At 40.2% G+C, this 144,179-nt stretch overlaps 3 protein-coding genes across 3 annotated transcripts in view; 2 read left to right on the top strand and 1 right to left on the bottom strand.

The window, feature by feature from the left end:
* Positions 1 to 12,042, top strand: part of LOC140466610 (uncharacterized) — a 50,263-nt gene extending 38,221 nt beyond the window's left edge. Inside the window, exons 3-5 of the mRNA XM_072562058.1 lie at positions 665 to 832; positions 3,143 to 3,251; positions 10,807 to 12,042. Coding sequence (XP_072418159.1) covers positions 665 to 832; positions 3,143 to 3,251; positions 10,807 to 11,295 — 766 coding nt within the window. The 3' untranslated portion in view covers positions 11,296 to 12,042. The remainder of the gene's footprint in view (positions 1 to 664; positions 833 to 3,142; positions 3,252 to 10,806) is intronic.
* A 7,642-nt stretch (positions 12,043 to 19,684) lies between these two features.
* On the bottom strand, positions 19,685 to 20,584 carry tmem60 (transmembrane protein 60). Its single transcript, XM_072562656.1, has one exon. The coding sequence runs from the start codon at positions 20,173 to 20,175 to the stop codon at positions 19,777 to 19,779; it is 399 nt and encodes a 132-aa protein (XP_072418757.1). The 5' UTR covers positions 20,176 to 20,584; the 3' UTR covers positions 19,685 to 19,776.
* Positions 20,585 to 34,658: 14,074 nt separating this feature from the next.
* On the top strand, positions 34,659 to 142,831 carry LOC140466879 (protein PHTF2-like). The gene is made up of 18 exons (XM_072562650.1): positions 34,659 to 34,841; positions 71,183 to 71,261; positions 85,813 to 85,869; positions 91,578 to 91,647; positions 95,987 to 96,145; positions 97,676 to 97,841; positions 100,294 to 100,452; positions 113,192 to 113,390; positions 114,734 to 114,901; positions 115,235 to 115,447; positions 117,056 to 117,184; positions 120,520 to 120,789; positions 122,828 to 122,959; positions 133,361 to 133,447; positions 136,782 to 136,937; positions 137,742 to 137,837; positions 139,207 to 139,332; positions 142,041 to 142,831. Exons 2-18 carry the CDS (start codon positions 71,217 to 71,219, stop codon positions 142,059 to 142,061), a joined length of 2,253 nt encoding a protein of 750 aa, XP_072418751.1. The 5' UTR covers positions 34,659 to 34,841; positions 71,183 to 71,216; the 3' UTR covers positions 142,062 to 142,831.
* The last annotated feature ends 1,348 nt before the right edge of the window (positions 142,832 to 144,179 follow it).

Here is a 144,179-nt window from a genome sequence, read left to right as displayed (position 1 = left end):
TTAAGCTTTGTAAAGTACAGTTGATCTGTCTTAATACATCAGAAATTTGAAACTTTAAATTAGAGAATACTGGTATGTGGCATTAATGAAGTAAACTGGGTAATGTATAGGTACGGATTACTAGGCATCAGTGCAGCAGGAGTGGAGTGAATGGAGGGAGAGAAATGGAATTCATAGGGGAGGCCATAGCCTGGTGACATTACCTCTGGGCAGTTTATCAAGGTAATGTTCTGGAGACCCACATTTAAATCATACCATGGCTGACTAAAATTTGAATTCGAGAAGGAAAAAAATCTGGAATTAAAATTCTAACCATGAGCATGAATCCATTGTCAGAAAAATCCCATCTGACTCACTAACATCCTTTTTAGGGGAGGAAATTGCTATCTTTACCTGGTCTGCAGTATATGTGACTTCAAACCCACTGTAATGTGGTTGACTCTTAACTGCCCTCTGGTTAATTCGGGATGGGCAATAAATGCTGGCCTAGCCAGTGATACCCCCCTCCTGTGAATGAATATAACCTCACATTGTACATTTATCTTTTCTTCTCTGCATTCCATCTCTTTGATGTTTGAATCCCTGGAGTTGATTTGAAAAAGAATCTGAACAAGATACGAAGTTGGTCTTAAATTATGTTTACACTTGTATCCATTTCTTTCAGAACTACCAATGAAATAAAAAATTTACAGTATCTACCTCGTGCAAGTGAGCCACGCGAAATGCTGTTTGAGGATAGGACTCGAGCCCATGCTGATCATATTGGACAGGGATTTGAACGTCAGACTACAGCAGCTGTTGGAGTGTTGAAAGCTGTACAGTGTGGGGATTGGTATGTGAGCTAACCACTTCTGTCTTTTGTTAACTATTAAACGTTGAAAATATATCATCTTTAGTTCCTGATAAAACCAAAATGCTGATTTACATACAAATTACATTTCTAGTATTTCATATATGGTACCCAAAGTTGCTCGTGGCTTATTAGTATCTGCATCTGGTACAATTAAACCTACCTTAATGTTGAAACGTAAATCCTAAAGGAACAAACAACTATATGATTTTAATAATTTTGAGATTTTAAGAGTCACGTAAGAAGAAACCTTAAGCTACGTGTCATGATAAGCTAAGCATAGATGTTATAATTATGGTCCCTGCGTCTGGCTTAGGATCTTGGGATCATCATCTGAAAGTGCAGGTAGGCAAATTGACTTCAGTTATTCGTTGCTAAACATCACACATCTTTTGTTCTTCTTGATTTGCTGTAGAAGCCAGGAATACCAAAGTATTGATGCCTTTATTTAATTAGGAAGAGAAACAGCATTAAAAATTACAGTAAGTTTCCGCTTAGGCTAGATCCCTTTAAAATGGATTCACTATAATGTTATTAATAAAGTAATGTCAGTACATAGCCACTGGGAAGAAAGATGCACCAACACCAGCATCCTGGATGAGGCCAACATTCCCAGCATCAAGGCACTGACCACCCTTGGTCGGCTGCGACTGGCTGAGCATGTCATCCGCATGACTGACACGAGACTCCCCAAGCAGGCAGTCTACTCCCAGCTCCAAAATGGCAGGCGAGCTCCAGCTGGACAGAAGAAGCACTTCATGGATACTCTTGAGGCATCACTTGCAAAGTGTGACTTTCCCACCTACACCAGGGTATCACTGGCTCAAGACCATCCAAATAGAGGAGGAGCATCTGGTAAGATCGAGCACCTTGAGACTTGCTATCAGGGAAAAATGGAAGTCAGGCAAAAAGGCATAAGGAGAGTGCTGCCACACTAATATCCCTTTCAATGACCAGCTCCTCTCCCAAGTGTAGCAGTCTATGGAAGCTGCATTGATCTGTTCAGCCACCGATGGTCTTGCCCTGAGCAAGAGAGGAAGAGAGTCATCCTTGCTTGTGAGCAATTGCCAGTGATGATGATATTGTTGCCAATTTCCCTTGAACATTGTTTCTCATAGACTTCCTCTTCTGTTGACTATTTGCTAATACGACCACTTACCTCGTGCTTCTGCTGCTGCATTCAGTCCCACTTTCTCCCTTGGCCTTGCCTTGCCTCACTGCACCCCACCCTGTTGATTCATAAAGGAATCAATTCACTTAGTTGCTTCAGGAACGTAAACCATAATTTGGTGAGGACTCCTGTATACATGTTGGGAAGAGTTCAAAAGGTTGTGTTTCAGCTTTTTCTTACATATATTTTTTGTGTCTGTATAATCATTTTACAAAGAAGCACAGAATCCCTACAGTGTGGAAAGAGGCCATTCGGCCCATTAAGTCCTGCATCAACTCTCCAAGGAGCATAGCACCTAGACCAAGCTTTACTCCTTATCCCCAGATTTGCAAAGCTAATCTAGCTACTCCTCACATCTCTCGACAGTATGAGGCAACTTAATGTGACCCATCCACTTAATTTACACATTCTTGAACTGTGGGAGGAAACCAGAGCACCCAACTGTCCACATAAACAGTCACCCAAGGCTGGGATTGAATCTGGGTTCCTGGTGCTGAGAGGCAGTAGTGCTAACCATTTGAGCCATCATTTGCACTTAATGCCAGGTTTTGATATATAGTGCAGGTATATCTGTCACCCCTCCGTTTCTAAAACTTTCTTTCCACTGCCCTTTTGTATCATCTTCCAGTTCAGAGGTTAGGTAAATAACCAGTCCTATTGAAAATTATAAATCTGCCTCCTTAGGTGTATACCCAAATGATCTGCAGTGACCAGGGATTCAAGTAAAAAAAACAGGAGAATGAGCAGTGATGGTAGGCAGAACCTATTCAAATATGAATAATGTACTTGTGAAATGTGTGACATTGAAATAAGCATATTGATGAGTACCAATAAAAGTTGATTTCATTTTTAAAGAATACTTGGAGAATTTTGATTTGGCTGTTAGTTAGATTAATATTTATTAATATGGCTTTCATACTGCATCCAATAACCATTTAATGATTTGAAAAACGTGCTAATTCTGAACTTCCATTCTTCTTTCCTTCATCTAAATGTTAAATTTCATTCATTGCCAGGCACAGTAGTAGCAACTTATGTCACAATGAAATGATCAATTGTCTACCTAGAGATTTGTTTTCTCTAAACTTAAATCTAATTAAGAATGATCCCTTTTTTTATAGGTTTGATCAACCCCGTATAACCAAAGATGTGATTTGTTTTCATTCAGAAGACTTCCTAGAGGTGGTGCAGAGGCTCCAGTTAGATCTGCATGAACCACCATTATCTCAGGTAATCCTAGTTCATTCTAGTTTGATGGTATTACGAACATGATCTTGACACTATTAACATTTTAGCTTTTGCTTTAATCCCTCAGGCTGCAGATGCATGGCAGATATAATGAAAGGCTGGATAGGCTAGGATGTTTTTTCACTAGAGGGTAGGAGGTTGAAAGACCTTTATAGAAGTTTATAAAATAATGAGGAGTGTAGATAGAGTTAATAGTAGTTGTCTTTTGCCTAGGATGAGGGATTTCAAAACAAAAGGCTATTTCTTTTATTGGAAAAGGTTTTTATTCTTTTACAAAATTATAAAAGTAGTATAACCATTTTATATTACAAAAACATTAACAATAAACTACCTACTACTCTACATAACACACCAAATCTATCACAAAAGTACAAAGCAATCTTTTCACATTAAAATTCAATAAATGATTGTACCTAGCAAATTAATTTAGATTGTACTAGACTTAACCTAACGTAACTTAGATTAGATAAAATTAGATAAAATCACCTTAAATTAATGACCCAAAATTAAATTAAATTATACCACTCGACGCACCCCCACCGAGGCTCCCCACGGGAACATCAGTTATTGTACCTGTATTTATCAAGCTTCGAACCGCCAAACCCAGCCTTCACGGCTACGTAAAGGCCCTGTTCAATATGGCTGATAAGTCCATGTTTATATAACTTAAAAGGGACTGCCATGTCTTATAAAATAGTTCCATTTTCTGATGCACTACATTCATAAGATAATCTTGGGGGACGTGCTCCATCACTAATCTGCGCCATCCCATGATACCTGGTGAATGGGGATTTCTGAGATCTAGTTCATTAAAATGTTCTTCCTTGCACAATACGTGAGAATGTTGAATAATCTCTTCCCATATTCATCTGGTGAAGGCAGGTTCAGCAGTCCCAAAAGAAGGGCTACTGGATCCACCCTGACTTTAATTCCCAGGATCTGCTCTAACTCACTCACTATGGCACCCCAGTACCTACAGATCTTATGACACGACCACAGACAATGTGTCAGGGTGCCTGTGTTTATTTTATATATAGGGCATCCTGGAGATGCTCCTTTCTTGAACTTTGCTAATCGCTCCAGGGCCATATGCTCTGTGAAGAATCTTCAGTTGCATAGCCTGCGCTTTATTGCATATCAAGATTTTCTTCACATTCTCCTATATGTCCTCCCATATTTCAAACGAAATTTCTACCCCTAGTTCCTGATTTCAGACTCCATAGAGTCTTTCCATATCTTCCAAGGTGTCCACTCTCTGTAGATGACCTAAGTACTGACTGAGAGAGTACCCGCACACCAGAGCACCCTGCTCTCCATGTCATACTTACAGGACTGAGCCGTTAAGCGTGGTCTTTCTCTGTACATAATCCCTAATCTGAAAATAACGGAAGAGGTCCCTACTAGGTAGCCCGTATTTGTAGAGTTAGCTGGTCAAAAGACATCAGGACCTCTCCCTCAAATAGATCTTCCAAACAGGAGATTCTTCTGACCTCCCATGCTTTAAAGCCAGAATCCATTGACCCAGGCCTAAATCCGGGGGCTTCTGCTAACAGAGTGAACGATGAGGTCTTATGTAAATTACCCTGATCCTGCCGCATCGTTCTCCACACTTTGACCATGTTATAATGATCGGGCTTTTACAATGCTCAGCAAGAAATTTCATCCCATCCATAAGCAGCAAGTTAAGGAGGGAACACCTTGCCTGAGATGCCTCGATGTCAAGCCATATCAACCTCAGATCCTTACACGCCCAATCACTCTCAAAGGACACTAGGCAATTATTTGGTATTGCTTAAAGTCTGGGACATCCAACCCCCTCCCTCCCCCCAATCCTCTGTGAGAGTTGCAACTTGGTAAATTTAATAAGATGGTGCCTACAACACCAAATGAAGGGCCCAAGCGAGCCATTGAGCTTCTGCAGCACTCGTCTGGGCAGCAACAACGGGAGCTTTCTAATGGGGGTATAGTAGCCGAGGAAGAACATTCATTTTAATCAAGGCTTATTCGTCCTAACCATGATATTGGTAACCACTCCCAATCCTGCAGATCCTGTTTTGTCATATCCAACAATTGCACAAAGTAAACTTTGTAGGGCTGGTGAAAAGTGGGGGTAATAAAAATACCGAAGTAAAGAAAACCTTTTTGTGACCACCAGAAAGGAAATTGTGTTCCATCCTCCAGGTCAGACATTCCCACCCAGCCCCCCCCCCCAACAACAGGAATGTAAAATTAATTTTAATTTTATATCCTAAGACAATGCCAAATAATTTATTCTTTTGAATTAGCCAGGTTACAGACTTTTCCAGGTTAGCCAAGAAGAGAGAGAAAAACTAACCACTACTCTTAAATTGAACAGACAAATCCCTGGAGATCTCCCCCCTCGCCCATAAGGGGCACCTGTCCCAAATCTTGCAACTACTCTGGTTCCTTTCAGCTAAGGCCATGCCCCAAACCCAAGCAATACAGAAACAAAGAAAAGCTATTATTTACACATGTGAAAGTTAAAAGTGGATGCCCACCCCATCTCTTCCATACCTCAGCCCCATTCATCTTCAATAACAGAAAAAACCATCCCTCACCCAGAGAAAACAAACAAAAAACACAAATTAGTTAAAGGAAATGAGGAATTTTACATCAAAGTAATGCCAAGCCTGTAGGACCAACAACCACAAAAGGAAAGAATATACCATCATCTGTAGTTTTTTTTCCCAACCTAGACCATTTATTTCAGAGTCCAAAAAAAACCCTTGCTTTCTCTGCTGAGTCAAAATTGTAAACAGCCCCTCCATGGTTGAAGCACAGCACTGCCAGGTACCTCAGAGTATTAGCCATTCAGGTCTCTCAATTTCTTCCTGACTTCATCAAAAGATTTCCTCTTCTTGATTACAACCCCAGAGAAGTCTTGAAAAAACTTAATTTTCAACCCTTTGTACACCAGGGCCCATGAGTCTTTTCCAAGCCTTCTGCTGGCTTCCATTATTAGTTGCCTCTCTCCATAACATTGAAGTCTTGCTAGGACCAGGCGGGGCGCTGATCCAACCTGGGCCTGTGCATTGTGATTTGGTGGGCCGGCTCGCACCCGGCCCGACTTGACTCCCAACCCCCGACGCTGCGGGAGCCACTGCTCTAGGAAGCTGACCATTCTTTCACCACCTTCACTCTCTGGGACCCCAATTATCCATAATCTCTTCTCGAGGTCGTCAGCCTGGTCCAGCAGTGCCCAAACCTGGCCTTCCAGTGTTCGGATCCGCCCCTCCGAATTTTCCACCGTGGTCTCCGATACCGTGGTCCTTTGATCGACTGCCTCAACACGTCGATCCAGCATTCAGATCTCCTGCTCATGCTTTTGCTCATGCAGAGATTGGTTCTAGCGTCAACTCAATTTTCTGAGTTTTACAGACTCTGATATTAGATTCTGCTGCTCCAACAGGTTCAAAAGCACTGCCGCGGGAGTCGGGGCTGTGGCCGCAGGTGCGTCCGGCACTGTAGGGGAGTGCTCTGCTTGCTGCGATCCTCTCGCTCTCTTTCCTTTGTTCGTCTTACTCTTGTTCCCAGGACATTAGAATCGGAATTTAAAAGGTTCTAGGGTTTTTTGTTTTGCTTTATTTTACCAATTTTTCTTATGGATGATTAGTGGGTGGGTTGAAAGCCCACCTTACCTGGGTTATGGTGCAGAGCCCAGCACAGCAGACCTATCAAATCACTGCCATCTTGGATCTCCAGGAGGCATATTTTTAAGGTGAGAGGAGAGAGATTTAAAAAATATGAAGGGCAACATTTTTACAGACTGGTTCATATGTGTTCAATGAATTGCCAGAGAAAATGGTGGGTGCAGGTACAGTTATAACATTTAAAGTCATACAGCATGGAAACAGACCCTTCGGCCCAACTCATCCATGCTGACTGGATATGCTCACCTAATCTAGTCCTATTGGCCCATATCCCTTTAAACCCTTCCTATTCATAGACCCATCCAGATGCTTAAAAGACGTTTGGATAAGTTCATGAATAGGAACAGTTTAGAGGGATAGGGACTAGTTTAGTGTGAGAACATGGTCGGCGTGGACCAGTTAGACTGAAGGGTCTGTTTCTGTGCTGTGTGACTCAATGACTCTCTAACGTAAATGTACAAGATAATCCATTCTTAAAATGGATTAATGCGATTGTATTCAGCATATTTAAATATACTTTTCTCTCTCTCTTCCTTTCTTCACATACACCTCTCACGTTGCATCTGTCTCGTTGTGTGCACCTCTGTGATTCCGTCGACATTTCTCTCTCTTGAACAAGCCCCTACTTGCCCCCACCCACTTGTTTTCTGGGCATGCCCATATCCCAGCCCCTTCAAGTAATCTGACCTGACAGTGAAGGAAACAAAGGATTGGTCAGCCCAATTCGCAAAGAATGTAGCTTCAGTGTTGCCTCAATTCAATTTTTGTTCTGTAAGTCAGCTTTAACTGGTCACTGAGGCTTATCAGTCCGTGAATCAACATGAATATGAGAATAAAAAGCTGTGACTTTGTCCTTGTTCGGGGAGGCTTTGACCTGTGGGAAAACATCAGCCTCCCAAAAACATTGTGTCAGAGCACAGCTCACTCCACCTGGTGGTGAAATTGAGAACTGGTGAAATTCAGACAGGTGAACTCATATGAGAAACCACTTGATTAATTGTAACTACTAGATTTATAGAGATAAACAGCACAGAAACAGACCCTTCAGTCCAACCCAATGAGATATCCTAACCTAATCTAGTCCCGTTTGCCGGCACTTGCCCATATCCCTCCAAACCCTTCCTATTCATATAGCCATCCAGATCCATCTTAAGTGCTGTAATTGTACCAGCTTCCATTTCCTCTGGAAGTTTATCCCATACACGCACCACCCTCTGCATCAAAAGTTTGCCGCTTAGGTTCCTTTTGATATTTTTTCTCGCTAACTCTAAACCTATGCCCTCTAGTTCTGGACTCCCCCTCCCCAGGGAGAATACTTTGTCTATTTACCCTATCCATGCCCCTCATCATTTTATAAACCTATATAAGGCCACCCCTCAGCCTCTGACGCTCCAGGGGAAACAGCCCCAGCCTATTCAGCCCTCCCTATAGCTCAAATCCTCCAACCCTGGCAAAATCCTTGTAAATCTTTTCTGAATCCTTTCAAGTTTCACAACATCGGAGACCAGAATTGCACACAATATTCCAAAAGTAGCCCTAACCAATGTCCTGTACAGCTGCAACATGACCTCCCAACTCCTATACTCAGTAATGTGACCAATAAACGAAAGCATACCTTACCATTAAGTGTATAAGTTCTGCTGTGATTTGCTTTTCCAAAATGCAGCATCTTACATTTATCTAAATTAAACTCCATCTGCCACTCCTCGGCCCATTGGCCCATCTGATCATTGTAATCTGAGGTAACCTTTTTCACTGTCCACTACACCACTATTTTTGGTGTCATCTGCAAACTTACTAACTATACCTTCTGTATTTGCATTGAAATCATTTTTATACACACGAAACTCAATTATCCAATTGAGGTTCCTCTAAGTGACAGAAAGCAGTGAACCAAGCACCGATCCTTGTGGCACACCACTGGTCACAAGCCTCCAGTCTGAAAAGTAACCCTCCATCACTACCCTCTGTCTTCTACTTTTGAGTCAGTTCTGTATCCAAACGGCTAGTTCTCCCTGTATTCCATGAGATCTAACCTTGCTAAGCTGTCTCTCATGAGGAACCTTGTCGAACGCCTTACTGAAATCCATTTAGAACCCATCTACCACTCTGCCTTCATGAATCCTCATTGTTACTTCTTCAAAAAAATATCAAGTTCGTGAGACACTATTTCCCACACACGCAGTCATGTTGACTATCCCTAATCAGTCCTTGCCTTTCCAAATACTTACAAATCCTGCCCCTCTGGATTCCCTCCAACAACTTGCCCAGTGCTTGCCAATCTATAGTTCCCTGGCTTGTCCTTACCACCTTTCTTAAATAGTGGCAACACATTAGTCAACATGTGTTGGCCCCACTTTTATGCTTTTTGAAACATCCAGCACCACCACCTCTGTAATATGGACATTTTTCAAGATATCATCATCTATTTCCTCACATTCTATATCTTCCATGCCTTTCTCCATAGTGTACACTGATGCAAAATACTCGCTTAGTATCTCTGCCATCTCCTGCGGCTCTACACAAAGGCTATCAGAAACGCCACTCCCCTTCCTCTCTCGCACTCCTTTTCTCTCCTTCCTGTAGCATTTGTTTCCTGGAACATTAAGCTGCCAGTCCTGTCCATCTCTGAGCCACATTTCTGTAATTGCTATGATATCCCAGTCCCATGTTCCTCAGCATGCCGAGTTCATCTGCCTTCCCTATTTGGCCTCTTGCAAATCTCCCTGTCAGTTTATTTGTCCCCTTCCAATTCAGGTGCAATCTGTCTTCCTTGTACAGGTCACTTCTACCCCAGAAGAGATTCCAATGATCCAAAACTGTACCCTTCTCCCCTGTACCAGCTCCTCAGCCACTCATTTATCTGCTTTATCCTCCTATCCCTACCCTCACTAGCTCGTAGCATTGGGAGTAATTAAATATTACTACCCTCAAGGATCCCCTTTTTAAATTCCTGTCTAAGTTCCTTTATTCTCCCTTCAGAATCCTTTTCCCTTCCTGTAGTTAGTTCCAACGTGTTTCTGCTGGTCCTTCTCTCTCCTTGGAGAATATCTGCACTTTCTGAGATATCCTTGATCCTGGCACCATGAGGGCAACACACCATTATGATTTCTTGCAGTCGGCTACAGAAACGTCTGTCTGTGCCTCTGCCTGGAAAGTCCCCTATCACAATTGTTTGTCTGGAACCTGACGTATCCTTCATTACATTAGAACCAATCTCAGTACCAGAAACTTGCCTGTTCGTGCTGCTTTCCGAGAGTCCATCACCCCTCACATTTTTCAAAACAGCATACTTGTTTGAGATGGAGATAGCCACAGGAGACTCCTGCACTACCTACCCCTCCTATCTTTCCTAACTGCCTGACTGTATCTCTGGTTTTTCTCCCTTCCTACAACTGCTATCCATCAACTCCGCGCCCTCAGCTCCTGTAAGTTCCTCATTGCCTCTAATTGTCGCTCCAACTGACCATTGCAATCTGATAGGATTCGCAAGCAGACACACTTACTGCAGACATCATTATCTGTGACATGGAAACTCACCCTAAACTCCCACATCTGACAGGGCATATCACTCTTCTAAAGGCCATCTTCGCTCCTTCACAATCTACAGATCCAGGAAATAGCGCCATCTTTTTGCTCTTAAAAACAGTGCTTCAGGCTAACTTAGTACTTATCACTTACATTCTTAAAATTTAAACAAGAGACAGACCTCAATAAAACATATAATCCAGAAAGAACCCACTCTATTATACTAGTTTAGAAACAAAAGTTAATTCCTGTGGTGCATTAATGCACTTGAAACTACTATATTGTAAATTTGTGGATAGTTTGCATTTCTGAACCCCATTTTCTCATCTTGTTTTTAGTGTGTTCAATGGGTAGATGATGCAAAACTCAACCAGATACGAAGAGAAGGTATTCGCTATGCGAGAATTCAGCTATATGACAATGACGTATATTTCATTCCCCGGAATGTTGTACACCAGTTCAAGACTGTCTCTGCAGTTTGCAGCTTGGCATGGCATGTCCGGTTGAGACAATATCATCCAGATGCAGGAGAACCATGTGCTCAAGAATGTGCTTCTGAAGGTTCAGAAATGCCACCAGACACCAAGTGCCCTATTATCAAATTGGAGACTGATGACAAAAAACAGAGGGATGATACCACCTCTGAAGATACAAGACATCAAGAAGTAAAAATAGAACTTAATATCACAGAACTCCCAAAAATGGAGCCTGAAAGCACTGAATCACAGTTTGTAATTGAGTCAAAAGACCTAGTGTGTTCAAACACCCAAACTGACCGTGGAGATGAACAACAGCTACCTTCAGTAAAGCCAGATTTGCATGAGTAGCAACAGAACTTTTCTTACTGACATCTGTGTATATTCTTTGGAGCTTTTATTTTTTTTAAATGTATCTGAACAATGGTGTGATGTACAATATATGTTCTTGCTTATGTAAGTTCTATGGGGCAAGCTTGTTACTGTTCTTAAGACTGTTACATGGTAGGACAGAAAAGTACATGTAGCTTTGTAACATTCCTCAGTGCCTGTCCATAACTGTGAAACTTAACAGCACTTAAGGGGCAGGTGCACTGTCATACCACAGGTTAAATGGGAAAAATAAAAGGTTTTAAAAATTACTTTTTTGTTTTTAGATAAGTCATGGGAATAGAAGCAGAGTTGACCTCGGCATATACTTTTTTGTAAGCTGAGCCAAAATTGTTTCCAAATTCAAGCTTATCCATAGAGCTTATGTCAACCTAGTTGCAAGTTTGAATACTGGTATTTGTGTCAACACAGTGTAAATACATTTTTATTATAATTATGTAGTTCAATTTCAGACTAAAATCTGAACCACTTAATAAAGGTTCAGTGTACTTTAATGTTTTTATATATGTAAGTACCAAAAGTAGTAGCCTTCGGCTATTTTACAGCTGCATTATTTTATTTCACCTAACGTAGATGTGTCAAAATTTGTGTAACTGTGCAGACAAATCAGAATTTTCTCTCTTCTTTCTCTCCCAGGGGGAGGGGAGAAGGGAAATGAGTGCAGATGATCATATTCTAGATTTTAAAATAAAGGTATTCATTATGTGATGTTGTCTAAGACACTGAAGTACCAGTAGCCAACTTAAGCTAGTTTATAATGGTTATCCATTTCTTCACTAAGTTTCTGCAAACGCTGTCTTCACAAAATTCAGTTGTAATTCTAATGTATCACCAGTGGTGAACCTTTTTACTAGGCTGCCATACCTTTTTTTCAGGACAGGACAAGTTTAGAAATTCCAGCATCTATTAGCAATGTACACCACAGCTTTATTTCCCTAATGCATCAAATTAAACAAAGTTAGTGTTCTATGCCGTCAGCTCTAGTTACGTGAGACCTAGGATGATTTTTGTTTTCAAATCGTTTTCTGTCTGTACTTCATTGATACAGCAATGCAGTTTGTATGCCAGTACCAAGGGAGTGTCACACTGTCGGCAGCTCAGTACTGTCAGTAAGCTGCTGATCTCAACAAGCTTGTATCAAAGATTTTCTGGGGTTAAAAGAATAATGATTTCTCTATTCTAACTTGAATTTGGCACAATCTGCAGCATTCAACAACAATGTAAGCAACCGAACTGTCAATCCGACTGAAGAGTTATTCCAACTTGCAGAGCATAAAGAAGAAAGCAAGGATTATAATGTATGATTTAATCCATGCACTGAAAGAAAAGCTAAAGTATGTTTTTTTTAAAAATGGAAGTTTAAGTTTCAAAGGTTCTTAGGGAAAGAAGTTCCACATATGTGAAATCAGTTGTCAGGGCCAGAAAGGTTGTTCACCATTAATTATGAAGTTTCTAATCAATCTGCTCAGATTTTAAGAGACACTTCTGGAATGGATGGGACTTGAACCTCTGTCTTCTGACTCAGGTAGGGACACTACCACTGCACCTCAAGGACCCCAGTAATTATGATTTAAAATGTTGTTAATTATCAGTTACATCTGATTAACCATTTAATTGATTGCAAAATGAGAATAGTGTGTTGATCATGTCAATTTCTTGTGATTGTTTGTGCTGATTGTTCCCATACCCCTTCACAGAGACAAAGTACCACTGACAACAATTTTTGTTTATCTGCATTTACCGGCTTTTCTGGATGCCTGAAATTGCTATTACTTTTTGCTGTAGTGATGGTGAGCACCAACGGTCTTATCATTAGAACCACAAATTCTAAACCATTGCCTTTGTGTCACTTGTTAATATTGAAAATAATGTTCTGCAGTTGCACTCGATGTATAATATTAGAAAGTCATCGTGATCTAAACCGTAGCATTTATCCTGAGATCATCAGTTCAGTTTTGATAGGTGTTGGTAATGAAACTACTGTTTCATTTAATTTGGGCTGGATTTAAGTCCTTGTCATCCAACAACACAATCAAGATGGTATCATGCCACCAAATCAGATGACCATTCTTCCTGTAACATCATGGTGTTTCCACATCCAAATCTCCATTGCTTACAATGTTCTATTAATATGCATGTTAAGATTTATTGCACTTTATGGGAAGAATTGTGGGGTGATCAGGCAAGTAGAGAAAAGATGGAACAATTCATTACTGTTGTATTAAGTCAGTTCATCTCAGCTAAGCCATTACTTAAGAGCACTACAATTGTATTGAAGAAAGAAAAATGAACTTGTTTCTGGACCTATATTGTAATTAACGAGTTACATAAATGAAGTGTGGTTTGGACACAACACTAATGTTTTCCATATTAACAGTTTGGTTATAACTTGCAGCCAAAGTTTGCACATTGTAATCTGGACCAAGTGGCTGATACTTTGAGACTCAACGGTGCAAGGAGAAAACAACTTCTATAAGTTCGAATGAGCATTTTGAAATTTGTTCCCCACCAAATGTCATTATTCTGTGAAGTTCTTCTGTTCATTAATTTGTCTTTTATATGGTTATGTTTTCATCTTATCCACTTGTTCTTCACTTATCCTTTCTTTAAGGCACAATTCCTGTCGAACTACAGTTGCACATCTACCCTCTGAACAAGGTAGTATTTCTTTGTAAATTACAAATGGTGAGTATTTTACCACAGGGACATCATAGCTAAATTTGGTCATCCTTTAATCACGAGGAATTTCTACAAGGGCCATTGGCTTAGTATGTTCTGGCATTCTACATAGAACATAACAACGCAGTACAGGCCCTTCAGCCCTCGATGTTGCACCAACTTGTTGAACCAATCTGAAGCCGATCTAACCTACACTATTCCATTTTCATCCATATGTTTATCCGATGACCATTTAAATGCCCTTAAAGTTAGCAAGTCTATTGCTGTTGCAGGCAGGGCATTCCATGTCCCTATTACTGAGTAAAGAAACTACCTCTGATATCTGTCCTATATCTATCGGTCCTCAATTTAAAGCTATGTCCCCTTGTGCTAGCCATCACTGTCAGAGGAAAAAGGTTCTCACTATCCAGTCTATCTAACCCTCTGATTATCTTATGTTGCAGTTGTCTCAGTAAGTCACCTCTCCACCTTCTGTCTCAAGAAAATAGCCTCAAGTTCCTTGTAAGACCTTCTCTCCATACCAGGTAACATTCTCATAAATCTCTTCTGCACCCTTTCCAAAGCTTCCACATCCTTCCTACGCTGACCAGAACTGCACGTAATATTCCAAGTGTGACCGCACCAGAGTTTTGTAGAGCTGCAGCATGACCTTCTGGCTCCGAAACTCAATCCCTCTATCAATGAAAGCTAACACACTATATGCCACCTTGACAACCCTGTCAACCTAAGTGGCAAATTTCGCGGATCTATGTACATGGACACCAAGAATCTTACCATTAGCCCAGTATTCATTCTTTATTTCTGTTGCTCCTTCCAAAGTGAATCACCTCACACTTCTCCACTTTAAACTCCATTTGCCACCTCTCAGCCCAGCTCTGCAGCTTATCTATATCCCTCTGTCACCCACATCATCCTTCAACATTGTCCACAACTCCTCTGACCTTCGTGTCATCTGCAAGTTTACTAACACATCTTTCTATGCCCTTGGAGGTAATTTATAAAAAAGGGCAAACGGCAGTGGCCCTAAAACAGATCCCCTCCCACTCTGCTGAGGACATGGAGGTCCTGGGCCTCCTTCACCGCCGCTCCCTCACCACCTCATCAAGATGAGGAAGAACGCCTCATCTTCCGCCTCAGAACACTTCAACCACAGGGCATCAATGTGGACTTCAACAGTTTCCTCATTTCCCCTTCCCCCACCTCACCCCCAGTTCCAAACTTCCAGCTCAGCACTGTCCCCATGACTTGTCCAACCTACCTATCTTCTTTTCCACCTATCCACTCCACCCTCCCCCCCCCCCCCCCCCACTCACCTATTGTACTCTATGCTACTCTCTCCCACCTCCACCCTTCTCTAGCTTATCTCTCCACGCTTCAGGCTCTCTGCCTTTATTCCTGATGAAAGGCTTTTGCCCGAAACGTTGATTTTACTGCTCCTTGGATGCTGCCTGAACTGCTGTGCTCTTCCAGCACCACTAATCCAGAATCCTTGCAGTACACCACTAATAACTGAATTCCAGGATGAACATTTCCCATCAACCACCACCTCTTTTCAGCTAGTCAATTCATGATCCAAATCGTTAAATCACCCTCAATTCCCACACTTTTATTTTGTGCAGTAGCCTACTATAGGGCACCTTAAAGAAAGCCTTACTGAAATCCATATATGCCACATCAACCTCCTTACCTTCATCCATCTGTTTGGTCACTATCTCCAAAAACTCAATAAGGTTTGAGAGGCAGAACCTACCCTTCACAAAATTCGATTATCCCTATTCAACTTTTTCCTCTTGAGATGATTACAAATCCTATCTCTTCTAACCTTTTCCAACACTTTACCCATAACCCAAGTAAAGCTCACTGGTTTATAACTATCCGATGTGTCTTTACTCCCCTTGAACAAGGGGACATTATTTCCTCCAGTCTTCCTGGAGGATAGCAAATGTTGACATTTTCCTCTCAAAGCCAGGCTTAGTATCTTTCTACCATTATACTGTGATTGCTCAGAGACCAATGATGAGAACGGCAAAAAGTCAATACTGTGGGCTGAAAGGTTATAAGGGGTTTTGTGTAAAACTCTAGCAGAGTTGTATTCCAGCTAATAAATAATTTATTAAATAACTACACAGTAAATGTTGTGAATATGCACATTTTTAAACCCTCTTCTGCATCTCCTTCATGCACCATCTGAAACTTAAAATATTTGGGAGATAAGAATCATCTTGGATTTTTAGATCTGAAATTTGTCTATGAGAGATGTCTTTCCTTAACACACAGTGCAAGTGTCAATTGTATAAAAGAATTTAATTGGAGATAATACTGAAACCAAATGCAGTAGCTGAGTCAATGCTGAGAACAGCCTTTCGTGTTACATCATCAGTGATTTAATGTCTTTACTTACAGTAGCATGAGAGAGATTAACAATATTAAACTGATCTCCAAATTAATTTTGGAATATTGACAGTTCATTTATTATGGTGGTTTGCCTTTAATTAAACTAATTATCCTAAATCAGAGTGGAAAGAAGGTTTCACCCACCCATCAGGATCCAATTTTAAATGCATATTAGAAAATTAGAAGAATCCTATTTGATCCCGGAGGAATGTTCTTGTCTTCAGTGCCTATCTTTTTCTTGCAACTTTCCAAAGAATGGTTGGCAATCTGGTCTTTATGCAACAAAGAACGCAAGGATCTCCTTGAAGGAAAGCTGACGAATTTCTACTGCTTGCAGTTTTCTGATGACCATTCTCTTTGCCAGTATCCCTCTGGCATGTTTTATGAACCATAGAAAAGATATGGCAAAGATGGGGGCATTCTTCCCCTCTCTTGCCCCCCTACCATCCATCCATCTTGTTCATACTGTCCCAAAGACACCCAGATGCCCTTTCTAATCCTATCTTTCTACAGAACTCAGGTTACAGATCCAAGATCCAAGTGCTTGTTCAAATAATACATTTAGGGATGTTACTTAGTATCTAATCTTCAACAACTTGTAGAAATTTTCCCAATAATTGGGAAAAAAAAGAACAATGCTTTGCAGCTGCAAGAACCTCTCACCATTGTGGAACTCTGATCTCTCTTAACATGACCCTTTGCACTCAAGATCAGCGATGCGATGTAGCCAGATTCATTGTGAATGAACATCAATAATGGCTGGCTGGGCTGGGAGAAGCGAAAGGATAATACACAAGCCAGAATCAGAGGAACAAATAAATGGGGTACTGGGTGAATTTGTGGGGCTGTAGGAACTTAGAAAATGGGGAATTTCATAAAGGAATTTGAACAATAAGGGAAGATTCGAGTTTAGATACTGATGAACTAGGTGAAATTCTAGACCAGCAAGGAAGAGGGTGATGGATGAGCAGGAATGGATTGGAATAAGATAGCATTGTTTTGGATTAGGTTAGTTGCTAAGAGAATATACCCAGTACTTAACAGAAAACAGCACTAGCATGTTCAGTATTTCTTATGAAGAAAGAAAAAGAATAATAGAAGTTTGTTTAAAAACTGTGAAGTTTAATAAAAGTATGTGGGGGCTTCCATTAAGGCCCAAAAATAATAACTGCAAAGAATAACATTTATATATAGTTTTTCACGACATTCAACATCTGTGCCAAAATTTTTGAAACAAATGTTGAAGCTGGAGAAACTCAGCCTCTGTCAGAACTTTTTTTTAAAATTCCAGCACCTTTCAGTTCTGCATTCAACAGTAACTTTTTCTTTCTCAGGTGCTGCTAGATCTGCGTTTCTCCAGCATTCTGTTTGCTAAATCAGAGTGGAAGGAACGTTTCATCCAACCATCTTAATCTAATTCTAAATACATACATAATAGAAAATAGGTTCAGATTCCACATTTTGCTCTTATGTACTTTTTGAAATAAGTTTTAAAAACCAGTTAGCTAATTTGAGCTCAGCATCACTCCACAAACAGCAATGTAATAATTATCAGAGAACTTGTAATTTGTTTTCTGAGCTGTTGTTCGAGGCCAAATAATGACCAGGACACTGGGAAATTTCCCCATTCTTTGTCAAATATTACCTACATTCACCTAACCAGACATGGTGCCACGTTTCAACATTTCATCTGAAAAATTGCATTTCTGAGAGCTCAACATTCCCTCTACGTCAACCTCAAATTGTGTGCTTTAAGAGTGGAGAGAAACGTCAACCTCAAATTGTGTGCTTTAAGAGTGGAGAGAGAATGTAGAGTTCATTGACAGAAAGGTTGAGCCAAATGATAGCTACATAAAAGGAGAAGAATCAAAAGTTATGCTGGTTAGATGAAGCACAATGGGAGAAGGCTCATAGAGTATAGACACCACCATGGTCCAGTGCTGTTCAGTCTACGGAGATTGGGAAATGTAGAAAATATACCTTTCAGTCTGACAGTGGAAACTGTGGAGGAGGGCAGAAAATGATGGGGAGATGGTTGTGGGTGGGAGGGGGTGGGGGTTGACATTCCAGAAAAATAACAATTGTAAATCACACTTTGTCCTCCCACTGGTCGGGGTAATTTGCCCTAACTAGCTGTCTGAGTGGGGTATTTTCTTGAGTGAATTTGTTACCCATCCCCTAGTATTTTTAGCATTTGTGTTGATGGTTCCTGCAATATTCTGCCTAGAACAATAACCCTGATACACACCCTACTATAGGGATGATCTTGTAGAATGGGACTGGTTGAAGCCTCCATAAAGAGCCTGTCTTCTTGACCTTGTCTAAAGTGTGGTGAATTTCAGGTTAAATTCCCAACCAGTTGTCTCTCTCTCTCTCTCTCTCTCACTGAGAGCAGCCCTATGGTTCTCTTGAGACAAAGGCAACTTTAGAGTTGGGTGTTAAATGGAATGTATAACAGGTTCTTTCCCAAATTGTGGGTGGGTTTGGGGGTGTATGATAGGGAGCATTTGTATCCCTGACCTACCCTATTCCTAAGTGGGTAAGGTGAGCACTGCTACAGTTACTGATATTTTCTAATCAGCCTGTTCAGAGATGTTGTTATACACCACTGACACAAGTGGCACTTGAACCTAGACCTCCTGCCTTACAGGAAAGGGTACTTACCACATTATTACTCACTGTATCTTTCACAGTCCACGTTTCGTTTTGGAAATATGCCCATGGTATAAAAAAACCTTGCATATTGTTGACATTTAATACAGCAAGTGACTGGAAAAGATATGTGCATTATTTGGATTTTGTGGGAATTTAACAATATTGCAATCCTGTCATCAACTGCTTGCTTAATAAGCTATATTTTGAATGTGCTTCAATTCAGTGCTGCAGCCTTTACCAAATACTACTAGTAGATATGCAATAGGTCAATTCATTACAATTATCCTCGAATTGAGCAAATTGTGATATATAAATTAGTTAGAAATAAGGCTATTTTCTGAATTTGTGCTTTATAAATAAAAAAATTAAAGCATTAACCACAAACTTTTCATACAGAAAAAGGGCCGTTCCCATGTTAGTGTAATTATCAAAACGTAAGAAAGGCTTTGAATTTCGCCAATTGTAGACTTTGCTTGAACGAACTCGTGATATGACTACATCCATTTCTGATTTTTCCGTGATTATACATGATAACTTCACAAAGCTCGATGAAAGCAGCCGCAAATTGTGACATTTACAGAGCGGGACACAAATTTAAAAACAATTATAATACACTGTCCAATAAGTTTTTCGGTATATTTATTTGGAGTCCCGCATCAACTACTGATGCTGGGGCAATAATTAGGGTCACAACCAGAGGCTACAAACTGTCCACTAGTCTTGTCTCATAGAATACATATTATAGAGTAGATCACCAACTGCTCCAATGAGCAAGAGCCAGAGTGGTATAAAAACGAAAGTGAGTTTCATTTGTGAGAAATGTTCCAGTCTGGCGCTCAGTGCCAACAGAAAACTTAGTTTAAGCAGCATAGCGCAGAAATACCAGATCTCTTTCTTGAGATTATTACTGTTCCTGTCATAGCCCGATTTGCATCTCCCTATAATCTTTACGATCGACATCATTAATAAAATGGTATCAAAAATCCAGAGCGGGATGAATATGAGGATCCAGTTCCAAGGAGCTTTATCGTCCAATTTCAGGACCAACACAATTAAGAAGAGCAGGGTAAAGAGCCAAGTCATTAAAACCCTCTGTGCTAATGACATTCTCATTTAAAACTGCTGCAGGAAATACTGCCCGCCTTTTGAATGTCTGCCCGATGTTTCAACAAATGTTACGATATTGTTGTCCAGGTTTCATTTCATATTTTACATAAACAGTCTCTTACGTCAGTGCCAACTGCTCTCAATTACATTTGCACGGCGGTTTCTCCATTTTATTCTTCATGATACTTTGCCTAATAACATCGACTTCGTAACATCCGAATGTAGACTTAAAAAAAAATCACCGCTTGGCCATCGTTACAAAGATGTCAAATATGAATCGGATTCGGGTTAACAAGGCTACGAACGACAGGCGAAGCTGCAGCTTATTCTTTCGCAGACTCTCCTTGCAGGACCCGAGCTTTCCTCTCCCTTTCGACTAAAGCGAAAACAACATGTAGCCTTTGTCTCACGCAGAGTCACGCCCAAGGCGTGCACGATTGGTGGTTTAAAATATTTTTTCGAATATATTCTGTTTGCAATTGCGATATCATACTGTCAATCAGCCATATGGTACACTTCCGGGAACGATCATCAGAGGCCTTTCTAAAACAGTAACGTTGTGCGCTTATTGGATATATGCCGTTTTCTATGGATGGTTTAATTGTAATTACTTAACTTGTCAATAATAAATTTCAAGAATTTTACTTACAGTGCAATTTTATGGAGGGCTGACATAAAATCAATGTTCTTAAAATTAAACTAATTTTAATCTAAGCTTTAAATAAGGTAACTTTTGGAATACATCGTTAAGAATTTAGGGAAATTAATTTACCGGTTTAGGATTATCTGGCTGGTTAAATTAATGTGGTAACAGCTTGGCATTGATATTGTGGTAGAATCGTTAGGCGAGGCGACGTATTCCATCAAGTGGAAGAGCTTAGGTAGTTGCAAGGAATGGGGTTGTTCTTATAAAGCACTGGACATTTACCAATGAGCAAGGAAGATGGATAAAGCAAGACAAGCTAGTCCGTTTAGTGTGTTCTATTCAATAATATTGCCTCTAAGCAACATAATTGAGTATTTTCTTTCCATCGCAACCAATTAGCTTTCATTGAGAAGCAAAAAAGATTTAAAGATCCTCAACAAACCCAAATAAGCAGACAAAATGCACTCAGAAACACTAGCCACTCTACATCAAAGACATCTCAGAAATCACTGCCAGACTACTCAGACCTCTTGGCATATGGTAGCCCACAAACCCACCAACACACTAAAACAGCAGCTAGTGAACTTGAAAGACTCCAAACAGACAACAAGTAAAACTAGTATCATTTACAAAATACCATGCAAGAACTTGTAACAAACATTACATTGGATGAACAGGCAGAAAACTAGCCACCAGGATACATGAACATCAACTAATCACAAAACAACATGACCCACTGTCGCTAGTATCCTTACATATAGATGAGGAAGGACACCACTTCGACTGGGACATCACATCAATCCTAGTTCAAGCCAAACAGAAATGCATGAGAATTCCTAGAAGTATGGCATTCCAACTGGAACTCTATCAACAAAATCATGGAGAAACCTGAGGAATCCCATCCCATGGAGAAACCGTGGAAGTGTGGCGACTGCGGGAAAGGCATCCGTGTCCCACCTGCCCTGGAGACCCATTGGCGCAGTCACATTGGGGAGAGGCCATTCTCCTGTCCTGAGTGTGGGAAGGCCTTCAATGATTCCTCCGCCCAGCTGAGGCACAGGCAGGTGCCCACCGGGAGAGGCCCTTCAGCGATTCCTCTGACCTGCTGGCCCATCGGTGGGTCAATACCGGCGAGAGGCCATTCACCTGCCCTCTGTGCAGCTCCTTTGGCCTGCTGAAGCACCGGCGGGTCCACACAGAGGAAAGGTCCTTTAGCTGCCCTGAGTGCGGGAAGGGCTTTACCCAGGCCTCCCACCTGCTGACACACCAGTGGGTACACACCAGGGAGAGACCGTTCGCCTGCCTCGTGTGGGAAGGGCTTTGCTGTCTCTTCCACCCTGCTGACCCACCAGCAGGTTCACACCGGGCAAAGGCCATTTGCCTGCCCCGAGTGTGGGCAGAGGCTTACGATGTCCTGCAGCCTGAACAAGCACCAGGAGGGCCACCAGCGCTCCCAACAATCGGATTCTGCCAGTGACGCTCCCCCAAGACTAAGCCTCCTGCCTGTTCTGACAGTGGATGCAGTGGGAGAGTCAGTGGGCCTTTTTGTTTTCTGCTGGACTGCAACCCGCACCCCATCACCCATGGTGGCTTAGTTGTTAGCACTACTGCCTCATGGCACCAGGGATCCGGATTCAATTCCATCCTCAGGATTACTGTATGGAGTTTGCATGTTCTCCCCTCATGGCTGCGTGGGTTTCCTCCGGGTGCTCCAGTTTCATCCCACAGCACAAAATTGTGCAGGTTTGGGCGAATTGGCCAAGCTAAATTGTCCCATAGTGTTCAGGGATGTGTAGCTGTCTGAAAATGAATCTTCCAGATCAGTGAGCAAATTTACATCCAGAATCCTCAAACAGTTGGGTTAAAAATAATCTTGAGAAATCCTCTACTGAGAGCAATCATAAACCAATTCTCGTGCATAGTTATGATCACATGAACATTTTTCATCTAGCATTTTTGTGTATTGTATAACTTTGGAATATCATGAGCAATTTGGGCCCAATATCTAATGAAATTTATGCAGAGGAGGCATACAAGAATGATCCTGGGGATGAAGGGCTTGTCATATGAGGAGTAGTTGAAGACTCTGGGTCTGTACTTGGAGATTAGATGGATGGGGTGGGGGGGGGAATCTGATTGTAACTTACAGGATACTGAGAGGCCTTGACAAAGTGAATGTGGAGAAAATGTTTCCACTAATAGAAGAGACTAGTACACAGGGCATAGCCTCAGGGTAAAAGGATGCCCCTTTAGAACTGAGGTGAGGAGTCATTTCTTCAGCCAGAGGGTGGTGACTCTGTGGAACTCATTGCTGCCAAGTTATTGAGTGTCTTTAAATAGAAATGGATGGGTTTTTGATTAGTAAGAGGATCAAGGATTATGGGAAAAGGCAGGAGAATGGGCTTGAGAAACATATCAGCTATGATTAAATGGCAAATTCAGTGAGCTCAATGGCCTAATTCTACTCCCATATCTTACGGTCTTATGTAACTATCACGTACTCAGTTGATATTAATGTGGTGACATTAACAGGTATTGACAGTGAAACTTGCACTGCTGTTCAAGTTTTTGAAGAAGGTTAAAGAACAATGTTTTCTAGATTCTGTATGAAAGAGTTGCTTCTAACCAGTTTCTATCTTTCTAAATTCGGTGATATACCACCATCTGTAATGTTTCAAATATAGATCATGTGATAATCTGTAGTTCAATTTAATTCTCTCAAAATCCATTCAATCGATCAGGTAAATAAGAAGTTAAGGTCCATTACACACAACATTATTGATCCTAATTATTGTAGAGAATCATATATGGTAAAAGGAGGGTTTCTGGGAAAGAGATACCAGAAGTGGTCTTCAAGCCACTCAAGAATTCTGGGTAATCCAAGATGAGGATGGGAAAAAAATTGTGGCTGTAAGAGCTGCTCGTGTTTTGAGGTATTTTAAGTGTTGGAGGTGATTTCCTTGAATTCCAGGAGCAGTAATTACTGTTCTATAAACTGTTGAATTGTTTTGGAACTTTGGGGAAAAATAATCAAATCAACCATACTTCAAAAAGGACGAGAACAAAGGTAGGGACCACCTGGTCAGTGAGAGTGAGAGAGAGAGAGAAAGAAAGAGAGAAAGAAACCTGCACAGCTTGCGCCTTTGTTGTTTGAGTTCAAGTGTTTCTGGACACTTGAGTATATCTAGGAAAAATTAACAAACAGTGAAATTCACAGCTGAGCTTGGAGGGACCTGTGTGGGAGAGCTCACGGCACAGGAGCAGAAAAGTGCATGGTTTTGAACTGTAAACTTGCTATCCTTTTTTTAAATAGTGAGTAGTGTGGGTTGTTTTTGGTTATATGTTTTATTGACATCTGTCTCTAACTAAGTTAGCCTACAGCAGTGTGTTTTAGAGCAGTAAGACTACTATTATCTGTAAATTGTTAAGGTGCAAAGATGGCTTTTGGTAGAGTGATATGCCCTTCCTGTTGGGTATGGGAGATTAGGGAGAATTTCCATGTTACTGATGATTATGTGTGCAGTTAGTGTGTTTGCTTGCAAATTCTATCAGATATCTTGGATTGATTGGAGCGGCAGTTAGAAGCTATGAGGAATTTACAGCAGCTGGGATTGGTGGATGGCAGTTATAAGAAGGGACAAAAACTGCAGATGCAATCAGGTAGATGGGTTATCGCCAGGAACGGTAGGCAAGAGAGCAGCTAGTGCAAAAGTCTCCTGTGGCTATCTCCATCTCAAACAAGTATGCTGTTTTGGAAAATGTGGAGATTGATGGACTCTCAGGGGAATGCAGCACAGTCAGGTTTCTGGTACTGAGACTGGCTCTAATGTAATGAAGGGTACATCACATTCCAGGCAAATAATTATGATGAGAGGCACAAACAGATGTTTCTGTAGCTGACTGCAAGAAATCAGAATTGTGTGTTGCCTCCCTGGTACCAGGATCGAGGCTATCTCAGAGAGACTACAGAATATTCTCAAAGGGGAGTGGGGGACCAGCAGGAGATCATTGTACACATTGAAACTAATGACATAGGATGGAAAAAGGATGAGATTCTGAAGGGAGAATATAGGAATTTAGACAGGAATTTAAAAGGGAGGTCCTCAAGGGTAGTAATATCTGGATTACTCCCAGTGCCATGAGCTCACGAGGGTAGGAATAAGAGGACAGAGCAGATGAATGCATGGCTGAGGAGAGGAGGATTCAAATTTTTCAATCATTGGAATCTCTTCTGGGGTAGAAGTGACCTGTATGAGAAGGATGGATAGGATGGATTACACCTGAATTGGAAAGGGACTAATATACTGGCAGGGAGACTTTTGAGAGCTGCTCAGGAGGATTTAAACCAGTAAGTTGAGGTGGAGAAGTGGGGCACGGTGGGCAGGGAGATAGTGAGGAAAGAGGCCAGTCTCTGAGACTGGTACACTTAGGAAAAGGAGCAAATCAAGCAGTTAGGACAGGCAGGAACAAAGCAGAGGACGAGGTAAGACTGATAAACTGCATTTACTTCAATGCAAGAGGCCTAAGAGAGAAGACAGATGAACTCAGGACATGGTGAGGAACATGGGACTGGGATATCATAGCAATTACAGAGATGTGGCTCAGGGATGGACAAGACTGGCAGCTTAATGTTCTAGGATACAAATGCTATAGGAAGGATAGAAAGAGGGGCAATAGAGGAGGGGGAGTGGTGTTTTTGATGAGGGCAACATTTCCTCTGTATTTAGGGAGGTATTCCAGGGAATACATCCAGGGAAGTTATTTGGGTGGAACTCAGAAATAAGAACGGGATGATCACCTTATTGGGATTGTATTATAGACCCCCCGATAGTAAGCAGGAAATTGAAAAGCAAATTTGCGAGGAGATCTCAAGTATCTGTAAGAATAATAGGGTGGTTATGGTAGGGGATTTTAACTTTCCAAACATAGACTGGGATCGCCATGGTGTTAAGGGTTTAGATAGAGAGGAATTTGTTAAGCGTGTATAAGAAGATTTTCTGATTCAGGATGGAGATGTACCTACTAGAGAAGGTGCAAAACTTGACTTGTTCTTGGGAAATAAGGCAGGGCAAGTGACTGAGATGTCAGTGGGGGAGCAATTTGGGGCCAGCGACCATAATTCTATTAGTTTTAAAATAGTGAGGAAAAGGATAAACAGAATCTGAAAGTTAAAGTTCTAAAAAGGAGGAAGGCCAATTTTGATGGTACTGGGCAAGAACTTTCAAAAGTTGATTGGGTGCGGATGTTCGTTGGTAAAGGGATGGCTGGAAAATGGGAAGCCTTCAAAAATGAGATAACAAGAGTCCAGAGACAGTATGTTCCTGTTCGGGTGAAAGGCAAGGCTGGTAGGTGTAGGGAATACTGGATGACTAGAAAAGTTGAGGTTTTGGTAAAAAAAAAATGGATTCATATATCAGGTATAGACAGCGAAGATCAAGTTGATCCTTAGAAAAATATAAAGGCAGTACAAGAGGGAAATCAGGTGGGCAAAAAGGGGACATGAGATAGCTTGCCAAATAGGGTTACGGAGAATCCAAAGGGATTTTATAAATGCATTAAAGACAAAAAGGTAACTAGGGAGAGAATAGAACCCCTCAAAGACCAACAAGGCAGCCTATTTACGGAACCACAAGGCACATACATAATGAGTGTTTTGCATCAGATTTTAATGTGGTGGAAGACATGGAAGATACAGAATGTGGGAAAATAGATGGTGACATCTTGAAAAATGTCCATATTACAGAGGTGAAGGTGCTGGATGTCATAAAACGCATAAAGGTTGCTAAATCCCCAAAATCTGATCAGGTGTGCCCTAGAACTCTGTGGCAATCTGGGGAAGTGATTGCTGGGCCCTTCTATTTGAGAAGAGATAACAGGGCCCATAGTCAGTATAACTGTTAACCCCACTCTCACCCGAGGAGAGCCTTTTTCAACAATGAGCGGCTGCATGAACAATTGCCCCACAGGCTTCCCCACAAGCAGCTTCATAATCAAGGACCACAGAAGCCGAACTGAGAACAGGGAACAGAACCAAAGGCCTCATCAGAACAAAATACATCCGAGAGGGGGAAGCCAACCGAGCAATCTGAACAAGAGCTTCTGAGCACGTACCTTTTCCAAATCAAGAACACCAGTAGCAAGAACCTCAACAACCAACTATGACCATCAGAACTAAAGACCTCAAACCTGAAGCAACACCTGACTTGGCCAATACCACAAGTCCTCAGACACAACCTGAGCTCACCAAACCAGCAAAAGTCAAGAAAACTAGGTACTTACCAGATAGATCGAATATGCACTTTAACACACCAGTGGACTCAACGAAACAGAAGAACCTGTGCAGCCGAAGACTTCATCCAAGCTCCAGGTACAGAAAGCCAGAACAGCCATTTGTGCTTCAAAACTGAGTAGTGAGCATAAATCCCAAGACCCCAAAGTTCCAACCTAACAAGCAGGGAGGGGAAGGCAGGTGCTGACAGTGCATTGGGACCCTATGGGCAGAAATTCTGATTACCAGTCTGAAATTAAACACTGTTGATTCTGTAGGTAAAAACAATGACTGCAGATGCTGGAAACCAGATTCTGGATTAATGGTGCTAGAAAATCACAGCAGTTTAGCCAGCATCTGAGGAGCAGTAAAATCGACGTTTCAGGTAAAAGCCCTTCATCAGGAATACAGTATTCCAGAGTCTGTTGATTCTGTGTCAGTAGGGTTGTGTTCTAATAGTGGTAATCAAGTGTTTTTAAAAATTTATTCACAGGATGAGGCCACTGCTGGCTAGGCCTGCATTTATTGCCAGTCCCAAATTGCCCAGAGGGCCATTAAGAGTCAATCACATTACTGTGGGTTTGGAGTCACATATAGGTAAAGATCACAGTTTCTTTCCTTAAAAGGACATTAGTGAATTGGGTGGTTTTGTTTTCTGACAATGGATTCATGGTCATTGTTAGACTCCTACTTCCAGATTTTTTTTGTTCCTTGAATTCAAATTCCACAATCTGTAATGGCGGCAGGATTTAAACCTGGATCTCTGGATTAACAGACCAGCAATATTACCGCTAGACTATGGTGTCCTCTGGATATATGCATTATGTTTAATAGTGTATTTTCAAGTTCTACTATTCTCTTGTATATTCATTGTGTTAATTTCCTTGATTTATTGCATTACCAATTTCTTGTATCTATCTACTTTAAATAAACGCAGAGATACCTCTGCCCGAGAATACTACTGCCTCTTCATTTCACATCCCCATAAATAATTCCTGACGAAGCGCTCAAAACGTCGATTCTCCTGCTCCTTGGATGCTATGCTTTTCCAGCACCACACTCTTTGACTCTGGTACCCAGAATCTGCAGTCCTCATTTTTCTCCCCATGAATAAGTCCAGTGTCCAGAACCAGGGGTCTGGGAGCAATTGAAACCACTTATCAATCAGAAACTTAACTGATTGCAAACCAGAACCTTACACTGGAGCAACATTTTTGTAAATCGCCTCCATTCTCTCGCTACAACAATTACAATATAACCAGGCATCTTGATGTAATGAACTGAGTAACTAAGCACTCTACCATAAAGAACCAAGTCAACACTGACATTGTTACAATGCGTCATGCCCAACGCAGAAGGAAAGACAGACACCAATCTGCTACTAAATAATACAGAGTAACTGAAAACTGACAATAATTAGTACCAAGGAGCAGCACTAAAACAAAGGCAAGTTAAAATAGTCAACATCATTTAATGTGGATTATCTCTGGTATCCTGATTAATACTTATCCCTCAATCAACATTGCAAAATATGAATCTTGGCTGATTATCACATTGCTGTTTGTGGGAAATAGTAATGCATAAATTGACTGCTGATTCACACATTGCAATAGTGACTTCAATGACAATCATGATTTGGAGGTGCCGGTGTTGGACTGGGGTGTACAAAGTTCAAAATCACACAACACCAGGTTATGATGCAACAAGTTTATTTGGAAGTTAGTGTTTCGAAGTAAACCTGCTGGACTATAACCTGGTGTTATGTGATTTTTGACTTCAATGACAATGGAAGGACACCAATAAGAGATAAAAGAAGGAAGTTTAATACCAGCATTTATTAAGATGGAAAAGAGTGAAGGAATGTTTTAGGTATGAGGAAAAGAAGAGTCCCAACTTTAGAGAGAAGAGCTTGCAAAAGAGAGAGAGAGAGTGAAAGAGGGTGGATTTTTGTTTTGATCTACTGGAGTAAGTTGAACCAGTGAACAAGTTGGAAAAGCTTTGTGCAGGAAATTCCTCTGTAGCCTGGTTAGTTCAATTGGTCGATGATGGGACTCAATCTCAGAGTCGGGTTTTGAGTCCTACTGACAAAACTTTGCTTAAATAATGATATTCAAAATAAAATCAGACATGGTTAGGTTAACATGATACACCAATGATACCAAACTCTATTTATCTGAGAGCTCTTTTGACACTACATCTACTCAGCCTGATTGTTTGGATGATCTTAACTTCTCCAGATAAGCACTGGGAAGACTGAAGACACTCTCCTCGGCTTCTTTCATAGAGTCTACATTCTAGCTTCTGACTTCAACCTCCCCAACCACTACCAACTCAATCAGACTGCACACAACTTTTATAATCTGTTTGACCCACAGACCAATTTCTATTTCCATATCTTCTGTATTACAAAAGCTAACTGCCTCCACACCATAACACAACTGGCCTCAACTCCCATCTCCCACCTGAAATCTAATTCATACCTTCACCATCACCAGACATTACTCAATCCATTTCCAGTAGCCAAAATATACACACAATACCAGCCACTAGTTAGGCAAGGCTACCACACATCTGCTGCCCCCAGTTACCTTCACATAGTCTGGCAGCATCTTTGAAGGGAAAATCAGAGTTAATGGTTTGAGTCCAGTGACCTTTCTTCAGAACTGGAGAACCATTCTGAAGAAAGGTCATTGGATCCAAAACATTAACTCCAATTTCTCTCTACAGATGCTGCCAGACAGGCTGAGGTTTTCCAGCAATTTCTGTTTTTGTTTCAGATTTACAACATCCACATAATTGTTTCATTTTCATATGGTGTAGTACTCAAGACTGACACTCCAGTTTAGTACTGAGTGTTGGCTGCATAGTCAGACAGGCCTTCTTTCAATAAGATGCAAGACTATATCTGGAGTACTACAATTTTGGTTTCTCATTTAAAGAGGATGTCATTGCGTTAGAAGCAGTTTGGAGAAAGCTCACTTAACTCATTCATGTGACGAAGAACCTATGTTATTTAGAAAGGTTGAACACAAAAGGTCCGAGCAGATACTTAAATAAAATTTTGACACTTGGAATTGAGGTGCAATGTTCAAGTAGTTTTATTAAGCATACATGCAGGAATTGGGCAATCCAGGTGCATCTCCAGTAAAGTTCAAAATGAGCATGGTTTGTATATGTTTCATTATTAGTTACAGCTAACAGTATCAGGTAGACAAAAGCCAAAGCGCAATTTCCTCCTGTGCTGTGGATAATTAGAGTCATAGAGATGTACAACATGGAATCAGACCGTTCGGTCCAACCCGTCCATACCGACCAGATATCCCAAACCAATCTAATCCCACCTGCCAGCACCTGGCCCATATCCCTCCAAATCCTTCCTATTCATATACGCATCCAAATGCCTCTTAAATGTTGCAGTTGTACCAGCCTCAACCACTTACTCTGGCAGCTCATTCCATACACATACCACCCTCTGTGTGAAAAGGTTGCCCCGTAGGTCTCTTTTATATCTTTCCCCTCTCACCCTAAACCTTCTAGTTCTGGACTCCCTGACCCCAGGCCTATTTACCCTATCCATGCCCCTCTTAATTTTGTAAACCTCTATAAGTCACCCCTCAGCCTCCAACGCTCCAGGGAAAACATCCCCAGCCTGTTCAGCCTCTCCCTCTAGCTCAAATCTTCCAATCCTGGCAACATCCTTGTAAATCTTTTCTGAACCCTTTCAAGTTTCACAACATCTTTCCGATAGGAAGGAGACTAGAATTGCAAGCAATATTCCAACAGTGGCCTAACCAATGTCCTGTACAGCCACAACATAACCTCCCAACTCCTGTACTCAATACTCTGACCAATAAAGGAAAGCATACCAAATGCCTTCTTCACTATCCTATCTACCTGCGACTCCCCTTTAAGGAGCTATAAACCTGCACTCCAAGATCTCTTTGTTCAGCAACACTCCCTCGGATCTTATCATTAATTAATAAGTCCTGCTCAGATTTGTTTTCCCAAAATGCAGCACCTCGCATTTATCTGAATTAAACTCCATCTGCCACTTAATAACTGATAATTGCATAATGGTAATTATATTTTGTAATTGCTTTACGAAGACTTAGTATTGTTTTTCCAAAGGCAGCAAAGAATGTGTGTTTATTTTGTGTAAAAAGTTTAGGGAGGTAAATAGATGTTGTTTTAAGTCATCTGGCTGTGTGACAGTGGCCTTCTTGCCAGTTTTTGCCCTGTTGGAATGCCTGAGTTGAACACCACCCGTCCCACATTGTCTCTGTTCATTTGTTAAGAATATGGGATATAGCAAGTTACTTTGAACGTCTCTTCTTTGTCCTTATTCCTTTTTAACACTTGCTTACTATCTCTATGCTTATTTCAGTACAAGAGCATTTTGGAGATAGTGACCATAACTGAGTTAGAATTATGGAAGTTATGGGAAACGATGAGGATGGGCTGGGAATAAAACTAGGGAAACTTGAAACCAGGTAAAGGTGAGAACCAAACAGAATTAGCCACTCCAATGAGTGTGGTGAGCCTGCTTGTGAATGTTCCTACCCTTCCTTCACACCCATTATATGAGAATGTGACAAAACGCATTGATGAAGGTAAAACAGTGGATATGGTGAACATGGATTTTAGTAAGGTGTTTCATAAGGTTTCCCCTTGTAGGCTCATTCAGAAAGTAAGGTGGCATGGGATACAGGGAAATTTAGCTGTCTGGATACAGAACTGGCTGGCCCATAGAAAACAGGATGGTAGTTGATGGAAAGTATTCAGCCTTGAGCTTGGTGACCAGTGGTGTTCCACAGGGATATTTTCTGGGACCTCTGCAGTTTGTGAGTTTTGTAAATGACTTAGATGAAGAAGTGAACGGATGGGTTGGTAAGCTTGCTGATGACACAAAGATTGGTGGAGTGGTGGAGGGCTGATGTAGGTTGCAACAGGACATTGACAGGATGCAGAACTGGGCTGAGAAGAGGCAGATGGAGTTCAACCTGGAAAAGTGTGAAGTGATTCATTTTGGAAGGTTGAATTTAAATGCAGAAAATAGGGTTAAAGGCAGAATTCTTGGCAGTGTGGAGGAACAGAGGGATCTTGGGGTCCAAATCCTTAGAACCCTCAAAGTAACCACTCAAGTTGATAGGGTTGTTAAGAAGGCGAATGGTGTGTTGGCTTTCATTAGCAGGGGGATTGAGTTTAAGAGCCGTGAGGTTATGCTGCAGCTCTATAGAGCCCTGGTTAGGCCACACTTGGAATATTGTATTCAGTTCTAATAGCCTCATTATAAAAAGGATGTAGAAACTTTAGAGAGGGTGCAGAGGAGATTTGCCATGATGCTGCTTGAACTGGAGGGCATGTCTTATGAAGAAAGGTTGAGGGTGCTAGGGCTTGTCTCATTGGAGAGGTGACTTGATAGCGGTGTGCAAGATGATGAGAGACATAGATAGAGTGAATAGTCAGGGACACTTTCCCAAGGCAGAAATGGCATAATTTTAAGATGTTTGGAGGAAGCTTTAGGGGATATGTCAGAGGTCAGTTCTTTACACAGAGAGTGGTAGGTGCATGGAATGCACTGCCAGTGGTAGCAGTAGATACATTAGGGACATTTGAGTGGCTCGTGGATAGGCACATAGCTGATAGTAAAATGAAGGGTATGAATGTTAGATTGATCTTAGAGTAGGATAAAAGGTCAGCACAACATCTTGTTGTACTGTTGTACTTATTCTATATTCTATGTCCCTGAGGAAGAGTAGGAGGAACAGGAAGCAAAGGTTCCTAAAACATTGTTTCATAATACCCCTGTGAAGTACTTTGGGACAGTTTGCAATGGTAAAGGCATGTTCTTATTGTAATGCTCCACCAAACTTTCAATAAAGTGTTATGAAGATGCATTATTGTGTGAGATTTTAAAATAAAACAAAGTTTTATTGAGCTGTTGAGGTTTTTTTCTGAAGCTAATTAGCTTTACTATGTTTAGAATGTGTGAATGGGTTTTGATCAAGGTTGAATGTCCACTATCTCTATGGGCCCCATTCTGTCTCCACTGTGTAGCCCAAGGTGTAAAAGCTGTCTCAGGCTAAGGTCTGTTGGTTTCAATTGATTTTTCTTCCCAAGAGGAGGTGGAACTTAGAATTCCAGGCTGAACAATAGCCCCAGGCAGCAATCTCTCATCTGCTGGTTATGATGCAGATTTCCCACAGAATATAGAGCAACTGTCTTTTTCTTTTAAAAGTTTCGAAAGTCTAGGGTTTTGTCCAAGTGTTTTAATATTGGGAATTTTTGCTTGATCTTACACCAAGGCTTGGAAATTGCATTATGAGGTAGGATTGGTTAGCCTAAGGTTGTTTGCCTTAGAACAGAGGATGTTGAGGGGGTGACTTGATTGATGTGTACAAAACAATGAGGGGCTTGGATAGAGTACACAGGGAAGACCTGTTTCTCTTCGTGGAGAGGTCAATTACTGGGGAGGGAGTGGGGAAGGGCATAGATTTAAGGTGATGGAATTTAAGAAGGATTAGAGGGGATAAGAGGGTGTTGAGTGTCTGGAATTCACTTCCCAATTTGGATGTTGAAATGGAGGTTGTATATAATGTTTACAATCTGTTTGACCCACAGGTTGCTTTCTATTTCCATATCTTCTCTGTTAAAACAATCTGCCTCCACAACATAACACAACTGGCCTTGATTCCCATCTCCAATAGAAACCCTAATGTGGAGTCTGGAGACTCAGGTTGTGGGGAGATGGGGTGCAGGGGAACAAATGTTTTATTTCAGAATAATTTACAGAAATACAAAAATGCGATCAAAAATCTATTAAGTGTCAGTTTCAAAGATTTTTGCTGCTTGAACTAGAACTCAAGCTGAAATGTTGATTGATCTTTTCTGGTACTGGCACAAAACTCATGACCACATTTCCAATTCCTTGGCATTTCAGTTGTGTGCAGAAAAATGCAAAGAGAGACAATACAACAGCTGACTTTTCCAGAATAAAAGGGGGGAAATCACTGAGTCTGGATTTGCACCTGAAGTGTTGATACCCACAAGGTTATGGACCAGGTGTTGGAAAATGGGGTTGGAAGGGGCAGCTAGTTTATTCAGCTGGCACAGTCATGATTGTCCGAATCGCCTCTCTATATGTAATGTATCTCTGGTTCTGGTACATGAGATGGTTTGGCTATAACTATCTTAAAATAATCAAATTAAACAAAATTAGTGCAGAAAGTCCCTAAAGGGGACTTTAACAAAAGTCAAAATTTCAAAGTAAAATGACTGATTTTGATCAAAACAATGTTTTGGGAGATGAGGCTGTACAATTTATGAAATTGCAGATCTGCTAGAGAGTGGGTGACGTGAGGGACTGAGGGAAGTGGATGTACCGATGTGTTTGGAAGTGAATTCGAAATATGACGGTCGTTGGACTGAAATGCCTAGCGGGTGTGGTATATTTGATGTATTGCGGTACTTTTGGCTGTATATTTGTTGTATTGCGGTATTGTGCGGTAGGTGGGTTAGTTGTGTATTACGGTAAAGGGGCTGCAATCTGGAGTATTACGGTAGGTTGGCGCTTGTCTGGAGGACGGACGGGAAAGGCTGTTACTCTGCGCGAGCTCGACTGCAGCCTCCTCAGTTGGAAACAGACGTGATTCAAAATTAAAAGGAGCAAGGAAGCTGAGGAATTGGCAGTTAATCACCACTTCAGAGAAAGAGCTGACTGAACAGAAATGGAAATGAGAGGGGAAATGTAATATGTTGGTAAGTGATAACGTCGCGACCATTTGAAAGAATAATTTAAACAAAAACGGATTGTCTTTGGATACTATTGTCGCTAAGAGATAATGATATAGAATAGAAATGGATGAAGGTGCTGGGATTTGCTGGAAGAATACACCCTTGATCATTTAAGACAACCTTATTTCTATGTGTTTTATTACTAGAAAAGCCACAGTAATTTCTAATGTAAATCTGACACTTTGATCTTGTTAAGGCCTATCGATTAAGTCTCTAGTAGAAGGTATTTTTGTTGTTGCATGGAGGTAGTTAATCGATTTCTTTTTATCTTAGGATGATTCCGAGATTTTACTGGGAGGTTTAAAAGTGATTCCCTCCTTTTATTCAAGAGAAGTCGGCTGTGTATTACCTCTATTTGCATTTTTCCGCACACAACTGAAATGCCAAGGAATTGAAATGTGGTCGCCAACTTTGGGGCTAAGATTCAACCAACATTTCGATTTGGGATCTTAAGTGGCCCAAATCTTTGAACCTGATACTGAATGGATTTTTTTTTTTGTTTCCTTTTATATTTCTGTAAATGGTTCAGAAATAAAACATTTTGTTTCCCCCCCCCCCCCCCCCCCACAAATAACTGAACTGTCCCTGATGAGATGATGCTACAGATGACATTGGTTGTTGAATGACTGTTGGCTGTGTTTTCCAAGACTTTGATTTTCGCATGAGTGACCTTGGATTATCAGCATCCTAGAAGGCTTTTATTTTGTTGGTACTGTGTAGCAATCTGTATGCGTTCAACTCTGTATTCCCTCTTTTTGTTTATTTTATTTTATCCGTCATTTTGATGGATTCCAAACATATGTTGAAGAAGAGATTAAAGAAGAGATCTTTCTAGTGGGTAACAGAATTGAATACTAGCCATCTATAAATAGAGTTTAGTTAAAAGTGAGCCAATCAACATGAGCCACAGGTGATAAGTTCATATGGCCTGTTGCCAAGCACAGTAAGCATTTTTTTTCTCATTGTTTTGAACAACATCAGCTCTGCATATGAGGTCAGAAGTAGTCAATGGGTAGAAAATAAAGTTGTGAAAACTGAAGAAAATTATGATTAATTTTTGCTGCTTGCATCCAAGAGTTTGAGACATTATTTATAGGTAGATTCAAAAATGTTCTGCACAAATTGTTTCCCGTTCTTCATTTCACTTCATTTGCGAATCTACTTCTTAAAGGGCAAAGTATACTATTATAGGTGTCAAAGTATGGGGCAGCTGTGAGATGGCACATGACAAAAAGCTTTTACATCTTGGATAGTCTTGGACCCAATTGAGAATTGGGGAGAAAGCAAATGCTTTAGCATTGGAGGACAGTGTAAGATTTTCTTTTGAGAGCAGAAAGATAGTAAGACCAAAAATGTTGAGAGCAGCAAATGATATAGCAACAATGAAAGAGTTGGATGCTGGTTAGACTTACCACAAGTAACTGGGACTTTAAAAATTTGAAAGAAGCAACATTTTCTTTACCCCATTGTAAGTTATGAGATCAGTATGTACAAAAGGACTCGACGTTGTAAGTATATTTGAAGAAAGTTGATTAACTAGATTGGAATTTTCGTCAAATGAATAGCTGGGGATTGGCTAATAAATGGAGGATGTAAGTTATGCAAAAAAGATCAGAGGCAAAAACCATGTGAAATTCCATATTAGACTTGTCTGAAAAATGTCAGCACTGTTTTAGCTACCCAAGAGGAAGGTAGATGCCCATGAAATTTGTTTTAATGTCAACTATTCAATGCTAACTTGTTCATCATGCCAACGTCTGCCAGAGTGGATGTGTCTCATTTGTGATTATTGACAATGCATTCCCACAAAAGGTACCTGAGACCATGATTAGAGAAATTCAGCAGTAGGGTGCAGTTACAAAGTAAGTTAAGCATGAGGCAAAAACTTATGAGTTTAGCCGAATTATCAGGCTGATTGATAGATTTCTCAGGGTACTGGTAGGAAATAACGTGGCAAGAATATTGCTGGTGTGATAATTTTGAAGTTGATCAAATAGACTAGTTGATTTTGTTTGACAAATATTGAAAATTTCAGACAGCTGTCAAGGTTATAAGAGCAAAATAATATCAAATACATCTAGTAAGGTGAAGGGGGAATTTATAGCCACAGGCGCTAGAGTGAACATAAGGAACATGGTCAATATATGCGTTATGTACTGGATTGTTTGAGTGACCTGTACAGTAAGGATGGAAAAATCTGAAACAATTAGAATTTGAGTTTTGATAAGAGAAATAGAAGCTAAGGGCAACATGCCTAAGGATAGAAATGAGTGAAATTGATATTTAAGGAGGTGCCTTTCATGTTGCGATGAATTGAATTAGCCTTGAATGAGCGCTGTGAAACATTTCTTTGGCATCATCGTGCAGGGCAGGGAATGAGCTGCCAGAGGAAGTATTGGTGAAGGCAGGTACAATTGCAACATTTAAAAGGCAGTTCGGAAAGTTTCGGAAGGATATGGGCCAAGTGCTGGCAAATGGGATTAGATTAGGTGGGGATATCTGGTCAGAATGGACAAGTTGCACTGAAGGCTCTGTTTCCATGCTGTTTCTCTCTATGACCTAAATGATTGCTGGGCCCCTTTCTGAGAAGACTGGCGGTACAGGGGACTTAAGTATGTGTTACAGACTTGAGAGAATCATAAATAAAAGTTCAACATAAAAGAAAATTAATAAGTTTTATTTTTAGGAACTACTCTAACTTGTGTGAGGGAAGAGGCCACAGCTTGTAGTTCTGTTTTGTTAAGGATATTGAAGAAACAAAACAACAAAGGTGTGCCTCTCGAGTAATGTCAGATGTTACTGACTGGTCCTAAGCAGTAATCCGTGGTGGTCATGCATCCCCATGACAACTCGGTTGGACTTTTATTTTAAGTTAGATTTTTCCTCATGGTAGTTTTTTTGGCAAAGTGATGTAATTGTTTTTTGCAATTCATTTAAAAGCGTTAACTCATACTGAGGTAGAGATCCATATGTTTTGCCAGCCTGCTGATGTCTTGCCTACGAGCCAGGGAAATGTAGAATTGCAGGTAGATAGGATAGTTAAGAAGGCATTTGGTATGCTTTCCTTTATTGGTCAGAGTATTGAGTACAGGAGTTGGACGTCATGTTACGGCTGTACAGGATGTTGGTTAGGCCATTTTTGGACTATTGCTTGGAGTTCTGGTCTCCTTCCTATTGGAAGGATGTTGTGGAACTTGAAAGGGTTCAGAAAAGATTTACAAGGATGTTACCACGGCTGGCGGATTTGTGCTATCGGGAGAAGCTGAATAGGCTGTGGTTGTTTTCGCTGGAGCGTCAGAGGCTGAGGGATGACCTTTATATAGGTTTATAAAATCATGAGGGCCATGGATAGGATAAATAGACAAAGTCTTTTCCCTGTGTGGGGGAGTCCAGAACTAGAGGTCATGGTTTAGGGTGAGAGGGGGAAGGTATAAAAGGGACTGAAGGGGCAACATTTTCACACAGAGGGTGGTGCGTGCAGGGAATGAGCTGCCAGAGGAAGTATTGGTGAAGGCAGGTACAATTGCAACATTTAAAAGGCAGTTCGGAAAGTTTCGGAAGGATATGGGCCAAGTGCTGGCAAATGGGATTAGATTAGGTGGGGATATCTGGTCAGAATGGACAAGTTGCACTGAAGGCTCTGTTTCCATGCTGTTTCTCTCTATGACCTAAATGATTGCTGGGCCCCTTTCTGAGAAGACTGGCGGTTGGCTAATGTGGTACCACTATTTAAGAAAGGTGATAAGGAAAAACCAGGGAACTATAGACTGGTGAGCCTGACATTGGTGGTGGAGGGAATCTTGATGGGCAGGATTTTAATGTATTTGGGAAGGCAAGGATAGGGATAAAGTGAGGACTGCAGATGCTGGAGATCAGAGTCGAGAGTGTGGTTCTGGAAAAGCGTAGCAGGTCAGGCAGCATCCGAGGAGCAGGAGAATCAACATTTTGGGATAAGCCCTTCATCAGGAAGGATTAGGGAGAGTCAACATGGCTTTGTGTGTGGGAAATCGTGTCTCACTAACTTGATTGAGTATTTTGAAGAAGTAACAGAGGAGTGATGAGGGTGGAATGGTCAAGGTGATCTATATGGCCTTCAGTAAGGCATTCAACAGGCTTCTCGTGGTCGATTGGTTAACAAGGTTAGATCTCATGGAATACAGGGAGAACTCGCCATTTGGATACAGAACTTGCTTGAAGGTAGAAGATGGAGGATGGTGGTGGAGGGTTGCTTTTCAGACTGGAGGCCTGTGACCAGTGGTGTGCCACAAGGATTGGTGCTGGGTCCACTGCTTTTTGTTATTTATATAAATTATTTGGATGTGAACATAGGATAATAGTAAGTTTGCAGATGACACCAAAATTGGAGGTGTAGTGGACAGTGAAGAAGATTACCTCAGAGTATAACAGGTTCTTGATCAGATGGGCCGATGGACCAGGAGTGGCATATGGAGTTTTATTTAGATAAATCTAAAATGCTGCATTTTGGAAAGGCAACTCAGAGCATGACTTGTACACTTAATGGTAATGTCCTGGTGAGTGTTGCTGAACAAAGAGACCTTGGAGTGCAGGTTTATAGCTCCTTGAAAGTGGAGTGCAGAAGAAGGCGTTTGGAATGCTTTTCTTTATTGGTCAGAGCATCGAGTGTAGGGGTTGGGAAGTCATGTTGCAGTTGTACAGGACATTGATTAGGCCACGTTTTGGAATATTGTATGCAACTCTATTCTCCCTCCTACAGGAAGGATGCTGTGAACTTGAAAGGGTTCAGAAAAGATTTACAGGGATGTTGCCAGGGTTGGAGGACTTGAGCTATAGGGAGAGGCTGAATAGGCTGGGGCTGTTTTCCCTGGAGTGTCAGAGGTAGTGGGGTGACTTTATATTGGTTTATAAAATTATGAGAGGCATGGAAAGGGTGAATAGACAAGGTCTTTTCCCTGGGATGGAGGAGTCCAGCACTAGAGGGCTCAGCGTTGCTCTGTCATCTGGTTATCCACTGCTCCCGATGCGGTCTCCTCTACATTTGAGGAGACTCGATGCCTTCTCGCAGAGTGCTTTAAAGAACATCTCCAGGACACCCACACCAACCAACCCACCGCCCTGTGGCCGAACACTTCAACTTCCCCTCCCACTCTGCTGAGGACATGCAGATCCTGGGCATCCTCCATCGCCACTCCTTCACCACCTGACGCCTGGAGGAAGAATGTCTTATCTCCCTCCTCGGGACCCTTTAACCCCAGGGCATCAGTGTGGATTTCACCAGTTTCCTCATTTCCTCTTCCCCAACCTTACCTCAGTTCCAACCTTCCAGTTCAGCAATGCCCTCATGACCTGTCCCACCTGTCAACCTTCCTTCCCACCTATCCGCTCTACCCTCCTCTCTAACCTATCACCTTTACCCCCACCTCCATCCACCTATTACAGTCTCAGCTACCTTCTCCCCAGCCCTACTCTCCACCCCAGAGGCTCCCAGCTTAATTCCTGATGAAGGGCTTTTGCCCGAAACGTCGATTTTCCTGCTCTTCAGATGCTGCCTGACCTGCTGTGCTTTTCCAGCAACACATTCTCAGCACTTTCTAGGAGTCATTTAATGATGATTGCAAGTAGAAATAATTTGTTCTCTAACCTGCAAGTTTGATGACTGTTTTGTTGTCCTAGCTGAGAACTCGGCACATCCAGGAATTGAACCTGGAGTTTTCTTTGTTTGTATGTTTTAGTACACATTTATGCCATGCATTTACCCAGCAGAATAAGTTATTTCTTTCCTTCCCTGAAATTTTCCAGCACTGCTGGATCCTGGGTTGGGTTGTAGGAATGTAATTGGGATGCAAATGGGTGATGTTATCCAGGTTAAATCAAGCAGTGTTGGCACACTAGAGGACTCTGAGGTTGGGCATTTATGGATTCCATCTGAGTAAGCACATTGAAAAGAGAGTGATTCTGTTCTTGGCAGAAATCCATAAGCATGACGTGAGTGGAAGCAGATCTTATGAAAGGTATTGTTAAGGATAATCATATAATTAAAGAATCAGCGAGTGTGACTTCAGGTAAAAGGGCTTTGTATGATGCCAAGGTCAAAAGGGTAACTGTAGACATGGGGAGGTGGATAACATAGTGTTGAATTGAGTGAGGAACTGAAAATGTGTTGCTGGAAAAGCGCAGCAGGTCAGGCAGCATCCAAGGAACAGGAGAATGATTGATTCCTGAAGAAGGGCTTATGCCTGAAACGTCGATTCTCCTGTTCCTTGGATGCTGCCTGACCTGCTGCGCTTTTCCTGCAACACATTTTCAGCTCTGATCTCCAGTCCTTACTTTCTCCTTGAATTGAGTGAGGGGCAAGTGACTCTTGTGGGTGAATGGATCGTATGAAATTAGATACAAATTGAAATTATTGAATACCAGTTTCTGGGAGCAGTGATTAAATAAGCTTTAAAATACAATGCTTCGACAAGAAAATCTCTGAAGAACACGGGGGAGGAGTAAATGATCAAGAGATTAGTTGGAACAGAGATAGAAACTTTGCTTAACTGAGTAAAAATGCTGGTGAAGTCTGGGTATTGCAGAGTGTAGTGATTGAAAATAGATTTGTGAATCAAATGATGATATATTTTGCCATTAATCCCAGAATATGTAATTTTGTCTTCCTAATCATGAAGAAAATAGTTAGCGCTATCTAACCAGATGGGAAGTGACACAGTCAAACATTTTAAGTGTGTCTAAATAATAGACTTTGTTATCAGGTCATTTAGTTTTACTGCTATGTCAGCTTAGGTATTTGATAATGTCACTGAATAAATCTGTACTGTTGGTACCTTGGAAAATTTGGTCCATAAATATTAATTCAGATTAACTTCAGGATGATCCCATTTTGTGGATGGTGTTAATGTAATAGCTTTTTAACGCCAGCCAGATAGAGATTATTTATAATGGTACCACACTTGCTTCTGTTTTATGCAATTGATGTGTAAATTTTGGTATTGAATCCATCATAACATTTAGATTCCTATTTTTCATCATGTGTATGCAAATAAGGTAATCGTGTAAAACATTACATTTTCATCTTGGCATTAGATTTTCTGCAACTGTCTTTCTGGGATTCACATGCTCAATTTTCAATAGATTCTAAAGGCCGTTGTGAGCATTGATAATAAATATTCATGAGCTATTCAGTATGGAAGGCATCACATTCTGCTTTTTATATTTGATATGATCGCTATGTATCCTGTCAGAAGCATACTAACTTAATGAAGGAAACCTGTTTCGTTTCCTTTTTCAGTTTACCATGAAATATTTGCACCATAGCTGTAAATCAGTTTTAATTTTGTGGATTTTATATGCCTTATAGAGTCATGTAATATAATTATTTGACACTGTTGCAGTGGTGATTGAACACTGGCATTTAATGTTTTGTGAATCTGAATAACTTGTTTTTTATGAATTTGTGTGATATTCTGAACCAGATGTGGAGTGAGCTTGAAAGTAAAGTCCCAAATTCAGTCCACTGGATTGAAATCTGGCAGGAAAATTGTTGTTAGAATATTATGGTACATGACCTAATTACCATGTTAATAATGTTTTGGACTGACTATTTACTTAATCAAAAATTCATAAAGTCAAAATTCATCTTTATTTAGAGACATTTTCACTTGTCATCTGAGACATTTCTAGTAGGTGCAGATCTCAAATAGTCATGTTCTGGGGGTTTTGATTGGATGTTCTTTTTTTTAACTGAACGAATTTAGATTAAAACGTTGCTTAAGTTTTGTACTTTAAAAGAAAATTTGTGTTTACTTTTGTAAAGTCAGCAGTTATTTAAGACATGCAAGAAAGTTAGCAAAGTCAGTTTTGGATTGTTCCAAAAAAGGGCCACACCTTTGAAAGCAAGTGGTAAGCCTTAGGCTTAGGCAAGGCAACTGCTCTGTCCCACCCACAGCTGGTTAACACATGATGTTGAACAGGAAATAATTAAAGCATACTCTGAGATAGGGAGAGTTCTGGAGGAGGGTTCCATTGGTTAATTTAAGATCTAATTGCATCATGTATACTAACTTCACTTGTGATAGCAAAATAGAATGACTTTATTCCGTCATGCTTTCACATGCTTCTTCACCATAATAAATAATTTAGACCACAAAAGGGACTTGTTGCATCCTCAGAGTTGTAGTTTGGGCTAAGTTTGGAGTGGAGGCCAAGATAAATGGGAATAAACATACCAGTGTGCCAGTTTCATGGTGCCATAGTGGTGGGAATACAATGTCATGATCTTGCCTGATCTATTAAGGTCAATTACTATTGTTAAAGCATTCAATGAGAGCTCAGTAAGGGGTGTGTTCTGATTTTGATTGTGGTGTACAAGTTGTGTACGTTGACTAAGGCAGACAGCTGCACACAGTAGGAAGCCAGTAATGGCTCTGTCATGGATTAGGTGAGCCCTTTGAAGGAGTAATTTGATATAACCGGCTTTAGCACACAAGTTGGTGTGTCAAAGACACAGAGCAATTTTGTGTCCATTTCTGAAGCATGGCACCATCGATTGCACCCATATACCATCAAGGTACTGACTATCCAGTGAGATTCATCAACAGGAGAAGCTTCCATTCTCTTAAGAACTTCTTCTATGTGTTCTTTGTTTTCCTGGCAAGTGCCATGACTCCTTCATCTTCTGCAGCTCTTTACTTCCAAGCTACATGATGACATCTAGGGCCTAGGGCTATCCCTTGAAGAGCTAGTTATGTGTTTTTCTATGAGAACTTGAGAATGAGGCATTGGTCTGAAACAATTTGCTCATTCAGACAAACATTAATTAGGTCTTTAGGCTTCTGAAGAAATGGTATCGATGCCTGAACTGGTTGAGTAGTGTATTGCAATGCTTTTCTGCAAAGGTCTCACTCAGACATAATCTGCTCTGCTGTCCATAATTTGACCCTTCAGAGAGATGTGCATTTTGAGGATAATGAAGCCCTAGAAGGATACAACTTATTGAAGGGAGTGAATGGGTGGAGGGCATAGATGCAGAACCTTAAAGTGCTTGTTGCACAAGGGTGTCCCTGTTGCCCACATGCAGGATTCAAGGGTCTTGTTAGGCTGTTATCAATGTGAATTGTCATCTCATCCAAGCATGTTTCAAATGAGCCTCTGGGCTGGGAAGAATGACTTGGTTTGGACCACATTCCAAGCCACTCAATGTCATTTTCCTAAGAAAGAAAAATGGTGCATAGTTACAGATGGATAGACGTCTGATGATCCCTTTTTCTGGTTTATTCATGCGATATGAATTCTGTTGGCTAGGCCACCATTTAGATGGTGATGGTATTCCTATGTACCTGCATCCTTTGTCCTTCTAAACGGTAGTGTTCACAGGTTTGGAAGGTGCTCTCTGAAGATTCTTTGTGCATTGTTGCAATGACTCTGATGGATAGGTATACAGTGTTACTAGTGATGGTAGGAGTGAATGTTTAAGGTGTTCAATGGGTTGCCAATCAACAGCTGCTTTGCTTTTGCTCTACTTTCAGAAGGCTTTTGTAAAGGTCCCACATAAGACGTTAATGAGCAAAATTAAAGTGCATGGGATTGGGGATAGTGTACTGACATGGATTGAAAACTGGCTGACTGATAGAAAATAAGAGTAGGAACAAATGGATCTTTTTTCTGAGTGGTAGGCAGTGACTTGTGGTGTATTGCAGGGATCAGTGCCATGATCCCAGCTTTTCACAATATATATTAATTATTTCGATTAGGTTACTAAATGTAATATCTCCAAGTTGCAGAAACACAAGAATGGGTGGGAAGGTGAACTGTGAAGAGGATGCAGAGATGTTTCAGTGTGATTTTGTTAAGTTGAATGTGTGGACAAATACATGGCAGATGAAGTATAATGTTGTGAAATGTGAGATTATCCACTTCAGTGGAAAAAACGAAGACAGATATCAACTTGAATGGTGATAGATTGGGAAAGGGGAGTGGTGCAACGAGACCTTGATGTTCTTATTACACCATTTGCTGGAGGTAAACATGCAGGTGCAGCAGGCGGTGAAGAAGGCCTTTATAGTGAGAAGATTCAAATACAGGAGTAAGAAAACCTGCTGCAGTTGTACAATGTTTTGGTGAGACCACATCTGAAGTATTGTTTGCAGTTTTGAACTCTTTATCTGAGGACGAATGTTTGCCTAAGGAAAGAGTGAAGTGATGGTTTACCTGAGCTGAGATGTAGAGAGATTGGTTTGGTTAGGATTATATTTACAGAAGTTTAGAAGAATGTGTTGGGATCTCATAGAAACCTATAAAATTCTTGCAACACTGCATAGGTAAGTGCAGGGAAGGATGTTCTTGATGATGGGGAGTCCAGAACTAGGGATCAGAGTTCAAGGCTATGGGTTAAGCCATTTAAGACACAGATGAGGAGAAATGTGCTTGCCCAGAGACTGACTAACCTGGTATTCTCTATCACAGAAAGAACTTGAAGCCAGAACATTAATTTCTTCAGAAAAGAATTCAGTTATAGTCTTGGGGCTAAAGAAATTAAAAGGTATGGGAAGAAAGTGGGATCAGAATAGAGTTGGATGTTCAGCCATGATCATATTGAATGGCGGAGTAGTCTTGAAGGGCTGAATGGCCTAAAGTTATTTTCTATGTTTCTGGATGGTGTTGAGCTTGTTGAATGTTTTTGGAGTTGCGCTTCTCCAGGAAAGTGGGAATATGTAGCAACTTGTGCCTTGTGGACAAGCATTGGGGAGATTAGAAATGGGTTACCTGCTCCAGAATGTTTCAACTTCTGACCTGTTCTTATATGTGCATACCGAATGCCCAGTGCAGTTCAGATTCTGGCCAATAATAACCTCCCAGGTTGTTGAAAATAGTGAATTCAATCATAATTTCATTGAGTGCCAGGGGGAGATGGTTAGATTCTCTCTTGTTCAAGATGGTTATTGATGCACCTTGCCACCTATCAGTCCAAACATGGATTTTGTCCCAATCCTGCTGCATATGGTCACAACTGTGAGTGTCTGAGTTGCAAGTGTTGCTGAAAGTTTTGTAATTTGCGGTGAACATCTTTGCCTCTGACCTTTTATGGAGAGAAAGTCATTAGCAGCTTTAGATTATTGAGCCCAGGACACTAGCCTGAGCCATTCCTGCTGAGGGGAAAGAACTCAAATTTCTGCAACTTAGAGTTTCATTTTTAATGTATAAGGGAAAGAATTGTGTTAACTTGCCTAGCATTTAAATTTAAAACAGATGCTGGAAATCTGAAACAAAAACAGAAATTGCTGGAGAAACTCAGCAGGAATAAAAGAATGACTAGGATAGGAATAGGTCCAGTCAAGGATAGTAGTGGGAAGTTGCGTGTGGAGGCTGAAGAGATTGGGGAGGCACTGAATGAATACTTTTCATCAGTATTCACTCAGGAACAGGACATTGTTGCTGATGTGAATACTGAGTCACAATTAATTAGAATGGACGGCTTTGAGGTATGTAGGGAAGAGGTGTTGGAAATTCTGGAAAGGGTGAAAATAGATAAGTCCCCTGGGCCTGATGGCATTTATCCTAGGATTCTCTGGGAAGCAAGGAAGGAGATTGCAGAACCATTGGCCTTGATTTTTATGTCCTCGTTGTCTACAGGAATAGTGCCAGAAGACTGGAGGATAGCAAATGTGGTTCCCTTGTTCAAGAAGGGAGTAGGGATAACCCTAGTAACTATAGGCCGGTGAGTCTCACTTCTGTTGTGGGCAAAGTATTAGAGAGAATTGTAAGGGGTAGGATTTATGAACATCTGGATAGGAATAATGTGATCAAGGATAGTCAGCATGGTTTTGTGAAGGGCAGATCGTGCCTCACAAACCTTATTGAATTCTTTGAGAAGGTGACTAAGGAGGTGGACGAGGGTAAAGCGGTAGATGTGGTGTATATGGATTTTAGTAAGGCGTTTGATAAGGTTCCCCATGGTAGGCTACTGCAAAAAATATGGAGGTATGGCATTGAGGGTGAGTTGGAGGTTTGGATTAGGAATTGGCTGGCTGGAAGAAGACAGAGGGTAGTAGTTGATGGTAAAGGTTCATCTTGGAGTGCAGTTACTAGCGGTGTTTCACAAGGATCTGTTTTGGGACCATTGCTGTTTGTCATTTTTATAAATGACCTGGAGGAGGGGCTAGAAGGTTGGTGAGCAAGTTTGTGGATGATACGAAAGTCGGTGGAGTTGTTGACAGTGAGGAAGGATGTGTCAGGTTACAGCGGGATATAGATAAGCTGCAGAGCTGGGCAGAAAGGTGGCAAATGGAGTTCAGTGTTGGTAAGTGTGAGGTGATTCACTTTGGTATGAGTAACAAAAAGATGGGGTACTGGGCTAATGGTCAGATACTTGGTAGTGTAGATGAGCAGAGGGATTTTGGTGTCCATGTACACAGGTCTCTGAAAGTTGCCACCCAGGTAAATAGTGCGGTGAAGAAGGCATATGGCGTACTGGCTTTTATTGGTAGAGGAATTGAGTTCCGGAGTCCTGACGTCATGTTGCAGTTGTATAAGACTCTGGTGCGGCCGCATCTGGAGTATTGTGTGCAGTTTTGGCCGCCATACTATAGGAAGGATGTGGAGGCACTGGAACGGGTACAGAGGAGGTTTACCAGGATGTTGCCTGGTATGGTAGGAAGATCGTATGAGGAAAGGCTGAGGCACTTGGGGCTGTTTTCATTGGAGAAAAGAAGGTTTAGGGGTGACTTGATAGAGGTGTACAAGATGATTAGGGGTTTAGACAAGGTTGACCATGAGAACCTTTTTCCACGTATGGAGTCAGCTATTACGAGGGGGCATCGCTTTAAGTTAAGGGGTGGTAGGTATAGGGCAGATGTTAGGGGTAGATTCTTTACTCAGCGAGTCGTGAGTTCATGGAATGCCCTGCCAGTAGCAGTGGTGGACTCTCCCTCTTTATGGGCATTTAAACGGGCATTGGATAGGTATATGGAGGATAGTGGGCTAGTGTAGGTTAGGTGGGCTTGGATCGGCGCAACATCCAGGGCCAAAGGGCCTGTACTGCGCTGTATTTTTCTATGTTCTATGTTCTATGTCTGGCAGCATCTGTGGAGAGAAGGCAGTTATTATTTTGGATCCAGTGACCCTTCAAAGCTAATGGTAACTCTGAAAAGGTGGACTATATGTTGATGACAGGGAGTTGGAGGTGGCTGTTGCTAAAGGAGTAAGTGATAGGTGGAGAGAAACAGAGAAATATAGTTAGGTAGACAAAGGGCTGGATGATGGTAAGCCAGGGAGAAAGAAAAGTTGCTAATGGGGACCTTAAGTAGGTTAAAATGTCCTGAAAGCAGCCCACCTAATGACAGGGCCTTGGGTTTATAGATGGGTAAAATACATGGAAGAAGGTTTTCAAGCCCTGAAATTATTGACCTCGTTCTGAAGGCTGCATGGTCCCCACGTGGAAAATAAGATGCTGTTCTTCAGCTTCCACAGAGCCCTGCTGGACCACTGCAGTAGGCCTAAGACAGAAATGTTGGCTAGGAAACACAGTGATGTGTTGAAATTCTGTCCACAAAAATGACCCTGAGCTTCCAGTTGCCTGCCACTACAGGAAAGATGCTAAACTCCAGTCCACTGTATGGAATGGTGACAGTTATTTCATTCCAGAGAAGCCACATATGCTCTACCTCTAACTTCCCTGTTGTCTGACACCTACAGTACTCTTAATTTTCCCTGTGTAGCATCTAGTCAATCTGCACTGATCTTTACTCATATTCTTTTTGTGGCATTTTGTCCATTTTAGATTCTAAATACTGTTGTTTTGAAATAAAGTATGTGTGCGTGAATATATTTGACAATTTTCATGGCTTAAAAAGTTTCAGCAGGACTTTAGTCACTGACCATAGCACTAAAGCGAGTGATTTGCATTTGACTTACTGTTTTGACCTTAACACATGACATTCTGGAGTATGATAAATTCCTTGGGCCTGCAAAGGCCCAATCTCGAAGCTACTGGATTAAGAAGGTAAAGTCTGTGCTGAACTGCCTTCCTCCACTTGCTGTTCTGCTGAAAACCCAATGTGGTCTTAACATATTGTGAAGCACATATCCAATCCTTACAATTTTAGCAAATGAAAAAATACTGCAAGCAGTATCAACCTGTGATTCTGACCTTCGATCTGATGGAGGCCTCTAAATCTGCCTTCTAGAAGGTCCTGGGCCACATTGATTGTCTGCGGAAATACATCAAGGTTTGTATTTATGGTTATGGTTATGACTTGAATTGCCACTAAGTAAAGATTGGATGCAAGTGACACCACAATTTCCTGAACACTCCATCAATGTACCAACAGCCTTCTCTGCAGTAGATGTCGATTTATTGCATAACTTTCTGATGATTTGAAGGAGACTAATGTTTCCGCTAATTTTTTTTGGTCTTCATTGGATGGTCTGTAAATCAGGACTTAGAATTGCACTTGACCTTTAGTGTTAATACTGACATTGATCAGCATGCTGTTCACTGCATTTTTACAGCTTGTTTAACATGTATGCACTTTTTAATGTCCTATTGAGGTTACAGACTTAATAATATAGTGAATATGATATGACTCCTTGAAATCCGCATTACTTCTGCCTCCCTTTATACGTATTTCCACTGGTGGAATCTTCAGAGGTATTCTGATGCGTTTCATCAAATACAAAGAAAGTCGTATCTGGTCAAGGCTTTTTTAAATGTTTGGAATAACTGATTAGATGTGAATGAATCTACTTGAATCTTTAAAAGATATTGAAGTACTGCAGAAAGGATGAAGTGGCCCAATAATCACACTGTGCCATCTACTATCAACTTTCAATTTAAAGTATTGAATAGAAAATTTCAATATTCAGATTTTCTTCCTGTCCTCAAATGCATCAAGGAGGCCTTTTAAATAGGATTCAGTATTGCCCTGTCAGCAAATAGGGTTGAATGAAACGTGAACTCACAACTCTTCTGACTCTGATTAGAGTGCTATCACTGAACTAAGGCTGATTGTACTGTGTCATTGAGTCATAGAGATGTACAGCATGGAAACAGACCCTTCGGTCCAACCTGTCCATGCCGACCAGATATCCCAACCCAATCTAGTCCCACCTGCCAGCACCCGGCTCATATCCCTCCAAACCCTTCCTATTCATATACTTATCCAAATGCCTCTTAAATGCTGCAATTGTATCAGCCTCCACCACATCCTCTGGCAGCTCATTCCATACACACACCACCCTCTGTGTGAAAAAGTTGCCCCTTAGGTCTCTTTTATATCTTTCCCCTCTCACCCTAAACCTATGCCCTCTGGTTCTGGACTTCCCCACCCCAGGGAAAAGACTTTGCCTATTTATCCTATCCATGCCCCTCATAATTTTGTAAACCTCTACAAGGTCACCCCTCAGCCTCTGACGGTCCAGGGAAAACAGCCCCAGCCTGTTCAGCCTTTCCCTATAGCTCAAATCCTCCAATCCTGGCAACATCCTTGTAAATCTTTTCTGAACCCTTTCAAGTTTCACAACATCTTTCTGATAGGAAGGAGACCAGAATTGCACGCAATATTCCAACAGTGGCCTAACCAATGTCCTGTACAGCCGCAACATGACCTCCCAACTCCTGTACTCAATACTCTGACCAATAAAGGAAAGCATACCCAATGCCTTCTTCACTATCCTATCTACCTGCGACTCCACTTTCAAGGAGCTATGAACCTGCACTCCAAGGTCTCTTTGTTCAGCAACACTCCCTAGGACTTTACCATTAAGTGTATAAGTCCTGCTCAGATTTGTTTTCCCAAAATGCAGCACCTCTCATTTATCTGAATTAAACTCCATTTGCCACTTCTCAGCCCATTGGCCCATCTGGTCCAGATCCTGTTGAATTCTGAGGTAACCCTCTTTGCTGCCCACTGCACCTCTAATTTTGGTCTCATCTGCAAGCATACTAACTGTACCTCTTATGCTCGCATCCAAATCATTTATGTAAATGACAAAACGTAGAGGACCCAGTGCCGATCCTTGTGACACTCCACTGGTCACAGGCATCCAGTCTGAAAAACAACCCTCCACCATCACCCTCTGTCTTCTACCTTTGAGCCAGTTCTGTATCCAAATGGCTAGTTTTCCCTGTATTCCATGAGATCTAACCTTGCTAATCAGGCTCCCATGGGGAACCTTGCCGAATGCCTGACTGAAGTCCATACAGATCATATCTACTGCTCTGCCCTCATCAGTCTTCTTTGTTACTACTTCAAAAAACTCAATCAAGTTTGTGAGACATGATTTCCCATGCACAAAGCCATGTTGACTATCCTTAATCAGTCCTTGCCTTTCCAAATACATGTACATCCTGTCCCTCAGGATTCCCTCCAACAACTTGCCCACCACTGAGGTCAGGCTCACCAGTCTATAGTTCCCTGGCTTGTCTTTACTGCCCTTCTTAAACAGTGGTACCACGTTTGCCTATCTCCTGTCTTCCGGCATCTCACCTGTGACTATTGATACAATATCTCAGCAAGAGGCCCAGCAATCACTTCTCTAGCTTCCCACAGAGTTCTCAGGTACACCTGATCAGGTCCTGGGGATTTATCCACCTTTAACAGTTTCAAGACATCTAGCACTTCCTCTTCTGTAATCTGGGCTTTTTGTTTTCAAATTAAAATGTCCTCTGAATTAAAAACATTTAAAATATAATTATAGTATTTTTTAAAAAAACGCCTTTTGGGAATGTATTAAAAATAGTATGGAAAACACAATTGTTACTCAAAATCTGAACCTTTTAATTTCAGAATCTGGTTTGTGTCAGCTTGTTAATTAAATGCCCACTTACATAGAAAGAGGTGTTCTACTCCAAGAAGGTGGTGCTAACTGTACCTTTTTGTTGCAAAGATTTCCCTCAAGATAACGAGTATGGGGTTCTTGATACACCCAAAAGTAATTGTTTCAGTCAACTTAATACTCACTAAAAGCAAAATGTTCTGATCTGATAAATGGCCACTGATCTGAGCTATTCACTTTCTTTCTCCATTCACACATATCAGACCTGCTGAATGTTTTCCGCATTTTCTGTTTATATTTGATTTCTGCAATATCTTGCACCTGCAATATCTTGCTTTTGGTGAAGTATTAAGCATTGGTTTGGACCTAGAAACTGGTGTGCAAAATGGTAACGCAGTGCTTCTGTTTTTTTGAAGCAATACTGTGGGTAATTTTTTTCCCACAAATATAGACCTAGATTTATTAAACAAAAACTCAGTTCCTACAGGTGTGGTTTTGCGTGTTACCTCCAAGAGCAGATTTGTGGGCTCTTTTACTTAAAGGAGATTTGAATGTGTTCTGTTTTAATATTTTTTTTCTTGAAATTAGTGTCTAGTCCTGACACTAGCTTTATTTCCCTGTGAGATTATTAGTACAAACTTCATCATTGTAATGTTTCCTGACTCCACCTCTGCTCTCTGCTTATCTGCGGAAACCCTCATTTATTACTCCTATATTTCAGTCTTCCGCTGTAATCCAGACTGACCTTCCACATTGTCCTGTCTGTAAATTTGAGAGTTTCCAAACCTTTGCCTTGCACCTAGTTTCTTGGCCTATGTTGGTTCAGGGTTAAACAACTTCTCAATTTTAAAATGCTCCTTGTTGTTTTCCGATCCTTACATGGCCTTGCCCCTTACTACTTTTGTGATCTCCTTCACCCTTACAACTATCCAATATATCTTTTGTGGATCTAATCCTTTGCCCCTTGATTATCTTTTTATTTTAATTTCATTGCTATAACCCATTAAATTCTTTTCCTAAATCTTTCTGCCTTGCTTCCTCCTATGTTTAGTGCTTCCTAATATTTAAGGAGAAAGTGAGGACTGCAGATGCTGGAGATCAGAGCTGAAAATGTGTTGCTGGAAAAGCGCAGCAGGTCAGGCAGCATCCAAGGAACAGGAGAATCGATGTTTTGGGCATAAGTCCTTCTTCAGGAATGAGGCAAGTATGTCCAGCAGGTTAGGATAAAAGGTAGGGAGGAGAGACTTGGGGAGGGGCGTTGGAAATGCGATAGGTGGAAGGAGGTCAAGGTGAGGGTGTTAGGCCAGAGTGGGGTGGGGACGAAGAGGTCAGGAAGAAGATTGCAGGTTAGGAAGGTGGTGCTGAGTTCGAGGGATTTGACTGAGACAAGGTGGGGGGAGGGGAAATGAGGAAACTGGAGAAATCTGAGTTCATCCCTTGTGGTTAGAGGGTTCCTAGGCGGAAGATGAGGCACTCTTCCTCCAACCGTCGTGTTGCTATGGTCTGGCGATGGAGGAGTCCAAGGACCTGCATATCCTTGGTGGAGTGGGAGGGGGAGTTGAAGTTTTGAGCCACTGGGTGGTTGGGTTGGTTGGTCCGGGTGTCCCAGAGGTGTTCTCTGAAACGTTCCGCAAGTAGGCGGCCTGTCTCCCCAATATAGAGGAGGCCACATCAGGTACAGTGGATGCAATAAATGATGTGTGTGGAGGTGCAGGTGAATTTGTGGTGGACATGGAAGGATCCCTTGGGGCCTTGGAGGGAAGTGAGGGGGGAGGTGAGGGCGCAAGTTTTGCATTTTTTGCGGGTTGCAGGGAAAGGTGCCGGGAGTGGAGGTTGGGTTGGTGGGGGGTGTGGATCTGACGAGGGAGTCACGGAGGGAGTGGTCTTTTCAGAACACTGATAGGGGAGGGGAGGGAAATATATCCCTGGTGGTGGGGTCTGTTTGGTGGGGCCTACTTGTGGAACGTTTCAGAGAACACCTCTGGGACACCTGGACCAACCAACCAACCCAACCACCCCGTGGCTCAACACTTCAACTCCCCCTCCCACTCCACCAAGGGCATGCAGGTCCTTGGACTCCTCCATCGCCAGACCATAGCAACACGACGGTTGGAGGAAGAGCGACTCATCTTCCGCCTAGGAACCCTCCAACCACAAGGGATGAACTCAGATTTCTCCAGTTTCCTCATTTCCCCTCCCCCCACCTTGTCTCAGTCAAATCCCTCGAACTCTTCACCACCTTCCTAACCTGCAATCTTCTTCCTGACCTCTCCGCCCTCACCCCACTCCAGCCTATCACCCTCACCTTGACCTCCTTCCACCTATCACATTTCCAACCAAGTCTCTCCCCCTTACCTTTTATCCTATCCTGCTGGACACACTTTTCTCATTCCTGAAGAAGGGTTTATGCCCGAAACATCGATTCTCCTGTTCCTTGGATGCTGCCTGACCTGCTGTGCTTTTCCAGCAACACATTTTCCGTTCCTAATATTTACCTCTTCAACAAAGTCTTTGGTCATAATTTTCGGCTATCTCCTAATAGCTCAGTGTCAAATTTGTTTGATGATACTCCTGTGAAGTGCTTTGGGATGTTATTGGCTTGGACAGGATGGGCTAAATGGCCTGCTTTTTGTACTGTAAATGTCTGATGTAATGTAAATGCAAATTGTTGTTATCACTTAAAAGGTTGTTAAAAATAAGCTTGTTGTAAATGAGTGGGCAGCCACATGGGAGTTCTTGAAACAAAATGCACAATATCTTTCAAATTTTGGTTAATTCCTGAGCAGGAATGTTTGTGCCAAATACTGCTTGGATTAATGGTTCAAATGTATTTGTTTTATAGCAATTTCCAAGGAAGTAAGATGACCAGGAAATGCTTTCAAAAAATGTAATTTTCACATATTTTAGTTTTATACTTGCTGATCTCTTTTTACAGTATCACCAGTATTGATTGTTATCCTCATTTTGTCTACGGTAGGTGGAAAAGTGTTGAAATATTTCTACTTTAGAAAAGTGAACTTTAAAAAACCTAGCAAAATGGCCAACATAGCTTTTTAAATAAATAACCTGCTTTCATTTATTACTGAGGTCTGCTTGTGTTAGTCCTTAGCATGAAGATCCGTTCAATCTAAGCCAAAGAATTTTCCTGTGGTTCTCTACAGTCAGCAGCATGGCAGCAGAATGTCGTTTGTAGGCTGGAATGCATAATGTGGCCAGAATTCCAGTTTGTGGTCACTGGTCTTTTGCGGATTGTTTTTGTAGATTTAATAAGCAGGCTTAAAAGTGAGATTGCTACCTGAATAGTAATATTAATTCAGGATGTTTACTATCCACAGATATGAAGTTACTACAACTGTGCTAATATTTGTGGTGTTGCACATATAAGTTGCCTTTAGTTTCTGAAGTACAAGCATGTAAACAAAGATAGCATGAATTTATAAGGCTTTTATAAACTCTAGGTGTATTTCAGATCAACTTCCTTCTCCTGTAAGGATTAATTTTGAAGTGTTTTGTTCAGTGGGAAGTTCTATTGACCTTTTAAGGGTTTTGCTTTGTTTTGAAGACCGGGTGAGTCAGGACAAATACGGAAAATGGAATTCTTCTGAAAATAATGTTCATTCTTTGCCAACATTTAATGTTGATGCACTTTTTCCACAGGAAATATTTCAGTGCTTGTCAACCACTTTCCTTCATCCTAGTTGGAATGCTAGGAATACATCATTCTGTCTCATTACATGGATGTGTTTAGAGAGAGAATCTGCTCCGGTTCTACACCCCCTCCCCCACCCCAATGGAGTTGCCACTACCACCATTCTTCATTGGTATAATTCAGTTTTTTAAAAATAATCTTTTAATTGAGCACAAAAAGCATGAACTTACAGAGAACCTTCTGTTAAAATTTCAAAACGTTTGACCCTGCTGTTACAGAGGGAGAAATTTTAAGCCTGCTTATTAACCAGTGTCAGGAAAAGTTGCAGATCTACTGAATGACTTTTTATTAATTTTGTAACTTACTTTCCTATACAATGAAATGGTACTTTAACACAGATATTGAATAGCCTGTGTCCTAGTTGTAGGAGAGTGAATGTTTCAGCGACGAGTGCCCTGATTGCAGTTTAATGATTTATTAATTACCATTTAAAGTGAAAAATGTGGTTTTCTGAACATGTAACCAGAGTTGCCTTTGTCTTAATGTCACGTTTTCCCATTTTTAAATGCTTTAATTGAACTTTTCCTTTAAAAAGAGTGATTCAGTTAGCTTAACCTTTCCCTCACTCTCCCTCTCTGGATTTTCCCTTTCTTACTTTCGTGTGCATATTAATCCCTTTATGCTGTCTTTCTGTATCTCATATACTCACTTTCGTTTCCTGTCTGCATTTAGTCGGTCCCATCTTTGTGTGATTGCTTGTAAATTGTCTCACTCTTGTGCTTTCTGTGTACTGTATTGCAGTCTTTATCATGCCTCTCCTCTCCATCCTGATACTGTCAGAATTACTGTTGTTCCTGTTGTTTGTTTTCTCAATCTGGAAGCTGCATGCCAACCTTTTTTTTTAATTTTTTCACATTTTATGTCTGTCCTACATTTTTTGTTCTGACATAAAAAGGCTAAAGAGAATATCATACATTGCAATTATCAGTATAGTGATCATATAGCCAAGGAAAGTATCCATTACTCCATTTTTAGAATTTATCAATCAAAATTACAGTTTGCTGTGGTTGGCTAGTACGTAACGTATTAAGTAACACTGTTGAAGACGCTCAAATTGGCTCAACAATTCTATATTTACATTGACTGAACTCACCTCCAACTCCCCACCGGTACTCTTGATCATTTTTGCTGCCTCTGTGATATGTCTAGTGTTTAAGTTTGAAAGGTACTTTTCCCAACCTGGTCTTGCTGTTTGATCCTAAATGAAGCTTCTGACCCCATGACTTCTTTTTCACAAAGAACACTTACTTTTAGCTTCACAATGTAACTTAAAATTTCCTCAGCCTCATCCTATCTGCTACCGAGGCCTTTTAAATATGTCCTTCTCATATCCACACTGAGTATTCCATTGGGACAAAGTGAGGACTGCAGATGCTAGAGATCAGAGTCAAGAGTGAGGTGCTGGAAAAGCACAGCAGATCAGGCAGCATCCAAGGAGCAGGAGAATTGACGATTTGGGCATAAGCCCTTCATTAGGAATGAGGTTTGTGGATCGGAGCTGAGAGATAAATGAAAGGGGAGTGGAGTTGGGGAGAGATAGCTAGGAAAGCGATAAGTGGATGAAGGTGATAGGTCAGAGGGGGCAGTGATGGACGGGTCTGGAAGGCAGTGCCAAGTTGGAGGCTTGGGACTGGGATAATGTCGGGTGTGGGGAAATGAGGAAGCTGTTGAAATCCACATTTATCCCATGTAATTGCAGGGTCACAAAGCACTGCTGCCGGCAAGAGTCCACGCTCTGTGCCTACCGCTGCGAGGAGTCCACACCCTCTTTCCGGGCCTACCGCCACAAGGGGTCCAGGCTCTGGGCGTGCCACCACTGCTGCCAGGAGTCCTGATCCACACTGCTGACCCTGCAGCCAGTGCCCTGCTGACAGCGCTCTGGCCTTGAGGATGAAGAAGAAAAGGAAAAAAGACAAAAAGTACACAAAATTATGCAGCTGACCTGGAGCGGACAGCTCCAACAAATCTGAACACATACCTACTGTGCTGATGCCATTGGCCATTTACTGGGTATTTTAATGGCCACATGATGGCCTTGACCTGGGGAAATTCAGCACCAGAGGTGGAACCCAATACCCACTGACCTTTTCAAGGCTGTCTGACATCAAATAAATGTGTTGTCCAGCTCTGGCAAAGAGAACATTATTGACTTGTGAGATATAGTGGCATGCATCATTTGTGAAATGCTGCTAAGATCAATAGCTTATCTTTGGAAGGAACCAAAAACAAAGAATTGCAAGGCCAGAGCGAGTTTGGATGAATACTGGGAGGGCATGGAGTCCAGTGCTTCACAGTATATGGTCCTCAATGATGAGGCCAAAGATTTCCAGTGACCACTTTGCCTGGGGAGTTGCAACCACCTGCAGCACTGGATCTTGATCCACTCCGGACACCATTGTATTTGGCAGTAGATATTGTGTTTAGGGTATGGCTTTGGTTCCATTCCTGCTTCTCTTCCCTACTACACCTCAGAAAGGTTTTGCCTTCTTTGCTCTGGGCATGAAATCTAACCATTGTGACCTCAATGCCAGCTGCAGTTTCCATTTAGATTGGTAGCTGTTCTGTTGTAATTGGTAGCCTTGCCCCTACTCTTCTGTCTTTGTCATACAGAGGTGCGACAACTCTGATGCCCATTTGCTGAATACACTCTTCTGCCACCTATCCTGTGTCAAGAGAACTTGCATACAAACATACAGGCAAGGAACAAGAGTTGACCATGGAGCCCATCAAGCTTGCTCTACCATTTAATTAGACCATGGCTGTTCTGATTTTAACCTCAACTCTGCATTCCTGCATACCCCCAATAATCTTTCATCTCCTTTTGTGATCAAGAATCTGTCTAGTTATGCCTCAAAAACTTTCAAGTTTCTGCATCTAATGCCTTTTGAGGAAGAGAATTCCAAAGGCTCTTCTCTCTGCCTTCAGTGTGTGGTCTCAATTTTTATGCTATAAACCTTCATTTTATATTCACCCATAAGAAGAAACATCCTTTCCACATCCACCCAGTCAAGGCCTCTCAGGATCTTTTATGTTTCAGTTAAGTCACCTCTGACTCACTCTTCTAAACTCCAGAGGTTACAGATGTCTGTCTATGTTCTCTTAAGGCAGTCAGTTCATTCTAGGCATTAGTCTTGTTTTTAAAATAACCTTCTCTGAACTGCTTCCAGTTCATTAACATCCTTCGGTAGGTTTGGTGACCAGCAGTCTATGTGGTACTCCAGAGACCTCACCAATGCCCTATATAACTGAAGTTTAACTTCCCTACCCTTGCACTGAATGTTCCTTGCAATGAAACATATCATGAACTCATAAGTGTGGAAACAGACTCTTCGGTCCAACTGGTTTCCACCAACCAGACATTCCATTCTGACCTAGTTCCATTTGCCAACATTTCATCCTTGTCCCTCTAAACCTTTTCTACTCATGTACCCATCCAGATGCCTTTTTACATGTTGTAATTGTACCCACCTCCACCACTTCCTCTGGCAGCTCATTCCATACATGCACCTTTCCTGATTACTTGTTGTATTTGCATGGTAATCTTCTGCAGCACATGCCATGGGTCACCCAGATCTCTCTACATCTGAGCTCTGCAACCATTTATACAATCTGCTTTTTTTTTTCTTGCTGCCAAAATAGACTATTTCATGCTTTATCACCATGTTCAATTTGCCAGATCTTTGCCCACTCAATTAACCTATTATCCTATTATTCTGTATATCCTCTTCACAACTTTCCTGCTTATTTATCTTTTTGTCATCAACAAATTTTACTATCATATGTTGGTCCAAGTTTATTTATGAAAATTATAAAGACACTTGTCAACCTGAAAAAGATCCAGTTATTCCAACTCTGTGCTTCCTAGTAGCCAGCGATCTTCCTATCCCCCCCAAATCATGAGCTTTTATTTCCTAGTATTTGGTACCTTGTCAAATGCCTTCTGAAAATATCTCCTGTAATGAGTGCCAAGTACCTTTTGCACCACTGACCTCCTTTATGGAGCTGGGCTGATGTCTTTGGGCACGCATAAGTTTCCCCCAACTGTGCATCACCTCCTCCACAGTTCAGAAACTAATGATTTTGAGAAAAGTGAATGTATTCTATCCGAATTTAGCAGATAATAGGGAAGGCAAATGAAATGTTAGCTTTTATGTCAAAGGGAATGGAGTATCAGATAGGGAGTTTTGCTAAAACTATACAATGCACCAATGAGACCACAGCTGGAACACTGGACAGTTTTGTGCACTTCATTAAAAGGAAGATATTCTAGCATTGGAGTCAGTCCAGAGAAGATTCACTAGCTAATGCCAAGTATGGTGGAAAGGATGAGTAGATTGAGTCTATACACATTGGAATTTGGAAGAATAGAAGCAACATTATTGAAGTACACAATATCCTTAAGCAACATACCACAGCAATAAAATGCACCAACTCCTTAGAAGATAGACGCAGAGCATGACCAATAGAGTAGGCTTTGTCACCCAGTACTGCCCTGAAGCAGAGAAACTATACCATGTTCTCCACCGCCTTCAACATGCCATCAATGACAATGAACATCTTGCGAAGATCATCCCTACTCCTCCACCTCACGCCTTCAAACAACTGCCAAACCTTGTACCAACCATTGTTTGCAGCGAACTACCCAATCTTAGGGACAACATCGACCACAACACCACATCCCTGCCACAGCAATCTCTGCAAGACATGTCAGATCATCGACATAGTATCTATCATCGCATGTGGAAACACCACCCACCACGTACATAGCAGCAGATACTAATGTGACTGTGCCAGTATAGTTTACCTCATGCTACAGGTAAGGATGCCCTGAGGTATGGGTATATTGGCGAGACCATGCAGATGCTATGAGAACAAATGAATGGACCCCCACACAACAATTGCCAGGCTGGAATGTTCCCTCCCATTCAGGGAACATTTCAGTGGTCAAGGACATTCGGCCTCTGATCTCCAGGTAAGTGTCCTCCAAGGTGCCTTCGAGATACGTAACGCAGAAATTGCCGAACAGAAACTGATGACTAAGTTCCATACCCGTGATCTTGGGTTCATGTTGCACTGCATGTAACCCCACCAAACTGTTTTGTATCTGTAAAATCTTCCTTATTGTCCTGTTTCGACACCATCACCTTGATAACTTGTTACGATCTCTCTAGCTTAATTAGTTTGTACAGTTTTGGATTACTTGTTACTTTGGTTAGACCCTCAGCATGCTACTCTAATACCTATCATGTTATTCTAGCCATTTGGTTTGCCTCCAGCACCACTTTAATTTAATTTTTTTGTAATTAACTCTCTGCCTCAATTAATTGGATTATAGGTCTTCCCTTCACTTGCTATTCAGCCTGTCAACACTCCGCGCACACCATTCATATGATCTTTTGATCTCTCTGCTACAAATTCTGTGCCTATGTACCTCTTCTTCACCTGATGAAGGAGTACTGCTCTTTTGTCTTGTGATTTCAAAAACCTGTTGGACTATAACCTGGTGTCATGTGTCTTCTGTCCTTGTCCACCCAAGTCTGACACTGGTACCTCCACACCTTAAGGGACTTGACAGGTAGATGCAGGTAGGTTGTTTCCCCTTGTGGAGAATGTGGGATCAGAGAGCATAATCTCAGAATAAGTGGGCACATATTTTAGCCAGAGATGAGAGAGAATTTCTTCTCAGTACTGAATCCGTTGAATTGTTTACGACAGTGGTGGGTCAATATGCATTTCAAGACTGAGGTAGATATACCTTTTAAATCAGAAAGGGAATTGAGGGTTTTAGGGAAAAGGAAGGAAAGCAGAATTGAGGATTATCAGATCAGCTATGATCTCATTGGTGGAGAAGACTTGAAGGGCTGAATAGGCTACTTCTCCTATGTTTTAAGGTCGGATAACTTGGAAATCTGTGTCCATTTCAGTATTACAACTTCCCCTTTTGACAATCTATTGGTGCTTGTTTTTAGTTTAATGGATCTCAACTGGCGAGAGAGTGGGATTCCTGTCCTGTCCTCCATCTGCCCTGGTAATTATTGTCACTACCAGGCTGAGTGCCTTGTAATATAGCCTGATGCTGATTTATTTTCAGCCTCCTGCTCTTGTCTCTGTTCTTTCCTTTTGTGGGGGCTATGAAAATTCAGCCCCTCATTTCAAAGTCAATTAGAAAACCTTTGTTTATGTGATAGTCTGTGTGTAAATTGCCAACTCTGTTTGTGAGTCAACTATTTACTATGTGGAAAGATGAAAGCAATTTGCTTTGTGTGCTCATTTGAAGTATACAGTCAGCTTATTGGCTGCTCAGCAAATAACAGGCTAAATAATTCTGTATCAGTGAATAATGTTTGAGTAAACATATAACTTTCTGAGTGGCTCTCTGAATAATAGTAATGTTGATGCACTGCTTTTAATTGAAAAGAGGTTAATTGCTGGACCTTTTAACTTTTTTTTTAGAAACCAAGTCCAGTTGTTTATAGAAGTGGAAGATGCTACATGCACAATTGTAGTACTTTGCAGTACAGAGGACACATTTTCCTAATTATGTATGTGCTATCTGACAGGTAGCCATTCAGTTTAAGTCTACTTTCAACTCGTGGTCAATAGCCTTGTAAATCACAAGTGGATATGCTGATAATTTATGTCTCTACACCCTCTTATTAAAGAGTTTCAGATCCCCGACACACTTTAGGTGAAAATATTTCTCTTAGATTCCCCTCTAAACCTTCTACCTCTTGCCCTAAAACTGACTTCAAAAATGAGAAATAGAACTTTGTTATATTTTTCCTATTGGTAATCCCACATTATTTTACACATTTTGGAGTGAGGATGATTTTGGGAGAAGTTGACTCACTCAGCAAAACTGAGAAGGAGATCATGGAGGACCTGATACTCAACAGGAGGAAGAGCATCCAACAGAAGGACATAATGAAAAGTGACTGAGGAGGATTATGTGAGTGTCAAAGAATTGTGGGAAAATAGGGAGATTGGTGGGCAGGTTAAAAAGGTGCTAATAGTAGCTGACTCAGTCGTCGTCTTCCCATAGTTATACACACAGCATTACAGGGGGAAAAGGAGAAGGAGAGGAGCATCCCCCAACGTGGAAATACAAGACGTCGCAAGGAGCCTGGTGTAGCCCAAACTTTAGCCATTGAGAATCGGGGTACCCATTGCACAACAGCTCTGGGCAATTGGGAGCAGTGACGCTCCGAATCAGGAGTAGTGAGACTGTTTATCTGTTGGACATCGATTTGGACCTTCCTGGCTTCATCCTCACTCCGGATTAGGTCTATGGATGACTCCATTTCCACAGCAATGTGGTTGATTCTGAAATAGTCTAGCACTCTGTTGTATTGATCACTACAAAGTCTCAAAGGAAGGAAACCATTTAGACCACTTAGCATTGACCTAGGTATTGCAAAAGACAGGATGCTCTTCAAAAATTAACCAAGATCCTTATTCAGCACCTATCAGACCCACAACCACTTCTGCCCAGAAAAACACAGGCAGCAGGTACATGGGAACACCATGTTCGCCTTTACATTCCCTTCCATGCCACGTACCATCCTGACCTGGAAATATATTGTCATTTCCTTCACTGTCCGTGCGTCAAGACCTTGGAGTTCCATCCCTAAGGGCATTGTGGATCTACCTACAGCACATGGACTACACAGTTCCACCACCTTCTCAAGGGCAACTAGGGTAGGCAATAAACTCTGGCCAACTGGTTCCTAAAAAATTCCTAGTCCTCCAGCCTACTAGTTATTGCCATTTTGTATGCCTTAGTTTTTTGATTGGATACCTTCCCTGACCATCTTTGTTAACCATAGGTGGTCTATCATTTTCAGAGTCCTTTTTGATTGGAATGAAGACAATTTTTACATTTTAGGTTTATTATCACATTTACACATGAGTGAGTACATTGAGAAGTTTACAAGTTGCCACTTATGGTGCCATCTTAGATACAAAGGCACCTAGGTACAGAATCTTGGTACAAAGGAAAAAAAACCAAAATTTAAGAAGTTAAGCATTACAGACCTTCTTACTAAAAAGTAGCAAAACAAAGAAACACAGATAACAGTTCAACACCATGTCTATAAACTCCTCGCCATGCTGGATTTGCACTCCTCACATGGCTTGACCTCATCCCCCATTGCCAGCCTGGGCTGACAGCTATCACCACCTTAACAACCAGCTGCCATTGGACTGCCATTCCTGCTCTCACCACTGCTCAGGTTGACTCCCATCGACCTCTCTCACCATTGAGGCATTATGAAACATTTGTTTAAATGTCTGTTAGAACTCATCCACTGATCTTTCCCCTTAGTCTATTTCCAAGGTTGCTTTAGACAACTCTTCTCATACTTCTTTAATTGACCTTATTTAAGTTGGGGACCAGAGTTGGTCTTCCTTGAATTAAAAATACACAACACCAGGTTATAGTCCAACAGGTTTAATTGGAAAGCACTAGCTTTCAGAGCGCCACTCCTTCATCAGGTAGTTGTGGAGGACCCAATTGTAAGATCCAGAATTTATAGCAAAAGTTTACAGTGTGATGTAACTGAAATTATACATTGAAAAATACCTTGATTGTTTGTTGAGTCTTTCATCTATTCGAATACCATGATAGTTTCACTTCTTTCATAAGTAAATCACAAAAAACTTTTTTGTTTAAAAGTTACATTCTCAGGCTAACTGTAACAATTGGTGTTAGCCAGATAATGTTGAAGGTGTTAGCCCCCTGTGTTCTCTGTCTGTGCCATAATGTTTAGACTGATTCTAATCTAAAAAGTGAGTTAATAAAGTCTTACATGAAATCATGCAGTTTTTGAGCAAAGTACAATGTAACTCAGCAAGTACAAGTTCACCCCACAAATGTATATGTGCGCATGTGTCTGTGTCGTTCTGTCTGGGGTGGGGTGTTGTGTGTGTGTGTGTGTGTGTGTGTGAGAGAGAGTGTGTATGTGAGTGTAGAGTGCCTAAATCTGTGAGGGGATGCATGTGAGTGTGGGAGTGTGTGTGTCTGTAGGGGTGTGTGTGAGTGTCTTTATCAATGAGGATGAGCACCTCGCCAAGACCTCCCCCACACCTCCACTGCTTGCCTTTAAACAACGGCCAAACTCAAACAGATCATTGTTTATACCAAACTGCCCGGCTTTCAGGTCAACTCCATAACACCCTGTCACGGTAGGCACTGCAAGACTATCAGATTGTGGACATGGATACCACCATTACACTTAGGGCCGCCTCCCACCATGTATGTGGCAGGTACATGTGACTCAGCCGCCGTTGTCTATCTTATACGTTGCAGGTAAGGATGCCCTGAGGCATGGTACATTGGGGAAACCGAGCAAAGGCTACGGCAACGGATGAATAGGCACCACACGACAATCAACAGACAGGAGTGTTCCCTCCCAGTTGGGGAACACTTCAGCGGTCCAGGACATTCGACCTCGGACCTTTGGGTGACCATCCTCCAAGGCGGACTTCGGGACAGGCAGCAGCGAAAAGTGGCTGAGCAGAGGCTGATAGCTAAGTTCCATTCCCATAGGGAGGGCTTCAACTTGGGTTCATGTCACACTACAGGTGACCACCATTGCACTATACGCACACGCAGGCACTCCTCCATGCACACACACACTCCCATACACACACCCCTACAGACACACTCACACTCTCACATGCATCCTTTCACAGACTTAGACCACTCTGTACACTCACACATATATATACTCTCAACCCCCCACCCCAGACCCATACATACACACACACACTCTTTTCTTTCTTTCTTTCTTTCTTTCTCTCTTTCTTTCTCTCTCTCTCTCTTTCTCTCTTTCTTCCTCTCTTTCTTTCTTTCTTTCTCTCTTTCTTTCTTTCTTTCTCTCTTTCTTTCTTTCTCTCTTTCTTTCTTTCTCTCTTTCTCTCTCTCTTTCTTTCTTTCTCTCTTTCTCTCTTTCTCTCTTTCTCTCTTTCTCTCTTTCTCTCTTTCTCTCTTTCTCTCTCTCTTTCTTTCTCTCTTTCTTTCTCTCTTTCTCTCTTTCTCTCTTTCTCTCTCTCTTTCTTTCTCTCTTTCTCTCTCTCTTTCTCTCTTTCTTTCTTTCTTTCTCTCTTTCTTTCTTTCTCTCTTTCTTTCTTTCTCTCTTTCTCTCTTTCTCTCTTTCTCTCTTTCTCTCTTTCTTTCTTTCTCTCTTTCTTTTTCTCTCTTTCTCTCTTTTCTCCCTTTCTTTCTCCCTTTCTTTCTCCCTTTCTTTCTCCCTTTCTTTCTCCCTTTCTTTCTCCCTTTCTTTCTCCCTTTCTTTCTCCCTTTCTTTCTCCCTTTCTTTCTCCCTTTCTTTCTCCCTTTCTTTCTCCCTTTCTTTCTCCCTTTCTTTCTCCCTTTCTTTCTCCCTTTCTTTCTCCCTTTCTTTCTCTCTCTCTCACCCCTACAGACACACACTCCTACACTCTCACATGCACCCCCTCTCAGACTGAGAGTCTGCACACATATACACTCTCTCTCACACACAACACCCCACCCCAGATACACACGCACGCACGCATACATACATATATGTTTGTGGGGTGAATTTGTACTTGCTGAGTTACATTGTACTTTGCTCAAAAACTGCATGAATTCATGTAAGACTTTGTTAACTCACTTTTTAGATTAGAACCAGTTTAAACATTATGGCACAAACGGAGAACACGGGGCTAACACTTTCAACGTTATCTGGCTAATACCAATTGTTACAGTTAACCTGAGAATGTAACTTTAAAAAAAAAAAATTTTTTGTGATTTACATATGAAAGAAGTGAAACTATCATGTATTCGAACAGATGGAAGACTCAACAGACAATTAAGATAATTTTCAATGTATAATTTCAGTTACATCACACTGTAAACTTTTGCTATAAATTCTCTGTCTTATAATTGTGTCCTCCACAACTACCTGATGAAGGAGCGGCGCTCCAAAAGCTAGTGCTTCCAATTAAACCTGTTGGACTATAACCTGGTGTTGTGTGATTTTTAACTTTGTACACCCCAGTCAAACACTGGCATCTCCAAATCATCCCTTGAATTAAAATGTGAGTGTACAAGCCTAACAAGGATCAAAAAGGAAGTGTGGTTAAAAAAGCAAATGTAATGTGAATGCCCGGCACAAATAGATGTTACTGGATATGATCTTACATTCATTACGGTGGCATGGTTACAAGGAGATCAAAGCTGGGAGCTTAATATTCAAGGGTATGATGGCTTTCAAAAGGAGAGGCAGGAACAATAGGGTGTGGGTTCACTTCGTTCTTAATGAAATGACAAGAGCAACAATTGATCTGGGATCAGATGATAGAGAATCCATATTAGTGGAGATAAAAATTAACAGTGAAAAGAAGACGTTGGTGGGAGTAATCTATAGACCTCCTAACAGTACCTGTTACATAGGGCAAAAAATAAGTCAATAAGTCAGTGTCTGCATGGGTTTCTATTATGTGCTCCAATTTCCTCCTGCAGTATAAAGGTGTGTAGGTTAGGTGGATTGGCCAGGGAAAATGTAGGATTACAGGGATAGGGTGTGTGTGGTTGGGTCTGGGAAAGTAAATATTATAACTATCAGTAGAAAGAATACTAGGGAAACTAGAGAGGCTAATGGATGATAAATTTCCTGGATCTGAAGGTTCTCTTTCTAGGAGATGAAAAGGAAGTAGTTACAGAGAAAGTAAATCTTCCAAACATCAATATAGAAGATTGAAAAGCTGCCAATATAATATTCAAAAAGCATAAGAGTCAAAAATCGGCCAGTTGGCTTAACTTTCCTTAATTCATTATTAAGGAAGAAACAGCAGAGTATTTAGAAAATCTTAACACAATCAAACATCAGCATGATTTTGTGAAATGGAAATCATATTTGCCAAATTTGTGACAGTTCTTTTGAGGATATAACTTTTGGAGGTGATAAAGAGACACTTAGAAGATAGGAGGAGGCCATTCGACCCTTCAAGCCTGCTCTGCAATTAGTCACAATCATGGCTGATTGTTCCAAAACCATAATCCTGCTTTCTCCTCATAACCTTTGATCCCATTTGCCCCAAGTGCTATATCTGGCTGCCTCTTAAATACATTCAATGTTTTGGCATCAACTACTACTTCCTATATAATGAATTTCACAGGCTCACCACTCTTTGGGTGAAGAAATGTCTCCTCATCTCTGTTCTAAATGGTCTACCCTGAATCCGCAGACTGTGACCCCTGGTTCTGGATGCATCCACAGTCGGGAACACCCTCCCTGCATATACCCTAGCTAGCCCTGTTAGATTTTATAAGGATCTATGAGATTCCAACAGCATCCCCCATTCATCTGCACTCCCAGCGAAAATAACCTCGCCAATCTCTCCTCAGAGGTCAGCCCCGCCATTCCCGGAATCAGCCTGGTAAACCTTCGCTGCACTGCCTTGAGAGCAAGAGCATCCTTCCTTAGAAAAGGAGACCTAAACTGTACATGATATTCCTGATGTGGCCTCACCAAGGCCCTGTATAAGTGCAGCAGCACATCTTGCCCCTGTACTGGAAACCTCTCACAATGAAGGCCGACGTACCATTTTCCTTCTTTACTGCTTGCTGCACCCACATGTTTACCTTCAGCAACTGGTGCACAAGGACACCAGGTCCCCCTCCCAATTTACAGCCCATTCAGGTCGTAATCTGCCTCCTTGCTTTTGCTTCCAAAGTGAGTAACCTCACGTTTATCCAAATTATACGCCATCTGCCATTGATGTGCCCACTCCCCAACCTGTCCAGATCATGCTGAAGGATATCTGCATCCTCGTTACAGTTCATCCTCCAAGCCAACTTGGTATCGACTTACCCCAATCCAATGCATTTTAATCTTGCCCAATAATCTCTTATGCGGGACTTTGTCAAACAATTCCTGAAAGTCCAAATGTACCACATTGACTGGCTCCCCTTGTCAACTCTACTAGTTACATCTTCGTGGAATTCCAACAGATTTGTCAAGCATAACTTCCCCTTCATAAATCCATACTGACTCTGTCTGATCCTGCCACTGCTTTCTAAATGCTCTGCTATAAAGTCCTTGATAATGAATTTGAGAAATTTCCCCACTATCTTCCCTTGCTTCTTCATTGCTGAATTCTAAACTGCTCCCAATCCTTAGACCTATTATTTTTCTTGGCCAATCTCTATGCTTCTTCCTAAGATCTAATACTACAGAATAACCTCCATTATCTGAATGAGACGGGTGGGCAGTATTTTGTTCGGATAATGGATAACCCGAAATTCAGATAATTGACGTTCAGATAACTGAGGTTGTTCAGTATTTCTAATTTCCTTTTGTAAGCCATGGATTGGCCCTCTTGCGCATTTTTGCTTTTGTGCCAGATAGGAATAAACAGTTGTTGCAGTTCATTCCTGTGTTCCTTGAATGTTTACCATTGCCAAACGCTGTCATCACTTTAAGTAACTCTCCTCAACCTATCAAGGCCAACTCATGCCTCATATTTTCATAGTTTCCTTTATTAAGATTGGGCACCATAGTCTCTGAATCAACTACCTCACTCTTCATCTTGATAACGTGGTACCACTATTTAAGAAAGGTGGTAAGGACAAGCCAGGGAACTATAGACCAGTGAGTCTGACATCGGTGGTGGGCAAGTTGTTGGAGGGAATCCTGAGGGACAGGATTTATATGTATTTGGAAAGGCAAGGACTGATTAGGGATAGTCAACATGGCTCTGTGAGTGAGAAATTGTCCCACAAACATGATTGGAGTTTTTTGAAGAAATAACAGAGGAATGATGAGGGCAGAGTGGTGGATGTGATCTATATGAACTTCAGCAAGGTGTTCGATAAGATTCCCCATGGGAGACCGGTTAGCAAGGTTAGATCTCATGGAATACAGGGAGAACTAGCCATTTGGATATAGAACTGGCTCGAAGGTAGAAGACAGAGGGTGGTGGTGGAGGGTTGCTTTTCAGACTGGAGGCCTGTCACCACTGGAGTGCCACAAGGATCAGTGCTGGGTCCACTATTTTTCGTTAATATATAAATGACTTGGATGTGAACATACGAGGTATAGTTAGTAACTTTGCAGATGACACCAAAATTGGAGGTGTAGTGGACAGTGAAGAAGGTTACCTCAGATTACAACAGGATCTTGATCAGATGGGCCAGTGGGCTGAGGAGTGGCAGTTGGAGTTTAATTTAGATAAATACGAGGTGTTGCATTTTGGGAAAGCAAATCTTAGCAAGACTTATACAGTTAATGATAAGGTCCGAGGGATAGTAGCTGAACAAAGAGACCTTGGAGTGCAGGTTCATAGCTCCTTGAAAGTAGAGTCACTGGTCAATAGGATAGTGAAGAAGGTGTTTTGGGTATGCTTTCCTTTATTGGTCAGAGTACTGAGTATAGAGTTGGGAGGACATGTTGCAGCAGTACAGGGCATTGGTTAGGCCACTATTGAAAGGATGTTGTGAAACTTCAAAGGGTTCAGAAAAGATTTACAAGGATGTTGTCAGGGTTGGAGGATTTGAGGTCTAAGGAGAGGTTGAATAGGCTAGGGCTGTTTTCCTTGGAGCGTCTGAGGCAAAGGGGTGACCTTTTATAGAGGTGTATAAAATCGTGAAGGGCATGGATAGGGTAAATAGACAGTGTCTTTTCCCTGGAATGGGGGAGTCCAGAACTAGAGGGCAAAGGTTCAGGCTGAGAGGGGAAAGATATAAAAGAGACCTAAGTGACAACTTTTTCACATAGAGGGTAGTGCATGTATGGAATGAGCTGGCAGAGGAAGTGGTGGAGGTGGGTAAAATTGTAACATTTAAAAGACATCTGGTTGGATATATGAATAGGAAGGGTTTGGAGGTATATGGGCCTTGTGCTGGCAAATGGGACGAGATTAGGTTGGGATATCTAGTTAACATGGACGAGTTGGACTGAAAGGTCTGTTTCTGTGCTGTACATCTCTATGACTGTGAGGTGATATGTAAATAAATGTTAGTTTTGAAATGTTTTTCTAGCATTACATTTAACATTCAGGCATGACAGAAATGCTATGAGGTGTGCTGTATGAAAATATATTATATGATAGCAAGAAATTAATTAATTTATTTTATAGTTGGGGTGTAGCGTCTTTATTTGATTATTTTGCGGAGATTGTTGGAAAGATGAGCAAATTCTTAGGTAATATAGTTTACTAATTTGAAGTTGAATACATTTTTGAGAAATATTCTTAGATTTGAAAGTTCACAAAATCAAAAGTGCTTCCACAAAAGCTGCAGTATTCGTAATTTTTAGAAAATTATCTTACCTGATGGGTGGAGGAGGATCCTGGGATTCTTGAAGTGTAATGTGGGCATACCAATCTTTGCAGCTGCATCTTTTTTGTAACTTGTTTTATATTTGACTTGGCAAATTACTGTATGCTTAGAAACATTGCACGTATAACAATTTTGTGTGCACCCTGCACTTGATTTTTTAAAATATTATGATTTCCCTGATGGAGTGTTTGAAACACTCTCATTTGAGACAAGGGAATGTCCTTATTGCAATAAAGGGAATGTCACAAATTGCTAACCAAAATACTATTCTGTATAAGATTGTGTAATAAATAATAAGATGACTAGATCAATTCCAAGAGACAACTGATGGGTGGAATGTCTATAGTGTGTAGAAATATGTAGACCGTACACTTCTAGCCTGGCAACTTTCAGTTGTTATGGTAACAAGTCACTACAAGACGTCTTACTAAATTAATAATGAGGTTGGGTGTAACATAAGCACAGCACCAGCAGACTTGTTTTTATCATTACTGTAGTAACTTGCAAGCGGTGCTGATCTCTTCTTCTCTCTCCTTTCAGCCTAACATGTCCATTGTATGATTGAGAGGAATAAATGGCGTCTAAAGTGACAGATGCTATAGTGTGGTATCAAAAAAAGGTAGGTCTTTCAATTTTTGTCTTGTAACTCTTTGAAGGTACAACTCTTTTCCACATTTTTCAAGTATTTGTCATATAGTATCTCTGATTTAAAGTAACTGAAATGAGCTTTTCAGGCCATTCAGACCTTTGAGACTACTCTATCACTAATTTGATCTTGGCCGATCTGTACCTCATTCTGATTTCATTAAGGATGTATGGAAGGAAATTGTTGCTATAGATCTGGAGTGCTCATATGCAATATTTTGACTTTCAGATCTATTTATCAGCTGTTCATTTTTTAATCAGTTTTTTCCTTCTGATGGATAACCTGCAGAACTTTTGATAAACTGAGCCTCTTGTTGTCTGGTTAAAATAATAATCAAACTATGAACTGGAGTATTAAGTAATTTATGTTTCTGTTCTGACAGTCTTCAGTGATAGTAGCAGTGGTACAGCTTGAACCAAGATTATGAACTGAGATTCTTGCTATTTCTTCAACCTGGTTGTTACTTTCATGTGCAAACATCATGGATTGTAAACAGGGACTGGGATCTACATCTATATAGAGCATGTTAACTCAGTAATGTTGATATCAATTAAATTGATCCCTGAACGAACATATTGAGAGAGGTATTTTTCCATTTTGGCTGAGTAATTTTTGTCAACTTGGCATCTCCTTATTACACTCAAATATTTGTTGTTACTTGTAAAAATGAATCATCAAATATCCCATCACTATAACTAAGCAATTTAAAATTTTTGGAGGCAAGCTGTTTTCAGATTGATTATTTTAGACATAAATTTAGAATTAAATAAAACTATCTATCCAATCAGGCAGTTCTAGTAGTACTTATAATAATTACTTAAGAAGGATGTTGCCTGTTGCAGGACTGTATTAAAACAAACACTGTAAAGTTCACTTGATCACAAAACACCTTACATCAATGAATTAGTTACTGAAACAAAGTTATGTGTAGAATTATTATGTTGGTAGCGTATAATCCCTGAATCACAAGTTGCTGTGTACCTCTTTATCTCCACAATTTTTAGTTTTTGCATATGTAATTAGATTGTATATGTCAACAGTCTATCCAGAAGCCCAATTTAATCATTGCTCAATCGTATATACTAGCTAACAGTCAGATGTGGGGACAACGCCAGATTTTTCTTGGCTCACATCCATAGAAGCAGGATCCTCCATCGCTGCATTGGCTAACCTGGCATTAGCTGGGGAATTGAACCTCTGAACCTTTTGGTTTTCTGTAGTTAAGATTTAACATAGTCACATCTTAATCAATGTTGCTGATTCATGCTTACAGTTCCTGAGGCTTACTTTCCATGATCTGATATCATCATGTTATCTCCAGAAGAACATTTTTTTATTACTTCCAATAGATCTAATCTCACAACTTACTTAACAGGCACGTATATTTTAATTAATGATTGTTTGAATTTATTTCTAAAATGTGGTCTGAATAAACAAAGCATTTTATGAGTATATGATGCATTCATAATGATGGTAATGCTATTTCACTCATTTGCAATATTAGAAAATAATTCATAATATTTATCACCTAGTGAGTCTGTAAAGTACATCTTTCATCAGGGTTGCGTAAGTTGCTTAACCTTGCCAAATTTAATTAATCTCTATGAATAAGGAATATGTGACACATTATATCAATGAAGTAATTGACTTGCAGTAACTTGCCAACCAGTGCACGTTTTAAACTTTTTTTTCTGACTTTGGGAGAAACACACCTTTTGTGTTTGCTACTAGTCCACATTAATATTTTTCTCACGGTATGGTGGCTCAGTGGTTAGCACTGCTGCTTTTCGGTGCCAGAGACCCAGGTTTGATTCCAGCCTCGGGTGACAGTCTGTGTGGAGCTTGCACATTCTCCTCGTGTCTGTGCGGGTTTCCTCCGGGTGCTCCAGTTTCCTCCCGTAATCCAAAGATGTGCAGGTTAGGTGAATTGACCATGCTAAGTTGCCCATATTGTTTTGGGATGTGTAAGTGAAGTGCATTAGTCAGGGGTAAATGTAGAGTAATAGGTTAGGGGAATGGGTAGGAGTGGGTTACTCTTCAGAGGATCGGTGTGGACTTGTTGGGTTGGAGGGCCTGTTTCCACGCTGTAGGGATTCTATGGTTAAAATAAGTGCCAAGTGTCCTATTAGCCTCTTAACCAGAGCATTGGTGAATTTGGCCCTGTTCCTATCCCTACCTCAGTGCTGTACTTGGATAGAGAATTTTTTCAAAAAAGCTTTTGCATTGGAAAGTATAGGTGCCTTCTGTATAGAAGGACATAAGACTCTGATTAGAGCTGCATTAAACTGAGAACCCCACCCCCACCCCATGACATATTTTTAATGTTGTTTAAAGTATAAATTGAGGATCTAAAGTTTGTCAGGTATAGCAATTTAAATTTAGTATCAAATATCTTATGATAATCATTCTATGGTAATTACTGTAGAGAAATGGGATTTAGTGGTAGTGCACAGACAGTATGATGAGGCAATTTTGTGATCAATATGTATTACTTTCAACCATTGGGTCGGCTTTAAAAGAATATTTTAAAATCTGCCTTGAGAATATGACTTTGGAACATTCATTACATTACATTAAAGGTGCAATATAAATATAAAGTGTTATTGTAGCAACTTGGATTAAGAAGGTAATCTGTATCCATTTTGTTGTTGAATCTCAAGATGGTATCTGTTTACAAAGATGTTACCTGGAACAAATTTAACTCTTTCGCACCAAAGCTAAGAATTAAGGGCAGAAGTAGGCCCTTTAATTAAAATCATGGCCTAGTTATTTGTTTTGAATCCCACTTTCTAACTACACCTGATAACCTTAGATTCTTCGAGGAGAAAGTGAGGACTGCAGATGCTGGAGATCAGAGCTGAAAATGTGTTGCTGGAAAAGCGCAGCAGGTTAGGCAGCATCCAAGAAGCAGGAGAGTCGACGTTCCTGAAGAAGGGCTCATGCCCGAAACGTCGATTCTCCTGCTCCTTGGATGCTGCCTGACCTGCTGCGCTTTTCCAGCAACACATTTTCAACCTTAGATTCTTGTTAGGCAAAGGAATCTATCTATTTCTGCCTTAAAAAAATTCGATGATTCCACCTCCATTGCCTTCTGAGGCAGAGAGTTCAAACTTCATACCATCTGTGAGAAAAAATTCTCATTGCTGATTGAAAACAGAGATCCTTAATTTTCCCTCTTGCCCTTGAGTTCTAGATTGACCCATGATGAAATATCCTTTATATGCCACATTGTCAAGACCATTCAAGATCTTTATACACTTCAATCTTAGTCTTGTCCAGTCTGTCTCACCATTCTCCTAAGACAACTGACTCATTCCGATATCAGAATAGTAAACTGCCTCCAATGTGTTTGTACTCTACCTTAAATAAGGAGGTGCGAAACTGTACACCATACCTTGTATAAATGAAGCATGACACCCTTACTTTAATGTTCAATTCCTCTCATAATAACAGCATTCATTTGCTTTGTTAATTATTTGCTGTATTTGCACACTTTTTGTGATGTCTTTGCAGTTTCAAAGTCTGCAGTTCTCTTGTTAAATAATATTCTACTCTTATTCTTTTTGCCAGTGACCAATTTCACATTTTTCCACATGCCTTCTGTGTCTGATTTTTGCAACTTAACCTGTCTATTTCAATACTTTATATCCTCTTTATATCCTCTTCATAACGTATTTTCCAATTTATTTTTGTCATTTTGCAAATTTAGCTGCCATGACTTTGCTCCTCTCATCTGTCATCAATATAAATGATTTTTTAAAAAACTGAGATCCAGCACAGATCCCTGCAGTAGAGGCATGGTGGCTCAGTGGTTAGCACTGCTGCCTCACAGCAGGGACTGAGTTTGGTTCCACCTTCAGGCAACTGTCTGTGTGGAGTTTGCACATTCTCCCTGTATCTGCGTGGGCTTCCTCTGGGTGTTCCAGTTTCCTCCCACAGTCCAACTATGTGCAAATGGAATATTGTCCTTCATTGCTAGAGGGATGGAATTTAAAAATAGGGAGGTTATGCTGCAGCTGCATAGGGTGCTAATGAGGTTGCACTTGGAATAAGGTTAAAAATCGCACAACACCAGGTTATCGTCCAACAGGCTTAATTGGAAGCACTAGCTTTCGGAGCCCTGCTCCTTCATCAGGTGGTTGTGGAGTACACAATTGTAAGACACAGAATTTATAGGAAATTTTGCTATAAAGCCTGTGTGTTACAATTGTGTACTCCATAATCACCTGATGAAGGAGCAGTGCTCTGAAAGCTAGTGCTTCCAATTAAACCTGTTGGACTATAACCTGGTGTTGTGATTTTTAACTTTGTACACCCCAGTCCAACACCAGCATCTCCAAATCAGCACTTGGAATACTGTTGTGGTTCTGTTCGCCGAGCTGGGAATTTGTGTTGCAAATGTTTTGTCCCCTGTGTAGGTGACATCCTCAGTGCTTGGGAGCCTCCTGTGAAGCGCTTTTGTGATGTTTCCTCTGGCATTTATAGTGGCTTGTCTCTGCCGATTCCGGTTGTCAGTTCCAGCTGTCCGCTGCAGTGGCTGGTATATTGGGTCCAGGTCGATGTGTTTGTTGATGGCACTCATCCACAGATTCTATGCCTCTAGGAATTCCCTGGCTGTTATCTGTTTGGTTTGTCCTATAATAGTAGTGTTGTCCCAGTCGAATTCATGTTGCTTGTCATCTGCGTGTGTGGCTATGTCATTTCGTGGCTAGTTGGTGTTAAATGCCGGAGGAAACATCACAGAAGCGCTTCACAGGAGGCTCCCAAGCATTGAGGATGTCACCTAGACAGGGGACGAAACGTTTGCAACACAAATTCCCAGCTCGGCGAACAGAACCACAACAACGAGCACCTGAGCTACAATTCTCCCAAAACTCTGAACTTGGAATGCTATGTACAGTTTTGGTCTGCTTACTTGAGAAAGGATGTACTGACACTGGAGGAGGTGTAGAGGAGGTTCATTAGTTTGATTCTGGAGTTGGGAATTGGCTTAGGAGAAACGGAGTAGACTGGGACTGTAATCATTGGAATTTACAAGAATGAGTGGAATGGATAAGATGGAAGCAGAGAGATCGTTTCACCCACAAGTGGAAACAAGAATTAGCAGGCTTAACCTTAAAGTAAGGGGGAGTAAATTTAGGACTGAGTTGAGGAGGAACTTCTTCACCCAAAGGGTTGTGAATCTGTGAAATTACCTGCCCAGTGAGGGCAAGCCCATTCGATGTTTTTTAAGGCAAAAATAGATTTTTGAACTGTCCGGGAATTAAGGGTTATGGGAGCTGGTGGGTAAGTGGAGCTGAGTCCATGAAAAGATCAGGCATGATCTTATTGAATGGAGGAGCAGGGTCAACAGGGCCAAATTGCCTATTCCTATTTCTTACATTCTTCTGTGCAGGTTAGGTGGATTGGACATGCTGAATTGCCGATAGGGTGCATGGATGAGCTGGCTAGGTGGATTAGTCAAGGGAAAAGCAGGGTTATGGGGATGGGGTATGGAGGTGGGCCTGGGTGCGATGCTGTTTGGAGGGTCAGTGTGGACTTGATGGTCTAAGTGGATTTGCTTCCACACTGTGGAGATTCTATGATACTTCACTAGCTACATTTTACCAATCAGAAAATGACCAATTTATGCATTTTCTGTACTTATGCAGCAGACTTATCTTCTACCCGTGATAATATTTAGTCTCATACTCCATGAGCTGCTAGTTTGTGCAAGAAACCTTTTGTGTGGAACTTTTGACAAATGCCTTCTAGAAACAATGTAAAGTATGTCTACAGATTCTCGTTTTATAGAGTCATGGAGTCATAGAGATGTACAGCATGGAAACAGACCCTTCGGTCCAACCCGTCCGTGCCAACCAGATATCCCAACCCAATCTAGTCCCACCTGCCAGCACCCAGCCCATATCCTTCCAAACCTTTCCTATTCATCAAAGCACTCCAATAAAATGGTTAAACATAATTACCCTTTTGCAAAACCATGCTAATATTTTAAGGATTATCTTGAGTTTTTCTAAGTGCCCAGCTTTAACTTTAAAGATGACTCCAACACCTTCCCTACAACAGGTGTCAAGGCAATTGGTCTTTAGTTTCTTTTTTCTGCTTTCCTCCCTTGAATGGATGGGTTATTTTTACTACTCTCCAGTTTGATGGAACATTTCCAGACTGTAGCAAATTGTGGAAAATTAACATTAACACATCTAGCTCATTCGTCACCTGTTCTAAGACCTTCAGATTAAGTCTGTCAGGGTCAGGGACTTGTCAGCCCACAACTCCATCAATTTGCTCTGCACCTCTTCCAAAGTGACTTTATTTTTTCTGAAGTTCCTTTCTCTCTTCCACCACACTGATTTACAGCGATTACTTACTTATTTTACTTGTCTTTATTATTGAGAATATAAAATATTGTTCATTTCATCTCATTTCCTTTTTTTGTCTTTCAACTCTCCAATTTGCACACTCTAGCAGAGTGATATTTCCTTCACTTACTCTTTTCCTTTTAAAATGCCTGCAAAGTCACTTGCTATCCACTTGTATATTTCTAGTTCACTTCCCCTTGCACACTAATTTCTTTCATTTGATTTAATCTTTTCATCATTCTCTGCTGTTAATTACATTCTAATCATTTCATCTGCCCTGTATCTTTGCATGTTTATATGCTTTTTAATTCTTTTGTTATATGCTTTGTTCATTCTTTGTTAATTAACCACAGATGATGGGTTCGTCACTTAAAATTTTCTTTGACAGTAATTCTGAGTATCTTTAAAGATCCCCTCAAATGTCTGCTTCTCAATAGATCTATCTCACTAGCTTATCTTCTCATTCGCTCCAGGTAGTTCTGTTTTCGTGCCCATGTAATTACTATTGTTTAAAATTTAAAATACTAGTCTTTGACCCATTCTTCTTTTCAAGCTGGGTGTAAAATTCAATCAGGTTATATTTGATACCATGTGGTGCCTTTACCCTGAGCCTTGAATTCATCCTGTCACATTGCAAATGCCAAGACTAGTATAATCTGCTTTCTCCCTGGTTTAAGAACGTGCTGTTCTGGGAAACTAATGTAAAAATACTTTATAAACCCCTCTTCCAAGATATGACTACCAATCTGATTTTAAGATTTTATATCGATTAAAAGCACCCATGATTATTGCTATACCTTATCATAAGCACCCAATATTTCTTCATGTATACTTAGTCCTACTTTGTGATTGCTGTTAATCAGCCTGTAAACCTTTCCCAGTATCAACTTCTTTCCCTTGTTACTTATTGTCTTCAGCCAAACCAATTGCACATTGTGATCTCCCGAAACAAAGTCATATCTGACTATTGCACCAAAGCTATCCTTGATTAACAGTGCTACTCTTTCACTTTCTTTAACCACAATTACTTAGAATTGAGTTTTAAGGGTGATTACCCTCACTTTTAGTATGTCTTTCCTGTTTTTCATAATGTTTATTCAAATAAAATCATTTGCTTTGGTTTTGTTCTCCCTCCTTGATAGTATAATCTGAGGTGCTGCATTTTGGAAAGACAAATCTTAGCAGGACTTATACATTTAATGGTAAGGTCCTGGGGAGTGCTGCTGGACAAAGAGATATTGGAGTGCAGGTTCATAGTTCCTCAAAAGTGGGGTCGCAGGTAGACAGCGTAGTGAAGAAGGCATTTGGAACACTTTGCTTTATTAGTCAGAGCATTGAGTATTGGAGTTGGGAGGTCATGTTATGGCTGTACAGGACATTGGTTAGGCCACTTTTGAAATATTTTGTGCAGTTTTGGTCTCCCGCCTATGGGGAAGGATGTTGTGAAACTTGAGAAGATTCTGAAATTATTTACAGGAATGTTGTCAGGTTTGGAGGGTATGAGCTACAGGGAGAGGCTGAATAGGCTGGGGTAGTTTTCACTGGAGCGTCAGAGGCTAAGATGTGACCATAGAGAAGTTTATAAAATCATGAGGGGCATGGGTAGGGTAAATAGACAAGGTTTTTTCTCTGGAGTGGTGAAGTACAGAATTAGAGGCATAGATTTAGGGTGAAAGAGGAAAGATATAAAAGAGACCTAAGGGGCAACTTTTTCATCCAAAGGGTGGTGCATGTATGGAATGAGCTGCCAGAGGCTGGTACAATTGCAATATTTAAAAGGCATTTGGATGGGCACATGAATAGGAAGAGTTAAGAGAGACATGGGCCAAGTGCTGGCAAATGGGACTAGATGAGGTTGGGATATCTGGTTGACATGGACAAGTTGGACCAAAGGATCCGTTTCCATGTTGTACATCTCTATGACTCTATGATATATTCAATGAATTTCTGTTTCATATTGGATTGAAGAAAAAAAAGCTTCTGACATTTTCATTCTTTTACATAGATCATTGTGTTATCAGTAAACTACTGTTCTGGATGGTATTAAATTTGCTGAATGTTAGGCCTAAACCTGCCCAGGTGATTGAGTATTGCATCACAATGTTGATAAACTTTGTCGATGGATGGAAGGGATTTGATAGGTCAAGAGATTAAACATATCATCCTGTACCCGATCTCAGCCCCGCTCTAGTCAATTGTTGAAGAGCTGTTCTAATTCAGCCTTTTGTCACTGGTGACTCCCAGGATATTAATGTTGGGGGACTTGGCACCATTGAAGGAAATTTTATTTTTGAATGATATTGAATGCTGTGCAAGAATTCCACACTCCTGACCTGGGATTACAAAAAGCTCAATGGTAGAAAATGGTTGGACCAAGGACATTGCTGTGCAGTAATAGCCTTAGGCTGTCATGGCATCTGACTGGCAGATAAGATCTTCCTTTATGTGAGTAATGTGCCTGATCATTGGAGGTATTTCTCTTCTACTTCTATTGACCTCACTCTTCCTAGGACTCCTTGGTGTCAACAGTCGAATGCTGTCTAGATTTTGAGGGTATGTACTATTGTCTATTCAATTGTCATAATTTATTTGTATCTGGATCAAGCTTTGGAGTTCTGGAGTCAAATGTTTCAGGAGAAACATGAGCTGAGAATCAGTAAGAAAATTAGTGGTAAATAAGTGTTAATGGTGGCAATATCTAGGATTTTATTTGTCACTTCATTGATTAGATGACAAAATCATAATTGACCAGATCAGAATTATTCTGTTTTGTTGGTAATATACCTTGGCAATATCTCTCATTGTTGGGTAGCTGCAGATATCATCAAATTTACTGGAGTTGAGGTACTTGGTTCTTTGTTGGAACTCTGACATTATCAGGACCCACAGTCTTTGCTGAGTCCAATGGTTTAATTGTTTTCCAGGTTTCCTGGAATGACTGAAGCTAGCTTTATGCTGTCATTTACAATGGTGTGGAATTCAGGAGAAGGTAAAGGAGGATGTTTAAATTTTTACTTTCAGGTTTTGTCCCTATTAAGAATTGCAAGGGATCTGTATTCATAAAACTTGAACTTTTGCACATGTGACATAATGATCAATACTTTCTCGGTGAGCTTGAAACTTAGTACTGAACTCCTGTCCTTTTGTATGTTGTATTTTTCTGATATATAAGATAATCTTTGTGCATCTTTGGGTTCCAATTTTTTTCAATATGTATATAAACTTAACTATTGTGTAAAATAAACTACTGGTCTAAACTTGGTGCTTTATTTCCACAACTGTTGCAACTTTATTGTGAGTTTTTCTTCTAATTTCCAATTGGCACACAATTTCCAGACTTTCCATTTGTATTCTAGTTTCAACACTATGTAAAGATTTCTGTCTTTCTTGAGTAACCTAACTCAAGAAGCTGTGTTGAACTTTTTCGATTGCTGACTTGTTTTTCTCTCTAACCGTTGGCTATAGTCAGCATCAAAATGATTTCACATAACTCATCTGGAGCAGATTATAATGCTTCATGCATTATGTTCAATAATTCTTCAGCAAGCTGAGGACATAACTTGCTGTTTCATCAACTGTTCATTGTTCACTCCAGTTACTGGCCTGTTTTAACAAACGTTGTTCATTGCTGACTTAGTTTCTTAAATAATATATTATCACACCGTGTTTGTTTTCAATGTGCCTCAAAGCATTACTTACGCACTATAAACCTATTATTATCCAAAGAGGGTGGCTGAGTTCAAATTCAAGGTAGAATTTCTGTTTAAGTTGGGCCAGCTGATTTGAAATCCAACATTCTTGTTCCAGAGCTGCATCTGTCTGTTAATTCTCCCAAGTGCTTTGGTAGTTAGCAGCTGTTATAAACAACTACTTGCTTCAGCAATTGTGGCTGTCATTTGTGAACGTAACTGGAACTTCCATGGTAAATCCATTTTGATGTTAAAATCTGTTCCATGCATGAGCCCTGTACCTCATTAATTATTTCAAGTATGCAGCCAAATTAATATTGACCTTCAAGATGTTCTTTCTTGGCTTGACAGTTTGAAAAAGACCAGTTTGATATTTGAAATTTTTTTCATAGAATCATAGAGATATACAGCACAGAAACAGACCCTTCAGTCCAACCCATCCATGCCGACTAGATATCCCAACCTAATCTAGTCCCATTTGCCAGCATGAGACCCATATCTCTCCAAACCCTTTCTATCCGGATGCCTTTTAAATGTTGTAATTGTATCAGCCTCCACCACTTCTTCTGCCAGCTCATTGCATACATGCACCACCCTGTGCATGAAAACGTTGCCCCTTGGATCACTTTTATATCTTTCCCCTCTCACCCTAAACCTATGCCCTCTAGTTCTGGACTCTCCCACCCCAGGGAAAACACCTTGTCGGTTTATCCTATCCATGCCCCTCATGATATTTTAAAATCTGAGGTCACTTGTCACCTTTGACGTTCCAGGGAAAACAGCCCCAGCCTATTCAGCCTCTCCCTGTAGCTCAAATCCTCCAACCCTGGCAACATCCTTGTAAGTCTTTTCTGAACCCTTTGAAGTTTCACATCATACTTCTAATAGGAAGGAGACTAGAATTGCATGCAATGTTCCAAAAGTGGTCTAATCAATGTCCTGTATAGCCACAACATGACCTCCCAGCTCCTATACTCAATGTTGTGTCCAAAAAGAAAAGCATCCCAAATGCCGCCTTCACTATCCTATCTACCTGTGACTCTACTTTCGAGGAGCTATGAACTTGAACTCCAAGGTCTCTTTGTTTAGCAACACTTCCTAGGACCGTACCATTAAGTGTTTAAGTCATGCTAAGATTTGTTTTTCCAAATGCAGCACCTGGCATTTATCTAAATTAAACTCCATCTGCTAGTCCTCAGCCCATTGGCCATCTGATCAAGATTCTGTTTTCATCTGAGGTAACCTCCTTCGCTGTCCACTATGCCTCCAATTTTGGTGTCATCTGCAAACTTACTAACTGTACCTCTTATGCTTGCATCCAAATCATTTATATGAATGATGAAAAGAAGGGGACCCAGCACTGATCCTTGTGGCACTCCACTGGTCACAGGCCTCCAGTCTGAAAAATAAGCCTCCACCAAATTCCTCTGTCTTCTACCTTCAAGGCAGTTCTGTATCCAAGTGGCTAGTTCTCCCCGTATTCCATGAGATCTACCTTGTTAACCAGTCTCCCACGGAGAACTTTGTGGAACACCTTGCTGAAGTCCATATAGATCACGTCCACCGCTCTGCCCACATCAGTCCTCTGAGTTACTTCTTCAAAAAACTCAATCAACTTTGTGAGACATGATTTCCCAAGCACAAAGCCATGTTGACTAGCCCTAATCAGTCCCTGCCTTTCCTAATACATGTAAATCCTGTCCCTGAGGATTCCCTCCAACAACTTGCCTACCACCGATGTCAGGCTTACCAGTCTATAGTTCTCTGGCTTGTCCTTACCACCTTTCCTAAACAGTGTGATATACTTGTCATACAGAGGATTGTAATATCTCAGATCTAATTTATGATCCTTCTCAACTGTCCATGAGTTTCGGTTCCATAAAGGAAAGCTTTCATGGAACAAAAGTTGTTGCATCACAGAAGGAGGGTATTTGACAACTTGTGGCGGTATTAATGTGGTGTTCTGTTACTTGTTTCCTCATCTGTTAATCCCTGACCTATCTGCTCATACAGTACTTTTCAAATGACGTTTTAGTCTTTACCTCAAAAGGCATTTATAACAAAGCATCACTGAATTGAGTCCCACATCAAAAATGTTCCTGCTCACTTCCTCTAAGGCACGAACATCTCCATATCGTTTCCCCCCCTCTCCATTTCCCCCCTCTCCATTTCCCCCCTCTCCATTTCCCCCCTCTCCATTTCCCCCCTCTCCATTTCCCCCCTCTCCATTTCCCCTCTCTTTCCCCCCCTCTCCTTCCCCCCTCTCCTTCCCACCCTCTCCTTCCTCCCCCCTTCCCCCCCCTCCTTCCCTCCCCTCCTTCAACTCCCTCCTTCCCCCCCTCTCCTTCCACCCCCCACTCCTTCCACCCCCCACTCCTTCCACCCCCCACTCCTTCCACCCCCCACTCCTTCCACCCCCCACTCCTTCCACCCCCCACTCCTTCCACCCCCCACTCCTTCCACCCCCCACTCTCTCTCCTTCCCCCGCCTCCTTTTCCCCCCGCCTCCTTTTCCCCCTCTGCCTTCCTCCCCCCGCCTTCCTCCCCCTGCCTTTCCCATCTGCCTTCCCCCACCCCCACCCCCACCCCCACCTTCCCCCCCCTGCCTTCCCCCACACCTCCCCCCCCCCCCCACCTGCCTTCCCCACTCTCTGCCTTCCCCCCCTCTTCCTTTTCCCCCCCCGCCTCCCCCCCTGCCTTTCCCCCCCCCCGCCTTCCCCCCCCCCGCCTTCCCCCCCCCCCCGCCTTTCCCCCCCCCCGCCTTCCCCCCCCCCGCCTTTCCCCCCCCCGCCTTTCCCCCCACCCCGCCTTTCCCCCCACCCCGCCTTTCCCCCCACCCCGCCTTTCCCCCCACCCCGCCTTTCCCCCCACCCCGCCTTTCCCCCCACCCCGCCTTTCCCCCCACCCCGCCTTTCCCCCCACCCCGCCTTTCCCCCACCCCGCCTTTCCCCCCTCTGCCTTCGCCCCCCCGTCTTCCCGTCTCTTCCCCCCCGTCTCTTTCCCCCCCCCCAGTCTCTTCCCCCCTGTCTCTTCCCCCCCATCTTCCCCCACTTCCCCCTCGCCTTTCTCCCCCCCCTTTCCCCCTCCCCATCTCTCTTCTCTTTTCTCTCTCTCTCTCTCTCTCTTCCCCCCCTTCCCCTTCCCCCATTCTCTCTCTCTCTATCTCCCCCTCCCCATTCTCTCTCCCTTGTGCACACTCTCTCTCTTTTCCTCCCTCCTCTTTCCTCCCTCCTCTTTCCTCCCTCCTCTTTCCTCCCTCCTCTTTCCTCCCTCCTCTTTCCTCCCTCCTCTTTCCTCCCTCCTCTTTCCTCCCTCCTCTTTCCTCCCTCCTCTTTCCTCCCTCCTCTTTCCTCCCTCCTCTTTCCTCCCTCCTCTTTCCTCCCTCCTCTTTCCTCCCTCCTCTTTCCTCCCTCCTCTTTCCTCCCTCCTCTTTTCTCCCTCCTCTTTTCTCCCTCCTCTTTCCTCCCTCCTCTTCCCCCCCTCTCTTTACCCCCCTCTCTTCCCCCCCTCTCTTTCCCCCCCTCTCTCTTTCCCCCCCTCTCTCTTTCCCCCCTCTCTCTTCCCCCCCATCTCTCTCTTCCCCCCCCACATCTCTCTCTTTCCCCCCCCCACATCTGTCTCTTTCCCCCCCCCACATCTCTCTCTTTCCCCCCCCACATCTCTCTCTTCCCCCCCCCACATCTCTCTCTTCCCCCCCCCACATCTCTCTCTTTCCCCCCCCCACATCTCTCTCTTTCCCCCCCCCACATCTCTCTCTCTTCCCCCCACATCTCTCTCTTCCCCCCTCCCATCTCTCTCTTCTCCCCTCCCATCTCTCTCTTCTCCCCCCTCTCCCCCCCCACCGCGTGTTCTCTCTCTCTCTCTCTCTCTCTCTCTCTCTCTCTCTCTCTCTCTCTCTCTCTCTCTCTCTCTCTCTAACCCCCCGTCCCTCTCTCTCATAAAGCACCATAATCATTATCGTTCTTCATTTATCCTACAGTCATCTTTCTTATGAGGTCATTTTCACTATTCATTCAGCATAAAGTCAACAAGTCTCACTCATCACATGGCTAAGCAGTAAATGCTGGCACCATGTTACCCCATTGCATCCCATAGCAACCATTGAGAATACCATTTTTGACAGAATGTTAACCCTAACCTCCTTCCCATCATAATTATAAAATAGGCCAATAATGATGGGAAAGGCATGAATGCTGTGGTATGGGAAGAAAAGGTTTTCGATTTAATAATGCACTGTTGGAATATGGTTACTAATATCATCACAAATGTTTTGAGCATCTCCACTTGTAGGACTCAATTAAGATGTTCGATTATTATGAAATGCTGGGTGCATTTTTCAAGCCAGATGAGTGTAGAATTTTCTGTGGTCTTGTATTTATGGTGCAGAAATACTTACTGGGTATGAAACCTACTTTTTAACCTGTTTTCTCCAGATTTGAAACATTCATTAATATTTAACTTTTTTGTTTCGTTATAGATTGGGGCTTATGATCAACAGATATGGGAGAAATCTGTAGAACAAAGAGAGATCAAGGTACAGAATTTTTAATTTCTATGGAGCTAAATGGTCAATAGTGAGATGTTAGAATTCTAAGTGAAGCTGAGTAAGTAACATTATGTCACATTTGGTGAAATGCATGGGTACGTGCTGCAAACGACAGGATCAGCCAGCATTGCCTACTTTCTTTAGAAATATACAATTTGGTTGAGGTGGCTTTGTACTCCTGTTTGATCTGAACTATAAATTGGTTCAGTTCTCAGACCAAGGTCACTGAGGTAGATGTCAACCAACATTAAACGCTGGCAATGATTTGGAACATTTAGGTGGTGTGGTGGGAGAAGCTTATTAGAAACAATGGGGGAAGACCCAGGAAGATGTGAGGAGTGAATTGGGTGGATGATTTGCCTTGGGCTCTGCTTTTGTGGGTAAAAACAATTTTTTTTTAATGTTGAAATGTAAAATATCCTTCCAGTGCTCATTTCCCAATCCAACCCCCCACACTCCCATTCACTATCCTTCCCACCTGTTCCCACTCCCACAACCAATGACATCCTTCTGTATCCAGGAATGATTCTGTACCCATCCATGGCTCTTTGTAGCCTGGGTGCCAATTCATACCAAACTTCCCACAAATCATGTTGCACTTACTATGGCAACTCTTTTTGATCTTTCATGAACAGATCTTAGGTTCCTTAGAAAGAAATGATAAAATAATATTCCATAAAATAATGTTGGAAGTGTCTATTGCAGACATCATAGTATTAAAATAAGTACAACTCATTCAAAAAATCCCAATTGCTATATTTACACTCCTTCAGCTTTGTAAAATCTATATAACAACAAATGTTTTATTCAAGTGTACCATCATTTGTAACCATAAGCATTGAAATTGATGATCCCTCTTCACAGAATCTGTAAACACTTGCAATTGTCAATCAAACCATGAAATGCCAGGGGCCCTACTCTGATAGTGGATTATTGTGAAATTAGATGTAATCTAATAAGGAAAATCCTAAATTTATGTTTGCTGTTTCATTGTATCTTCTTTTCATGTTGGAATATTTTCTTTTCAAATAATTGAAGGGCAGGCCTTTTAAATGCGTTGAGAGCCTTACAGTTCCCTTTGATAGGTGGTTTTGATAGATCATCTCAACATTCTTGACATATCCACTTGTCAGTTGATTTCGACAACTTTGATACTCTTGACCGGTCTGTTGGCAGTTCATGAATACACTTTAATATACATTCATGTTTGCTTTTAACAATTCCAAATTTGTTCCCCAAATGTGTCCTAGGAAAAGATGAAGCCTCACCCCCCCAAAGCCTGCCTAGGAAAATTTTGGATATTGGCATATCATTACTGGTAATAGGGATATCTTAATACTTCTAATTAACATAATCACAAATGCGAGGTGAAATACTTTCCATATTTTCCAGTTCAGTAATGTAAACAACTAATTTTGTGTTACAAAATATTTTAAACATTGCACTTTTTCATTGCACTCATAAGTATAAACTTATAGATATTAAAAACTATTCCTTTACTTTGTTCAGGTGCATTTTTACTTGATTTGTAATTGAGACTTTAACGCCTAGCAACATTCATGCAATCAATTGCTCAGTAATTATTTTCACTGATATGGAAGTTGCCCTACTGATCTTTATTTTTTCGGCCGGTTAAAAAGAGTGGTGCAATGGATTTCTGTATTGATAGAATATTTAAGGACTCAGTGGTCTGTGAAACATCTGAGATGAATGGCTAATGTAGTTGATCAAACTTTAGATGTAAATAAATGTGTTTACATTATCTACAGCTTTATTGCTATGCCAGATAGTTGTACTTTACTTGTATTGACCATTTCATTCCCCATGTATTATCCCTGTGTTCCATTATCTTTGTTTAATTTTGATATCATTTTGTTTCATTACTAAGTTATCATCTTAGACATTGATTTATTTGTCCTCCTTTCTAATGTTATTTATACTCTTTGCAGTTTATTAAATTGGTAAGTTTCAGAGGAAGTCATTTTGTGCTTGGATACTGCTATGACCACTTATGTAAATAGATTCTGGCCTTGGTGTTTTTTTGTAATTTTTGAATATTTACTACCTAATTCAAAGATATTCTTCTGTGCACCATCGGTGTGAAAATGATGAATTCATTTATCAAGTAAATAGTTTTACTATTTTGCAGCCCAAAGCACATGGATAACTACTAAAAGCATGGATATAAATTATACTACAGAACATTGCTGCACTTTCAGTGTGCACTTCACCACATGTATAGAGCTAATGTCTGTGTTATATTAATAAATTAGTTTTGAAGATAGCACATTCATTTACACTAATGAGGTGCTGAGTGCTATAGAATGTTTGGAAGATCTGTGGTGTTAGCTCCCATGTCATCACATCCTCCAATATAAACCTGAAGGTTATTGGCTTTTGAGATAAGACTCATAAAGTTCTCGCTTTTTTTGGTAAAGCAAGTCTGCAAGTGCTCTGTATAAGTCTAGTGACTCTCTGCAGGGCTGCTCTCTATAGGTGGTTCTCCAAAATCTCCCTTTTATTTTTCTTTAATCGGCACATAGATTGAGTAAATCAAATTCATAACAATACTGTAAAGAAGAAATTCTTGGACTGTATATGGGATATTGTTTTTGGATCAATACATTGAGGAACCAAATGGAGAATAGGCCATCCTAAACTGGGTATCGTGAATATGAGAAAGCAATAGTTGGCAGTTCAGCTATATGAGGCACCTTGGGGAAGAGTGATCACATAATATGACAAAATTCTTCATTTAAAATGGAGAGTGATGCAATTGATTCTGAGACTAGGGTCAGAATCTACATAAGGGAAACTGATGGTATGAGGCTATGATAAATTGGGGAATGTTACTTAAAGGGATGGCGGTGATTAGGCAATGGTATACAAGAGTGCATGAATGAACTGCAAAAATTGTTGATTTCTGTCTGGCACAAAAATAAAAACAGGAAAAGTAGCCTGACTATGGTTAACAAGGGAAATTAGAGATAGTGTCAGTGTCAGATCCAAGGAAGGGTCATACAAATTGACTAAAAGAAAATGCTGTAGACCTGAAGATTGGGACCATAGTCATAGAGGCGTAATACATAGAAACAGACCCTTCGGTCCAACTCATCCATGCCAACTAGACATCTTATGCTGCTAGCACTTGGCTCATATTCCTCTAAATCCTTCCTATTCATGTACCCATCAAGATGCCTTTTAATGTTGTAATTGTACCAGCCTCCACCACTTCCTCTGGCAGCTCATTCCATACATGCTGCACCCACTGTGTGAAAAAGTTGTCCCTTTTATATCTTCTCCTCTCACCCTAACCCTATTCCCTCTAGTTCTGGACCCCCCCATCATCCCCGCCCCCCCAAACCAGGGAAAAGACCTTGTCTATTTATCCTACCTATGCCCCTTGTGATTTTCTAAACCTCAATAAGGTAACCCCTCAGCCTCTGATGCTCCAGGGAAAAAAGCCCCAGCCTGTTCATTCTCTCCCTATAACTCAAATTCTCTAACCCTGCCACCATCCTTGTAAATCTTTTCTGAACCCTTCCAAGTTTCACAGCATCTTTTCGATAGGAAGGAGACCAGAATTGCACGCAATATTCCAAAAGTGGCCTAACCAAAGTCCTGTACAGTCGCAACATGACCTCCCAACTTCTATACTCAATGCTCTGACCAATAAAGGAAAGCATACCAAATGCCGCCTTCATTATCCTATCTACCTTTTCAAGGAGCTATGAACCTGCACTCCAGGGTCTCTTTGTTCAGCAACATTCCCCAGGACCTTACCATTAAGTGTATAAGTTTTGCTCTGATTTCCTTTTCCAAAATGCAGCACCTCGCATTTATCTAAATTAAACTCCATCTGCCACTCCTCAGTCCGTTGGCCTATCTGATCAAGATCGCATTGTACTCTGAGGTAACCTTCGCTGTCCACTACACTACCAATTTTGGTGTCAACTGTACTCTTCTATTTTCACATCCAAATCATTTATATAATTAACGAAAAGTAGTGGACCCAGAACCGATCCTTGTCACACACCACTGGTCACAGGCCTCTAGCCGGGAAAGCAATCCTCCACCACCACCTTCTTCTACCTTCGAGCCAGTTCTGTATCCAAATGGCTAGTTCTTCCTGTATTCCATGAAATCTAGCCTTGCTAACCAGTCTCCCATGGGGAACCTTTTCGAATACCTTACTGAAGTCTATATAGCTCATGTCTACCACCCTGCCCTCACTAATCCTCTTCATTACTACTTCGAAAAAGTCAGTCAACTTAGTAAGACGTGATTTCCCATGTTTAAAGTCATGTTGACTTTATCAGTCCTTGCCTTTCCAAATGCATGGAATGCTGAGGGACAGAACTTACCTCCAACAACTTGGCCACCACTGACATCAGGCTCACCTGTCTATAGTTCCCTGTTTTTTCCTTACCACCTTTCTTAAATATTGGCACCATGCTAGCCAACCTTCAGTCTTCCAGCACCTCACCTGTGACTATCGATGATGCAAATATCTCAGCAAGGGGCCTAGCAATCACCCCAAAATACTAGAGGAAGCGGCCCTAGAAATAGTAAATATAATGGTTTTCATCCTTCTGGATTCGATAGACTCTAGAGCAGTTTCTATGGAATGCAAGTAGCTGATGAAATCCCGTTGTTTAAAAAAAGGTAGTCAGCATAGACTTACAAGAGAAATCATATTTGACAAATCTATTGGAATTTTTAAAATATGTATCTAGTAGAGTTGATAAGGGGGAGTTTGTGGATATGATTTACTTGAACTTTCAAAATACTTTTGATAAGATCCTACGTAAAAGATGAATATCTAAAATTAAAGCGTATTAGATTCTGGGTAGTGTACTAACGTGGATAGAGAACTGGTTTGCTGACAGGCAACAAAGTTTAGGAATAAATGGGTAACAGGCAGTGACTAGTGAGTTATCGCAGGGATCAATACTTTGACCCACTTATTCACATTTGTGTCCCATGCTAACACCTGGGACCCCAAATTTGTTTCCAACCCATTCTGCCCTTTCAGCCTTACAAGTTTATCCTAGTTCCCAAAGCTTTAAGATAATATGGAACTTGGTCAGATTGTTTCTGAACATTTTTAATGTCTGTAAGATCAATCAGATTGTACATGCTTTGCCACTCCTCGAGTCAATGAGCTTCGTCAGGTAGGATTGATGTTGAATTGCGCTGTTGAAGGTAAATTTTACATCTGATTTTTAAAAATATTTTAAATGGGATTGAAGTAAAATTAAAACTGATAGATGTAGAAGGATTATTTCTAACAATAACTAGATATGTAAATAAGTAGTTTTCCAATCAAGGTAAACAGTAGTCACATCCTAGACAGAGAGTTTAAAATCGGACAAATTTATTTTCATAATTCTGCTACTCAACAAATAATCTTTCCCCACCGCATTCTAGCCCACTCCAAATAAGTACAAAGCACTTGACAATTGTCGTGCGCTGTGCTTATAATATGTTGAAAAAGTAACACAATTAATTCAGTAATATTTAACACATTGAGAATGAATTTTGCATGCATGAAGTTTGGCCGGTTAAGATGATAATAGGTTCTGCACCGACTGTTTTTGTTTCTGATTGCACTTGTTAACATTGTGATATTCTCATATTGCAGGTTAAAGCTGGGCATATTTGTTTATAAGACTTGTATTGTTTCTTTACCATAGGGTATGAAGAACAAACCAAAGAAAACTGGTCATGTAAAGCCAGACCTCATAGATGTTGATCTTGTAAGGGGTAAATATCTCTTTTGGTTTTAGGAAATTTGACACTTCATAAAATATACATCTTGGCACCATGCAGAAGTTAGATATGAAATTGTATCTGATACTGTGTTCGTTTACAGATATAAAGTTGCATTCCAGAATCCTGCCAAACTCTAGGCATTAATCACAACAAAAAACCCCAGGGCTCAAGGGAACACCAAATATAATAATTATATTTATTAATTGAATCTTGAGACTTGTATTTCTGTGCATCTGGCAGACAAAGTTTAAAAATTAAAATACTCTAATACAAAGAATGCAAGAAGCCAACAAGCAAATGACGTGTTAGCTTTTATTGTAAGGAAATTGGAGTTCAAGAATAAAGAAGACTTGCTACACTCTAATGAGGCTTTGGTGAGACCATGCTTGGAATACTGTGCAGTCACTTCTGCTCTTATTTCTTATGATCTCGTGAGAATCTTTTCAGTTTTTGATGTGAATAACATTTATTTCGAAAATACACAAAATACAGGGCATATCTTAGTGAGGTTAATCTTTAAAAAAAACAAAAAATTGCACTTAAAATAGAAGAAATTGATTTGACTCTGAAAATCTGGAAGTAAATTTGCGATATTCCCAAACATGTGCAAATGAATAAAATTTGCTTTTAAGATTCATTGGTGTGACCAATTTAGTAGGCAATGATTATTTTGGATAAAAGTTTGAGGAGCTTTGGATGTTTTCTAATTATAAGGATAATTTGGATGCTCTTTTAATATTGCTATCTTTCAAACTGTTTAATTGGCTTCGTATACAGAATGCAAGTGTACCTGGGTGCACATGAGAAGGTGACTCCATGCCCCTGATAAAATATCTTAAAAACAGTTTTTTTGAATGCAGAGTGACCATTATTGATCACTTATTCTCTTATCTCAGAAATGAGTCACTTGTTGCTGGTAAAGCATATAATACTGTGGACTAAAGTGGGGGGAAAAGATATTAACTGACTGGCAGATTAGTTTTCTGGTCAAGCTTTTGGCACAAACTTCTGTCATTTCAGCATTGATAAATTATGCAAAGTTTTTAGGAATTTTTAGGATGAGAAATTCCTGCTATTTTGCAGAATTCTCATTTCAAGTCTAGAGTCATACAGCATAGAAACAAACCCTTTGGTCCAACCAGTCCTCACCAACCGTATTCCCAAACAAAATTGGTCCCACCTGCTTGTGCTTGGTCCTTACACCTACAAATCTCTGTCATTAACAAGGCTTGGGAGCAGGCTTATGGTGAGGCAGGAGTGTGTGCATTGTTGCGAATTATGTAATGAGTCTGTGGGAGGAGGGAGAGGGAGCAGCAGAGTCAGTGTCTTGGTGGGGTTTGGTAAACAAAGGGTTAAGAGTTGGAGGAGGGGTTTCTGAGTGAATAGGGTATGGCTATTTGTGGAGAATGGGGAGGATGAGTTGGTGTATGTGGGAGAGTAGTTGTGAGCAGAGGCTGTTGAATGAATGATAGAGTTCAAGGATTGGGACTAGAACATGGAACAATACAGCGCAGTGCAGGCACTTCGGACCTCGATGTTGCGCTGACCTGTGAACTAGTCTTCAGCCCATGCCCCTACACAATCCCATTATCATCCATGTGCTTATTCCAGGATTGTTTAAATGTCCCTCATGTGGCTGAATTAACTACATTGGCAGGCAGGGTATTCCACACCCTTACCACGCTCTGAGTAAAGAACCTTCCTCTGACACATGTCTTAAATCCATCACCCCTCAATTTGTAGCTATGCCCCCTTGTACAAGCTGACATCATCATCGTAGGAAAAAGACTTGTGCTGTCTACCCTATCTAATCCTCTGATCATGTATCAAATCCCCTCTTAGTCTTCTTCTCTTCAATGAGAACAGACCCAAGTGTCTCAGCCTTCCTTCCAAACCAGGCAACATCCTGGTAAATCTGCTAAATCTACTCTGCACCTTTTCCAATGCTTCCACATCCTTCATGTAATAGGGCAACCAATTATAATCTTTAATTAAAATTATATGTTAATCTGTGTGCAACTTTTAATATATTGAATGATGGTATGCTTTTTTGTTGATGGTGACTAGGTGCATGGTTTATTTCGAGAGCTTTTTAAAAATATAATCTGTCATGGGATGTGTGCAGTGTTAGCAAAACCTAACTGCCCTTGAGAAGTTTTGGTGAGTTAAAATGAGGTCATGTTGGAAAATAGTCTGCAAAGCACTTTCATAATTCTTTGATACATTTTACATGTAAATCATCCAGCAAGAACATGTCCATACTGAAAGTAGGACATCTTTCTGGATTATATGTGTTAACTGCTGAAATACTGAGGTCACACTTTGTGATTTAATACAAATGTTTTGGACCCCAGTATTATAGTGGTAGAAGGTAAACAAGGGAAAACTAATGTTTCTACCTGCTTGAATCCCAATAATTCCACACAAGTGGCCTAGAAGCATTTACATTCACTGCAAATCGTAAAAAGTGCTATAACTATGTGATTCTTTATCAGATCTATTGTTTTCAGAGAGCACTTTCAGACCCTTTTTTTGTTTTTGGCCACAATTATTCCTGACCTTTTAAAACGTCTTTCTTTAATTATAAAATATAAGATAGGAATAATTTCCTTAAATGTTTACACATTAATAATTAGCAGTGAACATTTAATAAGATCATAAGGTCTCTATTAACTTTTAAGGTATGCATTATACAAAGAAAATATCTCAAATGTAGTAGTGTGATGGTAATGTCACTAGACTAATAATCTAGGGTCCAGGACATCAGCCACTCAATTCGAGGGCAGTAAGGGTTAGGCGATACATGCTGCCCTAGCCAGAAAAGTCCGCATCCCATGAATGAAATTAAAGAGTTAAATTATTCCTTCTGTATTTGAACAATCTAACTTTTTTGATTAGTTGTGCCCATTTACAAGCATTACTGGTGGACTCCTACATTAGTTGGATGTGTACATTAGATGAAATTTTATTTTACTCCAAGTATTCATCCTATTTTCAACATCCCACTTTCAGCCATTGTTCTTATTACGTCAGCTGCTCATTCTGGAATGAAAAGTGACTTTGTGGTATCATATGCCTTGTGATTTTTCCTTCAGTTTTGCTGGGTCCTCTTTTAGCCTGAGTAAAACACTGAAGAGAAATTTTCAGAAAATGCTGGTGTTACATTACCCACATCTGCAGAAAATGGATTCTAGGAATAACTTTAAAATTTGTCATTCTAGATCAAACTGCTGGGTCACTGGATTGTCTTAAATTGAAGGTACCATAATTTAAAATTTTAATTCTAATTTTATTTTGGGCTTTTTCCCTGCTGTTATCAATTAATTTTGTGTTTCCCTTTGCTGTGGAACTATCAGTCTTGCTTGATTTCTTAGAATGGTGGATTTCCTATGAGAAATCTTGTATCACTGTAGCTTGTGCTTCTTGTATCCCCTTTGTTTTGAAGAGGAGAAAGAAGGACAACCGACATTGTTCCCATTGCTGGCAGTGTCTCCAGAAGTTTGTTTGACAAAGGAGACTATCACTGAATTATGTCATGATGTGGAAGTGGACTTACACTACAAATATGTTTCAGTCAGTTCGTCACCAGTTGGCAATTGTATCACAAATACGTTGTTGTCAGAATAAGGAGTCGAATCTTATTTCCCATCGGTAACTAGCAGCAGTAAGACCATGCTTGTAAATTTTGAGATCAGAATTCTCAAAGGAGTGTAGGTTGCATCAGCGCCACTGTCTATTTCAAGAGCAAAATTTTTACTCTGCAAGTAACTTACAACAGCATCTCATTATACGTATGAACGTCATCCTGTCTAGGAACTGCTCCAACACTGACACTTCTAATGTCCCAACAGTCTGATTCAGAAAGATGAGTTTTGAACTTACTTCTAGGAAATCTATTCTATTCTTTGCAAATGTGGCTCATGTAACACCTGTACATCATCCAAAAACGCAATTTAAGCACTTTGTAAAATATGATCGATTCATGCATCAGAATAATAGTGCAAGATCACTGACACATTTATGCATGAATCTGAAATGCACCTTCATCAGGGGATGTACTGCAGCCTGTCTTGATGGGCAGTTATGGTTATGTGCTGCATTTCTTGCAAAGAGTCATTGTTATTGAGATCCTGGAAGTGGAAAGCTCCCACAGCAACAAGGAGGATCATCAAGATAAGCAACTCATTGCTAGTTACAAGAAACTTTCTTGGCTTCTGAGGTAATGCAGTGAATTGTCATAGATGTATGAAAAATGTTTAAGTAATTATACAAAATGTTTTTCTTTTGCCTAATAATTTAGAAAGATTCCATTTCTCTTTTGAACCCATAGGATCTGCTTTTGCTAAAGCAAAGCCTGAAAGTCCATGGACTTCATTAACTAGAAAAGGAATTGTGAGAGTTGTGTTTTTTCCATTCTTCTTCAGATGGTGGATACAAGTGACCTCAAAATTTATCTTTTCATGGCTACTTATTTTATACCTCCTTCAAGGTGAGAATTAACTTTCACTTTATGACCAGTGAATATGAGGGAACCTTTTGGTAAGGTTAAAATCATTCAGTATAACCCAGTATTAAAACAAAGCTTTATATTCAAAATTGGTTTGACACTTTTTTTTCCTTGACATTAGCAGCATTTCAAATCCATATAAAGTAAATGCTGAACTTTAAATGATGATTATTTGCCATGTTAAAAGTAAGTTGATTAAATTTGGGATATTTATGCATATCATCATATAACAAATACAGAAATAGAAATTCTTTATGAACGCTTGCTGTCCTTCAAAAATATAAATCTACAAGGTCTGACCAAGAACTTGCTTAAGACAGGCTATATTTCTAATGTTATATTTGGCCTGTTTGCTTAGTAGCATTAGATTTCTTGTATTGCATCAACAGATTTTGCTTCAATTCCCTTGTTACAGTCGCAAGTCCAGCACTTCTAATTTTCTCCTGTCTGTATTAAAAATCAATTTTCAATTGAAGGACTGTTATTTTCTCACTGGCACACAGCCATTCAATGACAGCATTCCCATTTAATTTTCATTATTCTGTTTACTAAATTTGTTATACATATACCATCTGGTAGTGCGTCGCATATCCACCCCGCCCATAGTAGAAACATTCTTATAACCTCTTCCTTTAAAATTGTGACCATGATCTTAAATTCAGAAAGATTTAGTCTGCCATGCCTGCGTCCTCGTTACTGACTCACTGACTGATGAAACAGTTCTTTCCAGTGCATCTGATTTAAACCTTTTACCATTTTGAAAATTTCTGTCATAGTGCTCACTTAACAGTTTTACGAAGAAAATTATTTAGAATGTAACTAAATGTTCTTTAAAAATGCATGAATGCAACATTCAGTATGTCAGCTTTACCAATAAAGTCACAAAGTTATCTAAATGGGATTGAGATACACCTTGACCGTAGTCTAATTGAATTTTGGGAACAGGCTACATAAACTGAATAGTCTACTGTTTTGTGATGTTGGGAGTGATGTTGATATTTATACAAACAGATGTGAATTGTAATTTAAAAATCCAGTTTCTTTAACAATTTATAATGGCTCTGAAACCTTGCAAACCAGAAGTTAAAATTTTATGACTAAACAGTTGGTCCTTTTTTTATTCTCATCGTAGTTGGTGGAAAGCTGAAATAGAAACAGTGCTGGATATATGTAGCTGGTCTGTCAGCAACAATGGAGAGAGAAACAGAGTTAGTGTTTCAGGTCAATGACTTATTTTATCAGATAAAAAAATTCTGTCAGGTCTCTGGTTTCAGTGAAAGAATCTAGTTTTCATCCCTCTTATAGGTCAGCTAACTTTCTATTCAGAGTGCCATGTTCCCTTGTTATATCATGTGCCTTTTTTCTTTAAGGGTCAGATGAAGTCATGAATTTGAAATGTTAACTCTACAAGTCTCTTGCAATGTATTTATTAGAATAAAGTGAGTACAGGTTAGAGATTGTACATTTGAATTAAAGTTCTCCAAAATATTCTCTCTGACTCTTTGTTTACAGTTATAACAATAGTGTTGTTCTGCACAGCTGAAGTTACACACAGTGTACCATACACTGAAGTATTTGGACCTATCTGGTTGATGTTATTGCTTGGGACAGTTCATTGCCAGATTGTATCAACACACACTCCCAAACCTGCACCAAGTAGTGGAGGCAAAAGAAGAAGGTATCATTTATTTTCAGAATGTTATTTACTTTAATTACTTTTAACTAATGCATGTTTTACATTTAATGTGCTAGTCCTAATACCATGCAGAGACTGGTATGGTGTTAATAGTTGATTTTGTTTATTTGCACTTGACTGTTGGTAGGACAGAAAACATTTGGCGTACATTGGAACCAGAACCTACTTAATCACTAATTATTTTTAAAGGTACAAGTTATTAGAATTGAGATAGGCCAGGACAAGATTGTGTGTTTCATCACCTGACATGAAAGCGAGCAACCTGGTTAATGACAAGAATGTTTCTCAAATTTCAGATGCTCTGTTGTGGCACATCAAAGTAAGTCTAGAGCTAGACGGCATAGGCTTAGGGTGAGAGGGGAAAGATTTAAAAGGGACCAAAGGAGCAACTTTTTCACACAATGGGTGATGTGTGTATGGAATGAGTTGTCAGAGGAAGTGGTGGAGGCTGGTACAATTACAACATTTAAAAGGCACCTGGATGGGTGTATGAATAGCAAGGGTTTAAAGGGCAAAATGCTGGCAGATGGGACTAGATTAACATAGGATGTCTATTTGGCATGGGATGCGTTGGACTGAAGGATCTGTTTTCGTGCTGTACATCTCTATGATGCTAAGATTGTTATAAACTGTGGAATGTGAATCCTTTATCACTGTCATTTGCTGATTGTTACAATGAGTGAAAAAGCCTTGCCTCTTTCAGAGTAGATTGATAGAAAGCTTAATCCAAGGAAAATTGTATTTGAAGTGGCAGTAGTTGAAAAGTTAGTGGTTGGAAAATTCAGTTCCTGCGACTTTTTTCATTCATCGAGAAACTTGAAGGCAGCAGTTGAAAATTGTAGAAATGGTATTGGCAGATTAGGGTGAGGTACCACTAATCCTTTGATACTTGAGGCTTGCCTACTACGACGTTTAGGCAGGATTACAAATTGTTGAACAGCTTATCAACGCACAAAAACAGGTTGTATAAACTACAAACATTTGAATATCTCTCAGTTGTTGGGCCTTTACAACAATATTCAGGTAAATTGTACTAAGTAAGGATATATTTTCTAAAACAGGGAAATATATGGGTATACCTCTGAGCTACCAAAATTGAAAAACATTTTGGTGATATCAATTGTAGGGAGTTCTCCAGGGAGCCTGTGGATAAAATTAAAAAAAACACACACACATCATGCAACTGCCATCATGTAGTATGATAAATGTAGGACAGATTAGATTACTTACTGTGTGGAAACAGGCCCTTCGGCCCAACAAGTCCACACTGACCCGCTGAAGCGCAACCCTCCCAGACCCATTCCCCTACATTTACCCCTTCACCTTAGCATGGCTAATTCACCTAACCTGCACATTTTTGGACTGTGGGAGGAAACCGGAGCACTTGGAGAAAACCCACGCAGACACAGGGAGAATGTGCAAACTCCACCCAGTCACCTGAGGCAGGAATTGAACCTGGGTCTCTAGCGCTGTGAGGCAGCAGTGCTAACCCTGTGCCGCCCCAATGTAGGCAAGTTTTTAGTTAGTTGAAATATCTATTATTTAAATAGAATTTCAGCTATTGCCAAGTTATATAAAAGCTAAGTCTCTGAGTTTTTTTAGAGTATATTTATTTAGCATTGAGAAGCAGTTTCTTTTGTATGGTCATCTATTTTAATAACTTGACATTTAATTTTATTTTCTTTTATGGAGCTGGACAAATTGTGTCTTATTATGGCTTTTCTTGAACATGGCCACAATAGAGGGCCGAAATAGCATTGATAGGTGGCACAGCCTGTTAAATCTCTATTGTACGAATGCAATAATTCATGCATTATGGTCTCATATCTGTATAAATATTCTTTTGTCTGCTGTGCTGCCACATGCAGGTGAAAGTTGGATCCTATCTCTTCTGCAGAGGGGCCAAATGAACATCCTTACTTTGAATGCCTCTTTTAAAGCATGTTATCAAACATGAATCAGTGGGAACTAGAGAGACATTCTTATCCTTGGATGTGAAACAGCTCAAATTGTATTTGCATTGCATTGAGAGTTACTTGAATTCCAAGTACTTAATACTCACTTTTCTCTTCAATCCTCATTTACACCTTAAATCTGTTACTCTTTTGTAGATATTTAACTGTTTTGCAAAGTGTTTGTGTGTTTCAGGAATTTTTGATGTGCACTATTATTAATATATATTGATGAGAAAATTGTCACTTTTACTTCAAAGATCTGTTAACTGCATTTTACGTAAATTGCAATTGTCATATTTGATGAAGCCAGAAGCAAAAAATACATGAACTGAAAATCAATTGTGTATTCTGTGAAAATCAAAAGACTGCTTTATAAAACCTATTGCATTGATTTTTGACAAAGTTTACAGACACAGCAGTAGTTGCATGTTAACACTGATGGAACAACATAACTTCATCTGTTAATCTCCTTTACAAAGGAAACTGCGGAAAGCAGCTCATTTGGAAGTACATAGGGAAGGAGATGGCTCTAGTACAACAGATAACACTCAGGAGATACACTACCAGTCTGGGACAGGCACCAACTACAGTGTTGGTGCAATCTTGAGAGAGATCTGGCATGCTTTTTACTTTCCAGGGTATGTATTATAATTTTACTAGACTGTGCAGATTCCTTGTGCTACACTCACATTCAGTTAAATGTTGAGTGGTCTCGAACATTGATAAAATCCTCATTAAACCACCACCATCACCAACAATCCAGATTTTTGTTATTGACCTGTTCATAGTCAGATTTCGGAAACATGATGTAGAGATGCTGGTGTTGGATTGGGGTGGACAAGGTAGACGTCATATGACACTAGGTTATAGGCTATATAATCACAAGCTTTCAAAGTGCTGCTTCTTTGTCAGGTAAAGTGAAGAGAAGCACACAGATACAGAATTTATAATCCGAGAGATCAAAATATCATACAAATGGTGTGAGTGGAGTGTCAACAGGCTGAATAATAAATCTCTGCAAGTGATCAAGAGTGTCAGATGGTGTGTGTAAAATGTCAACAGCTGAATAGCAAGTGAAGGAATGACTTATAATCTGATTAATTAATTGAGGCAGAGAGGTAGAGTCATAGAGAATTACAAAAAATTAAAAAAAGGTGGTGCTGGAGACGAACCAAATGGCTGGATTAATGTGATAGGTATAAGAGTTGCTTGCTGAGAGTCTGACCAAAGTAATATGTACAAGAGAACCTCGATTATCCGAACGAGATGGGTGGGCACTATTTCGTTCGGATAATCGATTTTTTCGGTTAATCGACTAAATGTTTTTCCTCTGGGGCTCGGAGTTTTTAAAATCTGCTCCCTGTTCAGGAGACAAGGCGAGCACACCACACGTGAGCCCCTGCCCCCACCCCTGACCAAAACCGTCCCCCTCCAACACCCGCCCCCAGCACCGCCCCCTGCCATCTGCCCCGTTCAATACCCCCCGCCCCGTCCAAAAACGCCTATCGCCCCGCCTGCCTCCCACCCTCCCAAACCTGACCAACACTGCCCCCGGCCACCTCCCACACTCCGACCCTGTAGCAACAACACCCCCGTCCCCCAATCCATCCAACACCGCCCTCTGTTCCCCAATACTGCCCCCCTCCCGCCCCCCTCCCACCCCCCTTTCCAGGTCCAGGCCAGCCGGACTGAACACCAACAACAAGGCTGTTGCTGCCGCCACTGCCTTTGGGTGGTAAGTCTCCAAATAGCGCGCGCGCACACACGCACACACAACTTTTTGACAGGTTCCACATTTACACTGTATAGGACAATGTTGGAGAGATTATCTGGGGAAGGGGAGTTTAGGATACAACCCTCTGTAGTAATTCAGGGAAAGTGTGGGGAGAGAGAGAGGGCGGAAGGTCAGACAGTGCCTGCTTAATCATTGTAAACAAAAGACATGATCAGTATTGGAAACACATCTTTGATGTAATGTTTCTATCGGGACCTGGAGCTCTCCTTCGGATAATCCGATATTTGGATAATTGATATTCAGACAATCAAGGTTCCTCTGTAATTCAAAACTGTTCAAACTAATTAAGGTAGAGAGATCATAACAATGACAACTGAGCAACTAGGAGCACTACAAGCAACTATTTGCCGATCCAACCAAAGAACACACCCGTCAGCTCAACAGACTGATCAAAACCTTTGATCCAGACCTTCAGAGTATCCTATGCACTCTCATCCTGTGTACGTCTTGCACAGGAGACTTTGCCTTCTGAAGATACAAAAAGCCAACACACCTGGATGTCCCATTGTATCAGGCCACAGGATGCTGTGTGAGAACCTCTCTGGTTATGTTGAGGACATCGTGAAACCCATTATACAAGAAATCCCAGCTCCTGTCACGACACTACATACTCCTTGCAGAAACTCAGGGCCCATGGACCAGTTAAACTAGGAGCATTCCTCATCCCAATGGATGTTTTGGCACTCTACCCATGACAACAACATTGCTGCAACAGCCTCAATACTCAATACCAGCAACTGCCAATTTCCAGAGACTGACCTACAACTCGTCTGCTTCATCCTCAAATCCAGTGTCTTCGCCTTTGACAACCAGCTCTTCATCCAGACATACTGAACAGTGATGGGAACCATGTTTTCACCCCAATGCGACAACATTTTCATGCACAAGTTCAAGCAAGACTTTTGCTGTACGGGACCTCTAACTGATGCTACCCACCAGATTCAATGACATTTTCTTCCTTTGGACTCATGGTGAGGAATCACTGAAACGGCAACACAACGATATCAAAAAGTTTCATCCCACCATCAAAGTTACCATGGATGACTATTCAGAATCAATCTTATTCTTGGACACATGGCACCATCAAGGATGGGCATCTCAGTACCTCACTCTACCACAAGCCCATGGTTAACCTCACGATGCTGCACTTCTCTAGCTTCCAGCCTAAACACAAAGAAGCCATCCCCTATGGACAAGCCCTGCATATACATAGGATGTGCTCAGATGAGGAAGAATGCGACGGACACCTAAACATACTGAAAAACGCCCACATGAGAACTGGATATGATGCTCAGTTCATCAATTTCTAGTGTCGATATGTCACAGTGAAAAACAGCAATGACCTCCTCAGAAGACAGACACAGGACACAACTGATGGAGTACCCTTGGTCGTCCAGTATTTCCCCAAAGTGGAGGGACTATGCCATGTTCTTCGCAGCCTTCAACATGTTATTGATCACATCTCGCCAAGATCATCCCTACGCCTCCATTTCTTGCCTTCAAAGAACTGCCAAACCTTAAACAGACCACCGTTTGCAGCAAAATACCCAACCTTCAGGACAACCTCAACCACATCACCACACAACTTTGCCAAGGCAACCTCTGCAAGACATGCCAAATCATTGACATGGATACTACCATCACATATGGGAACATCACTCACCATGTGCACAGCAGATACTCATGTGACTCAGCCAATGTTGCCTACACTTCAGGCAAGGATGCCCCATGGCATAGCATATCGCCAGACAAGAATGTTCCCTCCCATTCGGGGAACAATTCAGCTGTCAAGGACATTCAGTCTCCGATCTTCGGGAAGGCGGCCTTCAAGATACATAACAATGTAGAATCGCTGAGCAGAAACCGATAGCCAAGTTCCATACCCATAAGGATGGCTTCAGCTGTGATCTTGGGTTCATGTCCTGCGATACATAACCCAACTATACTGTTCTGTATCTGTCTTGACACCATCACCTTGATAACTTTTATGTTCTCTACCTAAATTAATTTATACAACTTTGGATTACTTGTTACTTTGGTTAGTCCCTCAGCATGTGACTCTTATACCTATCATGTTATGCCAGTCATTTGGTTTGTCTCCAACACCACCTTATTTTGAATTCTTTTGTAATTATCTTTCTGCCTCAACTAATCAGATTATAAGCTCATCCCTTCGCTTGCTATTCAGCTGTTAACAATGTTTCAGCCTGCTCCTGCCCACTGAACTCATCTCTACCTACCTCGACACTGCCCTATCCCCCCTAGTCCAGGAACCTCCCACATACATTCGAGACACCACCCATGCCCTCCACCTCCTCTAAGACTTCCGTTTCCCCGGCCCCCAATGCTTCATCTTCACCATGGATATCCAATCCCTCTACACCTCTATCCGCCATAACCAGGGCTTCCAAGCCCTCCATTTCTTCCTCTCTCGATGTCCCCAACAGTACCCTTCCACCGACACACTCATTCGTTTGGCCAAATTGGTCCTCACCCTTAACAATTTTTCCTTCAAATCCTCCCATTTCCTCCAGACCAAAGGGGTAGCCATGGGCACCTGTATGGGCCCCAGCTATGCTTGTCTCTTTGTTAGCTATGTAGAACAGTCCATCTTCTGTAGTTACACTGGCACCACTTCCCCACCTCTTACTCCACTACATTGATGATTGCATCGGTGCCACCTCGTGCTCCCGCGAGGAGGTTGACCAATGCATCAGCTTCACCAACACATTCCACCCTGACCTTAAATTTACCTGGACCATCTCTGACACCTCCCTCCCCTTCCTAGACCCCTCCATCTCCATTAATGACGACCGACTTGACACCGACATTTTTTACAAACCCACCGACTCCCAGAGCTACCTGGATTACGCCTCTTCCCTCCCTACCCCCTGCAAAAATGCCATCCCATATTCCCAATTCCTCTGCCTCCGCCGTATCTGCTCCCAGGAGGACCAGTTCTACCACAGAACACACCAGATGGCCTCCTTCTTTAGAGACCACAATTTCCCTTCCCACATGGTTAAAGTTGCCCTCCAACACATCTCGTCCACATACCACGCCCCCGCCCTCAGACCCCACCTCTCCAACCGTAACAAGGACAGAACACCCCTGGTGCTCACCTTCCACCCTACCAACCTTTGCATTAACCAAATCATCCTACGACATTTCCGCCACCTCCAAACGGACCCCACCACCAGGGATATATTTCCCTCCCCACCCCTTTCCGCCTTCCGCAAAGTCCGTTCCCTCCGTGACTACCTGGTCAGGTCCACGCCCCCCAACAACCCACCGTCCCATCTTGGCACCTTCTCCTGCCAAGGCAGGAATTGCGAAACCTGCGCCCACACCTCCACCCTCACCTTCATCCAAGGCCCCAAAGGAGCCTTCCACATCCATCAAAGTTTCACCTGCACATCCACCAATATCATTTATTGTATCTGTTGCTCCCGATGCGGTCTCCTCTACATTGGGGAGACTGGACGCCTCCTAACAGAGCGCTTTAGGGAACGTCTCTGGGACATCTGCACCAATCAACCACACCGCCCTGTGGCCCAACATTTCAACTCCCCCTCCCACTCAGCCAAGAACATGGAGTTTCTGGGCCTCTTTCGCCGCCGCTCCCTCACCACCCGACGCTTGGAGGAAGAACACCTCATCTTCCGCCTCAGAATGCTTCAACCCCAGGGCATCAATGTGGACTTCACCCGTTTCCTCATTTCCCCTTCCCCCACCTCACCCCAGTTCCAAACTTCCAGCTCAGCACTGTCCCCATGACCTGTTCCTACCTGCCTATCTTCCTTTCCACCTATCCACTCCACCCTCCTCTCTGACCTATCACCTTCATCCCCACCCCCACTCACCTGTTGTACTCTATGCTTCTTTCTCCCCACCCCCACCCTCCTCTCTATCTCTCCACTCTTCAGGCACTCTGCCTGTATTCCTGATGAAGGGCTTTTGCCCGAAACATCAATTTTCCTGCTCCTCGGATGCTGCCTGAACTGCTGTGCTTTTCCAGCACCACTCTAATCCAGAATCTGGGCATCTGCAGTCATTGTTTTTACCTCCTACTTTAGTCACACCGCCTGACACTCTTGATCACCTGCAGAGCCTTATTATTCAGCCTGTTTACATTCCACTTATACTATTTGTATGATCTTTTGATCTCTCCAATTATAAATTTGTGCCTGTGTGCTTCTCATCATTTCACATGACAAAAGAGCAGCATTTTGAAAGCTTGTGATTTTGAGTAAAACTGTTGTCGTGTGACTTCTGATCAGGTTTGGGAAATGCACCTCTGAAAAGTTGCCCCAATAGTTAACCCAGCACAGACCAAGAACTGAATATGATACTATCCTGGCCCTGTATCGTATGCAGCTTTCACCAGGCGGTACAATACCGCCTTTGGCAAGAACCTTGATGAAATAAGACTTTCCTCAACTAAGCCACAAAATCATATTATAGAGACTTAATTCATTGTAAATGTCAATCTAACAATTCATTTTTAACAATAGAATTTATATTTACTTATGCCATATATACTGTCCCAGGATATATGTTTTTGGATACTGAGAACCTTGGGGCAATTTAAATATCTGAAATAAATGCTAGTTTTAACCATTCCGTATTCTACAGGACTTTTAATAAATGAAATCATGTTTGTCCTGTTCCATATATACTACATAATGACCATTTCTAGCTCATTGTTCTTAGTTACCTCTAAGTTAATTATTGCCAATAGTTTTGAATTGAACACAGTGATTCTCTTCATTGTCAAAACCTGCCTCAAATATTCAAATTTCTTAAAAAATTGAAAGCTTGATCCAGGCAAATATAAAGATCTGTTAGCTTACAAAATGTAAAGTCATGATTATGATGAAAGCAGTTAATTAGATTTGATACGTGTATGGAGTGATATGATCTCCGTAGACATTAATAATGTTTGTTTTTGTTTTGGAGAACCAAAAACCCATGTATCTGGTTAAAAGAATGAAGGGACTCAAGGTTGACAGTTTAGACCAAAGAACTTTAACATAAGTAAAGCAACATGAATACTAATAAGTATACTATCATTAGAAATTGATGACATTAAAATTATTTAAAACGTAGATTAAACGCAATTATTCATACTCTGAAGCAAGTTTCCTCATTACATCCATACCCATTTGATTTACAGCCCAAAAACTCAGATACTTATCAGGAATTGGAAGGTTAACCACTTGATCTAAACACAATTTCAAAGATTATTTCTTGGGTCTTCTTCTAGTTAGGCTGTTCCCTTCAAATCTCCTTCAAGCATCCCTGCTCTAGGCCTGTTTTATATAGTCCATTGTACTTTCCCCTCTGCTCAGTCACCCCAGAAACCCTAATGATTATTAATAGACTCTCTCAGTTGTCAAGATCCCGATTCTCTCCTCCTTGGACTGACAAAAAAAGAAACAATGGGACAAATTGGCCCTGGAGAAAAACTCACCTCATTCTTGCACAAAACACAATTAGTGAGGTGGCAAGAAGGTCCATGGATAGCTTATTAATGGGCACTTAAGGATATCAACTGACCACCTCCCTGATCAAGGTCTCCCTGTTAGGCAGGAAATGTGGCTAGTTAAGGTATCTGTTGGATTTCAATTGCTGACTCACGTTCGCCCACATTTTTCTTGAAAAGGAAAGTTCCACCCCAAGAATGTTAAACACTTTTCACCAACATCGATCATTTCAATTGAATTATGCTTGGAAAAAGGTATCACTTGCAACCAGCTTATTCTAAACTAAAACTGTTTGTTTGATAGCAGAACTCTGAGGAAGGGCTGCTCGACCAGAAACATTAACTCTGATTTCTCTCAGCAGATGTTGCCAGACCTGCTCAGCTTTTCCAGCAATTTCTGTTTTTGTTTAATCTTGCTGCATTGGATCTGGGAGACCTCTGCATTAACAGTCCATGGAACCCATGTCCTCCACAGATAATTTAAAATGCACCTGAAGGTTGCTCTCTGTTGGTTCCCTGGCAGCCTAATTTGCTTATCTTCTACAGTCCAGCATGTTCTGATTCCACGTCTGACCATTTCAGGAAATTTGCCTGATTGTTGGAAGACAGTAGGTTTCTGTTTCAACAGTTCCACCCCCTGTGCTGTTTCACTGGCTTTCTATACTATCTCTGTATCTGTTGCCATGGGATTGCTAATATTCCACATTTGGGATCAGGTTCCACAAGTTATCTGAAAACATTGAGGTTGTTTTGACCCTTCCAATATGTTGTCAAATTGCTTGTGTAACATTCAGACTTGGATGAGCCACATTTTCCTTCAGATACATGTTGGGGAGATTGAAATAGCAGTTCTTTTACCCTTATATCACAACCTCTGTGATGTAACTCTGCCATCAATTTGATCAACCTCCTTCACTTACTCAAGTTGAACCAGACTATTTATACCCTTGGCACTTATCAACTCTGAACTGAACTTCCGACCTCCTATTCGCTTCCATCACAATAACTGCCTGCTTCCTTTTCCTCAGTGTGTCTTCCTGAGTCAAGGAATGTTGGTAAGGGCCACCCATGTTTACAGAAATACCAGAAATCAGGAATTGGAGGCAGTTTTGACATGGGGGATTACTGGGTTCAAGAGTGTTGAGTGATTTGTGTTTAATGAAGAATTAGAAAGATAATTTCTACCTTATAGAGGATAAGTTCGCAAAAGATCCAAAGAGCAAAACATTTGACTAAGCCAAGAGACTACATTTTGCAATAGATGCTATAACACCTTGTATAATTCTGAAGTAGCATTTGTGCAAATTATTGTTTCTACTATTTTAAAATGGAGCAAGGGAAGTATTTGAGATTTATTAGTGGTCCAGCCATTTGAAGCTCTCATTATACTGAATGGCTACAAATAAATACAAGTCAAGAGGGAATAGAAGTGCTAAGAAAGGATATGAACATCAGATATGGAGTGTTGGTGTCAATTTATTTTGAAGTTCATGTTATGAAGATGTGGGTGTACTGTACCTTTTAAGAGAGTTAAATGCTAGCAAAAACTACCTGACAACACCAAGTGTTTTGAAAAAGGTACAATGTAACATTGGTAGCATCATAGAGATGCTACTGGGGTAGCTAGGGTAGCCGGGTGCCTGGAAACGACAAAAGAATCAAATTAGGCTAATCAGTTTAAATTATAATCCAAAAAATACCAAACTCCAATCCATTTTGAATTTAGTATATTGACAATCTTAAAACCCAATGACGCAATCTGATTCTTTAAGAGCGGAGAAAATTGAACAGGTGAGAAGAGAACTGCCAAGCTACTAACATGTAAAGATGGTCTGAAAAATAACTCTCTTAAAAGGTGCCTTTATCAGTCAGTAACCTGTGAAGCAGAATTCCCAAGAAGAAGAAGAAAGATGACAGGAATATAGAGAAAACTGAACACTGCCTGATTTTGAGATAAGAAGTTTTGTTTTGTAAATCATAATCATGAATTTTATCGGACTAGTATTATAGAAGGGAAGGTATTAGATTAGATTAGATTCCCTACAGTGTGGAAACAGGTCCTTCAGCCCAACTAGTCCACACCAACCCTCCAAAGAGTAACCTACCCAGACCCATTCCCCCTAACTAATGCACCTAACTCTGTGGGCGATTTAGCATGACCAATTCACGTAAAGAGGAAGGAGTTGTAAATAGTTTAGTTAAATATTCCCTGTTATACTTTAAGAAATAAAGTTGTTGATTTTTTTTACTTTAAAAGTTCTTGGCCTCTCGAATTTTCACAGATTACTGCACGGGACAAATCTTTTGTGTTGTTAGTTTACAGTAAACAGGAGAGTTTACCCCATGTCATAACAGTTGGAGCTCATCTGGGATTTGAACTGGTTTAGACAGATTTTAATACATTTTGGGGTACAAAAATCCCAGCAGATTTAAACACTTGCCAATTAGTGTCCCAATCTTTAAATAAAACATAGGTGAGACAATTTGTTTAAATTTGGTGACTTGTGATTGATTAAATAAAAAGTGAGAGAAATAGCTTGTAAAATTGCTAAAGAGGTTCTGGGATTTGAAGATGATTCTCAAATTTGCCAAGGAAGTTTAGAAGGAAAAAATAAGGCATGGTGGCACAGTGGTTAGCTCTGCTGCCTCAGCGCCAGAGACCTGGGTTCAATTCCTGTCTCAGGCGACTGACTGTGTGGAGTTTGCACATTCTCCCCGTGTCTGCGTGGGTTTCCTCCGGGTGCACCGGTTTCCTCCCACAATCCAAAAATGTGCAGGTTAGGTGAATAGGCCATGCTAAATTGCCCGTAGTGTTCGCTGAAGGGATTAATGTAGGGGAATGGGTCTGGGTGGGTTGTGCTTTCGCGGGTCAGTGTGAACTTATTGGGCCGAAGAGCCTGTTTCCACACTGTAAGTAATCTAATCTAAAGCTGAAATTGTCAGGGAATTATTCAAACACCTAGGCATATCCGAGAAACAGACAAGTGCAGTAGAGGTAGAAAAACCTCAATTACAATTGAGGAAAATGGAGTTAGAAGATAAACAGAGAGAGGAGAGAGAGAAGATTCTTAGCTGAGCAAAGAGAGAGAGAAGGGAGAAACCAGAAGAGAATTTGAACTTGAGAAGTTGCGACTTAGTCAGCAAAGTCATAGAACATAGAACATAGAACATAGAACAATACAGCACAGAACAGGCCCTTCGGCCCACGATGTTGTGCCGAACTTCTATCCTAGATTAAGCACCCATCCATGTACCTATCCAAATGCCGCTTAAAGGTCGCCAATGAATCTGACTCTACCACTCCCTCGGGCAGCGCATTCCATGCCCCCACCACTCTCTGGGTAAAGAACCCACCCCTGACATCTCCCCTATACCTTCCACCCTTCACCTTAAATTTATGTCCCCTTGTAACACTCTGTTGTACCCGGGGAAAAAGTTTCTGACTGTCAAGTTAACAGGATGGAGATTAAAAGGGAAGGCAGTATAAATCTATAAGTATGTCCAAACACTGGCACATTTTGATGAGAAAGATGTTGAAGCCTTCTTTATTTCATTTGAAAAATTGGCTAGGCAGCTGGAGTAGTCCGAGGATGTATGGGTAATGCTGGTTCAGACTAAACTGGTAGGCAGAGCTAGTGAGGTATTTGCCACACTGTCAGATTGAGATTATGAAGAGGTTAAGCAGGCTATTTTAAGTGCTTATGAATTGGTGCCAGTGTGTATACAGCAGTTCAGAAACACTAAGAAGGAACCAGGTTAGACTCATGTTGTGTTCAAAAGAATTAAACATAGTCATTTTGATTGATGGGTGTGTGCTTTGAAATAGATAAGAACTTTGAGGCTCTAAGAGAGATTATTCTGCTGGAGGAGTTTAAAAACTCACATCCAGAGATGGTAAGAATTCACGTGGAGGAACAGAAAGTTCAGGAAGTGAGAAGGGCAGCAGAATTAGCAGGTAAGTACATGTTGGTGCGTAAGAAAAGCTTCCGTTCAGAATTTCATTCTGTGAGGGATAGAAGTTAGGAGAAGGGAGATCCTACACTACTAAATCCAGAGTAGAGGGCAATGGTAATAATTTACCACAGGATAAAAAAGAAGCCCAAGAGGGTGGAAAGGATGTGAATGGCCATCTTTTCATTATGATGGTTCATTTTTTTCTTAAGTGGGGGAGGTGTTATGAACTTGTGGGTTTACTGTACCTTTGAGTTAATAGCAAAAATTACCTGATAGCATCAAGTGTTCTGAAAAAGATACAGTGTAACATGGGCTCTAACTACTGGGGTAGCTAGGGTAGCTTGTTGCCTAGAAATGACAAAATAGATTTGAATTAGGCTAATCAGTTTAAATTAAACCCTGAAAAATACCAAACTCCAATCCAATCTGAATTTAGTATATTGACAATCTTTAAAGCCAATGACACAATCTGATGCTTTGTGGGTATAAGAGCGGGGAAATTTGAACAGTTGAGAAGAGAACTCCCAAGCTAGCAGCATGTAAAGATGGTCTGAAAAAGAGCTCTCTTAAAAGGTACCTTTATTAGTCAGTAAACTGTGAAGCAGAATCCCCAAGAAGAAGGAAAAAATGACAGGAATACAGAGAAAGCTGAAAGCTGCCTGGTTTTGAGATGAGGTTTGTTTTGTAAATCGTAGTCGGGAGTTTTATTGGACTTTTATTGTAGAAGGGAAGATAATAAAAAGGTTAGAGGAAGGAGTTGTAAATAGTTGTTAGTTAATTATTCTCTGTTAGACTTTAACAACTAAAGTTAATTTTTACTTTAAATAGTTTTTGGCCTCTCGAATTTTCACAGATTGCTGCATGGGATAAATCTTTTCTGTGTTGCTAATTTATAGTAAGCAGGAGAGTTTACCCCATGTCATAACAATGTCTCCAACTATTTGAAAATGGCAGGGCTGGTTGGGAAAAAAAAGCCGTTGTTGAGGGTAGTTGATCTGACAAATACAGGCAGAGAACAAAAGCAAAAACCTTGCATACTGGTTAGGTTTAAACTTGAGTATTGTGTACAATTCTGAGCTCAACCTTTTAGGAAGGTGTTCTAGGAAGGCCTTAAGAAGGGTGCAAAGTAAATTTTTCAGAATTATACCAGGAATCAGGGACTTCAGTTATGTGAAAATCTAAAGAAGTGAGATTGTTCTCCTTGAAACATATATCCTTGAGGGGAAATTTATGAGCCGTGTTATGAAGGGTTTGAAGAGAAAAAATAAGGAGAACCTATTACCACTGACAGGTGGCTTGAAAAGCAGTGATGCAGATTCAAGGAATTTAACAATGGCATCAAAATTAGGTGAAAAATATTGTTATATAGTGACCATTTATGGTCTGGAATGCAGTGTGTGAAAGTCTGACAAATGTAGATTCAATCATAATTTTGAATAGGATATATCCTTGAAAACAATTTAAGTTATTGTGCTTTCCAGAAACAACAGGAGAATGGGACTACTTGGGTAGCCCTTTCAAATAGAGTGATGGGCCAGGTGTCCTATACAACTATATAAAATGAGTGAAAAGAATTTGGACGGAGTTCCAGGCTGAAGAGATGCTAGAGAAATATATAGGAGAAAGCACTCCAATTTTAATTTTGTGTATACTAAAACATACTTTGTGGGAAAAACTGAGAAGAAAATATGGAAGATAATTATAAGCTAAGAGACCCTTAAAAGCCTGATTACAGAAATAACTTCATAATATTTTGTTGTGGAATGCATTTCCACCAAATGCAGTTAATGAAAGCTGGAGTGTTCAAAGTTATCACAAAGTGGTTAGTTTCGGTGTGGGAAAGGTATAATACATTTGTTATGAAAAATAGTTGTTTCACTATCTGACATATTGTACTTAAGCTCTTGAACTTGGATAAAAGGACAGTGTGGACTCCATTTAGACCAAAATAAAACTCTACCTGTGAATTTTTCAGAAGTTTGGCTCCAGGATGGTGATATGTTTCTTTACCTATCTTGACACCTAGCTGACTAAAGAAATTTAATAACAAATTTCTGCAATTTCACCAGTCTTATTTTGACTTGACTTGCTGTGTTGAATCTAGAAGCTAAACAAAAGACCAAACTTTACCTTTATCTTTAAGGTCAAAGAAAACCAAACTTTCGATAGACAAATCAACAGAAACAGATAATGGCTATGTTTCTCTGGATGGAAGAGTGAGTAACAAAAGCCACGAAGATATTAAGGTATTTCATACTGCTCACTATGAAATGATGGGACCTGAAGATTACAGCTCAATTAGAGGAACAGGAAGAAATACACACAGTCCTGTAAACCATAAAGTAAGTGCGTTAGAATCTGTTGGCTTGTTGGTAAGTCCACACAAACCACAGAGCATGCTTGGACTACTGTGAATTGAACCCAGTGTGTTTGAGATTGTCATGTGCTTGAATCAGACGATGAAAACTTAGAGTAGAAGACATTCACAGTCTGATTTTACAAAATCTTATAAATATACGGAATAACTTCCCAGGAAAACATTGGAGATGGTATGGAAGCATTGAATGGAGAATTTGATAGCTACTTGAGAGTTTTGCAGGGATAAGTTTTGAGACCTGTTAGTTGGACTGTATAATCTGTTCTAAATTTACATTTTCCTGTATTCACCTGTACACTCTGAATAATATTTCTTTAATTGAAAGTAGGTTTAATTCCATCGGTCAAATTTTGTAATACAGAAACCTAAGTCATAGATTCATCCTCAATACTATGATCCACATTGTAAAACCAGGCTAGTTTGGATCCAAGTTTTGTTTCATTTTTTTAACCATGGATGTCATTTAATGAACACATTCACAAGATAGTGCTCGTGTACTTTTAGCACAAAGAATACAACACTTATTAAACAACAAAGTCATGAACTAGATTACAGTAGACAAAAGTTGGGACAATTTCATTACAGAATCAGGAAAGGATTCAAGCTCTCACTAGCTCTTCTATCCAAATTTTCCTAAAAACATGCAAACCTCAGTGAAATGTTGCCAATCTCTTCACACTAGGGCTACTTTTCAGGGATAGGCTGGTACAGCTGCAGCTGGTTTTCTTTTGATGAATTTCTGTGCAGTCACGAGATGTTTTTTCCCTTCATCACCTTTAATCTGAAGAGATTATGTTCCATATAGAGATGGACAGTAATATAAATCATTTGCTTGTGACTTTCAAATTTGAAAACTACTTGGTGACTATTTTAGCTGAGGAGGTAGTCACGGAAATTGGCAGAAGCAGAATAAGTGGAATGCCAGTGTCTAGGAATGGTGGATCAAGGGCAAGATAATGTCGAAGGTGCTTTTGGCAAAGCAAGACTATTTATGGAAGAAAGGAAAGACTGCATTTTCAGAGGTCTGGAGTTCAACTGTAATGCATAATACAGTTAGTATTATTTTTTCTCACCCTATGATAGGTGACTCAATTGTGCATAAACACTTGCAACACCAGCCTTTCCTCAGAAATTTCATTTCTAGTGCTCCACCAACATTCAAGAATTACTTCCTTGCAAATGAGGGAATATTCAAAACTCTCAAATTCTACAGACAACATACAGGATGCCTGTTATGAAGGAAGTGGAATTAGGGAAATTATTGTACTTTAATCATTTGGCTTTTCTCATGTTCATATTTTTAAATAGGAAGGATTGAGACCAGTCATAAATATATCCGATGATGTTTCAAGTGATGAAGATGGTGAAGCTGGATCGCAAGCATTCACACAACGTCGGACCGGAGAACGAATTTCCAATGACAATGTATTACGGAATAGAAAATCTAATCAGTATAAAAGACACTACACTCCTGAGGTTATAGACTTTTTGCTTCTTCTCTAGTTCCTTCTTCTTCATCATAATGAGCAATATTTTATATGATACATGGTACTTTACTATGATAACACTGTGATTGACAGTAATATTGATAAAACTTAGTTAAGTCTTAAATTTATGAGAATTACTTTTGTAATGAAAAGACTACTAAAACGGAGAAGCCAAAATGAATGCCAGGCAGTTGGTCTTTTAAAGTCGTAAGTTATGTTTCAATTATAGTTGGTAGTTATCTAAGTAGGGGTAGTACATATTTCTAGTTCCTGTTGATGACTTGTACTTTTAAAGTGTATTTCATGTCAAATTATTTTTCAGGAGACTGCTAAATCTGCTACTAGTTGTAGTTCACGCAGTTCGAGACAAGATTCAGAAAGCACGCGCCATGAGTCAGAAACTGAAGATGTATTATGGGAGGATCTCCTGCACTGTGCTGAATGCCGTACTTCCTGCACTAGTGAAACCGAGGGAGAAAACTCCCACTTGAATTCCTCGGGGAGGAAGGAATACAGAGACGATCCATTTCACCCGGTTTGTTTCAAATAATAACTTTATTAAATGTTATTTCTTCGAGAGTGAATTCTTTAACTGAAGGCAGTATTTAAATTCATTTCAGTTGCACAATTAATATTTTGTCCATAGTTTCAAACTGGTGACATCCAATGTGATTTGGATTCTCATTTTCAGCAAAAGAAAAACTATTCTGCACTCCTTATGTATTGAAACCAATCCCTAAGTAATCCAGACAATAATTCTTTACAATACAATGAGTTATATTCGGTATATATCTGCAACTGGAACTATTAGTATTAGTAATGTGAAATGCTTCAAAGGAATGCTACCAAATAGACTTAGTCACTATGTCAAAGAAGGTAATAACAAGCTGAATCTCAAGATGGGAAGCTGTTACTTATGGGGGACGGCAAGGGCCAGAATTAGTTCCACAATTGTTCTGTCTGTATGAATGATTGAATCGAGGGAACAATTGTAATTATTGATTCCAAATTTGCTGATGATACCAATTTGTAACCATGCAATTCCCATGGCTAATTCACCTAAGTTACACATCCCTGAACACAATGGGCAATGGCCAATCCAGCTAACCTGCACATTTTTGGACTGAGAGAGGAAATGGGAGGAAACCCCCACAGACGCTCTGAGAATGTGCAAACTCTACATAGATAGTTGTCCGAGGCAGGAATTGAACCTGGGCCCCATTGCGCTGTGAGACATCAGTGTTAATGACTGAGCCACCATGCCGCCAGAATTCCTGGAATGCGGGATTATTTAAAGAGGAGAGAAGGAGTTCATTTGGCCCATCGTGTCTACACTGGCTCTTCAAATCCATTGCATTATTTACCTCTTCCAATTTCCTACCTTTTCCCCATACCCTTGCACATTATGTCTTCCCAAATAATCATCCCAATACCTGAATGTCTCAATTGAACCTACCAGGTAATACATTGGATATTCTATCTACTTGTTACGTGAAAAAGTTGTGTTTTTTTTTCTTGCATAACATTTACTTCTTTTACAAATGACTTTCCTCCCTAAGCCTCCTGGCCTCTTTACTTCCCTTTCCTCCTTTTGAGATGCTTAAAGCCCAAATTTATAATCAGACATTTGGGTCACTATTCACATATCCACTTCCAGCTCTACATCTATTATTGACTGATGAGGAAGTGACAATTGTATATATTAATGCCAATTTTTATAAAGCTTTAAGCTCTTTCTCTCTGGGTATGGGAAACACTGGTAAGGCTGCACCTATGGCACATTTTTAGTTGTTGTAATTTGGTGTTAGTGAGTCTTCTGGTTGAACTAATATTGTGGTGAGAAAAGCATTAGCAGCAACAGTGTTATTTTTCCAAAGTAAACGTAAATTGCAACTTTGCAAGTACAACCAGTGCCTTATGTAGTTACAATGATATAGAATCCATGTGTTTTGCTAAGAATAGTTTGTATTTATAAATGTGACTAAATTAAGGGAAAAAAATCCCTTGAATTCACATAGCATTAAAGGAGGAGGTAAAACAGTATTTGCTGGTCAACACGAAAGAACATGTAATTGGGACCCTTCGACTATAAGTTGGTGTTAAAGTGTTTGTGTTGCTTTATGAAAACCTATCCTTTTTCCAGAGTCATTCACCATGGCTTCACAGCTCCAGTATAAGTTTGGAAAGAGTAAGTGCAATCGTCTGGGAATGTAATGAGTGTAAGAAAGCTGATATGTCTGTGATGGAAATCAGTGGAATGATTATGAAAAGAGTGAGTATAGCACTTTAAAAGGTGCAGAAAATTAATTTAACAGTATCTGTGAAGACAGTAACAGAGTTAATATTTTGAGTCCAGTATGAATCTTCAGAACTTCAATGAACTTCATTGTTCTCCCATTCTGCCAATTCAATTTTGGCAATTGTTCTTTGTCTTCCCTTACTAGACAATGGAACCTTTACAGACATGCACTTATTACAATTACAATAACTTTATTGAGTACTTATGAAAAAATGCCAAACTTCCAAATCAGTGATATTTCTTTAATAGCTATATGTTCCTAGCAATTATACCGCTAAACATTTTTGTATTTTATTTATTTATTCTTGCAGTCTTCTGCTAGTTTTGCAGTCCATTCCATTTTTCCTCCTTTTTCAATTTGTTCTTTTCATTCTGATTGTCAAAAAATGCCAGCTCAACATATGGGAAATGCTATAGTTTACTGACAATATTATTGGAATAGTATGACTTAATTTGACTAATAGCAGTGAATATAAAGATTGAAAAAACAGCTACAATTTGCACAAAGCATTCTTTAAAATTATGTGACATCAATTACGGGCAAAATCTATTCTGGGATATATTATAACTTGTCCACTAGAGTGCAAAACAACATTCCCATTTTAAAAATGAATCCCTTCCTCACTAATGTCTGAAGTCTTATAATTTTCTACACATTATCTCAATATGGTTAAAGACCCTTGTTACTGCAACTTGTATCCTGCTGTTATGGACCAGACCAAACCAAACCCCATCAAAATATCTTAAGAATATAGCCTCGGCATAACTTTTTCTTATTTTAAAGGTAAATGTAAAGCGTTCCAGTTGGGGATATTATAGATACTCAAATATAAGCAAACACATTTTGTATTTTAACTTTTGTGTAAACATAAGAGAAAATAAAAATAAAAGAAAAATTGTTTTAACTATAACTCTATTGAAATGCATAACAAAATAATATATATTAATATATTACTACTACTAATAAACTTCTAGAATAGTAACACCCTTTAAAGCACCCTAGGCAAAGGCAAATGTAATAAAACAGATTGCCTCACGTGCAATTCCAGCAACAGGAAGAGAACCCCAACTTTTAACTGTAACAGAGAAAGGAATAGGAGTTTGCACATCCCAGTTTCGAGACCCCAACGACTGCTGAAAGCTCAAAGTAAAAATCCTGGTTCTGTGGAACTTGACCCTACCCATTCAGGATGTTTCTGTTGTTCCAGTTTCTAAAAGAAGTGAAACCAAGGCCTCAGAAACTGTTTGCTTTATTGGCTTTGAGCATACCACTTAGAACATCTGTCTCAACCTTTCTTCATTTAAAAAAACAGGAAAAATACACTTCGTCAATCCATAGTAAATGGAAATGACAAAGCTTAGTGCCATCCTGGTTTTAGGGCCTCAGAAGAGTAACTTTGTGAGAAACATAGAAAATTCAGCAAGTCAGACAGGATCACTGGAAAAAGAAAAAGTTGACCTTTTGTGTCAATGACCTTCGATAGAACAAGATGTTAGAGATGAATAATTTTTTAAAGCAATTAATGTTGATGAAGAATAAAAGCTAATTGGTAACAAAAATCAAAATAACAAATTTCACTAGATTGCATCATTTAAGGTGTAATAGAAGGGAACACTAACAATAATATAGAATGTGGACGAGGACTTAAAATGTCAACATTGTATTTAGGTTTAAGTTCAATCTATGGAGCTTTCATTTACTCATCGATTCATAGGAAGCATGATAATAGAAGAGTTATTTCTTCTAAGCAAAGATTTCCTATAAAGTTGCTGACTTTATGGTTTCAGAAAATCAAGTGTACTTAGTATTACACACAATTGATCACAACTATCAAGTTAATGGGATGTTTTTCTAAATCTCAAAAGATGTTAGACATCTGTTTTAGGAGTTTAGGACCAAGCAGGTTGTCCCTACAGACCCAGGTATAGGCTTCTTTCCTGTTTATAATAAATGCATGAAACTGTCCTAAATACAGTGTGTTGTTAGCGATGTATTGTCTCGAGAAATAATATGCTTGAAAGGTCTATGACATTAATTAAGACAGATTTCTTCTCTGTCATAAAATCTCAGCACAGCTGTCTATTGGAGCAGAAACTAATTGTTGATGACTTACAATCACTAATAGAATTAATCTTGAGCTGTTTCATATATTTTTAACTCTGGACATTTCAAGAATCCTTTAGTAAGTCAAAATGTGGGCTTCATTAATAAAGTCTCCTTCACTTCTATTCTCATTCCTTTTCCTCCCTCCACACATACATATATAAAGTTGAAAAGGGCCTAGTGTCCAATATGCAAGGAGAGATAAAAGAGTATGTAGTTTAAAATTCTTAGGGTGTCCTGGAGGTGTAAGGTTCCAACCTGGGGTTGTGGTTGATTAGCGGTATCCTGGATCAACAGCAGCTATGATTATTGGAGACTGCTTTGAGTCATCAGTGTTGGATATCATTGGCTGCTTTGTCCTTCCTGAACAAGTGTTTGTAAAGAAAGAGGTCTTCATCCATCTGCTGTTGAAAATATATCTCCAGTGCTCTGTCAAATCAGTTATATGGAATGCATTTCATTCATGTATTTTCATATCCGGTGTTGTTGCTTCTAAGCTGGCTTATTATAGTTGAGTTTTTTGTCTCTACTATATGAAACCCATCATTTACCTGTAAGTTATAAATAGGAGATAGGAGCTTTTTCACACATGATGTGTTTCGGTCTCTTCTGATAAAAGATTTAATTTAATTTCACAGCATTTTGGCTATTTTTAAGTCAGTAACCTTCCATGGACATTCACCCAGTTTGCATAATATATCTTTCATTTTCCCTCCAACACCATTGTGGGTCAACCCACAGCAGGTGGACTGCAGTAGTTCAAGAAGGCAGTTCCCCACCAAGTGCAGCTAGGGACAGTCAATAACGCTGGCCAGCCAGCGATGTCCTCATCCAACAAAAATGAATAAATAAATAAAAAGCCTACTTTCCTGACAAAATATGGGGACAACTTAGAGTTCAGATGGTTGTAAATATGCCTCTTAAATGGAAACTAACTTGATAACTGTTATTTGATATCTTGATATTCATTAACAAACTATTCTTTCTCCACATTTCTCCTATTTTAAATATTGAAATATGCTCTCTCCAAATAAACTGCATGTAATAATGTTTTAGCAAAGCAAATATTAATTTTCCAGTATTGAGGGAGGGGTTCTCTGTTTTAAATAATTTTCAACCACTTGTTGCACAGTTAAAAAAGTCTTATGCATTTATAGATATATTTGACAATTTTAGAACTTCTAATGTTTTTGAACCCCTACAGGTTAACAGCTACAAGCAAGGTATTGGTTACCAACTATTTGGAAACTTGGTTTCTCTGATTCTTGGCATCACTCCAGTTTTATTCAGACTCTTTCAGCAAAAGGATTTGGAGCAACTAATGTCACTGTCTGCTGCAGAGGTGTTTTTCATTGCATTTGGTTCAAATGTAAATCAAACAGTTATTATGGTTGCACTAAGCTTTGTGGTGCGTGTGTGCCTCATGTGGATATTTTTCTTCATGCTGTGTGTAGCCGAGCGAACATATAAACAGGTGAGCTGAGATATTTCAAATTTGCAAATTACCTTGACTTATATTACTAATCTTGCTTGAACCACTTATGTTTCTGAGCATGCCAAATTTAGTGGAGCATCAATTTTGTGGAAATCATTTTGGTAAAGTTTTACTGAAGCAGTGAGATGGAGAAGGAAGAAGAGGAAAATTAAGTTGGTACAAAATGATGACCTGAAATATAAAGAATTACAATACTGTTATGAAAGGAAAATCATAGAATGTATAGAACACAAGCAAATTATTTGGCAAGTTGTGCTCTATCAAGAAGCTGACTTCATAGACCTATTTGTTATATTGTGCAAAATCTTTTTTCTTAAATAATTATTTACTTAACATTTAAAAGATTTTACAGATTCTGTTTTCACTAATATTTTTGTTAGGCATAGCAATCCTCTGGTGGAAGCCTTTAACTTGTTTTTTTTAAAATCATGTTCTTACATTTATGCTTTCTAGACAACAACTGTTAATAGCATTCATGCACTATATAACAGGTGGGATTGGATGTATCAGGAACAAAGAATATGACATGTTTACAGGTGTGGGGCAAAGCTTGAGTACTTACAGTACATTGTATCTGTAGTTATTAAGGAAGAGAAAGCTGATAAATATTGGTAGAACTGGAAAGGTAGTGGATGGGGATGAAAATTGATAAGTAAAATGTATTGGTAAGTCTGACTGGCGATGTTGATTTGCTTGGATGGCTTATACCCTAGGTTGTGGAGGAAAATGGGGATAGAGATAGGAGGAAGGCTTGCCATAATCTTCCAATCTTTCCTAGATACAGGGAAGATACTGGAGAGTTAGAAAGTAGTAGTTGTGACACTCCTGTTCAAAGAAAGGATGTAAGAACATTCCCAAAAACCGCTGGTCGATTTAATATTGGTAGTAGATAAGGGTTTCAGAACAAAAATCGGGGAAAAAATTAATTAAACATTTCCAAGTAATCAAGAAGCAGCACAGATTTTTAAAAGGCAAATCATGTTTGTTTAATTTAATTATTTGAAGGAGTAACAGAAGGAAATGCAGCAGATATTGACCATATAGAGTTTAGGAAAGTACCACATATAAGGCTGGTTAATAAAACTGTTGCTAATGGAAAGGGGAGCATCAATGTCAGGCTGGATTAAAAACAAATTGGCTTAAGTACACAAAACAGTCAAATGTGGTCTTAAAAAGCGATAGATGCTCACTAGTTAAGGCAGCACCTGTGGATTTTTTTTTACTCCTAGGATGAGGATGTCACTGGTTAGGGTCTAGAGTCACATGTAGGCCAGACCAGATAAGGATGGCAGCATCCTTTCCTAAAGGACATTAGTGAAACAGATACGTTTTTCCACAATCGGCAACGATTTCATGGCCATCATTAGACTCCTAATTCCAGATATTTGTTGAATTCAAATTCTACCATCTGCTGTAGCAGGATTCGAATCTCGGTCCTCAGAATATTATCAGGTCTCTGGATTAACAGTCCAGCGATAATACCACTAGGCACTTGCCTCCCCTCGAGAGGAAGGGAATAGTCAATCTTCTCACTCTGTGAACTTTCATCACTAGCTGGGTAGAATAAAATAAACCTGAAAGAAGTGCAAGGTGCTGATGCAGGTAAGGAAGGGCGGAGATGCCCCAATTTGGAAATACCCTCTCAGCATTTTTGATGTCTCATTCCTCAAAAATGATCACAGCCACCAGATTCTTTCCATGGAGAGGGATATCAACCAGTGGGCAGGCATTTGTGGGTAGTGTGGGGAATTGAATAAATAGTGAAATACAATATTGGCCTCTGTTCATGTTTTGACCATGACAGGAAACACACCTGCTGAATAGAGGCCAATATTGTATTTCTAGCTTACCCTTGGGATGTGTTTATATTGGTTAGATGCACTAAAATCCAGCTGAACTTCTCTTGATTGCTGCTGTTTTGGACACAAATGAACATGCATATTCTTGACCTTTTTTTATTTATTTCGCTTTAAAAAACTTTTCAGGAATAACTAAACAACATATTTTTCTTTCATAGAGATTACTATTCGCCAAACTGTTTGGCCATTTAACATCGGCAAGACGAGCCAGAAAATCTGAAGTTCCTCATTTTCGTCTCAAGAAGGTGCAAAATATTAAAATATGGCTCTCGTTACGTTCGTATCTCAAGGTAAATTCAATTTATTAATGTTATTGTGAGGTCAAATACATGTGACCATTCTGTTAGACTTCCACTGTAACGGGAGCCCTGTAGAATGTTTGAGGAAAGGCTAAACCTAGGTATGCTAATTTGAAATCTCGGTTGCTCTTTTAAATGTTTATGCCTTGCCTGCTCCTGTTGGCTCAATCAGCTCAGAGGTCCCAAGTCAGTATTAGAGACTCCTATCTGGGTGTTTCCACTTCTCTGGCATGTAAGGGGCTGAGTGTTAGAAACAGGAGTAGGCCATTTAGCCCCTTGAACTTTCTTCCACCATTTAATGACATCACTGTTGATCAGTGGCCTAACTTCACGTGTTACATTGAGGTTGATATGGTATGAAATGATAGCTGTGAAGAGGTTCAAACCAGAGGAGATACTGTTACTAGGAGAAAGTGAGGATTGCAGATGCTGGAGATCATAGCTGAAAAATGTGTTGCTGGAAAAGCGCAGCAGGTCAGGCAGCATCCAAGGAGCAGGAGAATCGACGTTTCGGGCATAAGCCCTTCTTCAGGAAGAAGATACTGTTACTGCCAAAGATAGTGAACTTTTTCGAAGTGAAATCCTGCTCTTGGTTCCTTTATCAGTGACCAAGGAGAACATGTTTTGGATTTTCTGGTGAGGTGAAAGAAGTAACCTAGGTAGCCAAACATCAGGATGGCGTAGGGCAAACTTTGATGCATGTACTTGTGGGGGGAGGATGGGGATGGTGGAAAAAGCAAATTTAGCTTTTCCAAATCAAAGAGAAAATTTGTCATATTTTGAAGGAACGTAAGCACTGATCACAATTTGTAAAGAACTTTTTTTTTTCTAAAAACGAATCCTTGCATAACCTAGTAATTTATCTTGAAATATTAAACCATGAAGTATAAAAGTATACTTCTGTGAGAAAATAGTCCTCATGACATTCCCTGATCCTGATCCCAAATCTGCTCAGTCTCTGAAATAAAGCAAAGAACTGCAGATGTTGGAGATTGGAAACAAAAACAGAAATTTCTAGAGAAATTCAGCAGGTCTGGCAGCATCTGTTGGGGAAAAAGCAGAGTTAGCTTTTAAAGTCTGGTCCAAAATATTAAATCTGCTTTCTCACTCAGATGATGCCAAGCCTGCTGAATTTTCCATCAGTTTCTGTTTTTGCTCAATCCCTTGGTGCACTCAGCCCTATGAAAGGAAGAGCATAGGTTTAAAGATCACCGTTTTTGTAGCTAAATGTGAGCTATTCTATATTGGTCTAGACTGCTCAGTTTTTGGGAAATAGTTCATATATAATTTAGGTCGAATTTGTATGAATTTATTAGTAATGCCTCCTTTTGAAGCGGCTGCAGCAAGATTAAGATCAGTTGGCACTAGTGATCTCAGATTGTAAAAATTCCAAAGGGCCTCCATTAGTGTGGCAAAGTACCAAATTGCAGCTTCTGGAAATGAAAAGACAAGTGTAATTGTATTAATAAAATATGACTAGATAGCTAGTCTTTAGCAACCAAGGACCTGTGTTGTACAAAGTCCAGGAATTCATCCTCCACAGCATTAGTGCAGATTAGATTTTCTGAGTATGTATGTACATTGATGTCATCCATTATTTCTGTATTAATCATCCATTATTTCTGTATTAACCATACTAAATGTATCTCTAATTTCCTGATTTAAACTGTGTCCAGCATCACTATTCTTGTTTGGTGTTGATAAACAGCTCCCACCATTGTTTCCTGTACCTTACTGCTCCTCAGCAACACCCAAACTGATTCTATAACCTTGATCCTTTCATCTAAGGTCCTCTGTCACTAACGTACTGATCTTGTCTCTGTTAAGCAAGCTATCTCATCTTTTCCTTTTTTTACCCTGACTTTCCAAAATGTCATATACCTTTAGTTATTCAGTACCCAGTCATGCTCATCCTGTATCAATGTCTCTGTAATTGCAATTAAATCATGTCCCTTTCACTGTGTGCCTTCAAAATGTCAACCTTGTTGGGAATGCTGTTTGCATCAGATATAGTGCCTTTAATTCTGCCTTTTTAACATTATCCTACATCCAAATACTTAGTTGATGCTTCCTTTTGCTTTTTCTGTATTCTAGTTTTGCTTCTTTTTCCCCTGTTACTACTTTTCCTTCCCTCCAAACTGAGTTTCCCCTCAGGTTCCCATCCCTTTGCCAATCCAGTTTAACCTGTCTCCAATTGCATTTCCCTGTCGGGATATTAATCTTGGTGTTGTTAAGGTGCAATCTGTCTAATTTGTACAGATCTCATTTGCCCCATAACTGGACAGCTAGGGAATTAATTACCTCAATGATTTCAAGTTTCCTTAACTCCAGTTAATTGAGTATTCCATTGTTGAAAGATTTAAAACTGTTCTGTCTCTTTTGCAGACATCATTTCTCTTGTTGGTCAGTAGAAACATGATGGATACATGGTCTTTTTTCATGTTGTGAATTCTATGATTCCTATGAAAAGCAGTTAATATTTTAGTTTGATCATATGATCAATAAAAATTGATCAAGAAAAAAACACAAGAATAACATTTTCAATGATAATCCTATTATTGATATTTAATAGCCATCTGTCAAAGTAAGAGGCAAACGTGGGTTTTCTATGAGTATTTTCACAAAACTAGAGCAGAATGTTTCTGAATAGAGGTTCCTGCTAGACTACTGGAACAGTCAATGGAGAATGTAATTCCATCAGCCACTGCTGCCCTGATTCATTAATGCAATATGGCAATGGGGGCATGACTTCTGCCCCTCACTCAGATACAAGTCACAACTTGGAGATCTGCCAAACAATTAGCTGTGTAGTTTCTGTAGTGTTACCAGGCACAGTTGCCGCTGCTGGGACAGCAACATGCTAGAGAGAGGATGCTGATATATGCTGAAAGATACTGCAGAAGAGACAGGAGAGCAGGCTGGGATGGGTGTTCCAGTGTTTCTATTTAAATTGCAGTGGCATATGACTTCATGAATTGCAATATAGCAATTTTTAAAAGCTGTGTGAGTTACAATGAAAACAAATCAAGGTCAGCCTGTATGTGTTAATTGTGGCTCAGTTGATAGCACTCTCCCCTCTAATTCAGAAGGCTGTGAGATTAATTTGCTTGAGGTCTTGAATGCAAAAGTCAAATCAGTACTGTGGGATTGCTGCATTGTTGGACTTGCTGTTTTTCAGATAATACATTAAAATGCCCTGTCTACTTAATGTACTTTTTCCAAATGTCTTTTAAATATTATAACTGCATCTGCAAACCACTTCCTCTGTTCCAAAACACTATTTAGGGCCCTACTGTTAATTGTTTAATCCCTACCCTTGTTTGTTTTATCAAAATGCCTTGCATTTGTCCAAGTTAAACTCCATCTGCCACTCCTCAGCCCAATTACCCAACTGATCAAAATCTCTTTCTAATCTTAGATAACTTTCTTCACAATCTACTATTATTCTCATCCAAATTGTATTTTTCAAACAGCAAGCAAATCTGGACCCAATACCAATCCCTGAATTACATCGCTTGTCGTAGGCCTCCAGTCTGAAAAACAGCCCTTCATGACCACCCTCTGTCTCCCACTTGTTTATACCTGATAATATAACACTTTCTTATTCTTGACTAGAACCTCATTACCTTTATTCTTCCATTATTCCCTACTCTTACCAGCCTTGTCCTTCACTCTAACAGGAACATAATGACTCTCGTTCTCCTTTCACTTGTCAGTCGTCCTTTTACCTGTGACCACTCTGCTCCAATCAACTTTTGAAAGTTTTTGTCTCATTAAAATTTGCCTTACTCCAATTAAGAACTTCAGACTTATCCTTTCCTATAACTATTTTAAAACTCATAGAATTATGATCACTAGTCCCAACATGTTCCCTTGATAATACTTCAGTCACTTGCCCTGTCTTATTTCCTGAGAGGTCAAGTTTTGCTCCTCCTCTAGTAGGTAGATTTGCATATTGATAAAGAAAGTTTGTCTTGAACACATTTAACAAATTCCTCACCATCCAAGCCTTTAACACCATGGCAGTCGCAGCCAATATTTGGAAAATTAAAATATCTGTTATTTTAACCTTATTATTCTTACATCTATCTCTAGTCTCTATGTATTTGCTCCTCAATTTCTAGCTGACTATGGGGGACACTTATAGTACAATCCCATCAAGGTGATCATCATCTGTTTCTTTCTTCTAATATCTACCCATACAATTTCACTGGACGATCCCTCAGAAATATCCTCTAATTACTGTAGTAATGTTTTTCTTAATCAAAAACACCACCTCCCCTTCCTCTCTTGCCTTCCTTTCTATAGCATCCAAAACCCAGAACATTGAGCTGCCAGTCCTGTCCTTCCCACAGCCAAGTTTTTGTAACAGCTATGGTGTTCCAGAGCCATATATGCTGAAAGATACTGCAGAAGAGACAGGAGAGCAGGCTGGGATGGGCATTCTAGTGTTTCTATTTAAATTGCAGTGGCATATGACTTCATGAATTGCAATATAGCAATTTTTAAAAGCTGTGTGAGTTATAATGAAAACAAATCAAGCTCAGCCTGTATGTGTTAATTGTGGCTCTGTTGATAGCACTCTCCCCTCTGATTCAGAAGGCTGTGGGATTAATTTGCTTGAGGTCTTGAATGCAAAAGTTCCCGTAGATGCCGTAACTACTTCAGCCTTACCTGTAAGACCCCTTGTGTTGAAATAAAGGCAGTTTAATTCTTCAGAGTTACCTCATTCTCTGACTTGCTGCTGTCTGTCTTTTGTAACGAATTTGCTCTTTTCTGATTCAGAACATCCTCATTCGACATTACTTTTCCTGCTACTTAGCACCCCCCCACCCTCTCATCTTAAGTTTAAAAGCTCCTGAAATAGAGCTAACAAATCTCCCCACCAACATTTTGGTTCCCTTCCAGTTCAGGTGAAACTCATTCCTTTTGAACAGGTTTTTTTCTGTCCCAGTAGAGATTCCAATGATCCATAAATCTGAATCCTTGCACATTGCAGCATCTTTTCAGGCATTAATTTATCTGCCCTATATTTTTATTCCTACTCTGATTAGAATGTGGTACCAGGAGTAAACCAGAGATTGCTACCTTTTTGAGGTTCTTCTTCGTAACCTTCTATATTTAATCTGCAAGGCCTTTAACCATTTCCCTACTATGTTAATACCAATGTTCAAAGTTTGGGAGAAGATTTGTGGCTCGGGTGCTCGTTGTTGTGGTTCTGTTCGCCGAGCTGGGAATTTGTCTTGCAAACGTTTCGTCCCCTGTCTAGGTGACATCCTCAGTGCTTGGGAGCCTCCTGTGAAGCCTTTCTTAGTGATTTTAGTGCTTCCCTCTCCTTAGTGTTGAGGTTATGTGTTTGTCTTTTCCTTGTTATCAGAGGTACAATACTTTGTCTCACTGTTTGTTGTGTCTCTTCTGTCAGTCCATTGTTCCTGAGTGTGCATCCTAGTGCTGCTAGGAAGTCTGCTGTCTTGGCGTCCCTGTGGTTGTAGTTGAGTCCCTTGGCCAGTATTGTTCTTTCCGTGTCTCTGAGCTGTCTGTGGGAGAGGTTTTTAACCCAAGTGTGTGTTGTGGTGTCCTCTTATTTGTGTGTTAGTTTGGCCATTTTTTTCTTTTAGTGCCGTTTTTTTGCGGTGTGTGGTCCTGTTCTGGCCTATGGTGACGACCTGTTCTATGGTCCGGGTCCATTCCTGATTGGTGGTTTTTGAAATTAACGATTTTTGGTGCGCAATTTCTTGTCTGTATATGTGTAGTCTGTTGTGAGCATCTGTAATCATTACCTGGATCATCCTGAATCCGTTCGGTCTGGCTGTGTCCCTGGCTTGTGGATTGTTGACTGGTGGTCTGTATCTGACACATGGTGGAAGGATTCGATTCTTTCGGCATTCATGCAGGAACCGGAGTTGTTCGTATGTGGTGCTCAGGCGGTAGGCACAGGATTCCCATTTCCTAGCTTCACAGGAGGCTCCCAAGCACTGAGGATATCACCTAGACAGGGGACGAAATGTTTGCAAGACAAATTCCCAGCTCGGCGAACAGAACCACATCATACCAATGTGTCTCTTGAATGCCCTCAATGATGTTAAGCCTGAAAAGCTCTTAAAAGCACCAAATATATTTTTAAAAACTATCATTTCTTACCTAAAGATTTTAATCTTAAACTTGCAAAAGATTTTTTAAAATTAAACATTTAAAATCTTAGGAAAAAAATCAGAAATTTAGCTGAAACTCTCATCAACCGAAAAAAAAGAACCATCCTCCTTAAATCGTTCTATCAATCAGATTTCAAATCTGGATAAACAGGTTTAAAAAATCGCTCCAGAGCTTTTGAACAAACATGTGGTGACCTTTCACACAAGCATTGTGTGTAAAACTGAACATTACCTGTCACTTTTTTTGCGTATTTTTTTTAATTGACTAAAAGTTCCAAAAAGACTTAGACTAAGCAGAAGCAGAACATTTTTATTTTATTTGGATTTTCAGTTTCTACTACAGAACAAGTTGTTCAGCTCATACTTCCTATTTCTCAAACACCTTTATGATGAATTCAGTGTGAAACTTGATTGTCCTCCTGGGAGAGTAACTGCAACAATTTCTTCTCTATGTTGTATATTCTAAGTAAGATCTGTCTCTCAAGATCCCAAAGGTAACCGTTCATGATTAGTAACAACCACATAACATCAAATCGACTAGCTTTGGAACGTTTTACTTTTTATTGCTTTTGAGAGTCATAGAGTCATACAGTCATAGAGATGTACAGCATGGAAACAGACTCTTCAGTCCAACTCGTCCATGCTGACCAGGTATCCTAATTAAATCTAGTTCAATTTGCCAGCATTTTGCCCATATCCCTCTAAACCTTTCCTATTCATATACCCATACAACTGCCTTTTAAATGTTGTAATTGTACAGGCCTCCACCACTTCCTCTGGCAATCATTCCATACACTTACCATACTATATGTGAAAACGTTGTCCCTTAGGTCCCTTCTAAAATTTTCCCCTCTCATCCTAAATCTATGCCCTCTAGTTTTGGACTCCTCCACCCCAGGAAAAAGACCACGTCTATTTACCCTATCCACGCCCCTCCTGATTTTATAAACCCTGTAAGGTCACTCTTCAGCCTCCAATGCTCCAGGGAAAACAGCTCCAGCCTATTCAGCCTCTCCCTGTAGCTCAAACACTCCAACCCTCGCAGCATGGTTATAAATCTTTTGTGAACCCTTCCAAGTTTCACAACATGCTCCCTATAGCAGGGAGACCAGAATTTCACACAATGGCCTAACCAATGTTCTATACAGGCACAGGATGACCTTTCAACCTCTATGCTCAATGCACTGACTAATAAAGGCAAGCATACCGAATGCTGCCTTTACTATCCTATCTACCTGTGGCTCTGCCTTCAAGGAACTATGAACCTGCATTCCAAGGTCGCTTTGTTCCCAGTATTGTAACCACTTTTGGCCAGAAAGTGCTTGCTTCATTTTAAAATTATCTCCTCAAAGCAAAATTAGTTATTTTCCTTTACCCAGGTTAGGTTCTGCCAGGGCCATTCGGCTTCTGACATGGGCATAAAAGCTGAATTCCAGAGGTGAGATAAGAGTGAAGGGCCTTTACATCAAGGTTGCATTCAGCCAAGCATCAAGGAACCCTGGTAAAACTGGAGTCACTGGGTGTCAGGGAGCAAATTCTCCACTGGTTGGAGTTATACATAGCAAGATGGTGGTGATTGTTGGAGGTCAGTCATCTCAGCTCCAGGACATCTCTACAGAAACTCCTCAGGGTAGTGTCTTCATCCCAAATATTTTAAACTGCTTCATCAATAACCTTCCCTCTATCATGAGGTCAGAAGTGGGGATGTTCACCGATGATTGCACATGGACGTGATTCCACAATGTTCTATAATATTTACAACTCCTCAGATACTGAAACAGTCCATGTTCAAATGCAACACGATCTGGACAATGCCCAGGGTTGGGCTGATAAGTGGCAGGTAATGTTCATGGCGATGGCCAACTCCAGTAAGAGTTAATCTAATCAGTGCACCTTGACATTCAGTGGTGTTACCATCATTGAATGCCCCGCTATTAACAATTGTTGGGGTTACTGTTGATCAGAAATTGAACTGGATTCTCCTCAAACAGTGCTACAAGAGTAGGTCAAAGATTAGGAATACTGCAGTGAGTAATTCACTTCCTGACACCTCAAAGCCTGTCTGCAATCTACAAAGCACAGGTCAAGAGTGTGATCGAATATGCCCCACTTGCCTAGATGGGTGCAGCTCGAATTACATTCAAGTGCTTCACACCATTCAGGACAAAACAGCCTGTTTGTTAGTAGTGCATCCACTGTCATTCAGTAGCAGCAGTGTGTACTGTGAAACAGCACTGTAGAAGTTCACCAAAGATTGTTAGATAGCACCTTCCAAATCCGGGACCATTTCTATCTAGAAGGACAAGGACCGCACAATAGCTCACTGTTCCTTTGCTGTCACTGGGTCAAAATTGTGGAATTCTTTCCCTTTGGAAATTGTAGATCAACTTCACAGCAGGTGGACTGCAGTGGTTCAAGAAGTGGAGGAGCCAATTCAAATTCGTTCAATGTATAATTTCAGTTGCATGACACTGTAATCTTTTGCTATAAATTCTGCGTCTTATGGTCGTCTTGTCCACAACCATCTGATGAAGGAGCAGTGCTCCGAAAGCTAGTACTTCCTAATAAACCTGCTGGACTATAACCTAGTGTTTGGAAATTTTTAATGTGGTTTAAGAAGGCAGCTCAGTACCACCTCTGGCAGCTAGGGATGGGCAATAAATGCTGGCCAGCTAGTGACACTCATGTCCCATGGGTGAGAAAAATGAAAGTGTGTGTGTGTTTGGTTTGGATTGGATTGGATTAGAGGGGTAATGATGCATATTTTCATTGTTATAACCAATTCTGCTTCATTGAATTAAGTTTTGTTTTGCAGTAAATTGAATGGAAAGTTGTATCAACCAGGTTTCTTTAATAATCACAAAATTATCAATCTAACACAGAGGAAGCATATGATTGGTCATATTAGGACTCTGTATACTATATTTATTTTATGTTGTGACTTGTGGACCTACAGCAACAGTTCACTCCTCCCATCAGTACCAATGGCAGCATTTATTGCTCATCCCTAATAGCCTGTAAGGAAGTGGTAGTTAGCTATTGCCTTGAATTTCTGCAGTCTATCTGGCTTAGTTAAGTACATCCCCAATGCTGTGAGGAAGGGACTTCCAAACATTCAATTCAGTGTTGGTGAAAGAATGGTGATATAATTCCAGTTAAGAAGGTGTGTGACTTTGAGGGAAACTTGCAGGTGGTAGTGTTCATGGGAACCCTCTATTCTTTTTGTAAGTGATGGAAGTTGCAAGCTTGGAACATGTTGCTAAAGGAGGTGTTATGACAGTGTATCTTGTACATGTCCATATTGTTAGCACGTATGTCAGTGGTGGAGGGGATGAATGTTTTAAGGTTAAGGCATGTTTAATGTTTAAAATTTGTATTCAGATCATCTGCTATAATGCACGTTACGTAAATGTGAATTTGTCATAATACAATTGACAAATTGGCAACACTGTTTCTAACGCACAAAGTTTTAAAGTGTATATTGGTGATAACGCAGTTCCGGCCCCATTAGTTTAAATGGTCTGCTTTATGTGATTTTCTTATAACACAGGATTGCATGGGAACAGAAGTACCGTGTTATAGCAGAGCTGACTGTAGTTCTGATGGATATAAATTCAGCATTATCTGTTGTCAGATGAGATGATCTCTGTCAAATATGTTTGTCATGGCTTGCACATAGTATCTGTTTAGTTTCATTGTGATGCAGTGGATTTTCTTCTGTTTGGAACTTTGGGAAAACTATTGCTATAAAAATGAGAATTTGTACAATCACCTCAATATTTGAAAGTGTAGTGTAATAATAATTGTGTTAGTGGCTTATGTAAGTTTTTAATGTATTGTAGTTTTCTGGCATTCTTATTAATTTCCCTTTTTATTCTTTATCATACACTTTTGTGACCAACTTTTTTATTTAAAGAATTTTTTTAGTTTTTACCATTATCTTATTACCATGCCACTTTTCTCTTTTGAAGGTTGGGCCCTTCGTATCATTTCTGAATTCTAAAGAAATCACAACAGTCTTTTACAGAAGGTTTTGTGACAAAGGTCATGATAGATCCATATTTTCAGCTAACTGATCATTTTAGTATGTCTTTGAGTTTCTGCAGATCCTGATTGTTTATTGCATGTATTCTTAATATCCATAAACTTTTTTTCATACCTGTAAACTGCTAAATGTTTAAAAATCATTTTGTTTTTGTATATTTAAAGTTCTAATTCAGTTATTAATCTCTCCTGACAGAGACGAGGTCCACAGCGATCAGTAGATGTAATTGTTTCATCTGCATTCCTGTTGACTCTATCTGTAGTATTTATTTGCTGCGCACAGGTAAGAACATGTCTTATACGTAATACTTCTGTTTTAAAAATATCTATAACATTGAACTAATGAAAACATTTTCTTTGTCCAGTTTTTGCCTTTTGTTTCATCCGTTGTTCTTGTGCTTCTGAATAACACCGACTATTAGCTATAGAGCTATCCGAGGGTGAAACCATTTTAATTTACAGTAGGTCGAGTGAATCTCTGAACCTCGTAAGACCTGAACAGGAAGGGAGGATCAGGAAATATGAAAAGATAATTCAGTTATCCAGTTGTTGACTCAGAGTAGCAGAGGATGAGTTAAAGAGAAACGTGTGTTTCTCGAGGAAGATTACTCACTGTACTGAGCTAGTTGAACAGCCAGTCTGTTCATCACCTGTGCTGAAATTCACTGGAGGAAAGGGAAGTTTCCATTGCAACTGACTGCAAAAATTTGGGACAGAGGACAAAGGAAAATGGGGCTGTGAATTATTTGACTAAATGTTCATCTTAATTTTCCTGTATCTATGAAGTCCTTCCAGGTAACAGACCCACTTATTAAACACAATTCTCCATTTTTTAAATCTCTGCTGGTTACTTTGAATGGTTACAGATCAGAGAGGGTGTTTGGCATGTGGGCTGTCTTCAACAGCAGTTAAGCTAGACCCACTCACCAGCTTTGACCCATTTCCCTGCAAGTTATTATCTTCACATACTTATTTAAATTCCTTTTCAAAGCCACAATTGAATATGCCTCTACTATCCTGTGCATTCCAAATCCTAACCACTCACTGTATTAAAATAGTTTTGTTATGTTGCATTTGGTTATCTTATCAATAATTTTAAATCTTTGCCCAAGGGAGCTGTTTATTTCTATTTATTTTGTGTATCCTTGTGATTTTGAACTCCATCTAATTGCTTCTCAACTAGCTCTTCTCTAAGGAGAACAGCTTGAGATTTCCTAAACTATCCTCATAGCTAAAACCCTTCATCCTTAGGACTATTCTCATAAAACCTTTCTGCACCATTCCCTAAAGCCTTGTATTTTTTCCTAAAGTGTAGTGCCAGAATTGGATATAATCTTCCAAACGAGGCCAAATCAGCAATTTTTGAAAGTGTGTACGATACATACAAATTCAACTGATAAATATATTTGATTAATACATGTCAAAAATATCTGGTACTGACTCCTGAGGATCCCTATTGCACTCCTTCTTCCAGTCCAGAGAAAACCATTTTGCACTTTGTCAGTGTTACTTCAACATTGTCATAGTGTCTCTTATCCTAAGTACCTCAACTTTGCTGACCAACTGTTTTGTGATACTTTATCAAACGTCTTTTGGATGTCCATTTAAATGCAATTAATTGCATTACCCTCTGTTGCATCATTTAAAAAATTACAGGTTCTAACCAAATTCTCTTTTTATGAAAGTATATGGTCATTTTGTCCCTAATAAAAGATATTAAAATTTTCCCTACTACAGACACAGCTAACCTATAATGATCTGAATTGGGTTTGTCTACATTTATAAAAATGGGTTGTACATTTATTGCCTAGTGCACAACCATATTCAACAGAACCATGGAATAGGATGTTTAGGCCTTGGCAGTTTCTTCCATTACATACAGTTCAGGATGTGTCTTATTTTATCCTGGCACTTTATTGTCATTTAATTCACTATAATTATGATTCCCTACATGTTGTTTATCTTGCTTTAAGTTGTTTCAAGATTCATCTTTCTGACATCTTTTAACTGTCAATTTTTTTGTGTACAATCCTTTTGGACATGCTGCTTTGCTTCTCAAATTTCTTATTGTATACATTTAAAACATATACAAATTCATATTCTTTCTCATATTCCTTTAAACTTTCCTAATCCTGTTTTTAACCCAGTTTCCTTTTTTTCTAAAATTCTGCTTCCTTTTTTGTTTATAGAGTTCTTCTGGATCATATCTTTGCAACTTTAATTGGTTCTATCCTTTTTATTTATTCATTGCAACCTTAGCTTTTTTTAAATGGAGTATACTTTCGCACTATCCAATATTTTTTGCTAACATCAAACTGTATGAATCTGTGCACTAACAGCTACTTCCAGTTCATGGCAACTCAGTTGGATCACTCCTCTTTTTCGGAATGGTAGCCGGTGACAAGTGGTGTCCCACAGGGTTCAGTGTTGGGCTGCAGCTTTTCACGTTATATATTAATGATCCGGATGAAGGGATTGGGGGCATTCTAGCAAAGTTTGCCGATGATACGAAGTTAGGTGGACAGGCAGGTAGTACTGAGGAAGTGGGGAGGCTGCAGAAGGATCTAGACAGTTTGGAAGAGTGGTCCAGGAAATGGCTGATGGAATTCAATGTGAGCAAATGCGAGGTCTTGCACTTTGGAAAAAAAGAATACAAGCATGGACTAATTTCTAAACGGTTAGAAAATTCATAAAGCCAAAGTACAAAGGGATCTGGGAGTGCTAGTCGAGGATTCTCTAAAGGTAAACATGCAGGTTGAATCCGTGATTAAGAAAGCGAATGCAATGTTGTCATTTATCTCAAGAGGTTTGGAATATAAAAGCAGCGATGTGCTACTGAGACTTTATAAAGCTCCGGTTAGGCCCCATTTGGAGTGCTGTGTCCAGTTTTGGGCCCCACCTCAGGAGGGACATACTGGCACTGGAGCGTGTCCAGCGAAGATTCACATGGATGATCCCTGGAATGGTAGGTCTAACATACGAGGAACAGCTGAGGATCCTGGGATTGTACTCAATGGAGTTTAGAAGGTTAAGGGGAGATCTAATAGAAACTTACAAGATAATACATGGCTTGGAGAGGGTGGACGCTAAGAAATTGTTTCCGTGAGGCGAGGAGACTAGGACCCATGGACATAGCCATAAAATTAGAGGGGGTCAATTCAGAACAGAAATGCGGAGACATTTCTTCAGCCAGAGAGTGGTGGGCCTGTGGAATTCATTGCCGCGGAGTGCAGTGGAGGCCGGGACGCTAAATATCTTCAAGGCAGAAATTGATAAATCCTTGATGTCACAAGGAATTAAGGGCTACGGGGAGAATGCGGGAAAGTGGAGTTGGAATGCCCATCAGCCATGATTGAATGGTGGAGTGGACTCGATGGGCCGAATGGCCTTCCTTCCACTCCTATGTCTTATGGTCTTATGGTCTTATTGTAAACTGCAAATCCCATTCTGGTGATCAACCAAGAGTACGCAAAGTACATAAATATATTGCCTTAGCTATCATTTTTTTTAAAAGAGGACAGAGTAATATTAGAAAAATTCAGTCAAGTGCCTGACAGATCCAGAGAATTACTTGGAAGATGTAAATCTAGTTTGAAATAATCTTTCTTTTTATATAGTTGCTTCATATCCATGAAACGTTCCTTGATTTTCACTATAATTGGGAGCTAGTGATCTGGTGCATCTCATTAACATTGTATCTCCTGAGATTTGTCATGCTGGGATCTGAAACAAATAACAAGTACAGCAATACCTCAATCTTACTGACAGAACAGGTAATAAACTATGATCTTCTGTTGCTTCGAAAATGTGAAAAGTTGAATCTCTTTGTTAAACATTTCTACAATCGATATAGAAGAATGATGCTGGATAATGGTAGATCTCCCAGTTCACAGGTAAAGAGCAATCAACCTTTTAATCAAAGAATTTGAAATTTTATAAGCATTGAAAAACTTTTGTATTGAAAAAGAGTATTACACAAAAGTGCTAATGAAAACAGAAGGCCAGAAGTGAAGGAATGTCATTTAATCCTTTGAACCTTGACTCCTGTACTGTCCTACTCCATTTGAGTGTCTTTAATGTTTGTTCCACTTTCTTAAGAATTTTTTTTTAATGACATTCCTCTAGGCACTTTACTGTTTGATTCTGAGTTGAAATATAAACTAAATTTGATTGACCATCAGTAATCAGATTTTGGAATATTACAACCAAATGGAATGATTTTACTAGATTCTTTTGTAACCTCTTAATACAGTAATGAGTATTATTTCAACATTAATCTACATTTTCTACAGTGTTGTCAGTAGTAAATTCCCAGTAATACCTTGTGCTGGTTTCCCCTAAGCAAATCATTATGGAATAGGAATGGGAGCAGACTGTTCAACAGGACTGTAGCTGATCCAGCATTTCTCACGAACACTTTCCTATGATTTCTCCATTACCCTCGATTCCTATAGTGTACTAAATATGTACTTCAGTCTTCTGTATCAAGGTTATACATTGATAACTTTAGAAGTTGGTTTCCTATGTTGTCTAGGGCAGCCATTTGTTATCTGTGTATGTCTCTGCTCTTTTACTAGATTAATTTATATTTGAAGATGGAAAAAAAACCTAATAAAAAAGAAGAACTGAACTTAGTGAACAACGTTTTGAAGCTTGCAACCAAGTTGCTGAAGGTAAACAATCATGAGATTACAAGGCTCGCATTGTCTTGTGAAAGCATATTACTTTTTACATTGTGAACTGAATATTTGCAGTTAAATGTGTTGTTGAGGTGTCAGTGTTGGACCTAGGTGGACAAAGTCAAAAGTCACACGACACGAGGTTTATTTGAAATCACAGGCTTTTGGAGTACTCCTCCTTCATTAGGTGAAGTAGAGGGAAATGCCCAGGCACAGAATTTATAGGCAGAGAGATAATTGCAAGGTTATTCCAAGTAATTACGACTGTCAAAAGATGGTACAAATGGAATGAGTGAAGTGTATATAAGCTGAATGACAAAGTCTTTGTATGTGGTCAAAAGTGTCAATAGCTGAATTGGGATGACCGATGATCCAATTAATCAAGGCAGAGAAATAATTACAAAAAGTCAGAAATAAGGTGGTGCTTGGGACAAACCAGATGGCTGGAATAATATGAAAAGGTATAAGAGTCGCATGATGAGGGTCTAACCAAAGTAACAAGTAATCCAAAACTGTACGAACTAATTAAGGTAGAGAGATCATAATGAGTTATCAAGGGTGATAGTGTCAAATCTTCCTTACTGTCTTGACACCATCACCCTTGATCATTATGATCTATAGAGTGGAAAGACGCCAGTCGGCCTATCACATCTGCACTGACCCTCTGAAGATCATCCCACCCAGACCCAACTCCCTCCAATTCTGTATCTGTAACCCCACGTTTACCATGGCTAACATCTAACCTGCTCATCTTTGAACTTTGGGAGGAAACGGAGCATCTGGCAGAAACTCATGCAGGCACAGGGAGAATGAACCCAGTCCCCTGGCACTGTAAGGCCACTATGCTAACCACTGTGCCATCCTAAAACTGAGGTTTTAGATTAAGTGTAACCTTCTTGTGAAAGTGGGATTAGTCGATCCTGGCTTGCATTTCTAATTATGATTCACAAAATAAATTATGTGACTCAACATTAAGTAATCTGAGAAGTAGACCAAATAGGAGATGAGATGTTCTTCTGCAATACAGAATAAACTACTTGGATATATAAAGCTAAGGTCTTCTAGCACCACAGAATGATATAATCACAGCATTGCAAGTTTTTTTTGGTAGTTTCCATCATAAATATTAAATTTATAAATTGAACAGTTGGCAATAAAGTGTGACCAAATAGGGCTAGTCATAAGGATTTGTAATCAGGAAGTTTATGTAAAATAAATATTTATATTATACATGATAGATGGTAATTTCTATAATTATACTCTCTGCGTTTTGAGCTACCATGAATTACTCAATCAATGCTTTAAGTATTTTATGAAATTGTTGGTATATTTTATGATACTGAAAAATGTATCTTCTCTTTAGGAATTGGATACACCTTTTAGATTATATGGATTGACAATGAACCCGCTGCTATATAACATTACCCAGGTTGTGATTCTTTCAGCTGTGTCTGGTGTTATTAGTGACTTGCTGGGTTTTAATCTAAAGGTCAGTTTCTTCAACCAAGAGAGGAGCATTACAACTGTTTTATCCTCTCAGAATAATATAATTCATTAGCATAAGCTCTACTTTTAAATGTACAAGTAGTATATTACTCTTTCTGAATGTTTTAGAATGCTAAATATCTATTTTGCAATTTGTTAAACATTTTACATCTGGTATAGTTTGAAGCGAGTCTTGCATAATATACATATAAATCTATGGGTCCTGACTTTCTGTTGCCGCACCACTGCTACTTTGTTAGAAATATGGCGGTTCCTCTGAAGAAGTTAGAGGAATTAAGATCGCAATGAATTCAAAGCTATAGTGTGAAACATATGCCTGCTGCCACACATTGGTCTTCTTTTACAGGTTAGAAAGAATGTTTCCCTATTTACCTATAGGTCAGGCAATGGTGCATTGTGCTAAAGAAAAATCAATTATCTGGAAAATAATTTGGTCAGTGAGACAAAAGTTCTATTTATTGCCATTGCTTTTGAAACAAATTTTCAGATAGTTTATCAAATGAATTTCTGTTATCCCATCAGTCATTTACAACTTTTTGTCAAATTAAACTACACATGTTCCCTTTAGGTTTTGACTTCTGTCCAAGTAATGAGACACCAGCTAGCCTGAAATACGACAATAACAATTAGTGGAAATATCAACAGTGAAAGACACTACATATCTATGCATAATTTTAAAATCCTTAAAGTGTTCAAGTTAATGCAATATCACCTTTCTATAGATGTTAATCTCATCCATAATATGTTAAGAACTCTAGACAATCTTTAATTTGTGTAAGGACCATTATCTCAATTTCAGTGACAGCCAGCTTCAGTTGTTTTGATCTATTAGGCCCCAAGTCATAGAGAGGGACAGCATGGAAACAGACCTTCGGTCCAACCCGTCCAGGTATCCCAACCCAATCTAGTCCCACCTGCCAGCACCCGGCCCATATCCCTCCAAACCCTTACTATTCATATACCCATCCAAATGCCTCTTAAATGTTGCAATTGTACCAGCCTCCACCACATCCTCTGGCAGCTCATTCCATACACTTACCACCCTCTGTGTGAAAAGGTCTCTTTTATATCTTTCCCCTCTCACCCTAAACCTATGCCCTCTAGTTCTGGACTCCCTGACCCCAGGGAAAAGACTTTGTCTATTTATCCTATCTATGCCCCTCATAATTTTGTAAACCTCTCTAAGGTCATCCCTCAGCCTCCAACGCTCCAGGGAAAACAGCCCCAGCCTGTTTAGCCTTACTGTACAGCATCTAGTACTTTAACATGGTGTAAAATGTAGTTGCTTCTTTTAAATAAATACTGGAATCTAAAGAAGCAATTTATTCCTGACTGATCAAATCCAGATCCACTTTAGCTCTTTTGAATTGGTATTAGAATGTTGTTGTTTTATTGCTTACAGCATTAAAATAGAAAATTCTATCCTGTGAGTTTACAAATGTATTCTAAAATCCATTTGAGAAAAAGAAGCTGCATTTGCCTATTATTATTTGCAGTGTGGATTTTACAGGCTATACTGCAATAGTGATGTCATTTGCAGCAATGGATGCATTTCAATCATATGAGTTCAATTAAATAAAAATTGGAGCAGGGGTAGTCCATTAAGCCCTTTCAAGCTTCGTCATTCAGTGGCTGCTCTGGTTGTAATTTCAACTTCATCTTCCTGTCAGTCCCACACCTTCATGCAATTCACTGACATAAATCCTAAATAGTTGAGGCCCAGCGTTGATTCCTGTGGCATTCCATTCATTATACTTTGCCAACCCAAAAACAACACTATTCTAAACCTATTCTCTGCGTCCTATTAACTAATCAATCATTTATCTGTACTGTTGTTATTCTCCGCAGCAACCTTTAGGTATGATTGTTATGAAATACCTTTTACAAATCCAAGTATGCTATATCAACATGTTCCCTTTTCTCAGCCTTGTTTGTTGGTTCCTCAAATAATTCTAATAACTTAAATGCTTTGCCTTGCTCAAAGCCATGTTGACTGCATGATCTTCCTATAACCTTTCTTAATAATGAATTCTAGCTATTTCCCTATAACAGATGCAAATACACTTACCTTCTGAAGATGTAAAAGTTAACTCTGTTCCTCCATCATTTACTGCGTTTGTTTCAGATTTCCAGAATCTACAGTATTTTGCTTGCCCTCCACTTTTTTTCAAAAGAGGTGTTACATTTATTTTCCAATCTGTTAGGGGCCTTTTAGAATCCTTGGAAGATTACAAACAATGCATCTTCTATCTGTGCTGCCAGTCCTTTTAAGACCTTAAGGTGTAAGTCATTTAATCTTCCAGACATTTCAACCTTAAGGTCTAATAGGTTTTTTCGGCATCTTTTCTCTGGTGAAAGCTTTGAGTTTCCAAAGATACCGGAAAATGACTGTATTTTTTAATATCGTGGGAACTGCACAGAATTTCACCTTGAGGTGGATTTATTCATTATTTTTTATTGTTACTAACCCTTTTTTTATACTGTGCAATGGATTTTATACTCAAAGAATTGCACAGAGGCAGAAGTTAAATAATATAAATGGACTATAAAGTATTGATAATTATTAGGGATATTGTTACAAATATGACAACAATAATCTCCCTAATGTGTTGTTTTAATATTATTAAGGAAACCTGGAATGTACAAGAAGATACAGCATAAATTTAAAACTCTTTTTCTTTTAAATTTTAGCTCTGGAAGATCAAGTCTTGATATGCTGGATTGTGAATCATATCCCCTTGGACATGTCTAAATGCAGGCATATGGCTTTACAGCTTATTACGCCACTTCTGACATGTCAAAGTGCTTACATCTACACCACTTGTGCAATTTATATTTTATCTGTTACGTGTTTCACTTTTTTGCACTTGTTTTAGTTATCAACCTATTTTGATTTACAAGTATTACTCTGTGGTCAGTTTTTAAGGAACTGTATGTAGCAGGTCAAATAAAAAAAGAACAAAGCCTTTTGATATATTCTATTTACAGCAATAAAGCTTTATGCCTGCCATTGTGAAAGGTGTTTTGATAGAAACAAATTTAACTAGCAAGAAATATATTTATTTAAACAATGGACTGGCAACACAGCTCCTGACTCTGCATCTGCACTTTTTTTTTAGTATGAAAGTGAAACCGAGTTATGAGATCATTATACACCTTTTTTAAAATTTAGATGGTGTTATGTTTAATAATGAATGAAGTGCATTTTTACGAACGTAATAAGACTTATTACAATTTTGCTCTGTTAACATACAACTTAGTTCATTGTATGACTTTGAAAATATTAAAACTTTTGTTTTCAGTGCAGCACAGATATGGACATGTTACACTGGGTAGACAAAACAATTACAGCAATTTAAAACGTGAATATTTTTTCTGGTAATTATATCCATTCTGAAAATTACAGTTGACATCAGTTTCCTACCAACAAGTGGTATAACTGACATTAATTTTGAAGGAATAAACATACTATAACTGACGAAGATGCATACTTATTTGGAATTGTGTGACATTATTTTCTAATTGAATATTGTTGTTTCTTTCATGTAGCTACTTTGTGACAAAATTTAAATAGAAATTGGTTATTGACTGACTGAATGTTAGCAACATTCACAGTTGATGAAGTCAATGTTTTGTATTGGATTTGAAAAGAAGTATGCACTACCTTTTCATTCAAAACTGATAAGTTTCTTAAAGACAATTTTTCTTTTAAAGCTGAGATATACTGAATCTTTCTACATATTTCATACTTACAAAATAAACGTACTAATTGCATTCGCGCTTGGAGGCAAAAGCAAGGGCACTGTTATTTAAATCAAACAAACAGCTTTGCATAGCCCATCCACTTCCTTTCCCAGTAAACAGAACTTGGAAGCGTTTCTTGCTAGTTCTGCTTCTTAACTGAGAAAATAAGAAGAATTTTATTAGCTGACTTTGCTGCTTGTTGATTTTTGATGGTCATGTTATTAACTACTAACTTAAATTATCAGTTTATTGCTTTGACTTCCCACGTTCACTGTGTGCCACACCTAAGCTTTCTGAAATTTGTTCACTACCCCTCTGAAATGAGAGAAACATTCAGATATACCACCCCCATGAAAAATGTCTGAATAAGTCTGATATACATGATGTGTTGTAGCAACTGACCTCTGTTATCATCTTTCAAACATTCAACTTCTGCTACTTGGAAGGATAACTGCAGCAGACACATTGAAAATGCAATATGCAAGTTTCCCTCCATTGCCCTGACTTGGAATGGCACTCCTTCAATGTTGCTGGGTCAATATCCCAGAACTCCTTAGCAGCACTCTGGGTGTCCCTACACCACATGAACTGCTGTGACATTTCTAGTACTCATCCACTATTATCTCCCAATCAATGCATTCCATATTCTCAGCAACTTCTGGGTGAAAAGAGTTTTTCTCAAAATGTTCTCTAAATTTCCACCCTTCATCTTACAATTACACCCTCACATATTGATCCTTCAACTAAAGAGAACAGCTGCTTCCTCTCCATTCTATCCATTGCCCTCAATCCTATACCCCCTCAGCCATCTCTGCTCCAAAGACAATGACCTGAGCATATCCAGCCTCTCTTCATAGCTAAAATACTCCATCCCAGGCAATATCCTGTGAATCTCCTCTAAAACCCCCTCTACTGCAATCTCATCCTTCCTGTAAACGAGGTGACCAGAACTGCATGCAGTACTTCAGCCAAGGCCTAATCAAAGTTCAGTATACAGCTCTACAAAATCTCCCTGCTCTTATTATAATGCCATTTTAAAGGCAAATATCCTATATGTGTTCTTAACCACCCAATTAACCTGTTCTG

Source organism: Chiloscyllium punctatum, chromosome 44 (genome assembly GCF_047496795.1).
Source record: "Chiloscyllium punctatum isolate Juve2018m chromosome 44, sChiPun1.3, whole genome shotgun sequence".
Taxonomy (NCBI): Eukaryota; Metazoa; Chordata; class Chondrichthyes; order Orectolobiformes; family Hemiscylliidae; genus Chiloscyllium; species Chiloscyllium punctatum.
Note: the sequence above shows the minus strand (reverse complement) of the source record. Positions and strands in the feature narration are given on the sequence as shown.

Excerpts from the sequence above, each read along its gene's own strand:
- tmem60 (XM_072562656.1), bottom strand. The coding sequence starts at position 20,175 with ATGAGAATGTCATTAGCACAGAGGGTTTTAATGACTTGGCTCTTTACC.
- LOC140466879 (XM_072562650.1), top strand. The coding sequence starts at position 71,217 with ATGGCGTCTAAAGTGACAGATGCTATAGTGTGGTATCAAAAAAAG. Across the intron at positions 114,902-115,234 it reads AAAGACACTACACTCCTGAG|GAGACTGCTAAATCTGCTAC; the intron begins GTTATAGACTTT and ends ATTATTTTTCAG. Across the intron at positions 122,960-133,360 it reads CGTTACGTTCGTATCTCAAG|AGACGAGGTCCACAGCGATC; the intron begins GTAAATTCAATT and ends CTCTCCTGACAG.